Genomic DNA, 109,094 nt, shown 5'->3' on the forward strand with positions numbered 1-109,094 from the left:
TTACTTCTTGCTCTTACTTCTTGCTCTTACTTCTTGCTCTTACTTCTTGCTCTTACTTCTTGCTCTTACTTCTTGCTCTTACTTCTTGCTCTTACTTCTTGCTCTTACTTCTTGCTCTTACTTCTTGCTCTTACTTCTTGCTCTTACTTCTTGCTCTTACTTCTTGCTCTTACTTCTTGCTCTTACTTCTTGCTCTTACTTCTTGCTCTTACTTCTTGCTCTTACTTCTTGCTCTTACTTCTTGCTCTTACTTCTTGCTCTTACTTCTTGCTCTTACTTCTTGCTCTTACTTCTTGCTCTTACTTCTTGCTCTTACTTCTTGCTCTACACTGCCACACATCTTTTAAAGTTATTTCATAATATTCATATTATGAAAAGTACTTGTGTTATGTAATGTTTTCTATATTTTCAGAGAAATTAAAATGCAAAAATGGTGTTACAGGGAGATTTATAACAATAACTAAATATGCAGTTTTTAGTTTTCCCAAGCTGTAAAAATTACAAATGAATCAATAAATAAAAATTAGCACCTGCTCCTTTTATGTAAGGTTTCAAAGACACAGCCAGCCACACACACGGTTTTAAAGAAACAGCTATATCAACTAACTGAGCCGAGGGTGGCTGCTGATCAGCTAACTGAGCCGAGGGTGTGGAAATGAAAACTGCACCAGTCCGTACTACAGGAGAGAATGGAAGTGTGGTTGGGTGATGATGGCGAGGGTTGCATTTCTTTTTCAAGGATGGATCAAACGATTTAGCGATAAACCTTGGTAAAAAATGCTGCTGTCGTTGAGAGTACCAAGTGGCGAGGGCCTCCAGGAGAACAATTGAATCCTCTTTCCCTGGGCCACCCATGCCAAACAGTTCAAAACTTAACCTCGCTCTTAGAGCTGTTATTATTTGTTTGAGTCCATTTATTTTTAGAAAACTGACAGTGGAGGCAGTGGACGACAAAAAATTATCAAAAAAAATACTACCTCCAGCTGCCTCTTGTAGGGGCTCACGGCGTGGACTACCCTCCAACAGTAATCCCAAAGGAGCGTGAGATTCTCTCCCTCAAAGGCGAAACGTGAGTCCGCTGGATCCATTACTGGTCGCGTCGTTCTGTCAGGGCTCTGTGTGTGGGCAGGCAGAGAGGAGGATCCAAGCGCAGGACTGGAACACAGAATTGTAAATCAAAACCTCAGCTTTATTGCTGACATGAAAACCAAACGTGAAGTGCCGTGAATACAGAAACCAAAAAACACACAGGCATAATCTGACAGTACGACACGACACTGAGCACAGGAAAACACAGGGCTAATATACACAGGGTGGGAATCAGGGAATGGGGAACAGGAGGGAGACACAGCTGGGAGAGATCGGGGTTAACGAGACGGGGGGAACCAAGCTGCACACACTAACATAAGACAAAGACTTTCACAATAAAACAGGAAACATGAATTACTAAACAAGCACGCAGACTTAACACTGAGAGACAGACAGACAGAGAACGACACATGGAACCTGAACTAAACTAAACGTGAGATATAACCGAGAACAAATCCTTAAGCACGGATAAACAGAAACAAGAAACTAATAATAATCATCATCACTACGAGAATAAGAAAACAATCCATGAAGCAGAATTAAACCGAAATATAATAAACTCAAAATACTGGGTCCAACGGACCCAGAACCGTGACAAAAACTTTGTACCATCTCTGGGAGCTGCCAGGATCTAGAAAAAGCTCCTCTACTGAGACAAACCCAGTGTGTAGATGAGATGAGGAGATGGAGGAAGAAGAGTGAGTCACAGACAGACCGTAGTTTATTTCCCACAGTTTTATTAATCTCTTGCCTCATGATTCCAAGTGCTGTCATTTTATAATTATTATCTCATAACACTTGTTTAATCAGATACAGTGTCTCCTATGGACTTTTGAATGTCTACTTTCTCAGATCAGCACAGCCCTGCCCTGCAGCACTATCAGCAGCAGGAGCAGCAGCAACATTGTAACCATCAGGTAAAACATAGGCTACATTTGCTTTGCATTGTTCCCACCTGATGACAGTGATATAGTATGATACGATTTTATATTAGATTCTTGATTAATGTGGGTTGTTTTTGTTCAGCCTGGTCCTATGTGCTCCTTTAAGCACCTTCCTCATCGGACATCTCTGCACAGCCCTGATTACGTGTATATTGTACAGTCTAGCTGCTGCAGTTTAGTCCTCTGTCCTGTAACAGAGCTGCTCAGGGCCTCTGCAGGCTCATAATAGACAACCTGGTAGCCAAGCTGTTGTTCATAATAGATGTCAGCTTGGCTAACATCCTCCTCTCACCCACCATCTCTTTGCAGTCTATGGGACTGTCCAGGACAGAGCTGGTCCTCTTTATCGGTGTGCTATCAATGGTCATGAGTACCATTCACACAGAGTTGGGGAATGGCTGCAATCACAGCATTGTAAGATGGTGACAGATATACCCTTAGGCCTCCTCCTCGATTCAGAGATGGTCTTTCCCTTTTCACGTAAATGGCCTCCTTGACTCTGCGCTCAAACCAGCGTTCCTCCCTGTCCAGGATGTTACATCCTCATCACTGAAAGAGTGTCCACTGGCCTGTAGGTGTGAATAGACTGCAGAGTCCTGGCCTGACCAGGTAGCTCTCCTGTGTTGTGCCATCCGCTTCGCCAGAGGTTGTTTGGTTTCTCTGATGTATAAATCATGGCAATCCTCCTGGCACTTAACAGTGTACACTATATTACTCTGCCTGAGTTGGGGACCTGCCAATCTTTGACATAGTGTTTGGGGTTTAAAAGCCACAGAGACGCGTTGTTTAGAAAAAATATGTCTCAGCTGTTCCGATACTCCTGACACGTACAGGATAAGGCAGCAGTTGTCCTTCTCTCCTGGATCACCTGGAGCTTTCTTTAGGTGCCTTCCCAGCTTTGACAAATATCCAGCTGGGATAACCACATTTACTCAAAGCATTAATATGACAATTTGTAAATTAATGATCATAAAACTGACCTCATAGCCCGCTGTTTGTCAGTGAAGCTAGTTTAAGTCATTATGCAAATGTACTGTTAAAAGGCTCAGGAAACCTGCAGTCAGCTGAGACTGAAGAAGTCACTTACCGGTAGTAGAATTTCTTCGACTGAAAACGCCACGTCCAGATGAACAGAATCAGTTTTAGGGATTTCCTTACCTGGATGACTGAGCATGAATGAAGACAATAAAAAGTGATGGGTTTTTTTGCTATGTTGTCCTAATTTTTTTTCTTAAAAAACCTTTCAAAACACACATTTTGAAGTTGATAGCAGGGGCGTCACTAGGTTTTAAGGACGGGGGGGGGGCTTAACCCCCAAGAGATACACACACGATATGAACGAACGTAGTGAATGAGCACAAAATTTCACAAACAGAAAACAAAGACTGAGAAATTGTTTTCCTACTTTTTTGGACAGATTAAACATCCTAGGCCACCAATAGATCTATTGTTTTATTTCAGTCTGCTTTATAATACAGTACAACAAGAAAACAGAGGAAATGTGTTTGCCGCATCAATAACAAGAAAAAAACTGAAAATAAAAAAGTACATTTTTCTGGCTGCAATCACCAGTTACTTGGTGGGTGGAAGCATCAAAGAATGACGTCTGTTTTTAAGAGTGGCAAATCGGTCAATCACTCTGTTGTGACTCAGATGCTGAAGCGTGTCTTTTTCAATAGACATGACTGCAAGACTGTGAAGTCTTTTCTGACCCATTGTTTGACGCAGCCAGGAGTGCAGCCGACGCAGTGCAGCCGACGCAGTGCACTAAAGGACCTTTCGCACGAGCAGCTGCTGACAGGCACTGTTAGGGCAACTTGGATGGTTGCCCTCAGAGAGGGAAACATGTCTGAATCAAGGAGGTTGTACACAGACAACATATTTTTGGGTGGACATCCAGCCTCTGTGTTTTGGTAAGAAAGTTTCTGGCCACCAGAACCTCCTCTTTTTTCAGGTCAAGTCTGTAGTGCTTTGCAAGTTCATTCAAGTGTGGTTCACTCAAGAAGTTCTCAGATTTAGGACTGCATGCCTGGACGCCTTTTAGCAGCCCTGCATCTACACTGCAAAATCTTTGATCAAGCTCGCCAACCATCCGAGCCACACAAGGGAAAAGTAACTCTCTTTTCAATGTGTCTGAGTTGTTCAATTCAGTGCGTGAACCCACAGTTGCCTCCAGGACAAAATCCTCCATTTCCCTCTGTTTGTGCCTTGTCTTGGCACCTGGTTCAGGGATACTGATGGTGTTACACAGGGCCTTGGTTTTCTCATACAGCTCTGTAGCAAATGCATCTGAGTGTTTGCCCTCAAGTGTGTCACACACAGCTTGTTTGCAGATAAAAGCTTCTGCCAGGTCTAAAGTCTCTTTCTGCAGGAATTTGTGGAGTCCTTTGGTTACCGACAGAATAGACTAAAACATCAGTAGTGCATAGACTGCTGAGAACTTGTAGAGCTTTGCTCTGAGACCAACAGCTATGGGGGATCCAATTGCAGATAGGCACTCCAAAATGGCAGGCAATGTCTCAAGAACTGCACTGATTGATCGCAACTGACATGCCCAGCGAATGTTTGAAAGTTGCACAAGCTCAGTTTTTGTCAATCCAAGCTTTGCCTGAGTCTCCATGAACTTATGATGATTGACTAGGGAGGTGCTGAAGAAAGAATACACACACTCCAACAAGCTGAAAAGCTCCACAGCCTCTGGGACAGCCTTGCAAGTATTGCACAAAACCAGGTTGAGTTGATGAGCATAACAATGCACATATATAGCCTCAGGGTGGAGCCTTCTAAAATGTGCTTGTACACCTCCAGTGGAGCCACTCATAACGGCTGCACCATCATATGTTTGTGCTACACACTTAAGCTCTGCAAGACCATAGTTTTGGATCTGCTGCTGAATAGCATTTGCAATGGACTGGGCATCAAATGATTTTATCTCTGCTAGTGCAAGGAAACGCTCCTTCACTGCCCCCTCTGACACGTACCTGACACAAACAGCTAACTGCTCTGCCTTTTTATCCCTTGCCTCATCTGCCATGATGGCATAGACTTTAGACTTTGTCATTTCAGATACAATGACACTAGTAACTTCCTGGGCACAACAGTCAATCAGGTCATTCTGGGATGTTGGCGAGATATACTGTGCATTTGATGGGGGATTATGTTTTTGAAGAAAAGCATCAAACTCCTTCAAAAGCTCCATGCACGCAAGAAAATCCCCTCTATTTGGGCTGTCTTCACCTTCATCATGGCCACGAAAAGGGAGTCCCTGTCTCCCTAACACAGAGGTGACTGCAACAATTCGTCTGAGATACTCTCTTCTTTCGACTATCTCACTCACATTTGCAGTTGCTATCATCTGTGCAACGTTTCCCTGTTTGCTAGTTCCCTGGTAGCTTTTCCATGTAACAACACTGTCCTTATGTGTTTGAGCCATCTCATGCTTGCCAAAGATGACTAAAGCTTTCTTCCAGTTCTTGCAACCGCTACTGACCAAACTATCATGTTTGATGTTTTTGCCAAACACTCTACATGGGAAGCAGAAAGCTGCACTCTGGTTGACTGAATATTCTAACCAGTTGTGCTTTTCAAACCAGCTGTGGTTAAATGCTCGCTTCTGTGTACCAAAAGTATCATGTGGATAGCTCTTCAGCTTCACCTGTCTGGGCCCTGTGTCTTTGTCACCTAAATCAAACCCTGTAGTAGAATGAGTTGCTGCAGCTGCTTCATCATTTTCCCTCTCTTGGCCTGTTTGCTCTCCTCTCTCTGTAATAACTTGATCTTCCTCTGCCTCTCCATCCATTTGCTGCAGCTCCTCTGTCTCTCCTTGCTCTCTCTGACTTGAACTTGCCTGTTGACCTTTTTCTCCCTCAGCCTCCCCTTCTGCCTCACCCTTCAAGATACATTAAAACATACTGAATTGTAATGTAAATTGCTAATATCATGACTTCTGCTCACGCTCCACAGTAATTTGTTGCTCCCAAATATTTTGAAGTTACAAACATTATATTTTGAGCACGCATGTGACTAAAATGGTTGCAATTTAAACCCCTGAAAAAATTACTAAATTACTTGAATTGAAGTAAAATTAAAATAGAACCCTCAAAAATATGTGAGTCAGGCTAATTTGACTTATATATATATATCTCTCTTTGCTCTCTCCACTTTCTAACCTTGACTCTCCTAAATAAAAGCTCAAGTTAAACAGGTCTTATATGTTGTACCGTGACTGAAATGTTTCATATTTCATATCCATATTGAGTCCCATAAAATTCTAATCAGACTGTCTGCATCACAAATGACTCCATCCTTTGACTCACCTCTCCAGCAGACGTCTCTCCCCTCTGCCTCTCTGTGCTCCTCTGCCCTGACTCCTACAGGTTAATGGGGATGGAGTGATTATTATTATTTCCACTGATGATGACCATACCTGAATGAGCTCAGCTCGATTTTTCAGAGCTAAAACGAGGACTGGATTTTCAGTCATGTGGATGTCCCCTGTGAACAACTGGAACGGATTGGATAACGAAGCACTGACGCTACCTTAACAGTGTAAAGTGAAAGGGACCAACCGAGTTATGATCATATTTATGTGAATAGCGACAGGTTTATATTATTATTTCTTTAAACTCATATTCCTGCATCTTTATATTGAATTTGTCTGCAAGTTTTGTAAAAAACAAGAAAAAAAACAAAACAAAAAAAACAAACCCAAACAGCAAATTATTTAGGGGGGCTTAAGAATATTTTAGGGAGGCTTCAGCACCCCCAAAATAGGCCTAACGATGCCACTGTCTCTAACATAATCTCTTGCCACCCCTAGTTTTGCATATGGCAGTGTTGTTTATTAAAAGAAGATAGCATTAACACTTTGAGCCAAACTGCAGTTAACACAAAATATAAATTCTAAAAATGAATATATATTGCAGTTCATCCAAGCCCTCAGTCATGAGAACTGCTGTCATTGTTCGGATGTTGTCAGTCCATCCAGGGACGTTAGTAGCGGTGATCAGCCCTTGAATAGCAGTCATCAATATAACAAATGTGTTGGTTAAATGAATGTATGGAATAATAAGAAGGAAAGTACATTTTAATTATTTATTTTAATTAATTTCCCCCAGGGATCAATAAAGTATTCTGATTCTGATTAATTCATTATTGAAGTTTACACAACATCAACAATGTTCAATCTGTGCAGGCACTGTTGGATGCTGGAGGCCCTTCAGAGGTTCCCAGCTCCTCTCTGTATAAGGGCAAGTCACTGATGGTCTTGGTCACTCGGGCCTGTGAATCCAGCTCCTGAAGAACACCATCGTGATTGTCTGGAGGAATATTTCGCAAAGTTTCTCTCTGTCATAGTAAAGGATCGCAGCCAGTCCGTCAGCCTGGTCGTAAATGAGATGCAACTGAAAGGATCTCAGGTGCAGGACACACAGCTCTGCCCGAGCGGCTTGTTCACCGTCTCCATCCATTGTAGCTTCAAGTCTGTCAGAAACAAGAGCAAATCATAAGTCACAAACACGACAACTGCAGACGCGTCCAAAAACCCCCCAAAACAAAACACTGTAGTACTTTTAAACGAGTAAAACTGAAACTTGGAGCAGCTAATGGATAAACCAAAATTAAGAACTGGTACATTTTATCTTTAAGTTACTTAGCTTTGTAAACTGAAGAAGATAATTATGTCCTGATCCTTCATTTCAAGTATCAACTGCAGTGAAACAGGTTGGATTATAAATCTAAACCAGAATGTAAAAGAAGAATGAATATAGAACCACAGACTACCCTCTCTCTGAGTACGCATCTTTATATTTTTGTCTTGTTGGCTTGCCTCTCACTGGTTCTTACATATTTTTCACTCAGACAAATTGCCAGCGACTGACATGTGAGCATCAACTAAACGCACCTACACAGAAAAAAGGTTTTTGAATGAAACAAGTTGCTTTGGACCCATCGGATGTCATTGCCTCGCAGACACCTGTCCCTGAATGTTTAAAATATAAATAAATAAAATACTAATAAATAAAAATTAGCACCTGCCCCTTTTGCTCTATTTTCCACTGCTGTAATCAGACACACCGGGTTTGTCTCAGGAGCTTTTTCTAGATCTTGGCAGCTCCCAGAGATGTTACAAAGTTTTACTATCCGCCCCTGATCAAAACGTTTTTTTCCTAATTCTGAAATTCCTAAGATTGACATTTAATCTAGACATGAGCACGAAGGACTGATGAAGGACTAATGTAAATGAAGCTCGGCGCACAAAGCGCAGGTTCAGGAACAGGTTCAGGGACAGAGAGATGTGTCCTCTATTGTTGATTTTGTTGATAAGCTGATTGAAAACTTCAGCAAACGTTTTGATAGCTTCAGCTTTGGACAGCAGTTCATAAAGAACCCATTTCTCATCACTGATGTCAGAGGATTCTCAAAGGAAGTCACACAGCACTTCAAGTGGGCAAATGCTGGGCCTCTTCAAATGCAACTGGTTGGGCTCTAAGCAGATGTGGCCCTGAAAGCAGTTTGGAAGAACTGAACCTGCCACTTTCTGGCTCCAAATGGTCTGAGACAGCTTTCCCAAATTTGAGAAAAGTAGCCCTGTACATCTTGACCATGTTTGGCTCCACATACAGCTGTGAGGCAGCTTTCTCCACAATGAACATAATAAAAACTAAATATCGTTCCAGGCTCACCAACGAGCACCTACACATGTGTGTGAGAATGGCCCTGACACCATTCCAGCCCAGATTTAAAATCCTGGAAGGGCAAACTAAAGCTCAGTTCTCTCACTGAACAACAGAAAGTGGGGAAGTGGAATACAAGGGGGAAAGAAAGAAACTGCAAAATTGTTAAGATGTTTTGATGTTATCTGTTCAAAATGTATTGAGACGAGATGTAAAAGGTAAAGAAAAAGGGAAACTCAAGCTGCTGCTATTTTTTTCCTGAAATTAAGCACTTTGTTTTAAGATGCACAATTTAGCCATTTTATTTTCTCTAATTCATTTTAAAATGCAGCCCTATATCTAATGTAGGCCTACTGTGTGTTTCAGTGTTAACAATACATTTTGTTGAAATGAACTTGTATTTTCATTGATTTGACAGTCTATTGTTCATACGTTCAGATATTGATTTAAAAAAAAAAATAGGCTGCTTCTCTATCACAATCATCACGCGAGTTAGACATTATGTCCCGGACCACTCAGAATTAGAGTTAAATTTACTCTATGGCCAGTGTTAACTTTTCAGTGTTAATTGTACTCAATTTAGTGTCGCACTGTGACTCCGCGGCGCACTGTGCCTCCGCGCCTCCGCGGGGCACCGCGCCTCACCGCGCCTCCGCGAGGCACCGCGCCTCACCGCGCCTCCGCGGGGCACCGCGCCTCCGAGGGGGCACCGCGCCTCCTAGGGGGCACGGTGCCTCCGCGCCTCCGAGGGGGCACCGCGCCTCCGAGGCTCCGCGGCGCACTGTGCCTCCGCGGCACCGCGGCGCACTGTGTCTCCGAGGGGCACTGTGCCTCCAAGGGGCACTGCGCCTCCGAGGGACACTGCGCGTCCGCGCCTCCGAGAGGGCACGGCGCGTCCGCGCCTCCGCGGGGCACTTTGCCTCCGAGGGGGCAACGCGCCTCCGAGGGGGCACCGCGCCTCCGCGGGGCACTGTGCCTCAGAGGGGCACTGCGCCTCCGTGCCTCCGAGGGACACTGCGCGTCCGCGCCTCCGAGGGGCACGGCGCGTCCGCGCCTCCGCGGGGCACTGCGCGTCCGCGCCTCCGAGGGGCACTTTGCCTCCGAGGGGGTACCGCGCCTCAGAGGGGCACTGCGCGTCTGTGCCTCCGAGGGGCACTGCGCGTCCTCGCCTCCGAGGGGCACTGCGCGTCCGCGCCTCCGAGGGGCACGGCGCGTTAGCGCCTCCGCGGGGCACCGTGCCTCCGAGGGGGCACCGCGCCTCCTCCTAGGGGGCACGGTGCCTCCGCGCCTCCGAGGGGGCACCGCGCCTCCGCGGCGCCGCGGCGCACTGTGCCTCCGAGGGGCACTGTGCCTCCGCGGGGCACTGCGCCTCCGAGGGACACTGCGCGTCCGCGCCTCCGAGGGGCACGGCGCGTCCGCGCCTCCGCGGGGCACTTTGCCTCCGAGGGGGCAACGCGCCTCCGAGGGGGCACCGCACCTCCGAGGGGCACTGTGCCTCAGAGGGGCACTTTGCCTCCGAGGGACACCGCGCGTCCGCGCCTCCGCGGGGCACTTTGCCTCCGAGGGGGTACTGCGCCTCCGAGGGGGCACCGCGCCTCCGAGGCGCACTGTGCCTCCGCGGGGCACTGTGCCTCAGAGGGGCACGGCGCGTCCGCGCCTCCGCGGGGCACTGCGCGTCCGCGCCTCCGAGGGGCACTTTGCCTCCGAGGGGGTAACGCGCCTCCGAGGGGGTACCGCGCCTCCGAGGGGGTACCGCGCCTCCGAGGGGGCACCGCGCCTCCGAGGCACACTGTGCCTCCGCGGCGCCTCGGAGCACTGTGCCTCCGCGGGGCACTGTGCCTCAGAGGGGCACTGCGCGTCTGTGCCTCCGAGGGGCACTGCGCGTCCTCGCCTCCAAGGGGCACTGCGCCTCCGAGGGGAACTGCGCGTCCGCGCCTCCGAGGGGCACGGCGCGTTAGCGCCTCCGCGGGGCACCGTGCCTCCGAGGGGGCACCGTGCCTCCGAGGGGCACCGTGCCTCCGAGGTGGCACCGCGCCTCCGAGGGGGCTCCGCGGGGCACCGTGCCTCCGAGGGGGCACCGCGCCTCCGAGGGGGCTCCGCGGGGCACCGTGCCTCCGAGGGGGCACCGCGCCTCCGCGGGGAACCGCGCCTCCGAGGGGGCACCACGCCTCCGAGGGGCACTGTTCCGCGGCGCCGCGGCGCACTGTTCCGCACTGTTCAGAGCGCGGCGCGGCGCACTCACACTACCTTCAAGTGTTTGTATTTGAAATCAAAAGTCTGTAAATCTTACCTTATAAGCGTTTGCCTGAGCCGGTGTAAGAAGTGAAGTGTTTCTGTGTGTGCCTGTGCGTTTTATACCTGCCAGGGCGGAGTGGAGGCCCTGCCCATGGAGGCAGGGCCTTCAGGCGCGCAAGTTCACGTTCTCCGCTGTCGCATGGAGGCAGGGCCCTTCCTCTTCTCGACTCCAATTTGGCTCAGGAAATACCAAGTCCAAGTCCTATAATCCAACTGATAGATGAAACACTTCATCGTTGTTCAACTTATCCTAAATCACTTAAGAAAATAAGGAAGCAACGGAAAGAAGCTCTCAATTAAATGCATATAGAATAAAAAAAATAATTATCGGCAACAACTTGTTACTTTGTTATCATTTTATAAACATGTATGATTAATTATTTTACATTTCCGTGTTTTTAATTATCATTTTTCGTAAATCCCATTTTTGGTTTGTGTGTGTGTGCGTCTCTCTCTCTCTCTCTCTCTCTCTCTCTTTCTCTCTCTCTCTCTCGCTTGCTTTACCGCCCTCGCTCTCTCCTGCGCTCGCTCTCTTGGCTGCGCAACTCGGTTAATTGGGAACCCACATGCATATTGATTGCAGGGTGGCGTCAGTCCGTATAAAGTTAAGCCGGTGTTCTCCTGGATTATTCCTCCCATGCGTTTGGCGCGGTGCCCCCTCGGAGGCACGGTGCCCCTCGGAGGCACGGTGCCCCCTCGGAGGCGCGGTGCCCCTCGGAGTCGCGGTGCCCCCTCGGAGGCACAGTGCCCCGCGGAGCTGCTGACGCGCCGTGCCCCTCGGAGGCGCGGACGCGCAGTGCCCCTCGGAGGCGAGGACGCGCAGTGCCCATCGGAGGCGCGGACGCGAAGTGCCCCTCTGAGGCACAGTGCCCCGCGGAGGCACAGTGCGCCTCGGAAGCGCGGTGCCCCCTCGGAGGCGCGGTACCCCCTCGGAGGCGCGGTGCCCCCTCGGAGGCGCGGTACCCCCTCGGAGGCGCGTTACCCCCTCGGAGGCAAAGTGCCCCTCGGAGGCGCGGACGCGCAGTGCCCCTCGGAGGCGAGGACGCGCAGTGCCCCTCTGAGGCACAGTGCCCCGCGGAGGCAAAGTGCGCCTCGGAGGCGCGGTGCCCCCTCGGAGGCACAGTGCGCCGCGGAGCCTCGGAGGCACAGTGCGCCGCGGAGGCACAGTGCGACACTAAATTGAGTACAATTAACACTGAAAAGTTAACACTGGCCATAGAGTAAATTTAACTCCAAATTATTGATATTGGAGCCAACCTGCGTCGGTGTGCATCCTTGAATCTGTGCGGCCTCTCTTATTCATTTAATCGATTTTTCTTAAAAAGGAATTTCCTGGGGGTGAAATTCCCCTTGGTGGCGTTGTCATTTTATTACCATTTCTTTTATAACCCCGCCGACCACTTGGTCACACTAATGAAGTGGCAGCAGGGCTCTGAGTATGTTGTTCACTCAATAGCAGGAAAATTGAGAGAGAGAGAGAGAGAGAGAGAGAGAGAGAGAGAGAGAGAGAGAGAGAGAGAGAGAGAGAGACGCACACACACACAAACCAAAAATGGGATTTACGAAAAATGATAATTAAAAACACGGAAATGTAAAATAATTAATCATACATGTTTATAAAATGATAACAAAGTAACAAGTTGTTGCCGATAATTATTTTTTTTATTCTATATGCATTTAATTGAGAGCTTCTTTCCGTTGCTTCCTTATTTTCTTAAGTGATTTAGGATAAGTTGAACAACGATGAAGTGTTTCATCTATCAGTTGGATTATAGGACTTGGACTTGGTATTTCCTGAGCCAAATTGGAGTCGAGAAGAGGAAGGGCCCTGCCTCCATGCGACAGCGGAGAACGTGAACTTGCGCGCCTGAAGGCCCTGCCTCCATGGGCAGGGCCTCCACTCCGCCCTGGCAGGTATAAAACGCACAGGCACACACAGAAACACTTCACTTCTTACACCGGCTCAGGCAAACGCTTATAAGGTAAGATTTACAGACTTTTGATTTCAAATACAAACACTTGAAGGTAGTGTGAGTGCGCCGCGCCGCGCTCTGAACAGTGCGGAACAGTGCCCGCGGAACAGTGCGCCGCGGCGCCGCGGCGCGGAACAGTGCCCCTCGGAGGCGCGGTGCCCCCTCGGAGGCGCGGTTCCCCGCGGAGGCGCGGTGCCCCCTCGGAGGCACGGTGCCCCGCGGAGCCCCCTCGGAGGCGCGGTGCCCCCTCGGAGGCACAGTGCCCCTCGGAGGCACGGTGCCCCCTCGGAGGCGGGGTGCCCCCTCGGAGGCACGGTGCCCCGCGGAGGCGCTAACGCGCAGTGCCCCTCGGAGGCGCGGACGCGCAGTGCCCCTCGGAGGCGAGGACGCGCAGTGCCCCTCGGAGGCACAGACGCGCAGTGCCCCTCTGAGGCACAGTGCCCCGCGGAGGCACAGTGCGCCTCGGAGGCGCGGTGCCCCCTCGGAGGCGCAGTACCCCCTCGGAGGCAAAGTGCCCCGCGGAGGCGCGGACGCGCCGTGCCCCTCGGAGGCGCGGACGCGCAGTGTCCCTCGGAGGAGCGGAGGCGCAGTGCCCCTCTGAGGCACAGTGCCCCGCGGAGGCGCGGTGCCCCCTCGGAGGCGCGTTGCCCCCTCGGAGGCAAAGTGCCCCGCGGAGGCGCGGACGCGCCGTGCCCCTCGGAGGCGCGGACGCGCAGTGTCCCTCGGAGGCGCAGTGCCCCTTGGAGGCACAGTGCCCCTCGGAGGCGCGGTGCCCCCTCGGAGGCACGGTGCCCCGCGGAGGCGCTAACGCGCCGTGCCCCTCGGAGGCGCGGACGCGCAGTGCCCCTCGGAGGCGAGGACGCGCAGTGCCCCTCGGAGGCACAGACGCGCAGTGCCCATCTGAGGCACAGTGCCCCGCGGAGGCACAGTGCTCCGCGGCGCCGCGGAGGCACAGTGTGCCTCGGAGGCGCGGTGCCCCCTCGGAGGCGCGGTACCCCCTCGGAGGCAAAGTGCCCCTCGGAGGCGCGGACGCGCAGTGCCCCGCGGAGGCTCGGACGCGCCGTGCCCCTCTGAGGCACAGTGCCCCGCGGAGGCGCAGTGCCCCTCTGAGGCACAGTGCCCCGCGGAGGCGCGGTGCCCCCTCGGAGGCAAAGTGCCCCGCGGAGGCGCGGACGCGCCGTGCCCCTCGGAGGCGCGGACGCGCAGTGTCCCTCGGAGGCGCAGTGCCCCTTGGAGGCACAGTGCCCCTCGGAGGCACAGTGCGCCGCGGCGCCGCGGAGGCACAGTGCGCCGCGGAGGCTCGGAGGCGCGGTGCCCCCTCGGAGGCGCGGTGCCCTCGCGGAGGCGCGGTGAGGCGCGGTGAGGCGCGGTGCCTCGCGGAGGCGCGGTGAGGCGCGGTGCCCCGCGGAGTCACAGTGCGACACTAAATTGAGTACAATTAACACTGAAAAGTTAACACTGGCCATAGAGTAAATTTAACTCTAATTCTGAGTGGTCCGGGACATAATGTCTAACTCGCGTGATGATTGTGATAGAGAAGCAGCCTATTTTTTTTTTTTAAATCAATATCTGAACGTATGAACAATAGACTGTCAAATCAATGAAAATACAAGTTCATTTCAACAAAATTTATTGTTAACACTGAAACACACAGTAGGCCTACATTAGATATAGGGCTGCATTTTAAAATGAATTAGAGAAAATAAAATGGCTAAATTGTGCATCTTAAAACAAAGTGCTTAATTTCAGAAAAAAAATAGCAGCAGCTTGAGTTTCCCTTTTTCTTTACCTTTTACATCTCGTCTCAATACATTTTGAACAGATAACATCAAAACATCTTAACAATTTTGCAGTTTCTTTCTTTCCCCCTTGTATTCCACTTCCCCACTTTCTGTTGTTCAGTGAGAGAACTGAGCTTCAGTTTGCCCTTCCAGGATTTTAAATCTGGGCTGGAATGGTGTCAGGGCCATTCTCACACACATGTGTAGGTGCTCGTTGGTGAGCCTGGAACGATATTTAGTTTTTATTATGTTCATTGTGGAGAAAGCTGCCTCACAGCTGTATGTGGAGCCAAACATGGTCAAGATGTACAGGGCTACTTTTCTCAAATTTGGGAAAGCTGTCTCAGACCATTTGGAGCCAGAAAGTGGCAGGTTCAGTTCTTCCAAACTGCTTTCAGGGCCACATCTGCTTAGAGCCCAACCAGTTGCATTTGAAGAGGCCCAGCATTTGCCCACTTGAAGTGCTGTGTGACTTCCTTTGAGAATCCTCTGACATCAGTGATGAGAAATGGGTTCTTTATGAACTGCTGTCCAAAGCTGAAGCTATCAAAACGTTTGCTGAAGTTTTCAATCAGCTTATCAACAAAATCAACAAAAGAGGACACATCTCTCTGTCCCTGAACCTGTTCCTGAACCTGCGCTTTGTGCGCCGAGCTTCATTTACATTAGTCCTTCATCAGTCCTTCGTGCTCATGTCTAGATTAAATGTCAATCTTAGGAATTTCAGAATTAGGAAAAAAACGTTTTGATCAGGGGCGGATAGTAAAACTTTGTACCATCTCTGGGAGCTGCCAAGATCTAGAAAAAGCTCCTGAGACAAACCCGGTGTGTCTGATTACAGCAGTGGAAAATAGAGCAAAAGGGGCAGGTGCTAATTTTTATTTATTAGTATTTTATTTATTTATATTTTAAACATTCAGGGACAGGTGTCTGCGAGGCAATGACATCCGATGGGTCCAAAGCAACTTGTTTCATTCAAAAACCTTTTTTCTGTGTAGGTGCGTTTAGTTGATGCTCACATGTCAGTCGCTGGCAATTTGTCTGAGTGAAAAATATGTAAGAACCAGTGAGAGGCAAGCCAACAAGACAAAAATATAAAGATGCGTACTCAGAGAGAGGGTAGTCTGTGGTTCTATATTCATTCTTCTTTTACATTCTGGTTTAGATTTATAATCCAACCTGTTTCACTGCAGTTGATACTTGAAATGAAGGATCAGGACATAATTATCTTCTTCAGTTTACAAAGCTAAGTAACTTAAAGATAAAATGTACCAGTTCTTAATTTTGGTTTATCCATTAGCTGCTCCAAGTTTCAGTTTTACTCGTTTAAAAGTACTACAGTGTTTTGTTTTGGGGGTTTTTTGGACGCGTCTGCAGTTGTCGTGTTTGTGACTTATGATTTGCTCTTGTTTCTGACAGACTTGAAGCTACAATGGATGGAGACGGTGAACAAGCCGCTCGGGCAGAGCTGTGTGCCCTGCACCTGAGATCCTTTCAGTTGCATCTCATTTACGACCAGGCTGACGGACTGGCTGCGATCCTTTACTATGACAGAGAGAAACTTTGTGAAATATTCCTCCAGACAATCACGATGGTGTTCTTCAGGAGCTGGATTCACAGGCCTGAGTGACCAAGACCATCAATGACTTGCCCTTATACAGAGAGGAGCTGGGAACCTCTGAAGGGCCTCCAGCATCCAACAGTGCCTGCAGAGACTGAACATTGTTGATGTTGTGTAAACTTCAATAATGAATTAATCAGAATCAGAATACTTTATTGATCCCTGGGGGAAATTAATTAAAATAAATAATTAAAATGTACTTTCCTTCTTATTATTCCATACATTCATTTAACCAACACATTTGTTATATTGATGACTGCTTTTCAAGGGCTGATCACCGCTACTAACGTCCCTGGATGGACTGACAACATCCGAACAATGACAGCAGTTCTCATGACTGAGGGCTTGGATGAACTGCAATATATATTCATTTTTAGAATTTATATTTTGTGTTAACTGCAGTTTGGCTCAAAGTGTTAATGCTATCTTCTTTTAATAAACAACACTGCCATATGCAAAACTAGGGGTGGCAAGAGATTATGTTAGAGACAGTGGCATCGTTAGGCCTATTTTGGGGGTGCTGAAGCCTCCCTAAAATATTCTTAAGCCCCCCTAAATAATTTGCTGTTTGGGTTTGTTTTTTTTGTTTTGTTTTTTCTTTTTTTTTACAGAACTTGCAGACAAATTCAATATAAAGATGCAGGAATATGAGTTTAAAGAAATAATAATATAAACCTGTCGCTACTCACAAAAATATGATCATAACTCGGTTGGTCCCTTTCACTTTACACTGTTAAGGTAGCGTCAGTGCTTCGTTATCCAATCCGTTCCAGTTGTTCACAGGGGACATCCACATGACTGAAAATCCAGTCCTCGTTTCACTGCTACTTTACACTCCGCTCGTATACACCTGCGGACACACTAGCGTACATGCGGCAAACAGCAAGAAATCGTGGATATACGCAAGTTTTTCAAGAAAGTAAGTCTTCATCACTGGCTGGTAGTAACAATTAGTTAGCTCCAGCTAACAGCAGAGAGTCCCATGTAAATAATGAACCAGGTGCTCCCCAATTTGATAAATAAAAACCTGGCTAGCGCACTAAGTTAAATTGTTAGCATAATGTTCATTTCTGTCACTCGTTTTAGCTCTGAAAAATCGAGCTGAGCTCATTCAGGTATGGTCATCATCAGTGGAAATAATAATAATCACTCCATCCCCATTAACCTGTAGGAGTCAGGGCAGAGGAGCACAGAGAGGCAGAGGGGAGAGACGTCTGCTGGAGAGGTGAGTCAAAGGATGGAGTCATTTGTGATGCAGACAGTCTGATTAGAATTTTATGGGACTCAATATGGATATGAAATATGAAACATTTCAGTCACGGTACAACATATAAGACCTGTTTAACTTGAGCTTTTATTTAGGAGAGTCAAGGTTAGAAAGTGGAGAGAGCAAAGAGAGATATATATATATAAGTCAAATTAGCCTGACTCACATATTTTTGAGGGTTCTATTTTAATTTTACTTCAATTCAAGTAATTTAGTAATTTTTTCAGGGGTTTAAATTGCAACCATTTTAGTCACATGCGTGCTCAAAATATAATGTTTGTAACTTCAAAATATTTGGGAGCAACAAATTACTGTGGAGCGTGAGCAGAAGTCATGATATTAGCAATTTACATTACAATTCAGTATGTTTTAATGTATCTTGAAGGGTGAGGCAGAAGGGGAGGCTGAGGGAGAAAAAGGTCAACAGGCAAGTTCAAGTCAGAGAGAGCAAGGAGAGACAGAGGAGCTGCAGCAAATAGATCGAGAGGCAGAGGAAGATCAAGTTATTACAGAGAGAGGAGAGCAAACAGGCCAAGAGAGGGAAAATGATGAAGCAGCTGCAGCAACTCATTCTACTACAGGGTTTGATTTAGGTGACAAAGACACAGGGCCCAGACAGGTGAAGCTGAAGAGCTATCCACATGATACTTTTGGTACACAGAAGTGAGCATTTAACCACAGCTGGTTTGAAAAGCACAACTGGTTAGAATATTCAGTCAACCAGAGTGCAGCTTTCTGCTTCCCATGTAGAGTGTTTGGCAAAAACATCAAACATGATAGTTTGGTCAGTAGCGGTTGCAAGAACTGGAAGAAAGCTTTAGTCATCTTTGGCAAGCATGAGATGGCTCAAACACATAAGGACAGTGTTGTTACATGGAAAAGCTACCAGGGAACTAGCAAACAGGGAAACGTTGCACAGGTGATAGCAACTGCAAATGTGAGTGAGATAGTCGAAAGAAGAGAGTATCTCAGACGAATTGTTGCAGTCACCTCTGTGTTAGGGAGACAGGGACTCCCTTTTCGTGGCCATGATGAAGGTGAAGACAGCCCAAACAGAGGGGATTTTCTTGCGTGCATGGAGCTTTTGAAGGAGTTTGATGCTTTTCTTCAAAAACATAATCCCCCATCAAATGCACAGTATATCTCGCCAACATCCCAGAATGACCTGATTGACTGTTGTGCCCAGGAAGTTACTAGTGTCATTGTATCTGAAATGACAAAGTCTAAAGTCTATGCCATCATGGCAGATGAGGCAAGGGATGAAAAGGCAGAGCAGTTAGCTGTTTGTGTCAGGTACGTGTCAGAGGGGGCAGTGAAGGAGCGTTTCCTTGCACTTGCAGAGATAAAATCATTTGATGCCCAGTCCATTGCAAATGAGATTCAGCAGCAGATCCAAAACTATGGTCTTGCAGAGCTTAAGTGTGTAGCACAAACATATGATGGTGCAGCCGTTATGAGTGGCTCCACTGGAGGTGTACAAGCACATTTTAGAAGGCTCCATCCTGAGGCTATATATGTGCATTGTTATGCTCATCAACGCAACCTGGTTTTGTGCAATACTTGCAAGGCTGTCCCAGAGGCTGTGGAGCTTTTCAGCTTGTTGGAGTGTGTGTATTCTTTCTTCAGCACCTCCCTAGTCAATCATCATAAGTTCATGGAGACTCAGGCAAAGCTTGGATTGACAAAAACTGAGCTTGTGCAACTTTCAAACATTCGCTGGGCATGTCAGTTGCGATCAATCAGTGCAGTTCTTGAGACATTGCCTGCCATTTTGGAGTGCCTATCTGCAATTGGATCCCCCATAGCTGTTGGTCTCAGAGCAAAGCTCTACAAGTTCTCAGCAGTCTATGCACTACTGATGTTTTAGTCTATTCTGTCGGTAACCAAAGGACTCCACAAATTCCTGCAGAAAGAGACTTTAGACCTGGCAGAAGCTTTCATCTGCAAACAAGCTGTGTGTGACACACTTGAGGGCAAACACTCAGATGCATTTGCTACAGAGCTGTATGAGAAAACCAAGGCCCTGTGTAACACCCACAGTATCCCTGAACCAGGTGCCAAGACAAGGCACAAACAGAGGGAAATGGAGGATTTTGTCCTGGAGGCAACTGTGGGTTCACGCACTGAATTGAACAACTCAGACACATTGAAAAGAGAGTTACTTTTCCCTTGTGTGGATCGGATGGTTGGCGAGCTTGATCAAAGATTTTGCAGTGTAGATGCAGGGCTGCTAAAAGGCGTCCAGGCATGCAGTCCTAAATCTGAGAACTTCTTGAGTGAACCACACTTGAATGAACTTGCAAAGCACTACAGACTTGACCTGAAAAAAGAGGAGGTTCTGGTGGCCAGAAACTTTCTTACCAAAACACAGAGGCTGGATGTCCACCCAAAAATATGTTGTCTGTGTACAACCTCCTTGATTCAGACATGTTTCCCTCTCTGAGGGCAACCATCCAAGTTGCCCTAACAGTGCCTGTCAGCAGCTGCTCGTGCGAAAGGTCCTTTAGTGCACTGCGTCGGCTGCACTGCGTCGGCTGCACTCCTGGCTGCGTCAAACAATGGGTCAGAAAAGACTTCACAGTCTTGCAGTCATGTCTATTGAAAAAGACACGCTTCAGCATCTGAGTCACAACAGAGTGATTGACCGATTTGCCACTCTTAAAAACAGACGTCATTCTTTGATGCTTCCACCCACCAAGTAACTGGTGATTGCAGCCAGAAAAATGTACTTTTTTATTTTCAGTTTTTTTCTTGTTATTGACGCAGCAAACACATTTCCTCTGTTTTCTTGTTGTACTGTATTATAAAGCAGACTGAAATAAAACAATAGATCTATTGGTGGCCTAGGATGTTTAATCTGTCCAAAAAAGTAGGAAAACAATTTCTCAGTCTTTGTTTTCTGTTTGTGAAATTTTGTGCTCATTCACTACGTTCGTTCATATCGTGTGTGTATCTCTTGGGGGTTAAGCCCCCCCCCGTCCTTAAAACCTAGTGACGCCCCTGCTATCAACTTCAAAATGTGTGTTTTGAAAGGTTTTTTAAGAAAAAAAATTAGGACAACATAGCAAAAAAACCCATCACTTTTTATTGTCTTCATTCATGCTCAGTCATCCAGGTAAGGAAATCCCTAAAACTGATTCTGTTCATCTGGACGTGGCGTTTTCAGTCGAAGAAATTCTACTACCGGTAAGTGACTTCTTCAGTCTCAGCTGACTGCAGGTTTCCTGAGCCTTTTAACAGTACATTTGCATAATGACTTAAACTAGCTTCACTGACAAACAGCGGGCTATGAGGTCAGTTTTATGATCGTTAATTGTCATATTAATGCTTTGAGTAAATGTGGTTATCCCAGCTGGATATTTGTCAAAGCTGGGAAGGCACCTAAAGAAAGCTCCAGGTGATCCAGGAGAGAAGGACAACTGCTGCCTTATCCTGTACGTGTCAGGAGTATCGGAACAGCTGAGACATATTTTTTCTAAACAACGCGTCTCTGTGGCTTTTAAACCCCAAACACTATGTCAAAGATTTGCAGGTCCCCAACCCAAGCAGAGTAATATAGTGTGCACTGTTAAGTGCCAGGAGGATTGCCATGATTTATACATCGGGGAAACCAAACAACCTCTGGCGAAGCGGATGGCACAACACAGGAGAGCTACCTGGTCAGGCCAGGACTCTGCAGTCTATTCACACCTACAGGCCAGTGGACACTCTTTCAATGATGAGGATGTAACATCCTGGACAGGGAGGAACGCTGGTTTGAGCGCAGAGTCAAGGAGGCCATTTACGTGAAAAGGGAAAGACCATCTCTGAATCGAGGAGGAGGCCTAAGGGTATATCTGTCACCATCTTACAATGCTGTGATTGCAGCCATTCCCCAACTCTGTGTGAATGGTACTCATGACCATTGATAGCACACCGATAAAGAGGACCAGCTCTGTCCTGGACAGTCCCATAGACTGCAAAGAGATGGTGGGTGAGAGGAGGATGTTAGCCAAGCTGACATCTATTATGAACAACAGCTTGGCTACCAGGTTGTCTATTATGAGCCTGCAGAGGCCCTGAGCAGCTCTGTTACAGGACAGAGGACTAAACTGCAGCAGCTAGACTGTACAATATACACGTAATCAGGGCTGTGCAGAGATGTCCGATGAGGAAGGTGCTTAAAGGAGCACATAGGACCAGGCTGAACAAAAACAACCCACATTAATCAAGAATCTAATATGGAATCATATCATACTATATCACTGTCATCAGGTGGGAACAATGCAAAGCAAATGTAGCCTATGTTTCACCTGATGGTTACAATGTTGCTGCTGCTCCTGCTGCTGATAGTGCTGCAGGGCAGGGCTGTGCTGATCTGAGAAAGTAGACATTCAAAAGTCCATAGGAGACACTGTATCTGATTAAACAAGTGTTATGAGATAATAATTATAAAATGACAGCACTTGGAATCATGAGGCAAGAGATTAATAAAACTGTGGGAAATAAACTCGGCTCTGTCTGTGACTCACTCTTCTTCCTTCATCTCCTCATCTCATCTATCATTCTCCACTTTCTGTCCATCTGAGAACAAGGCACAATCTGCTGTTGCATTAAACTATGATTTAATTATCCACACTTAATAACTCTTGAACCTAATCCATAAAAAAGTAATGATATAAATATTTTTATTGAACTAAAACATTGCAACTTTATTTATTATTGTTTTTATACTTGAGTGATAATTTAAAAAGAAAATCTGTACACATAAAGCACATATAGTTACATTTTATACCTTTTCCAGAATACTGTATATACCATAGCCACAAGATGACATCATTGTGCTGATCCAGTCCTTGTCCTTCCCTGTCTGTCTGTCTGCCTGCCTGCCTGTCTGTCTGTCTATCTATCTTGCTAGACAGACAGACAGACAGACAGATAGATAGATAGATAGATAGATAGATATCATTAAACAACTTTAAAAGATTTCCATTATATATAAAATAATGTATTTATGATGATTCAGTTTGTCTTTCAATTCAGTGCAAAGGAGAAAGTTTGTTAAATGTTTAAATTTTACAGATACAATATTTTTGCTGCTGTAAAATCAGCATTTTGTCATATTTGAAATATAATTCTAATACAGCTGTTCTTTATGTATTTTCTTTAAAACCCAGTGTGTGTGTGTGTGTGTGTGTGTGTGTGTGTGTGAGTACTACGGCAGTGTAAAGTAGCATAAAAGGAGCAGGTGTTAGTTTTTATTTATTGATTCATTTGTAATTTTTACAGCTTGGGAAAACTGTAAAAACTGCATATTTAGTTATTGTTATAAATCTCCCTGTAACACCATTTTTGCGTTTTTATTTTCTCTGAAAATATAGAGAACATTACATAACAAAAATGTACTTTTCATAATAATAATATCATTAAATAACTTTAAAAGATTTCCATTTGATGCTTTAAATTTAATATAATAAAAAATATATATTTTATATGTAAAATAATCTTAAAATATTATTGTACAAAAATGGCAGCAATTTAATTTGTTTAATAGTTTTAGCTGATCGTCTGTGACACCAGGAAGACCGTACACCTGCATCTCTACCAACTTGCATTGCAGTTTCTGGGCTCTCCAGCCTCTTTGTTCCACATTTCCTCTAATGCAGGAGAAATTATCTCCAAGAAAAGAAACTCGACCATCACACAGTGGAACAAATTCTCTTCTCAAACAAAAACCAAACGGATAACCTTAAATGCATCACGTTTTTACTTTACAAGTTCATAAGCATTCTCCCTTTTCAGTTCTACCTCCTGGTCAAACATATGTATAAGAAAATTGGCCCAGTATCATATTATTTATACACACAGCTGTCTTTCTGTCCAGTGATTAATTGCATGAGTTCATGGAGGCAGGACCTCACAGCAGAAGCGTACTCCATAATCTGTTGTACATTATTATATGTATATTATATGTATTTTTCATGTATTGTATTTACCAACATCAAGAAGTCACAAGCAAAGAAAGACCACACCATGGCGCATAAGCAACGTTTATTGACCAAATTTATCTACTAAACAAATAGACGTAACATTTTTTTCACCTCCCAAAAAGCAAAGCAACGGCAGCCCAATATCAGACAGAATTGTGAACTCGTCATAATGAAGCAGTTCATTTTGTAGATTCAAGCTGCTCTTCATACTTTTGGCCATCAGGCGTCACCAGAGGACTGTGTTGAAAGTCCCACAGAGTTGGTCACGCAGGCCTGCGAATCCAGTTCCTGAAGAACTCCGTCACCATCCTCTGCAGGAATATCGCAGCAAGCTTCTCTCTGTCACCATAAAGTATCACAGCCAGTCCGTCGGTCTGGTGGTAGATGAGATGGAAACGAAACCAGGAACACACACGCAGGACAAAGAGCGGAGTGGCATCTTCACAGTGTCCGTCCATTGCAGCTTCAAGTCTGTTAGAGGGAAGAACAAACCATAAGTCACAGTCAGCGATAGCTGCAGACACGTCAAAGAAAACACTGTAGTACCTTTTAAACAAGTAAACCTGAAGGAAACTTGGAGCAGCTAACAGGCAAGTCAACCAAACTTAGGAACAACGTTAAACCAGTACATTTAATCCTTAAGTTAATTCCCTTTATTAGAGATCCTTCTGTTTCAAGGGTTCACTGCAGTGAAACTGGCTGCATTATAAATCTAAACCAGAATTGTTGCCTACGATATTGCCACAGAGCAAGCACCTTTTCAGTAACTTATCTTTCTCGTAGAAATGTGCTCCAAATAAAGAACTTTGTTGACAAGATTATTAGTTTATCATTTATAAATCAATATCGTCGGTATTGACAGCATTTTTTTTAAGTGAACATGTAAAAGAGTGGGATTAAGCGATGCGGTTGAAAAAAAAATTGTGGCTTCCGTCACATTAAACTCTGTGAGGATACAGGAAAAGGAGAGAGTGCGCAGATGTACGGGAAATTGAGGAGGTCTCAAATATCTGCTTTCAGCAGTTTTTATACACAAGTATGGGTGTGTAGGCGCACGGTGTGCCCCCCTCTCTACTAAAGAACCATTTCTTGATGGTTCTTTGGGGCACCTTTAATGGTTTTTCAAAGAACCTTTTTTAAAATGCAGTCTTTACTGCAACTTGCTGATTTGTTTTTTTAAGTTTAAATTTGGACAAATCTGTTAACACTATCATTACGGACAAGTTTTGTTTAACGTACAAACACTACCTTCAAGGTTTTGTATTTGAAATCAAAAGTCAATCTTACCTTTATCCACAATGCTTACAATAATAATCCGTTTCTTATTTCTTCTTTTTCGACCTCTATAAGCGTCGCCGAGGTTTGTCTGAGCCGGTGTAAGGAGTGAAGTGTGCCTGTTTTTATACCTGCCAGGGCGGAGTCTTCTGCGCGTGTATGCAAACTCCGCGTGTATGGAGGCAGGGCCCGGCAGGAACTGCCGAGAAGAGGCCTCTTCCCGGGCCCTGCCTCCATACACGCGGAGTTTGCATACACCTCCTCATACGCGGAGAAGGGTGATGAGATCTACCTCATGCTCTCTCGCTCTCTGGGCTCTCTGGGCTCTCTCTCTCTCTCTCTGTGTGTGGGTCTACACAGAGCGCATGCGGGCCGCATTGATGGTTCACACTAGAGCGCGTTTGCTGTCGCATTTTATTTGTAGTGTGAACAAGCAGACAAAAATCAGATTTGATCAAAAAATATCGGAATTGAGCATCAAGACCTGCAGTGTGAACTTAGCCCAATTTGGCTCAGGAAATAGCAAGTCCAAGTCCTATAATCCAACTGATAGATGAAACACTTAAGAAAATAAGGAAGCAACGGAAAGAAGCTCTCATCCAATTAAATGCATGTAGAATAAAAAATGAATATCGACAACAACTTGTATTTTTCTATTACTGTGAGAACTATGCTCATTTCTACATTTGAATGTGATGTAGGCAGGTCTGATGTATGGATGGATGTGTGAATGTGAGGGTGTTCAACATGTGTTTGTATTATACTATAAAAAATTTCAATAAAAATATATGGAAAAAACAACTTGTTAATTTGTTATCATTTTATAAACATTAATTATTTTACATTATTTTACATTAATTATTTTACATTTCCGTGTTTTTAATTATCATTTTTCGTAAATCCCATTTTTGGTGTGTGTCTCTCTCAATTTTCCTGCTATTGAGTGAACAACATACTCAGAGCCCTGCTGCCACTACATTAGTGTGACCAAGTGGTCGGCGGGGTTATAAAAGAAATGGTAATAAAATGACAACGCCACCAAGGGGAATTTCACCCCCAGGAGATTCCTATTTAAGGAAAATAGATTAAAGGAATAAGAGAGGCCGCACAGATTCAAGGATGCACACCGACGCAGGTTGGCTCCAATATCAATAATTTTGTTTATAGTGAAAATAGATGAAATATTAGAAAACAAAATGTAGCGTCCCAGGCCAGACTGACAGACTTGCCAGACTTGCCTCTGTTCACTGAAATAAAACAGAGCAATACGTTAAAAGAGTAAAAGGACTCTGAGCGTCAGGCTCGCTACATATCATAAAAACTAAAACTTCAATCTTTAATAGCTTTAATAAAAGAAATCACACATGCACACCAAACTGGAAGGCTTACATCCCACAAATCAACGTTAGTCAAAGTTCCAAGTTAAAACTCTTTTATTTGTTATCAAATCCTTAAAATCCGTAGAAAAACAGTGATCAAAAACATTCCAAGCTTGAGCGGTCAGCAAAAGTCGACTTCCCCCATCACCCACTCATTCACAAAATTTCCCTCGGGCCGTGAACAGGTGATATAGCAATCACTATTACTGACACCACGTGACCCAAAGCTACGCCTATCCATAACATTCCGGCTCCTAATTATTACATTTTTACAGTAATAATTACACATCCAACAACACAACTCACAACACACACTTCATCATATCACAAACACCCAGTGAGACAACATAACATACTCAAAAAGTCCACCAAAGTTATTTTCTCATGTCTTCTCTTCTTTTCTTCTGTCTGCACATGGTCAGTCAGTCATAGGCCAGAGGTTACCAGCACTTAGCCTAAATATAGTCAGTCTGTAATGTACATCTCATAACATTAAAGTCAATTCAAAGTTAGTTATGTCACACTGTGTCAAAAATGTCATAGTCATGGGTCAGAAGCCTCCTGAAGAAGGCATATCTGTGTGATGGGTCTGCACACATGGCTGGTTGGGGTCTTAATCCAGACCTGACGCACAAGCCCCTTTTCATCTGGTGCAGCTCCGGTGACTCTCCCAATGATCCAGGAACCACGAGGTGCAGAATCATCCACTATAAGGACCACATCTCCGGGAACGAAGTTGCGTTTAATCCTTCCCCATTTCTGGCGCTCTAATTCTGTGACTGGGACTCTCTTTGCATATCCTCTAGATATAAGATCTGTCATGAAGGCAGTGTAGTCTTTGTGAAAGTCTTTATCTCTGATGAACCTTTTCTTCAAACCTAAGGCTCGTTGCTCAATTGCACGGTTGTCAGGCATTCTTATGTCTCGGTCTTTTAGTGGCAGGGCAATGCTGTAGTGCCAATCCCCCAAAGTCACCGTCTTGCTGGCCAATTCCAGGAACTTCAAGTCTTCCTTTGACAGCCCCATCTGTTCATCATTGCTGCTCTCAGGAAAATCCATCTTGAACTGCTGTTTCCATAGCTTGTCCAGTATGACAGCAGAAACTCTGTTGGCGGTAACTGTTGCCAAACATCCTGGCCTTCCACAGCATTCTCGATTAAGTGGCCCATTCACAGTCCAGCCGAGCACAGTCCTAATGGCAAAGGGTCCATCACCTACACTCCGGATGACCTCCAAAGGTTCTAGAGCTCTGGGAATATTCATGCCAATCAAAAGCTCAACATTGGCCTTAATTTCTGGCAAATGAACGTGCTTCAAATGTGGCCAGTCATCCAGGTCCTGTTGATTTGGGATGTTACCAGTATCTACAGGCATTTTATGCTGAGTGAAGAGGTTAGGCATATCACAGTACATGTCACTGTCCAATCCAGCAACTTCAAGTTCAGGTACAATGAAACTGTCCACCACTTTCTCCTGTCCCATGGTGCGCAGGAGAATCTTTGTCTTCCTCCCAGCAATATTCAGCTTGTCCATAAGACCCACTGTACAAAAGGATGCTGAACTCCCATGGTCCAGAAAGGCATACGTTTCCACTATTCTTTGACATCTCTTTGATTTTACTTTAACTGGCACAATGGCAAGCTTACAGTCCTGTTCACCGGCCCCAGTAAGACCACTAGTCTGGATCGTAACAGGAATGTGATCTGCCTCATTATTAGGTTTGACTTCATTCTTCTCTTTGTGGTGGATATGGAGTATACTTGCATGTCGGAGGCCACAGATTTTACATGAAAGGCGTTTTCTGCATTCTTTGCTTATGTGCCCAGTACACAAACAGCCAAAACAAATGCGGTTCTTTTTAAGAAAAGAAATCTTCTCATCATGAGGTTTCTTATCAAGCAGAGCGCATGACTCCAGTGTGTGTCCGCCTTTGCAGAAAAAACAAGCCTTCACAGTGCTGTGATGATCTTGAGCCTCTATCTGATTCTGTCTCTCGACGTCAGAGACTGTTGTGGCGAAGCTACTTCCTTTAGCTTTTAGATGTGGAGAACATTTCCTTCCATTGCTGCCCTTGGCTGCTAGATGTGTTGCTGGAACGTCACATAGATTTCCAAAGATGGGATCTGTTACAATTTTAACTTGATGCTCAAGGAAGGAAACAATGTCAATGAATGCGGCTCTGCGATGTTGCCTCTCCTGAATGTCATATGCTACTGTTCGCCATTTGTCTTTTAACTTATATGGCAGTCTTCTAATCACAGCAAGCATATTGGCAGGTGTATTTAATTCAGAGAGATCATCAATCTCTTCCATTGCATTGCAGCATCCACGTAAGAACAAACAATATGCCTGAAGAGCTTTTCCATCTTCTGATCTAATCAGTGGCCATGAGTGAACTTTGTTCAAATAGGCAGATGCAATCACATGTCCATTCCCAAAGTGCTCATACAGCAGAGTCTTTGCCTTCACATATCCAGCACTTCCAGACATATGTTGGCAGCTTTTAACAAGTTCATTGGGCTGCCCCTTGGTGTACTGTGCAAGATAATGCAGGCAGTCACCAGCATCGCCAGTCTTTGCTTCTATGACCTGTTCAAACGAGCGCATAAAGGCCTGAAAATGTAAAGGGTCACCATCAAAGGTTTGAATCTCCCTTTTGGGCAGTGAAGAAAGACCTTGCTGATGGACCAACATACAAGTTAATTCATTTTGTTTTTCCATAATGGACAACAGATTTTCATTGGCTACTGGAAAAGCAGCTTGTGGCTTAGGCAAAGGTGGAATTGATCCAAAAGCATCAGAAGGCCCCATAAAAGCTGGTGCAGGCCTTTCCCTTTTGATATTCTGTTGCACTGTTTTTACTTGAAGCTCTGCATTCCCAGTGATTGCATTTCCTTTTGTAAGCGTCTGAGGAACAAAAGTCTCTGCATCCGCATTAAGAATTTCAAGGCTGTTTCCCTTTGTTTTAAAATATGATTCCATTCCATTAGATTTCCGTGAAGCGACGCTCCGCATAGCGGATCCAGTTCTCAGCACGTTCACCTTTGCAACAGTTGCAGCTATATCTGCTTCAAGCTGAAGTTGTTCTTTCTTTCTCCTCAATTGTTCCTCTTGTTCTTCAAGAGAGTGTTTTTCTTTCAGCATATGTTGACGTGCGAGCAAGGCGGCCATTTCAGCTTCTGCCCTGAGACATGCAGATGAAGTAGATGATACTCTTGAGCTTGACCTACTGCCTTGATTTGACACACTGTCGGATGGCAACACGTCATCATTAACATCGTTCTGAGGATTAAGAGATAATTGTGGTTCTTTTCCAGTGTGCTCTCGAACCTCCACTTCTCCTCCCAGGGAAGTTTCCTGTGACTGTGCCTTGTCAGATGATGGCCTCCCTGAATGTTTATCAGTTTCAGAAAGCCATATGTTAACATCCTCCATAAACCCTTTATTGTATTTAGAGATGCTTGAGAACCATGTATTTTGTTTATCTTTCTCATCAAATGAGATTAGAGAAAGTAAAGATTCATGCAATGCACTGGCATCCTTAAACAGGTGTGTTAACTCATCAAACTGTTTTTTGACTTGTGAATGATTTTTATCATCTTTCATTAGCTCTTTAAGAGACATAACACTTTTCATTTTGTTTACATGCCTTTTCCGATCTGTTTGGATGGTTTCAATTTTGTTTGCAAGAGCTTTCTCAGTGAGGGAAGTTATTCTTTTATCCTTTTCAGTTTTTCCAACAACAGATGCAGCCTGTGATCCACTCATTTTAAACATTCAACATAAGCAGCATGCCAAAATCCAAAACAAAGGCAACAGCAATTCCTCCAAACTCAGGTGAACGCCTGCAGAGCCACAGCACACACACACACCAAACCGAATAGCAAACGTAGCGGTGGGCGTGTCACAAAAACATCTTCGTATGGTCAGAATCCAAACTGCGTTCAAACAAACAATACGCAGCACAAAAACACAATTTACATACCACCGTCGTCTTCTCCTTATCCGTCAGACTAGCCGATTTTATGGGTGTAGTGGTGGCGGTGTGTGGGCTCGCGTCGGCGTTTATTCAGCGCTGATTGCGGGACGCTCCATTGCCGTCGCGCTTTTTGCTGACAAATATTGGCGACTTTCAAGCCTTTGAGTCGCCGAGCAGCTGAATAGGGGAATAATGTTGACGCGCCCGCTGTTTAAAACGTTAGTCAAAGTTCCAAGTTAAAACTCTTTTATTTGTTATCAAATCCTTAAAATCCGTAGAAAAACAGTGATCAAAAACATTCCAAGCTTGAGCGGTCAGCAAAAGTCGACTTCCCCCATCACCCACTCATTCACAAAATTTCCCTCGGGCCGTGAACAGGTGATATAGCAATCACTATTACAGACACCACGTGACCCAAAGCTACGCCTATCCATAACACCCATCACTCACTCACTGATGGATACAGCTTTTGAAAATCTAAGAAGAAGCTTCTGATAGGTTAGTAGAGTCCATGTGAGTAAACTGGTGGCACAGCTGTGGATGCATATAAGGCAAAACACAGAGCCTTCTTCTTTGACATGGGAACATCAAGAGATGTCAACCAAAACACCAGGAAAAGAACTGTGGAGCTCCATAAGTGTGGCTCAATTTTGAATACAATTTGGTGCCATTTGCAATTAAGAAATACAGATAGTTTCTCTCTTTACTCTTAAAGTTAACAAATATGTTTTTATATTGATCAATCTAAAAAAATAAACATTTAGTCTAATTTGATGTTACAATTAAAAAAGTGTTTGTGTTTTGATCTGAAGAGTACATAAATATCTGGTTTCAACTGTATATTTGATGATTGTCAGCACAAAGAGGGAGAGAGAGGAACAGAGAGGGAGAGAGAGGAACAGAGGGAGAGAGAGAGGAGAATGAGGACAGAACAGAGATGAACAAGAGCAGGTGAGACACACATGTTAGTCAAATGGTCGTTTACCAAAAGTATCACGGTATCATAGGTACTCACGTATCTCGTACCTAGTGTTTCTTTTTAGGTTTGCTATTTTGCAAATTCTACATTTATTAAGTTATGCAGGCTTGTTTGCACAACAAGGCTAAATAATTATATAAACTTTTCTAAATCTAAATATTGTACTTTGGTAGAATTAAAAAACAAGTGTAGTGCAGGTCTATGATGATTTTTAGTGCTACTATCATCTAGTTCTGATTCTGGTTTTGTCTTTGTTAAATCCTCAGTAGTCCTGATTTTGAACCGTTGTAGTCCTGTTTTAACTCTGGATCAGTTCTGGGTCTGGTTGAATTGGGGTTTAGTCCTCATGTCTTGATACAGGCCCGACTTTGTTCTGCCTTGCTGCTTAATTAAAAAACTAGTTTAAGGTGTCCTGGATATGTGATATATATTTTTCCCTATATGAAGTCATTCTTTTTTGAACAAAACTCAAAACAGAGCCTATTAATCTTTCAGTCATTTCTAAACCCCTTGCCTTTTATCCAAACTCCTCAGACTTTTGCTTCACACACACACAGACAGAGAGAGAGACTGGCTGCCCAGCCCCCTTCAGAAAGAAGCCACTTTCTCTGAAGCTTTGTCCACAATTCACAAATAATTGTTGATCTTTGGTGCTTTGTATTTAATTTTAAAAAACTATACCGTGAACATGGGTTTAATAGTGCTCTGCACTAGAGGGTTAATTATTCTGAGAACTACACATTAACATCCATTAGTTTTTCCCAAATTTATATTAGAAGTAAACTTTCATATTTTTGACGTTTTTTAATCGCCTACTTTTGGCGCAGATGCGCATTAAAGCTGGAAAAGATGACAAAGAACATTTTATTACATTTTATTACATTTTATTAGCCTATTGGCGACTTCTTCAGGTTCTAGAACAAAAATTGGTGCATGGATTAATAAAATGAAAGATAACTGATGTGTGTTTTTATAATATTCATTTATTTATGGGATTAAAAATACAAATAGGCCTACAAAGATACAAACTCCAACTGCCCATGTCATATTGAGGTAAGGCGGCTGGTTTCTCCATGTAAGCTCAGGCTCTGACGATCTCGGTCACACACTGCTATGCTTGCGATCCCCATTCTGGATGACCGCCGTCAGGACTCTTCTGAAGAATACGACAGCAAGCCTCTGTGTCCCTCTGTACAGCATGGCAACAAGCCCGTCAGTCTGGTCGTAGTAGAGATGCAGGTGAAAGGAGCGCAGCTGCAGGACACACAGCTGTGCCCGAGCGGCTCCTTCACCGTCTCCATCCATTACGGCTTCAAACCCTGCAGAAAGAAAACAAATCACAGATGAGTCAAGGATCACATAAAAACTTTCTTCATCCCAAACAATGAACGCTCTGTTTTATAATAACCCAAACCCCTTTGACAAGTTCACAAGTGTGATCAAAGACTGAGAGCCCGAGGAGTAACGTTTGTCCTAGTCCCAGTCTAATGATCAGTTCTCTCTGTTGAACTAACAACACTGAAAAAACTTCAAAGAAAACTTCCCACCTTCAAAAGCGCACACGGCAGCTGACTCAGTGAAACAAATAAACGTTAAAGGGAACTTGGGAAAGCTAAAAGGGCTCAAGTTTGCCAAAAGTGGGAACAATGAACTTAAGTCGCTTACCTTTATTAACAATGCTGAAGATAATGATCCTTTTCTTATTTTCTTCTGTTTCAGCCTTTAGAAGCGGGGCCAAAGTTTGTCTTCTTGCCCTTCTTCCTTGTCAACGTATAAACGGCATAATATTCTGATATATACTTGACCCCTGTTTCAATCCAGGGGGTCAGTGTTGACATTGTGGAGGACTATAAATACCTTGGAGTACACATTGACAATAAACTGGACTGGGCTAAAAACACCACAGCACTTTACAGGAAGGGCCAGAGTCGTCTCTATTTTTTGAGGCGACTGAGGTCCTTCAACATCTGCCAGAAAATGCTCAGGATTTTCTATGAGTCTGTGGTGGCCAGTGCGATCCTCTATGCTGTTGCATGCTGGGGGAGCAGGCTGAGGGTTGCAGATGCCAACAGACTTAATAAACTAATCCGTAAGGCCAGCAATGTTGTGGGGATGGAGCTGGACTCCCTCAAGGTGGTGTCGGAGAGGCGGATGCTGTCCAAGATAAAGACAATGTTGGATAACACCTCCCACCCACTCCATGACATGTTGGTCAGTCACAGGAGCTCGTTCAGTGAGAGACTGAGATTACCGAAAAGCACCACTGAACGACACAGGAAATCATTCCTGCCTGTGGCCATCTCCCTGTACAACGCATCCACTTAACACACTGTTTGCTGCTACAACTACACATGTTTCTTTTCCAAATATTTATTTATAAGTGACTTATGTATGTATGTATGTATATATATGTATATATTGTACTATTCTTAGTTAGCGTATTGTCTGTCTTGTCTTAATGTTGGTTTAAAATGGAGCACTGTAACAAAAAATAATTTCCCCCAGGGATCAATAAAGTATTCTGATTCTGATTCTGATATGAGTCGTCGGTAAGTTATCGCACTTAGTGCACAATTGTGCATCGTAAGAAAGGGGATGAGATGAGTATGTGAGATCTGTCAGTGTCTCTCCCCTTAGAGAGAGACGAGTCTTGCATACTCTCTTACTTACCTCTTTGCACAGTAAGAGGGGTCTGAGAGCTATGTGGGGATGTATTACTGGGCTTAAACCCGGGTTGTTTTTTCAGAAGCCCGGGGTCTTTGGGAGTGTAGGATGCCCGACTGACAACTGTATAAGACAAAAACTACACACAATATTCAAAGCACATAGCGCACAGTCCTTAATTCCCCCTAATTTTGGTATGATCCGAGCTCAGGCACTTGGCGACTGAGCATTAGGCGTGTGAGCGAGGGCGAAGAAGTGCAGCCGGGCAGACAGAGGAGAGCTTGATTTTGACCAGGTACCAAAGCAAATCATTCGTACTGTACAAATAATGTAAATATGACGGTGTATCACAGAAGATATCAAACTGATCACTTGACCCATATTACGTTAATTGCTCTTCGAGTGAATCAACAAATGGCGAAATGAAAAACCGAACAACAACAACGCTGTTTCTTTAGAGTCTTGGCTTACATGTGTGTTTATTTCATATTTTCAGTTGTTAAAATAACATCTACCTGAGAAAAGGGGAGAAGAGAGAGCAAAGATCGAACAATGCGTGCAAGGAGTTTCCCCTCGCTCATATGCGGAAGTGCTGTGCTCAGTCGTCTAGTGCCTGAGACTGCGGTCAAGTCGTTCCAGTAGTCATATTAGAATATTATGCCGTTTATACGTTGACAGGGAAGAAGGACAAGAAGACAATCTTTGGTCCCGCTTCTAAAAGCTGAAACAGAAGAAAATAAGAAAAGGATCATTATCTTCATCTGCATTATTAATAAAGGTAAGCGACTTTGTTTCGACTCATTGTTTCTACTTTTGCTGTTTTTCCCCCTCTAAGTTCCTTTCAATGTTTAGTCGTTGCAGTGAATCTCTGTGCGCTTTACTTTTACTTATTTGCTTACTCTATACTTGTCTTAATTTTATCCTTATTTATCTTGTTCCTTCCCCTAACTTGGCATTTGTGTATGGACAGCAAAGGAAGAATTTCATTGCACAGAGAAATGCCATTTCTTCTACATGACAATAAACACTTTGAATCTTGAATCTTGAATCTTTAAGGCAGTTGACTCACAGCATGTAGACTCACAGTTTCAACAGTGGTTTTCAAAGCTTGTTCATAATGATTGTGTTAACAGATTTTTCCAAATTTCAAAAAAAAAATCATCTTTAAAAGAATCAGCTCAATACCAGTAAAGACTGGATTTTAGTTTCAAAATTTATATAAAGTTTGAAACTCAAATCTTACGAAACCTGGTTCCTTCCAGCGCATTCCTTGACGGGCTGCGAGGCCAGCTCCTTTGAACTCCGGCTAGCTGCTCTCACAAGCAAACATTCGCACATAAAAGCCTTGGATAACCCGATAACCGGTGCAGATTTATAAAGACTGTTATTGTTGTGAATCAGCAGCTATCAAACAGAGCTCTAAGTTACAGCGTTTAACGAGTAGTTGCTGCAGCTGACTCATTTGTTCTTCCTTCTGACAGACTTGAAGCTGAAATGGATGGACACGGTGAAGTTGCCACTCCGCTGTATGTCCTGCGTGTTGGTTAGTCGTTTCGTTACCACCTCGTCTACGACGAGACTGATGGACTGGCTGTGATACTTTATGGTGACAGAGAGAAGCTTGCTGCGATATTCCTGCAGAGGATGGTGACGGAGTTCTTCAGGAACTGGATTCACAGGCCTGAGTGACCAAGACCATCAGTGACCTGTGTTCGCACAGCCTCCACGCAGAGCTGGGAACCGGCATCCAGCAGTGCCTTCACAGATTAAACATTGTTGATGTTGTTTAAAGTTTGATAATGAGTTCATTAAAATAAATAATTAAAGGTTACCTTTCTTTGTTATTATTCCACACATTGATTTTTAACCTGCACAGAGTCCTTCAACAGAGCTCTTAGATTTTCAAAAGCTGTATCCATCAGTGAGTGAGTGATGGGGAAGCCAGATTTGAATGACCAAAATAACCAAATTTGATAATAAAATAATATTGATATGTGATAAAACAAAACTAATATCTGCCAATAAGTTGGTTTAGTGTAGTTTTGCGGCCCTGTTGTAGCGCGGCCGTTTCTGTTTAATTCCAGCGTTGCAGAGAGAGGTGCTCGTTATCTCCACCAAAGCGCCTCCGGTCCTGGGGTAAGCCGTTAGAACTGCTTTTATTAGCATTCACAGCTACAAGAGGCTAAGGTTACATTTATCCTTTGTTTTAGGGTTTGATTGCTGCCTTCACCTCTCCGTGGCAAATCGCCTAACCTTAATTGGAGAATCAAGACGCCTGCCTATAGTCGGTTTGAGGGCTCCTGCTCGGTGGAGCTGCTCTCTTGTCTTGTCTCGTCTTTTTGGTGTCATCTTTTATTTTTGTGGAATTGTTTTTATTAAGTGGGCTAACCTTTTTCTGGTGCCCCTGGTTTTATTATATTCTGGATTGTTGCTTGTACCCACGCCTCGGTGATCGGGCTGGAGCGATCCTCTGCCCGCGTGTCGTGCTGGGAACTTGAAACCGCCTCAGTTGCCGATCTCAGCCTGTGCGGAGCCAGACTGGCTTGTGATCAAGGCCTGAACTATTGCCACCAGCACGAGTTGTAGTTTGATTTGTGGGATGTAAGCCTTCCAGTTTGGTGTGCATGTGTGATTTCTTTTATTAAAGCTATTAAAGATTGTCTTGTCTCGTCTTTTTGGTGTCATCTTTTATTTTTGTGGATTTGTTTTTATTAAGTGGGCTAACCTTTTTCTGGTGCGCCTGGTTTTATTATATTCTGGATTGTTGCTTGTACCCACGCCTCGGTGATCGGGCTGGAGCGATCCTCTGCCCGCGTGTCGTGCTGGGACAGAGCGTTCTGTCCCGCGGCGTAACATGTCGACGTTTTGTCACGTCCCGCGGCGTTCCTGAGGAACGCGAAAGGAGACCTTCAGCGTTCTTATGGTACGCGGTGGGTTATGGCTGGAATCCAGTGCAATGACGCTCCCGCGGTAATAGACGTTCCTGCCCTGTATTCCAGCCCTAAACCTAACCTTATCTCTAGCCCTAACCATAACCTTATTCCAGACCGTAACCAGGACTTTAATGATGTTAAATAGCGTGTTTCTAAGCGATTTGAAGAAAAAGAGCGAACATGTGTAGGTTCAGTCCAGACGGTTCTCATATTTCCTCTTTTTCCGAGGTCGTCATTTAGGAACGTGGTGGGTAGCCGAAAACGTAATATGGTGACGATTTGTCACCTAGCGTAAAATGTTACGCTTTGGGAGTGAGGACGGGTTGGCTGGGAACTTGAAACCGCCTCAGTTGCCGATCTCAGCCTGTGGGGAGCCAGACTGGCTTGTGATCAAGGCCTGAACTATTGCCACTAGCACGAGTTGTAGTTTGATTTGTGGGATGTAAGCCTTCCAGTTTGGTGTGCATGTGTGATTTCTTTTATTAAAGCTATTAAAGATTGTCTTGTCTCGTCTTTTTGGTGTCATCTTTTATTTTTGTGGAATTGTTTTTATTAAGTGGGCTAACCTTTTTCTGGTGCGCCTGGTTTTATTATATTCTGGATTGTTGCTTGTACCCACGCCTCGGTGATCGGGCTGGAGCGATCCTCTGCCCGCGTGTCGTGCTGGGACAGAGCGTTCTGTCCCGCAGCCTCCCTAAAATATTCTTAAGCCCCCCTAAATAATTTGGTGTTTTGTTTTTTTTAGTTGTTTTTTTTTAACTTATTCGGTTTTTTTTAACAGAACTTTCAGACAAATTCAATATAAAGATGCAGGAATATGAGTTTAAAGAAATAATAATATAAACCTGTCGCTATTCACATAAATATGATCATAACTCGGTTGGTCCCTTTCGCTTTACACTGTCAGTGCTTCGTTATCCAATCCAATAATTTTATATTTTTGATAAAGAAAAAACAGACAACAGACTGAATGAATAAAAAAAGGCTTCTTCATTGCACATTTTCCACCAATCACAAGCCTCTCCTTTCACTCTAGACTTTTGACCAATCACCGATCAGGATGAATTGCACTACTGTACTGTGCATCCCCCCACCTTTTAGAAGTGAGCGGTGTGTCTGTGGCAAGCTTGTGAGGGGTGTGTCTGTGCGCAAGTTTTAGAAGTGAGGGCTGTGTCATCACACAAAATTCGCCGAGCCAAGAAGCAGCAAACTACGCTTCACATTTGATCAATGTCGTCATGAATTCCCTCTGACTTTTGCTGTTTTGCTTCCACCACGATAAAAATCACACTTCCTGCACAGCTCTCTCTCTCTCTGTGTACTTCAAGAACAGTTTTCCGTCTCAAATCTGTTTTCTGCATTATTCATTCGCTTATTACCCACCAGTCTACCGTTGTTTACAGCGCTGTCTTTTTCTTTTTTTCACTTAAATGACCTCGGACAAGAAAGCCTCATTTCTGCTGTTCAATACTGAAGAAATTTAAACTTCTTTAAATTATGCAAAATTGCAGAATATTGCAGAATATTTTTAAGGTTATCTGCTCTAAAAAGCCAGACCAGGAAAATCTCCTTCATGTTTTTCTGTGTTTTATTCTCAGTTACTTTAAAACAAAGGGATCTGCTGTGATGTTCACAGTTCTGATGAAGTCAGTACTGATAAATTATCAGAATTATAATATTTCTGACTGTCTGAGGCTAAGTTGAATCGAATCAGGACTTTGAGAACCGGAATCGAATGGATTATAGAAATCAGTGATGATACCCAGCCCTAGTGAGCAGCCTACGCCAGACAGAAGTGGATCTATATCTCAGATCGTTTGTAACGAGCCACGGAAAGCAGCTGTAGCCACTGAAAAGACTAGAAATGAGCGTAATACATTAGATGTCATAGCGCGCGGCTAACATTTACCACAAAGAAAAACGCGTTATTCAGCGTCGTGTAATTTCCGCTAAATCCAGACTCTGTAACTTAACGTAAACACAGAAGACTTTTGACCAATCACCAATCAGGATGAATTGCACTACTGTACTGTGCATCCCCTCGAGTGACACCCCTGGTCTAGAGTGAAAATGAGTGCAAGAAAACTTGTGTATGTGTGTTTTGTTATTTATTGGCTTTTAGAAAAAAAGATCTAACACACACATACCATCAAGTGTTTGTATTTAAAAAAGTCAGTTTTTTCTAAAAAATTCAGGTTATTCTGAATTTCCCATAGGTGTGAATGTGAGTATGAATGGTTGTCTGTCTCTGTGTGAGCTCAAAAGGCTCGAAAGACTGCCGATCATCATCCAGGGGATACCTCTGATAGGATAAGCTCGAGCCCCACACAACTCTAAAACTGGCTGGGTGGATGGATCTTTTGGGAGAAATGGGATTTCCTGGCAGTGGATGACAGGAAGTTTACATCTTTTTCCATGAAAACAGAAATGAAGAGAAATGAGCAACAGCAGTGTTACAAAGGCAGATTTTGAAATAAATTGACATGAGTATAACTTTTTTCCCACTAAGATCACATCTACTTCCATGAAAACAGAAATGAGCTACAGCAGTGTTACAAAGGCAGATGTTTAAATCTGGCAATAAATACAAACTCTTCTTAACACAAAGACAAAAAAAGGACAAATTTCACTTTCAATCAGTTCACAAACTCATTTATTGCAGCGCACTTATGTGTAGACATTCATTTCCTTTCCACAGGACGGTAAGAGAACCTTTAAAAAACTTTTCTGTACATCCTCCAAGAGGAGATTTACTAAGTCAACACCGGCTGGAGTCCCCTAACACGGATTCAAGGGGAAAACGGGGGCAGCTAGTTATAAAAACTCGAAGTTAGCACAGCAGCTGCAATCCAAATGTCAACAATACAAAAATAAATAATTGAGATTTTTTTCTGGATGAAAAATGGTGTAAATTGTTAATATTCTGATGTGGGTTAAGAGCAGGTTCTAATCTATGCAGTGCAAATGGAATATTTTACAACACATTTTCTCATCTGTACAAGTACAGCGCCACACTCACACTCAAGTCAACACACAGGTCCATCTTTACCCGACAATTCATCGCAGCACTTTGTTTTCCCGCCTGTTTCACTGTTTTTAGTGGAATGTCAAATATCAAATATCTGTCCTGACACAGTTTCAGCACTCATCAAGAGCCCTCTGCACTTTTATGTAAACCATAAAAGAGATCCTGTCTGAACCGTCGTGGTTCACTCTGTGCTAGAGTCGAGAATGAGAGTCACAGCTCTGAGTTAAGATCAGAATAAGACATGTTAGCTGAACAAACACAGTATGTTACTGTTAAAAATGCAGCTTTAAAAAGGCCGACTGAAGCCAGCACACCTCTGCTGTCTGTGTTCCTCTGATGTTTTTAATCAGTGGTGTGGCACCTTCATGCTTCAGATTGATGTCTTTGTTTTTCATGATCTCTACTTTCCAAACAGCTGCTGTCACATGTGTTATCACAGAGATCAATACTCCTGCTTTGAGCACAGGGCATCTGGAATGTTATGAATCTATTTTAGTGATTGATAATTAGTGATTGTCCAAAGCCTCAGTCCTCTCCCATTTAAATGTGATGCTCCAACACAGAGCTGCACAGAGCCCCAGTGTGAGCCTGTACATGTGAACATTCATTAAGACTGATCACAACAATCAGGGTTGTTGACAAAAATGCAACCTCGACTGAGATTTCCTTAAACTGTACAAAAAGTCAGGTGAACTTGATTTACTTACTCTTCTTCAGAAAGTGCACAAAGTTAGAGTCAGAGTCTGTACACGGTCTCACACAGAGCTGATACGAGTATAGCTACGACAGATTTAAGGAGGCAAAAGGCTACGAGCAAAGCTGCTGACATGCACACACACAGATATTCTGTACAGTGATCAATCGCTTTATACAGCTTCTGTAAGGAAAAGCAACTCAACTAGTCTGAAGAGATTCATTACAGCTTTCCAGGAAGTTTACAACAACAGTTCCACTTTTAGGCAGCTGCTTGGAAAACCTCTTTAAAGCAAAGCAAAGAAACATGAAACGGCCAACGTCATCTTCCACGGCAAACGGAAGAAGCAGTACCATGTTCGTCCAGCTGGAGATGTCCGAAAGTCTCCCTGTTCCCCAAAGTTGAAGCAGGAACAGTAAGAGTTTGTGTCTCTGCTGCTGAGAGGATCAGTTCAGACGAAAGGCGCTCCAAAACATTTAAGGCACCACTGGACGCTGGGAGTGGGCGGGCGATCGATGCAGTGCAGAGACTTGCGCTGCTCCGCGCTCAGCTGGTTGTATGCGCTGTGGTACTCTCTGTCGAAGGCCTCTGCATGATGACGACACAGATATGAGTGAGGAACGTTTCACGTCATCGCTTTTCATCACCTTCAAACTCTTACAGCACACTATAGGTCACAGCTGACATCACTAGTTAATCTCACTCACCTACGTCGATGTTCTCCCGTCCCAAAGCCACCAGTGACAGAAACAGTATTTCTCTATAGACGCTCCTGTGAGACATTCACACACACGAGGCATCAGACACTTTTCTAATTCACTGCAGCAAAAATCATAACTAAGAGCTTCAAGAAAGACTAAATATGAAACAGTGAGTATAGATGAAGGAGGAGAACTGACCTCTGCCGTTTGAGCCCTTCTGGACGCCGTTTGATCTCTCGGATCAGCAGGTTGATCGGCCCGTAGACGTCGTTTGTCTGGATGTTGCGAACAATGGTGTTGAGGAGAGTGCGGCTCTCCTGGTGGTCTGTTGGCCCCAGAGTTCCCTTCTTCTCCACTGGGAGCACAAACACCAAAGCATCAGAGAGTCTGCTCAAATATTCTTTTAGCAAAGAGCCTCCAATCTGATCTGTTCTGCTCAGCAGTGACACTTTAACAAAAATACCCCTTAATCTCCTAATACATGCACCGAAGGTATCAATTTCAAAATCCCATATTGTCTCATTGCCAAGTTATTGCATTCACAAGATTTTCAGAAAATTTCATTTCAAGGTCACTGAGGTTCAAACTTGAGATGTTTAGTAGATACACGTATATTTCTACGTCCTTTCGCTCTTTTACGTTCCGTTCACAAAACCATATCTGACTTGTTTTGGGGGGTTTGGAAATCAGTACATACCTTCTTTCTTAGTGTGAACTAAAATATGTTTGCTTGAGGTTTAAAGGCTGAACACGTGCGCCCCCTAGTGGTGATAATGCAGTATAGCTCACCACAATAATCTGAAAGCTCACAATTCAATCTGCAAATACAGCTTCTACACTTAACACTGTACTGATGGACAATGACTGATAATGTCTGTCGTCACACTTACAAAAGGTCCTCCAGAGCAGGTAAAGTGGTTCTCCGGGTTCTTGGTGCAAGTTGATGTTGTCCCACAGGAGCTGTACGTACACCTGCTTACTGTCCTGTGGCAGTGACGTCAGAGGCAGCTGCAAGAATAAACCATGACATTATAGCACAGCTTACACGGTGCTCGCTTATTACAGGACATCCTCTGTAAAGGAATGAGTTTGCTGTGTTGGGTCTAGATGCCTTCTTATAGGTGGTGTGCACATCACTGCTGGCTTCAGTCTATTACAGTCACAGCATTTCATCTTTTATGTGTGAGTCAGTTTCATATAAACATTCCTCACAGCTTCATTTGGACGTAGTCCTCTACTGTATGCCCACCTGATGGATGATGTCACAGTTTTCTTACAACAACAAAGAATATAAAGATGAGAGCGATCGAGGAGATTTTTTTTTAATCTTTAAAAACAGTAAAAAAGCAGCACACCACAGAGCAAGAATACTTTTTACCAGCTATTGTGAAATAGCTAAAATATTCCACGACCCAATGTTCTGAAACTAATCTACACTCTGGTCTAAAAGTTCCTAGTTCAAGTTCCTGTGGACAATAGTGCATACCTTGAGATTGGAAAGCATAGAAGAAGAAGAGAAAACTGCATTTAACCAGATGTTATGTCTAACCTGCACTCCGTTGTTGCAGTGTTCAGAAGTGAGGATGAGACCGGGCAGGTGAGAGGGCAGGTCCAGGCGGCGGAAATACCACACCAGGTTCCAGAAAATGATTGGGTGCTGGCTGAGGAACTTGTGGGTGTAGATCACCTGGACAGATAAACCACAAAGTGTAACTCAAAGGATCTTGAATCTGCTGGCTGACACTTGCTATACACATCAAACCATGAGAGAATGTCTTTATATTTATACCTGATCTCCCTCATTCTCCAGCAAGGTTTCCAGCTCCTTGCGCAGTACCAAGGGGCTGAGGTACGGCACAGACACTGGTTTGGGATTTGGCCGCTTTGTCCCCATGCCGTCCTGTAAACACACAGAATTCCACTCATTGACTCCATGAGGGTAAAAGCACTACTGTCAGTGAAGGCTTGGAACAGAAAGGAGGCACTGACTTGCACTTCCTGCAAACTGCAGGGAAGGCTGGTGGTGGAAACACCATGTCCAGGTCTCTGAGAATAGTCCAGGCTTTGCAGAGGTCCTCCAACACTGTTGCTACGTGTCAAAGATGTCCCGGTGCCTTTCTGCTGCTTACATGCTGCCTGGTGCTCCAGGAGACCCAGGGGATCTGACTGTACCGGCCCTGGAATCAAACTGGAAACAACCATTCACTTATTTATATAGCACCAAAACATTAGCATTATATAGCACTTTATATTATAAGGTAAAGACCTTACAATAATGCAATGATCCACAACAACAATTATTATTTTTGTTATTAAAGTTTATTCCAATAACTTTTTGTTCTCAGTCACCAAGTAAAAGGCACCAAGATCATATTAGAAGATCTATGCTGCCATCTAGTGGTAGTTTCTACCACTAGATGGCATTTACTATGAAAACACTAGTAAGGCGGCGCTGAAGATTTAAACAAACATGCAAATGCATCTCCTCGTGCATGCAACCTGAGGTGCATTCAGGGTACTCAGATGAAGTTGTACCTCTTCTGTGCTCCTGGAGTATTTTCAGCGGTCTCCCTCGGTTCATCTTCAGCGAAAGTGATAAGGTCTGGTGTCTTAATGTCAGCCGCGCTGCTAGCTGTGGGGTGGGTGCTTGTGCTGTGGATGCTGTCCCCTGAGGCACTGGGATTCACATAAAACCTTAAAGAGAAAATAAAAGAACAGGGATATTTAAATTTGAGTTGCCACAAAGAATATGTTCGTGTGTTACAACACAGGAAAAATAAAAAATCTCATCTGACAGTTTCCTACCCTGTCATCGTGCGCAGGTCGTGAAACTCGATGTGCAATAAGGGAAGAAAGACCGTCTGACAGAAAGGACAGTTGGTATTGAGGTTGGAATCATCAGCTGTCCAGCCTGCCATGATCTCCTCGTCGTACACCAGCGCTTCACAGGAGCGACACTGGGAGCAACTGGACATCAGCACCTGTAAGTGGGATAACGCGTCAAACCCTGCTGTATTTTAAACATCAGCAGTGAGAGTGCAGCGCAAACAGACTCTGTTCATGCAGGTCCTACCTCCAGTGCACAGTTCTGGAAAATACTCGAGGAGGAGGCGTGATGCGAGGAGCTTTGCTCAGAGTCAGGACCTCTGCCCGGGCGCCCTGGAATCAGATCTGCAGGCCGACATGAAAACAATATTGAAAGCAGGCATCACTGGCCTAAGAAGTACTTCACTGCCCCTCCCTTGCTTCTTCATTTACATCAGAGAGTCAGTGCTTACGTGTCTGTGTGGTCCCTCGGCCCGTGTCACTGCTGCCGCTGCTGCTGCCGCCCAGGCTGGTGCAGCTCTGGTTCAGACCATTAGCCACCAAACCTGGGATGCCTTTTCTCTCAGGACTGTCATCCAAGTCATGTGCAGCCAGCATATTTTCATCCAGACGAGCTGGGAAGCCACCGCCACCAGCCTGAGCTTCATCCTGTAGAGAAAAGTTACCTTAAATCTTCCCTTTTATGCAGAACAGGCTGACAATGTCTGGAATGACCTTTTAATGACCCTCACCTCATCATCTGAATCGGCGTAAGCGGATGCCACTGCCCCCCACACTTTGCTGGCCACGTTTGCTGCCTGCTTCATGCTTGACTTGAGCACATCGATTTTAGGTCCTGTTAAGAACGTGTCCATCTTGATACCTGAAATGGTGTTAAAGACCGAGCCCAGCGACCCCCCCTGAGAGGACTTGACCAGTGCGGTCAGTGAGGACGATCGCTGGCCCGGGCTCGCTGTAGAGCTCGCAGGCGTCTTTGTCTTTACTGCAAAAGTCTTGGAGCGGGTTACAGTGCTGGGGCTGCGTTTGGGGGTGTTGCTCGGTGAGCCAGTTGGGGTTTTCACAGGAGGCACTGGGAGGCTGGACCTCCGCTCCAGAGTCTGTTTGGGCTGAGGTGCATCCGTGGAGTCTACCTGCGGCTGCTGGAGCTCCATGCTGGAGGATTTGGTACCCAGCGGGGTTTTCAAGCTCATGTACAGCTCGATCTCCTCAGCCAGGTTACGGGACACCACAGCAGGCACGGAGCGTGGCGGTTCCTGACTGTTGACAGAGGCCGACTCTTCGCTCTCTGACACCAGACGTGACAGTGGGTCAGCTCCCACTTCCACGTCGGCCCTCTCCAAAATGGGTCCTCGCACTCCAGAATCATCTTCATTAGTTTCAGTGTTTTTTCTTACTTGTTTCTCCCTATTTACTTCGGTACCCTTCAGCTCTTTGTCGTCTGTCTTTCTTTCTTCTGCGGTTTCTGGGTCCTCTTCTTCTGGAAGCTTTTTAAGCCTCAAACCCTGATTTTCCTCAGGCTCTTCCTCCAAGTCTTTAAAAAGTGGTTTGGGCACAATATTAGGGGGTGGGCTTTGACCTCCTGAGAGGACTCCAGCAAGGATACGAGCATCAGCGCCCATTCGGCTGGCCATGTGGTCCATGCCTGCCTCAGAGAGCATTCCAGCACGAGTTTCAGCGCTGAAGCTGCAGCTGCGTTCAGAGAAGGATTTCTGCCGCTGATGCTGAGACTGGTGAGCTACGGCCGGGGACGGCAGCGAGGGATCGTCATCGGTAAGTGACACGTTATCGTTCTTGCTGTGTCTCCTGAACAGCTTCCCTTTACCTGCACACAGATACAGTTATTGTAGTGCAACAATTACATTTATGTAGCTTAATTGAAACAGGAACAAATAATCTTTACAAATTCAAAGGTGATGCCAATTTCACAGAATTTCCAACAAAACCTTTTAAAATATTTGAGCGAAATGTACTTTCTTACCCATTTCTCCGTCAAAGCTTCCCGTGGACAGCCTAACAATACTGTGGACATGCGGCGACCCATCGACAGGACTGTGGGGCTCTCCCACTGCTACTGCACTGTCCACTGAGCCAGCTATGTCCCCTCCTGGTTAAAAAGAAACAAAAATAAAAGTAGTGGTTTGTGGTGCATACAACACAATACTGGAGGTGAAGGCCTGAGGCTGGGCCTTTCTTACCATTATGCTGTGCTTTGGTATCGTTTCTCTCATCAGCCGGCGGAAGGGCAGCGTGCAACGGTTCAGCCAACTCCTGGTGCAGCTCATCCTTGGATCCATATCCTTGATCACACTGTCTCTCTGGAGAGCACAGAATTTAAAAAAACCACAAACACAGCTGTAATCACAAATGTACGCTTTTAAGAAAGCTTTTGTTTTTGTTCCTCAGAGACTCAGCTGAACCTTGTGTTACAGAGAACCGATGCTTTGGGAATCAGTACCTGCGCTGCAGTGGTTATCTGCTACGTCTTCCATGTCATGGCTGGGGGCAAATACACTGTTCTCCTCACCGTTGACCTCGCTCGAGCTGTCTGCACTTCCATGACTCAAACAGTCGGCATCAGTGACTGCTGAGGCAGCTACTGGAGCACCTAAAGAAGGACGCAGGAAGAAACATGAGTAGACTGTATGTGGTATAGCAGCAGACTTCTGATATTTTCTAGTTAACATCAAGTTAATGTCATCATTTTTTTTTTAAATTCCAATTTATATGTAATCATGAAGCTATGATAAGAAGTGTCCTATAACTTCTAAGTAGAGTCAACCTCTTGTCTGATAAAGTTTCAGGTTTTAACTAGTGCTGTTAAAATGACGTTAACGCCATAACCGCATTAACGCCGATCGCCCTGTGCGTGTGGCTGGACGGCGCTAACGAGCTAACGCCGTGCAGCCCCAGACATGGGACGATCCGCAATAACTCGCTAACCAAGATTTGCCGCGTTAATGTGGTTATGGCGTTAACGTCATTTTAACAAGATTAACGCTGACAGCACTAGTTTAAGTAACCCTGCTAACAGGTAAACAAACAAACCAATCATATAACCTGCTTAGAAGAGGTAAAAAAAAGCAAGAAAAGGGAACAAGAGGAACACAGCCTTGTACATTTGAGTCACACCTGTGGTAGTCAGTGTTGATCCCTTCTCAGAAGATGTGCGGTTTAAACCGTATTTAAACTGCGTTACTCCACGAAGGACGTTGCGCAACTTGGTCCACATGATCAGGCCGCTCTGGTTCCGGCTGGGCCACGGGCTCTCTAAGACAGCCTGCGCAGAACAGATGAAGGATGAGATGGGATTGCTTAATAAATCCCATAAACCAGCATATCAGCAAGACCACACACACACACACATTTCATATGTTAAAGTGATAAGCCATATATGTAAACCTTATTGTAGTATCCATATGTGATGGCGTTGGGATGGACTCCAGCTTTCTTCATCTCAACCAGGACTCGCACAGCCATCACAGGCAGACCCCACACGCCGCAGAGCTGCATCACCACTCTGTAACACACCTGACAGCAGACAAACACATGATCATTACTTTATATGTTTTGCATTGTCTATGAAATTCCAAAAATCTAAAGAGAAGTGATAATCTAAACATATTCCTACAAAATGTGAACGTACCTCATCCAGTATCTCCACCTCAGTGGTTCTCATCTTCAACAGGATGTTGTACGCCTGCTGCATTGCCCGGGTCTTTGACTTGGCCATCCGTACAGCTGCTGGCAGGCAGATGAACCACAGACTGTAGCAGTGACTGAACAGACAGCGGGCCCACAGAGGCGGGTTGGAGTAGAAACGCTTTGCCATCTTGTATGAGAGCTTGACCTCCTATAGGAGCAGTACGGGCACACGTCAGATGAACACGTTGATAAAGACAAAGGGTGAAGAGCATGGTCAAAGCAGGTATCGTTCCTACTTCTGCTAAGGATGATAGTGTGAGTACGTACTTGCTTTGTCCTCTTTGCTAGTAGTGCAGGGCTGCTGGACAGACTGGCCCCTGCTGCTCTGGTGCTGAGTGCAGGACGTAACTCTCTTGGACGGTCAAATAGATTTAACTGCAGTTTGGGGAACCCTTTATACCTGCAGAATGTAAAGCAAGGAACACTTTTAAACCAGAGTATAGCATCAAGTCAGTTTAACTTGTTGGATATTGATCTGATCGTTTTAGTAACAGAGGGGGTTGTTAATCAGTTTCAGCTGCTTTGGTGTTAATGACATTAACAACAGGTGAACTAGAGGGACAACAACGAGAAAACCCTAAAAACAGGAATGGTTTTACAGATGGAGGCCACTTCTCTTCTTTTCTGATTGTTTTTTCACTAGTTTTGCATTTAGCTAGGGTCAGTGTCACTGCTGTTAGCATGGGGCAATGCATAGACACTATAGAGGTTGCACAGGTAGTTCAACTCCTCCAGGTTGACACATTAATACCACTGGCAGAAAGAGACAGGCAGTTAACTCTAGGAGAGCTGGACAGGGCCACAGAAGGTCCTTAACCCATCAGCAGGAGCGGTATCTGCACCTTGGAGCCCGATTACGTTTGCCATAAAATACCAGAATAGCAGGTCCACCAGTGGCACCCTGTGCTTTTCACAGATGAGAGCAGATTCACCCTGAGCACACGTGATAGATGTGAAAGGGTCTGACGAAGCCGTGGGGAACATTTTGCTGCCAGCATGACCAGTTTGGTGGTGGGTCAGCGATGATCTGGGGAGGCATATCAGTGGAGGGACACACAGACCTCTGCAGGCTAGGCAACAACTCCCTGAGTGCCATTAGGTATTGAGATGAAATCCTTGGATCCATTGTCTGAACCTACACTGGTGCAGGTGGTCCTGGGTTCCTCCTGGTGCACAGTCTCATGTGGGGAGAGTATGCAGGCAGCTCCTGGCGGATGAAGAAACTGTATGACTGGCCCCTATACTCGCCTGACCTAAATTCACCTCTGAGACATTATGTTTCAGTCCATCCAACACCACCAGGTTGCACCTCAGACTGTCCAGGAGCTCATCGATGCACCATCCGTTTTCTTATTATGAGCACTCCCCTGACATTCTCAGGCACACATGTAAGCACGCGGTGACAAAATGGACTCTCCTGCCGCATCATTTTATCACTGTGATTTTTGGGGGTGTCTTGGAATTCAGCCCTCTGTAGACTGATCACATGCCCATATCGGTGTTGACATTCAGCATGATTTTTCCCCTATTGAGCTCTGATGTGTTTTTAAAGTGTTACTATAATTTTGTGGAGTGTACGCTTAAAGCACTACAAGTCTTACGTGTACTGAGGAGCAGGATCCGGTCCATCATCTACTGGAGGCTCAGGAGGCATTACAAAGACTGTGTGCTCACTCTTTTGAGACTCATCCAGCTCCAGCAGTCTTGTGTCCTCAGATGACTCTCCTTCAACCTGCAGAGGGGATCACATCCAGAGATTTAGAAAACAGCACAGACTGTAGACCATTTCCTGTCTGATACCAGTAAATAAACTAGGTTACGAGGATACTCTATAAAGCTTTTGTAATTAAGCAGTAAAGCATGCTTATTTGATTGTGATTAAGTTAGAGGAAAAGCAGGAAAAATCCATGCCTCTTGACTGAATGCATTCATCAGATAGGGGGAAATTAAAATATATGAAGAGGGGAAAAAAAAAGGTGCAAGGAAATCTGATTACATTATCAGCAATTACCTTGGTGCCCTTGTCGGTGATTTTATCAGAGGGAAAAAGCTGCAAGTAGAGGGAAGAGAGCGAAGGGAACAGAATGAATCAAAGGAAATTATGGCTTCCTTAGCCTCCCAGCGTACAAATGTTACTTTGCCAATGAACCACTGTAACACAAAGGCCTGTTCCTGGAAGCAACGTTCCAACGGAAGAGAAAAACAAAACAACAAAGACCAGCATGCGTTTTTTACACGCCTGGAGGCAGCATGATGCCGGGATGGTAATCACCTTTTCGACGCAATCGTCAAAAAAGGCCAGGCCTGTGTCCTTGTCGCTGACGAAGGTGCACTCCTCGATGAAGCGGATGAATATCTGGGTCTTGGTGAGCTGGGAGTAGAACTTCTGGTGGGCACGGTCTCTGCTTTTGAGGAACCCTGCAGGAAGGGAAGGAGAGAGTGCGGCGTCAGCTTCACGGTCATCTCAGTTTACGGAATTTATGAATTCAGTGTCACTCGTTAATTTCGTAACTTAGCAAAGAACAAAATTAGAGTCTTTACTGCATCTTAAAAGGACAAACATAAGACGTTTTGTCCTTTTTGGCCTCATTATATTAATTATTCCTGAGTGACCCTCATCAAATCAATGTGCAGCTATTTATAAAAGTGTTAAACTATGCGGCGTGAAGAAGAGTCTCTTTCACATCATCTAAAATTGATCTTTGAGAGGGGAATTAAATGGAGCCAGGAGCCTATTTCCCAGCATCAAACACTCTTATGGCTGATGAGAAAGGTGATTAATTTCTAAAAACACCTTTAATGGTCTATTTTAAACCATTACAGTACATGGAAGGGAGGGCAGGGAATTGGACTAAAGGGCATATGAATGTGCTCAGCCTCTCAACCATTCGGTCAACCTGACTCCTTGAAACAGAGATGCCAATAAAAGTATGCATGAGTTGAGCCCATCTGAATTAAAGTTGTAAATTATGCAAAGGTTACAGATCCAGGAAGCCATCAACAAATCCATAGTGTTTGGTGAATCACGTGTTTACCTTGTTGGTCATAGAGGGAGTCTGCAGCCGTGGTTTTTTCAGAGGGCGCCTGGGTGATGGGTTTGAGGTAGCAGCGGTAGCCCTTCAGGATGGAGGCCATGAAACGAAGGAAGGCCTCTTGGATTTCCATCTCCAGGGCCGTCCTTTTCTTGTGCCAGGTGAAGTCCGCGTCCATGGGAGTCATGTCGACAGCCAAGCCATCCGGCATCACTGGGCGTAGCGAAACTAAAACAAGCCAGTGTGGTCAGTTTAAATAATTTATATCAATTTCTCAGCTCTCTCCTTTTATAAAGTGTCATTAAATGTACTCTTAATTAATAATACGTTTATTAATTAGGTCTCCCCACATTTACTTTTCTGTAATAATGCTTGATGATGGAGATAATGTAATGATGCAGAGAGAAAATTATGAGAGTCACAGAACAATGAGGTTACTAACGCTGTTAGCATTAGCTTTCTGACCAAAACGCCTCAGGTGCTGTCAAAAAGTTCAGACAGGTCTATATAAGCACAGCGTATGAATGATTAGAATCAAATGCATTAACTGTTGCTGTTTTATAATGGAGACTGAGCATGCTCAGTGTGGATTTTGACAAAAGTGTTTACAGTTAAGCTAGCTAGCTTGTAAGTACTTTTTATTGCATCAAAAATTTGACATAGTAAAATAATTCTGATATTTTATCAACCGAGCAACCAGAAAAGAAAATATGAAAGCGTATTTGTTTTTTAAAAGGAAATAGCATATAGTTCAGATGCTTTTTTCCCCATTATGTAAAGTTTTGTAATGCATTGTTAGCTTTTTTTAAAGGTATAGTTTTATTTTCAGCTTTGGACTACCATATTTACTAAAAGAATACCATGATGCATTTTGTAATTTAAGCTTACAGTGTTCAGGTAAAGATTAAGAATCCTGTCCACGTTAATTGTGGTAACTTGGTATAACAGGTAAGTGATCCAGGTTTTGCTATACAAATGAGATGCTGTTTGTACCAGTGGCCAGCTGGTGGTGCAAGTTGCTTAGTGAGTTAATGAGACTCTTGCAAGGCTTCTTTGGGAGGTTCTTCCAGTTGCTGTGTTTCTTCTCATCTGACCTGTAACATACAAAACCACAAAGTTTGTAGACTGGAAAAAACCAAAAGACAGCTGAAAACAAAAATCTGGGCTCACAAATCTGCTGCTGAAAGAGTTGTTCAACATAATGAGAGCTGTTAATGTAGAAGACAAAGTGTGTTTTTCTCCAACAAAGCACAACATACAGGTAGATAGTGTTCGTGTCCAGATCCACACAAACAACATCTGGTGGGGGGTCATAAAGGTCAAAGTAGCGGGAGTCCACGCCCACTATAAATGGACACGGCGCGTTGAGGACGCCTGCGAGAGACAGCGGGCACAGGGGGATGTAGGGACACTGCCACTGGAAGGGGAAAATCATCTGGAAGGAGACAAAAGCCAGAATCAGGATTATTACTCCCAAACAGATGTTTTTAAAGGGTTTCCCATGTGTAAAAAAACCCCAAAAACAACAGCAGCATATTTCTTTCCTTACTCACGAGCCCATTTTTTCATATTGCTCCACCCCTCAAGAACATCTATAAGTTGAACACCGAAGGTAAATAAGACAAATTTAGGGGGGGGGGGGGTGTCACACTTGCATAACTGATCTATTGTAACAGCTGAAACCTATTTGGGTTGATTTTGAGAATTGTGAAATCCTTACTTTTCTGGAACTGGAGAATAAGCAACTACATTAGTGAAAAAAAAACTCAAGTTCAAAAAGCCTGAGTAGTTCCAGAGCTATTTGGATACTTCGCTGCCTGCAGGCAGGGACATGTGAGACACAAAGTAATGATCAGCTATAAAAGCAATTTAAAATTGTCACAAGTTTAAAAAGGAAGTCATTAACTTGCGGTTCTAGTCATTCATGACAGGCATTTTCAGCTAAAAGAAAGATGCTTTACTTTAACATTGTCTGGACTTCATGGTACTGTGTTGCAACATTATTAGGCAATAAATGGATAAGTGGAAACCACCATTACCAATACTCAATAGGGCTACATTATTGAGAGTTGAATATGTTTACAGTATTGATTACAGTGTAGGCGTCACTCGGGCTCCATTACTGATTTTGTGTCTACATAAATAAAAAAGACGTGCAGTGCTGCTCACATCACTGCTCAGAAACTTGTTCCTCTTCTTGCTGCTGCTTTTCTGGATTAAACTGCTCTACCTGACTCATCTTAATGCTCTTTCATTACAGCCATAAAACATAAGTGAAAGGAAATGAAACTAATAGTTACAGTTCCTCCATGTGGACCATTTGAGCTGTCTTTGACTAATTACTGATACTGTTACATATACAGCATATATCATTTACTAAATGTAGCTTATGTCACTGTGCTGTATCTCTCTCTCCATCTGCTTGTACATGTAAGGCTTGTCTGAGCATCGAGTGCCTAAATAACAAGCTGTGCATTCTGTAAGCTCTTAATTAGTGTTTTTATTTAAGTAAGCAGACAGTTTTCTTCTCTGCAGTTCTGATGAATGTTGACTCGACAATAGTGACTACTACTTATGTCACTTTAAAGGAAAGTGTTGGGTTATCCAAACACAGTGGAGTTAAACAGTGCATCTGCAGCGTGTTATTCATTTAATCCTTTTGCAAATATATTTTTGTTGCCGTGTTCCTTAATGAGATGTTATTGTGCAACACTTTATAGTGCTAACCATATGTTTCTTATCTAAAAAGTTCAGATAAGTCAAGGAAATGCAAGTGTCAATGTTTCGCATGTGCAGATTGAAAAGTTAAACAACTGCACAACTGAGACACCACAGCCTGCAGTCATAATGTTGTTTTCTTGACTTTTAATGTGTATGTTTTTCATTTTAATCACATGGTTAATATTAGATTGATTTTCAAAACAGCCCAGGCACTTACAGGACATATTCTGTATTTATGAGCAGAAACAGTGGCTGTGTGGTCGCTTTGCATGTCAGCACTAGGTCAAGCTGATGATTCATTTCTTTCCATACTGACAGCAAAGGCAATGAAACACTGCAGGCAAATATGAGCTAAATGGACTCAAAAACAATGATGTTATTTTCTTTCAGACACAATGAAAATAAATAGATTTCATTGACATTTTTTTGTGGATGTTTATTTACTCATTTACACTCTGCCTGACTATGCTCGGATCAGCTGGTTCTTTTGTTTTGTGACATTTAAAAAAAGTGCTGCAAACAGGGACGTTTCAGAGTGCCCTCTGGTGGACAAACTAGGCGACGTCAATACTGATAATACAGCTGAAGGGTGTTTCTCTCGTCTCTTGTTTGTTTTTGTTTTCTCTCACCCCGTTTTCAGCCATTATAATTGTCGACACTGAGAAATGAACAAAATCCGAATTTTGGCCATAAATAAAAGACATTAAAACTAATCTAAAACTGTAATCAGACTAAGCAGGAAAAGCTTTGCTAAAATCCAATCCAGCAAATAAATTATATCTATTTGAGTATATTTGAATACATTTGAGTATGACAATATGAGAGTGCATGTTGGAGCCTACTCACAGCCACCACAGCCTCGGCCACTCCGGTGAGCACGGCGGGTCGGAGCGAGTGCAGCAGGATCTTGCTCTCCAGCAGGACAAAGTGCAGCAGTGTGGCGCAGTTCTCCGAGCCCAGATTCATCAGCAGAGTGCCATAGTCTGCCCCGCTGGCACGGAGGGAGAGAAGAGAGGAGAGGAATGAAGTGATGAGTTCGGACAGGGAACGGAAAGCACAGCAGAAAGAAAAGGAGAGGGAAAAATAAAGGGAAAAGAATTTGGAAACAGAAGAGTTCATTGCTGGGTCTGTAACCAAATGTAACCGGAATTAATCAAATGGGAAACAAGGAAAAGGCAGAAATACAGGCACAGAGTCAAAATAACACCATCAACATAAAATGTATTGTTTAACAATCTCGCTGTCTGCTTTACTGCTTCAGCTTGCTAAAGCGCTCTGTTTTCAGATGCTTTTTTTCATAATCTAACAAACCAATCATTTTAAAAGCCTTCATAACCACAACTTAAAAGTGACTGCCTTTTGTGCAGTAATTCTGTCTCCTTTAAATCTCTATTGTAGAGACTGCCGCACACATTACTTTGAATATCAATAGCAGCCGGTGCTAGCTTTAACAAAAGCCCGTCAATGACAATTTTTATGAGGTTTCAAGGTTGCATAAGGCAGCGTCCAGAACTACAAAAAGGAAAATAAAGTAGCTGAATTACTCATATCAGTTGGAAAATGGCAGAAGTAGCAGCAGAAAAAGGCTTTAAAAAAAGACAACGATGCAGGAATTAGCTGAACATGTTTTTTTTGTAGAGAAATGACTTTGTTATGCATTTATTGAGTAGGCAAAGGTACCTGAGCGGTAAGGGTGTACACACAGGCTGGGAGAGGATCAAAGTGTCGTTTACAGAGAGCTGCAGAGGACATTAAATAACATCAGTGACAGAAAAATACAAAAATATCACAACAAATGTTCCCTGAGTACTGCACATGTGGAAACTCTGATCTATTTTGACCGACAGCAAGAGAGAAAAACTCTGACCTGGACCAAGATTCTGGGTCTTTGTGGGGAAGGAAATGAGACATTGTGCATGAAGTGCGAGATGTGCCTGTTGAAGGAAATAATAAAACTCATGTTAGATGTTTCCTTTTAAAAGGTTGGCATTAAAGTGGCCAATGAATGATTTTGAAAGTTTCCACAGCTGCCAAGTAGTTTCCTACTTTTCAATAGGCAGTGGGTGCGGGCCTGAGACGGAGAACTTGTAGATGAACATCAGGAACTTGCGGAAGCACTCAAAGAAGGGCCAGCGGGAGAGCAGACAGATGCATTTATTGGTGTTCACAGGCCGGTTGGGGATCATCTTCTTCTCCACCGTGGTGAGAAGGCCCAGCTGGATCTTCTGCTTCTCGCTCAACAGATCTGCTGGATATGGCTCGTAAAACTGGATGGCTGAGCCATACACCTGGCAACAAGAGGTGGACGTTAAAGTGTTTGAAACATTTTGGCTCGGCGGAGAGTTTTAAACACTTAAATTTAAATCTTCCTTTGGTAGCTATGTCTTACCTTTTCACCAGAGGAGATGGTTAAGACAAATGTAGAAAAGACAGGCAGAGGGTCACGAGTGTTCGGTGCCCAGCACTCGATGTTGGCACCCATGGGCAAACAGAACAGAGGTACAGACTCTGACAGAGGGAAAGACTCATAGTCCTCTTCTGGGTAACGAAAGATTAGACCTGGAGCACAGAATAACACACAAACAAATAAATAAAAATCACATGATGAAACAATGTGGTTGTTCAAAGCAAGACACATGGTAACGTTTAAGTTTATTGAATAGTTTGAATAGGTCTTCAAACTTCCAGGCAGGCCTTTAATCCCAGTCTCCCTGCAGGGATTAAACTCTGACCTTTAAGAAAAGGGAGATCAATATTTTGCAACTCTGATGCTCTTACAGTCAGCAGCCTGTATAATTCATTTTGAGGAAATAAGAAGCTCAACTTGATGTCTGTCACTATGAAAAAACACACACATTCTTCTGAGCATGCATGGATGCACACATGTGCGTGCGTGCACAGCAGACGCACCAAAGGGCGTGGCAGGAAGTGCAGTTGTCCGAGATGAATAAACAGCCACTTCACAGGAAAAAGGCCGGCCAGAAGATAAAGCCAGCCTGCATGTTTCCACAGGGCGTGTATGTTTGTGTGTGTGTGCACATGTTAACCCTGATGATGTTACGCAACGCAGCGCTCAGAAGGCCAAACTACTGCGGAAGCTTTCAGTCAGTGAAAATGTCACCCAAAGATCAGCGATACACGCTGAAGGTGACCTATAACACGTAAGCAGTGGCCATTGTGACGACACACAATGCCCCAACACGTCTCGCTGCTGCAGTTTTGTTATCAGTGTTTAACATAAATGCACATTTTGGAAAGACTCATGACTGCAAAACATCCTCCCCTTTTCCTCCTGCCTGGACACTGTTTGTCCAGTATATCTAGTGTCCCTGCTGTCCCTCCTCTGCACAGGTCCAAACCATCTCAGCCTCGCTCTCCAAGTTTGTCTCCAGACTGCTCAACCTGAACTGTCCCTCCGATACACTCGTTTCTAATCTTGTCCATCCTGGTCAATGAAAGTATTAGCATCTTCAGCTTTGCCACCTCCAGCTCGGCCTCCTATCCTTTTGTCAGTGCCGCTGTCCTTAAACTATACACGAGAGCAGGTCTCACTACTGTCCTGTAAACATTCCCTTTCACTCTTGTTGCAATCCTTCCATCACAGTTCACCTCTGACACGCATCACCACCCATCTCCACCCTGCCTGCACTCTCACACACCTCACCTGTGCACAGTCTGTTGCTTTGGATGGCTGACCCAGGTATTTAAACTAGTCCACGTGTAACCAACAGTTACATGTGCCTCTCTCATTCACACACACTCTGCTTGCTTCTACTGTTTAAAACACTATTATCTAACTATAACACAATAATAACACATCATTGTGTCAATAACACAATGATCAAAGTGATTTACTGATATATTATATTTACTATTACTGTCAACCTTTTACGTTTTGCATAATATTACAGTACAGTTTTAACTAAGGCAAAACATTGTTTCAGTTATATATATTAACTACCTGCTCTTGTAAACAGCTTTAACACCACATGAGCAAATCATTTTAAAAAAAAAAAAAAAGAGAGAGATAGTGAGGTGAAATCAGATGAATCAAAGACTAAAAACTGAATTACACGAAGACGGACACAACAACGTGACAGCAGTAACCACTGTTCAGCAGCTGCAGGAAACAGATAGCAGCTGAAGATGGCATTTTGAAACTGATCACTTTTACTCACCGGCTTTGTAACTGATGGAATTTGACGCGGACACAGACTTCTTGTAACACAGGAACACGCTGGAGCCCCACTGAAAGACCGATCACACTCTTATTATGCATTTGAACTTTCATGAATGATGCTACTGAAAGAGAGCTAAGAAACTAAATTCAGACGCACCATGCCGCAGTTGAGGTTCTTGTCCACTTTGCAGAAGGTGTGCGGCGGCGTCTCGCCTTTGCTGGTGACGATGACGCAAATGTCCGTCACGGCCAGCGAATTCTGCGGCTGGACGGGTGGTGCTCGGCGGAAGGTGATGAAGATGCGCTGCGAGGTTGCAGAGCTGTTGTTGACATTCGCGCAGCGTCCGTATGGTGTTGCCTGGATGACCTCACACCCCTGGATGAGACGCTCCTTACCTTCATAGAGCACCCTGAAAGACAAAGAGTAAGTAAAAATGTTACTTTGTTTAATACATCTGAATATTTATTTATTTACTTTTTTTTCTCTCCATCAAATCCAATATTGCCAAAATCAAACTGCAATTTTAATCTGTTAAAGTTCACTTTACACATATTGTAGCCACGTTTGGTCTTCGTGCATATTCACTTTTTGTCCTCACTGAGGACCAGTACATAGTTTTACATTCACAGTTAGAGGCTAAACTCACCACCAACTTCATCTCATAAGTAGCAGAGCACCACCACACTGGTATGTGAGGTACAGACATGGAACTCAATGAAAAGAATCGGGGAACTGTTCCCAATCAATGTGATAAATAAATACAACTTACACAACCATAGAAGGATAAGAAGATCATAAATAAGAGAATGCAGGGACACTATGGGTGCTAATACAGCTTTGCCCCCCTGCAAAACCAAAGGAAAAAAAATAGCATCTCTCTCTGGTTGGTTATATTTTCCTAGCAGTAAATTTTCCAAGTAATGATCTTAACAGTCTGAAGTGAAGGTTTCCACAGAATCCTCCAAAGTAATTATTGACAGGATAAATTCCCAGGTGTCTTACGTCTATGCCTACTAGCTATTTCCATCTTCCGTGTACCAACTTTTATTTCCTGATTGGACGCAGACAATAGAAAACAGTGACAAACAGAGCAGCGCCGAAACTGATAAGAGGACATATTTGATATAAAAGAGATAAACAACTAAATTATTTCATAGATAAGAAATAAACAGCAGCTAAACCCAAAAAAGAGAAGACTGAAGTTGACAGAAACCTACAATCTAACAGAAAAGTTACCCACGTCTTAAAAAAAACAAACACATTTACTATTACTTGAATCCTGTGCTGCTCATAAGACCTAGAACAACATGCCTGATTTCAATCTCCATCTGCATGATATAAAGTCACCTTACAACATCACATTATTCTCTAAACTGCGTAGACGGTTAATCTGGACACTCTGTTACCACCACAAACTGCACACTAAATATTAACACATCACATGCTCACAGTCTTGGGAAACATATTTCCACAATGGAAAAACAAACATTAGCAATCAAAGAGTCATTTTCCTTCCTCCTCTTTAGGGCTACACCGATATCTGCCTCTTTAATTGCTAAATGCTCTGCTGTGTGGAGCAGCTACTGAGTCAGGTGTTTGCTTTTTAAAATCTGATCAACCTAAACAGTAACCGTGCAAGCTGTAAACCCCAAATAATAATCAGAAAGGTGCTAAAATGAGCAGGAACTGCAGGCGGAGTTATCTGATCTAAGGGTTTTATACTAGTAACTGTAGCTTTGAGTCTCGTAAGCTGTCAGAAACATGCTTACAGAAAAACACAGAAGGACTGATTTCTGTAAACTCCACGCAGCTTTGCTTCAGTGCAATTACGTAGTTAAAATGCAAGAAACTACAATTTCTTCAGGCGCACAAATCTGACAAAGCATAAGCACCGCACTGCTACTATATGAAAGCATCCTTCCCATGGGAAACAAAGTGTATGCCAGCGAGACACTAAATAAAGGGGTTAAACTGTGGCTCTGTGGTAAGAATAATCTCTGGTTCTCCTGTTTTACAGAGAGGATCAGTGTGTGGTCAGCACTGCTTACTTTATTCTGAAAGCTCTGGTTTCTCTTTAAAGCCTCGGTAAGTCTGTCTTCAGTGAGTGATGTGATTCAGACTTAGTAGCTGACTCATTCACATCCCAGACAGTAAAGTGGTTTTCGTATCCAGCTCACAACAGATTAAACCCTTTAGATGTTACAGCTAAAACGTTCTGTGCGCTACCTGTCTCTGCAACCTGCTCGCTCCCACGTTGAATTTCACACAGCCAAGAGCTGCAGTCTGGAAAGCAATCACTGCCCCACTGTGTTGGATTTTTTTATTTTTTGCATGACTGCAGGGCTTCTGTAGCAGCATGCTCCATGTCCTCCCTTTCCATCTGGACAATGCCATGTGGGAGGCCAAAAGCTTTGACTCCTACCCTCTACAAACTAGGACTAAAAACACACTTTTTGATCCACGGGTAGAGCCAGCCGTTGCAGATATAATAGTCCTGAAACACTCCATTTATTCTGAAAAGAGTGCAGGACAAATCAAAAGAGGCCGGGAGGACAGTTGCCAGCAAAATTCTCATTTAGGCAACAAAAACAGGGTCTTAATGGGCACGGTAAGCAGTCATGCTCTGGAGCCCCGGGCTGGGAATGTTGGACAACAGAAGGAGCGATAAATGATTTACGCTTCACTAGATTTACATTTATTCACTGGACAAGCGGAAGGTGGAGTAAAAGCAAGCATCTTCTCAAACAGCTTTTGTATTAAATTCACAAATTTTACATTAGGAGTCTAAATATTTGTTAACAGTAACCCGCAAGAAGACCACGCTGTTATTCAGCCTCATCAGAGGCATAAGTGTCTCAACTGATGATGAAAGTACAAAGCAGCTTTACAAGTTTACTTCTATTTTTTTTCCTATTTGCAAGCTGAGGGGGATTGCACAATCTCATGGAGGAAATATGACTTTGCATACAATCTTCTGTGTGTGCAGGGAGTCACGGCTATAAAGCGATACCTAGGAGGAGGAAATCACATTAGTAGATTCCTTACAGAATGGAAATAAAGTCTGAGGCACCAGATCGACGTTTTTTTATTTAATCCAGTCTTGATTTTGCAGAGAGGAGGGGAATCTTCCAGAGAGGGAGCAGGAGAATGCTGGCAGTTGTAACTGGAATCTCCAGTTTGTTAGCAGGAGGAAAAAAACAAAACAAAAAAAACCCCCCCAAAAAAAACAGGCTTTAGACAAAGCTCAGGTGTGTGAAGAACGTGAATGCCTTAAGAGGTTGCATCACTGTTCTGAAAGATGCATTACTGCATGAGATACTGCTCCTTCACTCAGGTAACAGGATAAAATGCTGCTGCTGATGAGATGTAGATTAAAAGTTCGGCTTCCTGTGACGCTAGTAAGGCTTAGGGCATACCTCGCTGCGTGAAGTGAAATATATTGGAGTTCCCTTTTAAAACATAATAGTAGGAAGCAGGGAAATTTCTATTGTCAGATACGAGCCAAGAGGCGTGGCGGAGAGGGGGAACTTTGTCACAAAATAGGGGAGAGTGAATAAACAGCTAACTCGCCTACTTCCTGAATGTCTGCAGTAATGTTTTGTCAGGTATAAAACACAAACTGACAAACCTAACAGTGGCAGGTTTTGATTGGCAGGGGGGAACCCCCCCCCCCCAAAAAAAACAAAAAAGGGGTTTTTGACAGTGACAGTCATCAAATGACGCTGCTGAAAAGGTTTTTTCATGTGAAATTCTGAATGATGACGTGACAGCACCGGCACACTAACGATCCACTTAGCTGATTGATCAGATTTTTCACCACAGGGCTGCTTTCTGCGTATGATCAACTGCCAGCATGTCAGCTAGCAATCTGCACAGCAATGACAGCAATTTGTAGCAGGTGTAATTGATCAGCTTGTTTCTCTTCCACACAAGCTCACTTCTCTAACCTGCCTTAATCACAATAACACAGCAAGAAATCAGAGCAGTAGGATGAACCTAAAGATTCACAACAAAGTGGATAAAAAAATAAATCTCATTCTTCATTTTTATATACTTGGCTGGATGAACCATACATATTTCATCTGTCTGAATTTACAGCTTACAGGAGAACTTGTGTACCGATTACATCATTTTAAACTCATGTGTTTAAAATGATGTAGGATTTTTTTTCTCTCGTGCTATTCATCAGTTAAACCTAGTTCTAAAATTGCTAAATAACCCCACTTATAATGGTCTCCTCCTCCTGCAGGCAAATGGGCATTTGTGATTACAAACACCAGCATACTGTAAATAAATGGCTGACTCACCCGATGTCAATCAGCGGAGGTTTACCCCGTCCTCTCTTGTAGCAGAGGAAGAGCTCGGGGCTCTTGAGACTGCCATGATTAAGGTTGGCTGGCTGGCCGCTGTGGGTGCTCTCGATACAAGTGAAGCCTTCAGGCACTGTTTCCCCTGCTGACTTGTTAATGACGGCCAACTCAGTGATGGGCGCTTTGGGCCCGGTGGATTTAGTCTCCGACAGGTCCTGCTCCAGGGGCGTGGACTTGTCGGTCAGCCCGGCCACCACAAAGTAGTCGGTCACGCGGTGACCCTTGTCCTCAATCATGGCTGGATGTACCTGAGAAGAAAGAACAAAAAATTTACATTTTTGATTTCAACCTCATATACAGCAAAGCTTCTTGTAGCCTTCTATGCTATACTGTATTTAAATGTTCTTACAAAGCACATGGGTGTCAAACAGAATTAGCCTGCAAAAGACTCTAATCCAGTCCAACTGGGTGGCTCTGGAAAATGTGAAGGAGGGGATACATTTTGGATTTTTAACCAGTGGTACAGACCTCCATTTATGTAGTGAAGCAACAGAAACAAATAAATGACAGAAAATTTCCTGTTTTTTCACCATCTACTGTAGAAATGTATGATTTATGATTTTAGGTTCAAAGTAAAACGGGACATATTCTGTCAGCTTTCAAAAAAAAAAAGTTTTACAATTACAGGAGAGTCTGTGCAATGAGCTAACAGAGCATTTTCACAATTTTACACATACAATTATTACAATTTATCCCAAAGAGGCATGCTAATGTAACATGGTAGACTAATGTGCCTGTGTTAATTCAGCTCCATATTATTGTGTGAAGTTGCACTGGGTTGGGAGTGGTTTTGTGTGTGTGTGTCACATTTTTGGTGAGCCAATGGCTGGAATGGGGTTGGACTAATTAGAGGCAGGTGTACTTGATTGCACTGATACACTGGTCTACTTATAGCCCACACTACAAACACTGCTGTGTCGTTTTGTCTCTCTGTGCAGGTATGTAATGTGATGAAATCAGATATGTTTGGGATGGATGGATTTTGTGCTATGAATTCTATAGTGAAAGTGTCGTTTTGTCTCTCTGTGCAGGCCAGGGCCTATTATATGCCACAGCCTAAAGGTAGCAGAGTTGCAGAGGCTGGAGTGACCACTGGCTATATGCTTGCAGGACAAGCAACGCACTGAGGAGGTCAAAAAGCTACCCAAGGTCTTGGATAGGATCCACAGTATTTACTGCCTCACTGCTCGTAAACACAAGATGGACACAGAAAGAGCAATCATGAAGCAGAAGATGAGCGCGTCGATCAACGGGAGCTTCTTCGTTCCAGTGGCGCCTCGAAAATCCCACGCTGCACCAAAGTTTGCACCAGATTGGGTTCTCAGGCGAGATAAGCTGAAAGACATTGTAGACCCCCTCAGGGCCATTCAGATGGTGGCGAACACACTGTCCATAGTGTTGTTTTTATTCCATTTAACATTTTATATCTTATGTATGGGCTATTTTACTATATGTGCATAAATATTTTACATGAATACATATCTTTTAAATTAAACAGTATGAATGTCCAAAGTCTTTTGTGTAGCTTGATGAAGTTCTGATCGGATTTCTTTGATCAAAGTCTGTGATAAATTATTGAATTGTGTGGTCATTTGCTTGTTCATGTCCTCCCACAACTCTGATTTGATCTGTTCCATATCCTTAGCATTACAGGTCTTGTATCTTTCACCTTTGGCAGCAAAACACTGGACTGGATCAACCATTTCACCATAAACGTGTTCCCTCAGGATTAGTTCTGCTTTAATTTCTGCAAAAGTCAACTGATCATTCATTAGAATTTGTTCTGAATTCACCTCTAAGGGCAGTGTCTCTCAAGCCTTCAACCAGATGATCTCTGAGAAGAATATCTTCGTCATTCATACCTCTAGGGTCCTTCCTCTTTAACCTGAGAAAATGTTCTAGTAATCTCAGTGCAAATGAACTGATGTCTTCAAGTGTTTCTTGGCGAGCGTTGAAGAACTGAGAGCGCAGGACCGAAGCAGTTGTTTTATCCCCATACAACTTATCTAACTCATTAAAATTTAGCTCAGGTGAATTACGCTTCTCTGGTGCTAGAATTAAAATCTCTCTTTTAGCCTTGCCTTCCAAGCAACAGAGTGTTAATTCTGCTCTAAAATCTACAGGAACTCCTTGCAAAGAAAATGTTGTCTGCAAATTACTTTTCCATTCACCTAGACTAATATCTGAATCCTTCCCTCTAAATTTAGTTGTGACCATATTAAACATAGGGATCATACCAAAGGGCCTAAACCCTGCACTAGAAACTGGTGCTTCTCTATTTGGGCCAGACTGTGATTCACTCTGATCAGTCATCTTGCTTTTGCCCACTACAGATTATGGTAGCCAGATCCTGTCGGCAACGCCAGTTGTAACACACCCAAAGAAAGATTCTAGGTCTGACCAACCGTCTCTGTCGTGGGCAAAAAGATGACAGTCAATAAAATTCTAAAAGATAATTTATTGACAAAAAAATATATCAAGAGATAAAAGATAAAACAGTCCAGTGTCCCATTTATGAATTATATAAAAAACACACAGTCCCAAGGCCAGAGCCAGCTATGCCACACGGCCAGTTGCACTCCACGTGTTGCCTGTAACAGGGTTAGAAGTTGTCCTTGGAGACCCACCACCCTGCAAGCATATAGCCAGTGGTCACTCCAGCCTCTGCAACTCTGCTACCTTTAGGCTGTGGCATATAATAGGCCCTGGCCTGCACAGAGAGACAAAACGACACTTTCACTATAGAATTCATAGCACAAAATCCATCCATCCCAAACATATCTGATTTCATCACATTACATACCTGCACAGAGAGACAAAACGACACAGCAGTGTTTGTAGTGTGGGCTATAAGTAGACCAGTGTATCAGTGCAATCAAGTACACCTGCCTCTAATTAGTCCAACCCCATTCCAGCCATTGGCTCACCAAAAATGTGACACACACACACAAAACCACTCCCAACCCAGTGCAACTTCACACAATAATATGGAGCTGAATTAACACAGGCACATTAGTCTACCATGTTACACTAACATATTTATTTATTTTCCTAGAAAAAGCGAGATGTGTTGTTGAAACTGCACTTCGTTATCTTACATTAAAGACATGTCAGAGATTAAATCTGTAGTTAAACTTCTTTAAACTGACAGAAAGGCCAGATTGAAGATCAAAGTGGGCCGCATGTGGCACACAAGGTAAAATGACATCCTTAATGTGGGTCACATACATCAAAGATCTGCAGGTCTGCAACTATAACTGCAGCAGAAAGTACGTCTTAGCCAGAAGAACATTTGACTTTGACACAGTAGGATGGGTTTCACATGCATTCCCCAGAAAATAAATACTGTGGTCAATGCAATGAAAGGATCCTTTAAGACTGTCGCACCCCACCGGAGCGCACACACACTAGGGAAACGCAAGATTTAACGAGGGGACTGGATCTGCTGGCATTCCCAAACACCCTTGTCACTGTATATCACCGCAATGCTCCAAACAAGTCGAGAGAGTTAAAGCTCTGGTGGCTGCGACGAGCCAAGGCAGAGCGGCCGAGGCTGGAGGAATGCTCAGAAATGCCACTGAGAGTGTAAATCAAGCAGACATCCAAGTCTACAAAACTGCTGAAATATGGTCTCAAACTGGGCTGGCACTGGTATAATGCGCCTTTAGGCATCGTGTATTGCATGTTTTCGAGGAGAACTTCTAATAGAAGTTTATGCTTTCCCAGTAAACCTTTGAGTCACAATGCCAAGTATAAAGTTCACTGTCAGGGACTTAGTAATCAGTTACAGACCAAGACGCAACACAGTCACACACTGCTGTATGGTTAAAAATGCAGAGAGCGATGGTTCATCCGCAGGATGGTTCTGCGGCTAAAACTAAAGAGTTTGTTTCCTGTTCAGTTTATAACAGGTGGTCCCTCAGTAGATAGTGAGGTAAATATGCATCTCAAATCTGCCACTTAAACAGTTAAGAAACAGAGCGAACAAGGAGAAGGTGACTTAGTTACTTTTTATAATTTCTCCCACAAGGGTTTTCACAATCAAATCACTTATTGAAGATGCAGCTTGAAGCCATAATTAAGTAGCATGGGATCATGGGATGTCTTCATCACTGCCAGTGATGATCTATCTGAAGTAACTCAGTCATTTATTGCTATTTCATTCTAATGAGCGAGCCACAAATGACGTTAGTTTGAGTAATTCCTGAAGATCATATAAGCCAACGACCACCCATAAAGCCACCACAGACAACATTATGAGTTAAAATCAATAGTGGGGCAGCCTGCCACTGTTCTCTTTACTAGCATGTTGATTATTGTCATAATGTTATACTCGGCAGGAAACTACAAATAAAACAGAGCGGTACATTAAATATAATTATGTATTTCTCCTGGTCTTTACATTTTTGGAAGCATAATGTAAGTAGGCAAGTGAAGAAATATATAAAACCAGTCATTTTGGGGTGTTTAAAAAGGGAAAAGGTTCCACATTAGAGTCTTAAGGCAAGCGCGTCTATGCCCTCTTCAAAGAGCTTTTAGGACCAACTCAGGAAGTTCGGTTTTTCCACTGGTGAGTCAGCATCTGCAGCAGGACAGAAAAAGAAGCCACTTTGTACAGCCACAGACAGCCCTGAACTTTATGACACAGCTTAATGCAGTTCTTTGTAGTCTTCTTGTTTCTATTTTTACCGGTCGACATGATAACGCACTGCAATAATGCCACGGTATTATCATGAAGCAACAATGCAGGCAATCTGAAAGTTGGGAGAGGTAAAAATCAAAAAGAATACACGTGAGGCTACGTTTGTGTGCAGGAGGCTGCAGTTCAAGGTGTGGTAGATCGGCCTACCTGGGAGGAAATATTCAGCTACAGTGAGGCAAACGCACCAAACACACTTTCCACACAGTTTCAAATCCTTTCTAGATTCTCAACCACTGACAGCATACATTCTGGGACAACCACGGTATAATCTGTGTCACAGACATTTCAAGTTATGTTTCATTATTGTCACACAGGACATGACTCATTGAAACGAAGAATTCATGCAGTGCCACTTTCTGGGCTCAAACTTGGCTTGCTGCCTATGAGAATGTGCCAAAATTGATTTGTTTCGAGAAGACTGCCAGCTCTACGGTCCAGGTAACTTTCAACAGTTAAAACTGGACATCTTCCCAGGATATGGCCTCCTTTTCATTACAATGCTGGGAAAACGCTCCAGTAAAAAGAGCCGAGTGCAATGCGTCAACACAGCCATTTAAGCAGCGAAACCAGTAAAGGTTAATGTCGTGTGGCGGAATGATTTCTACTTTTACCACCAACAGAAAACGCAATAAAAAAGTGCATTAATGAGGACAGGAGGTAAGAGGCAGGAGGGATCCGCGATCTATCGAGATCTATCTGACCGGGTTTACTCACTTCAGTCAATAACGTCTATTTATCTCTGTACTCATGGCCGTGTGTTTATTTGCTCTACGTTTAGTCATGTCCCCGATACTTGTTTATTTTTGTGTCTACATATCACTACTATTATGTGACAACATCATTGCAGAGGCAGAGTTAAGACTTATTGCTCTGAAAAGATTTACTGCACAGTATCCATGGCTACATCTCACTTGTCAAAAACCTGTTTAAAAGCAAAATGCCGTTTTCTCCATATTTGCACAGCAACAAACCACACTGTTAAATGTGCTCTCACCAAAGTGGCCAATAAATGTTCTCTGGTGGTTTAAACATTGACTGGATGGGCTTTCTGTGTTTGTGGGTAAATAAGTGCCTCTTTACAGCCAAAACACTTGACATGGAAAATGGTCCAGGGAGTCTGTTACAAATGAGCAGTTGTTTCAAAAGTTTAGTCCACAAACATGAACTGACCATCAGCTTCTAAGCCAGTAACTGAAATTTAATGTTTATTTTAATTTACAATTACAATATGCTAAACCCATAGACTGTATGTAAAAGATGGATATAGTCAGCGGTGCACATATTAGTTTATAAAATACATCTTAGGAGTTTGGAGTCTGATATTGTGGAGCCAGAAAACAAATGAGTTTCAATTTATCAGCTAATGCCAACTTACCTCCAAAACAAAGACCCTACATTAATACAAAGAAAACAGAGAAACCCCCAACAAGAGCAAGTGCTTTGGCGACAGTGGGAAAGAAAAACTCCCTTTTAAGAGGAAGAAACCTCCAGCAGAATTACGCTCAGGAGGAAGAGCCATCTGTCACGAGCAGTTGGGGGTGAGGGGAGGAAGACAGGACAAACACTCGCAAAAACATACATTCTTAGGTGGTCTGCTAGAATATTTTAACCACACTGAAAGAAACATTTGTGTAAGTAATTAATTGAAAAATATACTAAAAACAAAGTCAAGATAGTAGTGGTGGTAGTGATAATGGTGGTGGTGGCAGTGGTGGAGAGGACAAAGGCAGTAATTGTGAGGTGCAGACAGTACAGTGCCAATGTTTCCTAATATCATTAAGCAAAAAGGTGTAAAAAATACATAAAAAGGAAAAAATAAAAGTATAAAAATTATTCACCTAATTTAAGTTCACACTACTTTCTCCCAAAATTTCTCTTTGTCACCACACGTTATGTTGGCTTTATAGTACCACATTTGTATCTGTTTCCATGGGTATATGCTACACAAACCACAACAGACCACAGCTTAATGTGGAAGATACTCGTGTGCAGGTCAAACGCTGATTGGCTGAAACAATAAAGGAAGTGACTGTGGAGTTAACAAACTGCAGAAGCGTGAAAAACCATCAAAGACAGCATGAAAAGCACAGACATGAAGAACAGTCAGAGTCATTTCAGCTCTTTGTATCTTGTAACGTGGCTCTTTTCTCTGGCTGATTGATAGACCAGCAACGGCTCCCTGGTGACAGCAGACAAATATGAAACCTCAAAAAACCATAAAACCATGAAAAAGCCATTATACTTAATTTATGGTGCTGCAAGTGCGTATTTGCCTACGAAGAGAGGTTTTCAACCAATGGAAACGTGCTGCCTCCAAATCTCAACTGCACATTGTTCGAGTGTGTCGGCCGTATGCTGATTGGTTGACAAGTTGACCGGAAAAACTGAGTTCACGGCACCAAAAATACAGACAGCAGCTCCACGGACACTTTTCGTTATTTTCAATACTCAGTTTCACTTCAGCTCTTTTTATGTTAGAACTTGGCTCAAATAAGAGTACACGTCAATGCTCCCAGAGGAGTCAAGCTAGGCTAAACACTTAGTTGAGCTGTGGTGGCGTAGGAGCAAGAGGGACACACGCATACACATTTATTTCCCATTAAAGGGGCTATGCCAGCAAGAAAGCAACAAAGAGTGGCAGTGGCCAAAAGAGTGAGCGGTGAAAATGAAATAAAAGCAAAGTTCAAAGCTCCCAGTGTAGACACAGTGTAAGCCCTCGTGTACTTATGCTAAAGGGAACTGCAGTTACTTTGAGCAAAACCTTTTATGTTATGATCATTTGAGCCATAAGATAAAAATATTGATTATAGCTGGATACAATACAAGGAGGGAGTTGGGTAGGTTTGACTACCTGAATATATCCCTAATGAGATACAGTGAGGCAAATGAAATGTAATTTTCATCGACTGCCTTCATTGTTACAGTAGTTCAGGCTGTGGACCAGTCATGTAACAGCAACTACTCAACAGTGCCTCGTTTTCTTGTATTTAGAAGAAAGTGATCAGCAGGAAAGGACTTTAGGTTCCTTTTCTTGACTTGTAAGAGTCGGCTTTGCTGGATATCATGCACAGTTTAACCTCTGCATGCCATCTCCTGTAAAACAGTCATGCTGGCATGAAAAATATCAAGGCTGTGAGTCATACAGCTTCCTAAGATAATTGGCATAGATTACCACTTAGGGGTTTTGCTTCCCTGTGAATTTTCACTAAACCAGTGAAGCACTTCACAAAAAATGCTAAAATACAACATCGAGGCTGGCGTGCCATTCATGACACTTGGTATGACATTTTGCTTTCATGCAATTAGCCCCCCTTTTTTAAAAAAAAAATAAATTCAGTACTGAATTAAACAAATGCTGCAGCGAGAGCACTGACAGGGACTAGAAAGGGAGAGCATGTTTCGACCAAACTGGCTTCTCTTCATTGGCTCCCTGTTAAATCCAACATCCTTAATCAGGAATAATCAAGCGTAATCTTATCTTAAAGAACTCATAGTAACATATCATCCCAAATGAGCACCCCTCTACTCTGGAACCAGCACCCAGTTTGGATCCAGGAGCCAGACACCCTCTCTACTTTCAAGACTGGGCTTAAAACGTTCCTTTTTGATAAAGCATAAAGTTGTGACTGCATCAGGTGACCCTGAACTCTCCCTTAGTTACACTACAATAAGCCTAGGCTGCATGAGGCTTCCCATGATGCACTCTCTATGTATTTACACAACCCTCTGCATTTAATCATTAGTTATTATTCATCTCTGGCTCTCTTCCACTCAGTGTTTTTTGTCCGCCCTTCTTTAAACCCTTCTAGAGAGTCCTTACTGTTAAACCGGGGTTTTTCCCTTCCTACTGTCAACAAGTGGATGTTCAGGTCATATTTGTATTTTTGTAGGCTCTTTCCTTACAATATAAAGCACCTTGAGGCACCTGCTGCCGTGATTTGGCACTATGTAAATAAAACTGAACTGCGGTTATCATATTACCTAGGTTTCACTGTTGTGCTGCATTAATATTATTTCTAATAAGTTAACAGAAGTTAATGCAGGTTGACGTAAATACTTGTTGTCATTTTGAGCCATGATCAATGACATCCACCACAGAGAAACCACCGCATATCATTTCCTGTTTTCAGAAAATGGGTCATTGAAGGAACACGTTATTTGCTGTTACCAGGTTGCTATTAGAACTGGGATTAATCTGTGATAGTTTATACTACATTGATTGTGTGCACTAAAGAGGGTAGGTTAGCCACTGAATAGCTCATACAGCTACTGATATCTGTCACTGTGGAGCACAATCAGGTCACATCCACCAACGGCACTGACATTGCTTATCTTCTTTTCTCGCAGGGCCAAACATCCCCTGATGTCATCAGGTGCGCCCACAGTGGCGGGCACAATACTTTAAAGCATGAAGCCCTAGAGAGTCCCACGTGCATTCACCACACGCCCCACAACCATACAAATATCTCTTCTCGACAGCTTATAATACATGCCGCTGCCATAGCAACCGAGGCCCAACAATACCAGGCTGCACGACCCTGAGCTGCGACTAGTGTTACTCTGGCTGAGGAAATTGATCTTTCAAGGGTACATTCAGCTTAGCTGCCATGCTCTCTGTAAAGGCAGACTCGGAGACTTCTGAAAAAAGCTAGTTTTAGTTTTAGACATACATGAAAGACAATAGCAGCAAAGCAAATTTTATTGCTACCTTTATCGTCTGGCGAGCAAATAAAACTATGTACTCGTCTTAAACGCCGGTGTTGACAAGAAATTAGAGCTAAAAGCTTTAAAGTATTCATAAACAGAGGTGAAAGCTGCATCCGGGGTTGTCTGCCCTTTTAATGGCAAGCAACATGAGAGGGATGGGGCGAAAAAAATACCTGTTAATCTGAAGAAAATCTTACAGTGCTTATGGTTCAAGGGTCAAACTGGCAGACAAACTGTTCCATTACATTTTCACTACACTGAAGTCTTGTGTTGTAATTTGAGACCATGCCTCTAAAAAGGTAGTGCCCTGCCCCTCCCTTTCCATTTGAAAACCTGTTCCTCTGTTACTCGTGAGGCCTGATGATCGTGTGACACGCTCTTTGTCTGGTTTTCACTCAGCGAACCGTGACAAAGACAAAAAAACCTCCGACCAAAAATGATCAATTTATAGCAATACTCTCACTGAGAGTTAAAGATCTAGATAAACTGATTATCCCATCATATCCACCAAATATTTAAAAAAAAAAAAAAAAAAAAAAAAGGAGGATGCAAACTATTTTGATGGAAAGACAATTTGTGCCTTTTCAGCATTCATAACCACCATTTTTTTTTAAATCAATAACCCCTGAAAAAGCCAAATCAACAACTCCTGGAGCACAGCTTCCTGTCTTAGTTGGATTTGCAGTGACAACAACTGCATTGTCATCCCTCAGTAGGGCTTGTTTGTAATATAATCAGAACTTTCAAGCAACTGTGATCAATAGGGAGGGGACAGGGAGGGCACCTATACAGATATTATGGGACCAGACAAGGTGCAGTGAATACCCCAAAATGTAAAATAAAAAAAGGAATCCGTATCTTGTAATACAACATTTCAAATCAGCTCACTAACAGTACTCTAAGCCATTCATTAAAATACTGGATTTTCCTGCACTACAAAGGAGTTTGTGGGGGACACTGGTCTTAACTCACTTGCAAACATGCCAAAGGGACCTCAACAACCCCTGAGGGCAGAGGGAAACTCAAGTTGGCTAGAGAAATGCAGAGAAAGGGACAGAAAAAAAACAGAGATTTCTCTATTTAGGTGGAACCCCTTACTCTATCCCCTCATGGTATGCCCCACGATGATCTCATCCCTTTTACACAAAAGAGCTTGGAGGCTCGTTCCCCAGGGGGGGGAACCAAAGAGCCTGTCTGCGATTACGCGCATGCACAAGATTGTGTGTGTTTGTGCGCGATGCTGGACAACAGCGAGTGCTGTGTCCGTCTCGGTTACTTCAGCAGGAGCCCTGCCTTGCACATCCACTCACAGCTCGCCTGAAACAGCTGCTGAGCCACGCTGTATCACACTCTGCAGCACCAGAGCCTGCTTCAAGTGGCACTCTGTAGTTCTGGGCTTTGGATGATCTGAAGAGCAAAGTGGCCCTCTCTGCCACCTGTCATCACAGTGTGCTGTCAGTGGCTTAGGCCAGACTGAGTACAAGGTGCCAGTGAGGTGATGAAACCGCCACTTTACAAGGAGACAACCACAGGAGGGGGAGAGAAAAAAAACATGGAATGCTGCTTTTAGGGCAGATAAAGGAAAGCCGGTAGAGCTGATGTATGATTGCATTCATACGGCGTGAGCTGGAGTATGCACGCACATACATAGTTGGCTGTTAAAGTGCGGTCTAGAAATACCTCACTCTGCTCATTAATCTCAACAGCACGCTGTGATGAACCTAAAAGCCAGACTTAACAGAAGTGATCCACATCAGCCTTCAAGTAATTACGACAGTAAGGAAAGTCTTTCAGAAATGTTCCAACAAGGTCATGTGCACTTGCAAGAAATGCCTCTTACCATTCAATATTTGCTGTTCAGCGTGTGTGTGTGAGAGAGGTGGAGTCTGTGTGATAGCTCGGCATTATCAAATCCATATGCTAACAACACCTCCCTCTCTCTGTAGTGCTTGAATAAAGCCGAAGACCTGCCGTGAACGCTGCTTTTTTTTACACATAAATGTCTACATAAAGTTCAATTTCATGTAAGCACAGACGGCAGTTGTCAACAAGCTTCTCAGAATAGGCATCTGGTTGGCAAATCACACTGATGACAGACAGAACGGATGACGCTGCTTGTTGTTGCTGCTGCTTCAGGCTATTTGAATTTGAGCTTTTGGGCATCAGCTCTAACTTAAGTTATTAAAAAAAACCCAAAAAAAACCCACCTCTATATTTCACAATTTTACAGGTTTTAAGCAAGGTGTGTCTCCCACTTGTAACAGATTATTACATATTTACATATTAAAAAATGAACTGAATCCCTGCTGTTTTAGCACTATGACAAACACCCATATTGTCTGCTCCCTCCTAGTATGTTAACTCTAAATCTTGAACTCTAAGCAGTCCAACACTTTCAGAGATAGCATCAGCGCTAACGCTAAAGGCAGTCAGGAGTGACGTGGAATGAATTCTAATGAGCGGAGCAGAAAATTTTCCACTTTTCTTCCTGGATCACAGTGGGTCTCTAATTCCACTGTGTGAAGCAGGTGGGGTTGTTTTTTTCTTTTTTAAGAAAACGAGGCACTTTACTGAAACCTGTCAAAAGCAGCATTTAGACCACACATTCCCTCAAAAATATGACTATTTACAGTTAAAATCCGCTTGGGTAGATGCAAGGAGCGAAGGCAGGCTTAGCAGAAACGTCACAAGACTGCCTCCCTCCTGAAGCGTGACAAGCCGGTGGACACAGAGCATTCTTTCCACTGTAAGGAGACGGGAGAGAGAAGGCAAACTCATTGCTCGTACTAACTAGCTGGGTCTACACCGACTCAGAGGGAGAGCTACTGAAAGAAAACAACAGACATGCTGGCACACCACAGCAGAGTACAAGGGTCAGAGGAGGGAAGCAGGTTACCTGAGAGGGAAGAGGAGCGGATTACAAGTGCCTTCCTGCTGCTCTTTGGCTACAAACAACTATGTTGAGTTTGGTTTAACTTAAGAGGTGCAAACAGGCGGCTTAACAGAACGCACAGTGCTTCTTCAGGTACACATTGGCTCCAAAGAGACAAGAAACCACGATCTGTCCGCTAATTGTGTAGAAACACCTTGAGAAAAGAAAAAAAAAAGTGTGACTGTAAATGAAATGGTAAGCCTGCAAAAGCGTCCTTGATTCAGATATTACAGCATTGCTGGCACTAACCTCTGAGCTCTTCATGGAGGAAAACTTTCTTTACACAAGCACAAATATTACACAGTGAATGGTTTATACAAACACTGCGAAATCTGACTTTGAAAGATTTTAAATAGTTGAAAGGCTGACCACTTGTGCTTAACGCTGAATACTGAAAGGAAACAGAAACGAAAATGCCATTAAAGACACACACAAAAGTTTCTCTGCAACCTCCGAATGAGCTGAAGATACAGACAACTAAAGCTCGAATGATATTACGGTAGGCTATTTGGCGATATATCAGTATCAGCATTTGTAACGGCCAATACATGAAAATTTAAAGAGTACAGAAGCTATGAGAGAAACACCCTTTAATCAAGTTATGAGTGTTGATGTTACGTAGTTTTTCCACCAGGGACTCACCAACAACAACTAGCTAATCCAATCTGAGTTGGACAGATAGGATAATCCATGAGTTGTTTCGACAGTAAAACACGACAATTCATAATCAGCACTGTCACATTATCTTAGTAAGGACTCATAAATAAAGACACGCAACAACTGTTAATGAAATCTGTTTATGTTCTGTGCGTCTGGCAGAAAATGAAATATCGGCCGATGTATCAGATTTTTAAATCATCAAGTATTGGCATCGGTCTTAAAAATTCTGTATTGATCAGGATGTAGAGACACCTGGTGAAAGAGGCAAAGAAGCAGGGCTGAAAAAGACAGCAGACACAGGTGAGACAGAGTAATCCATGTCTCGGAAAATTTCAGTTCCAGCCAGCCAAACCCCACAAAACAGTACACACCAACGGCAAACAGCGAAAGAAGCTAGATGGTCAACTGGACACTTAACATAGTACATAACTGCCAGCTTGATCCCATTTGACTGCAGGCTGATTATGTCTTATGACAGCATTTATAGTAGGTTTTAGTGACAGTGTTGGTGTGCTTGACAATCTCATTTTGCAACAAAAAAGAATCACTGAAGTGAGATAACTTTATCTGCTTAGATAAAACAGATTGGAAAAACAACAACAACAACAACAACAACTGTGAGGACATAACTTACAGTTGAAATAAAAGATGATAAATTGTATTACGTGTTTTTAGCTTATCACAAAATGTTAAAAATCAAGCTATCATCAGATCATGAGTGAAATATTGTGATAATGTATTGTGGGGGTCTGGTGATTCCCACTACTTAACAGGAAATGTTAGTGTATTCTGCCTACTTTTTGTTTTTCATATTTATGTATTGCTATAACAGGAAAACTAAAAAGAAAATGTTAGCTAACTGAGTTTATTTAAAAAAACAACAACTAGGGTTCTAAGTCGTTAGTCTGTCTTCAAAAAGTGAGCATGCCATGCTGGGTGGTATAATTTGATGGAAGGAGTTAAAGCAAGCAGGGGTGGTTAACACTGTCAAAACAATGTGACTCAAACAAGTTGAACTTTCATTTATAGAACGAATCATTCATTGACATGAAAGTGTCAGTTGATGTTGGGACTCCAATAAGCTCTTCAAACTCTGAGAAAACTGACAGTGAAAGTGTGGGTGATAAATCAACCTGAAAGTGTCAACTCAAGTGGAGGCTGAAGGGGGGATAAAGGTAGCTCCACCGTGCTATTTGCCGGGTGAGGTAGAGTGAACACAACTGTGAATGAAAGAATGAAGCAGATCACACAGGTACGCTCTAACGTATCTCAACATATCACTCTCCCACTGAATAAATACTGCCTGTTGCTGCTGCTCCTTTGAGCCAATCCACCTCCTTCCCCCCAGTCACCTGACAGAGCCTTTGGAAGGCCACAAAGTGCAAGTTCAATGTACACAAAGCCACCGCGCAGCCATGACCCACTTTATACCTGCAGTATTGTAGAGGTTATAGTGGGAGGAAACGTTTGCTCCACTCCTCTTTCCCAGCGCCTGTCAGGGCAAGCCAAGGTCAAGGAAGAGGGTTTATTTTATTTTGTTTCCACGTGGCAACGGCTCAGTGGATTCTGCCAGAGCAATTTCCATGTTTTTCACACTCCGCGTGCCTCGATTATCCTGTCATTACACAGCATTCCTGCAGCCAGCTCAGTTGGTAAAACACCTAATTGAAATTATGAATACTTTGAGCACAACAGAAGAGGAAGTGCCAAGCTGAGCTCTGCTGGAACTTGTACCATCGGAGCAGAAATATCACATGCCAGTCATGATTCACCACAGCTGTGACGGGAGCACGGAGCAGAGGGAGCACTCTGCTAACCTCAGGGGTTAGACTGCTGCTGACTGGCAAGCAGTCAAGTGCTGAGGCATAGATATGTGAGCACCTTGGCGCTGCATAGTGCCACATCATACACGGCTAGGAAAAGGATGAAAAGCAAACTCACAAAGAAGTCAGACCAGTTGATCCTCTACACGAACACGGCGCTGACTGCATGACAAGAAGGTCCTGCTAAAATTGAGCTTTAAACCCCAACACACATTTTGATCCCACGCAGGAAGTTGGGTTTGTTTCTGGGAGCAGACACCTGCAAGGGTAGACAGACTCCAGGAGAGCTGAGTCTGATTATCTGGCGACAGGGAGGGCCCGGGGAGGAGAGGCGAGCAGGAGCAGCAAGAGAAGGCGGCGGAGGAGAGGGGTGTTATGTTCCCAACTGTTGCATCCCAACCTTAAGTAGGTCAACTTTGATGCAGGAAATACACCTCGTCGTGGGTATAACAAAAGAAATTTCCTCCCATGATCACCCCGAGCGCTCATACGTGGCTCTCTCTCTCTCTTTCCGTGGTTGGATAACACGCTGAAAGTGCAGCAGCGCAACACCAGGAAAATGCATTTACAGCGGCTGAGCGCACTCACACACAGCGAAAGTTAACCTAATGCACTTCATCCACTCCCTCTCATTTCCACAACATGCCGCGATCCCTAACGGTTATCTCCACGGAACAAAACACGAGTACTTACCAGCTGTTTACACCGCAGTGAGAAACAGAGACAATGTTGACATGTAGGCAACTTGCTTGTTTTACCTCCTCGAAGTACCCCGCAGACTTATTTGTGCAAAGCAAAAACAAAAAAACTGGTCAAACCAGAACGGCAAGTTAAAAAGAAGGGTGAAAACGCCACTCGGAAATACTCCTTTGTACTTTGCTAGTTACTTCTTCGCCACACTTTCATCTGAAGTTGTCGGCGGAGGCAGGCGCCATGTTTGTGTCTGGGCTGATAAGAGTTAGAGCTTTCCTCTGAACCTCTCGCTCTCTCTCTCTCAGACTGGAACCGCCCAGAGAAAAGGAAACGCTGCTAACAAACCACCGCTGCAACTGACAGCGCGAGCAAGCGCGCTCGCGAACAAGGAGCCGCTTCTGGTGAATCCTTTCAAAGTAAAAGACTTTGAAATGATTTTCAACTTTTTGATGCAATTCACGCTGCATGTGTGTATTTTATATAAGTTAATATTCTGTCAATTGGGGGGGGGGGGGGGAACATAAGGTGGAGGGCAAAGAATCCAACCGGCCCCCTGGAAGACTTTGGAAAATGTGATAGATTTTGAACTGCTAGCTGCATTGTCGTGGGTTTTGCAGCTTTTCTTATCGATAAAGACTCCACCTTATTTGCCACTGATATCGCATTAACGTAGTTATGTAATAGATCAACAATTGAATAACAGAAAAGCTCCAGTTTTTCTACTAGCTACAACAGAAATTTCTGTTTTTTATTATGATAGGTCCACATTAAAAACAACCCGTTTGTTAAACCTGTAAATTAACAAAAACGTTGTTTTTATAAATACATGACTGTCTGGGCAGTTAAATTTTACTCATTTATCATGTAAAGAAACTGAGATGTACTGTTACTGGACTTCTTTTATAACATTATGACATCTCAGGGATCAAATGTTTAGGTAAATGTCTTTACACTGACTGAAAGGGCAGTTTAAGATCCACTTAAGATCAAAGTAGGCCCACAATATAAAGTGAGTCTGAAATTCCAGCTATATAGTCCAACCAGCTTCACTTCTATAAAATTCCAGATGCAGCCGAAATATATTGTCATGCAACACTAATATGTAAATCAATATATACAAATGGGAGGATCTAGGTGTTTGTATGGTTTCACCTCACTTGTCCCTTCGGTGCAAAACAAGTCTGAGTAATGACCCACCCATATCTTTTTAAAGAATTTTTTAAATCCCAGATTATAGTTTGTCTCTAAATTGTTTTCATTTCATTAAATTAAACAAATCCATCTGGGGGAAAAAGAAAAAGTTTCATTCCTCTAGTAATTTCGATCCAGTTACCAGTCTTAAGCTTCCCACTGCAAACAGCACATCTGGCTGGGAGGGGACTAAATGCCCATATTTCTATATAGACTTCCCCACTTTATAGAAGGGGAGAAAAAAACTTAGCGGGAAATGAAGGCAAATTCGTTTCATTCAGGATTTCATGTATTTTACACAGCACCACTCAAGTCAAATGTTTGTGCCCATACGCTGAACTTTTTATTGTGAAGGAGTAACACGCCGACTTCCCTTTTCTCGGTTTTACCAGTGCTTTGCTTCACGTTTAATTTGACGCCCCCATCTTAAATTGCTGCAAGTCACACCTATTAAAAAAAAAAAAGACAAAACAAAAACGAAGAAAAACAAAACACTAGTAGCTTCATATCAATTCATTTTATACCTTCCATGCATCACAATTAACAGGAAAAACTTAAACATCACTAAAACAAGGAATTCTTCGAGTGATTATTGGAGAAGTAACACTTTGAGAGAATTCTTTATTTCCATCATGTTAGAAACTGAGCCAGTGGTGCAGTGTAAATTGCTGGGAGGCATAATACACTCTAGTCAAAAATCTCGATTTACAGACAGACACAACAAACAAACAAAAAAATATATACATGCTCATATTTGTTACTTAAAAAAAACAAAAAAAAACCAAAACAGGAGGCTGAAGACTGGACACTTGGACACTTCCTAACACTTCATGTCATCCATTGGGGAGAATGTGATCAGCTCGGGAAGCCTGTACTCCTGCTTCTTTAGAGGTGAAGGGGTCTTCAGTGCATCTAGATCGAGTGAAAAAATCGTATCTGTGGCTTCCTTTGATGATGCTGGCTCCTCCGACCAGTCTCTGTCCAAACCAGAAACCGTGTAATCTGACAGAAGGCACTCGGGCGTCCTCGTGCCCTCCATCAAAAAGCCGTCATTTCTTGCTTCATGCTGATGGCAGTTTAACGGTGGCTGCTTCACTTCGAGCTTCAGTAAGGGAATCAGTTGCTCGTCATCGTCTTCGCTTTTCATCTCTTCGTCATCGAGGCTGAGCAGACTGTCGCACCCTGGAATTTCTGGCAGAGTTTCTTGGTCGAGGCTGAAGTGGACCACACTGCTGCCTGTGCCACCTGGGCTGTCGTGGGCCTCTGTGATGAAGGTGTCCCATGCAAGAATGGACTTGGGCAAGGCCCCCTGCTGGCAGACTGGAGGGCTGCTGTGGCTCCTGACAGCCGATGGGACAGTCTGGGTGGTCGTGTCGGAACCTGGGGACTCTGAGCTTGGCGACCCATCGTGGTGCTCACTGACCGGGGTGAGTTGCTCTATTATGCTGTCATTAAACTCAGCAGGAGGCTGATTTTTTTTCACTTTGTCTTCCTCGACTGCCTTACGCCAGGAGCTTTTGACATCCATAACTTTGGGAAGAAATAGCCAGGACAAAAGCCATTTTATTAGGTAAAGGAACACATTAAGGGAAGCTTTTGAATGTCAGGTCCTATATTTTAGCACTTACTCAAGCTTTCAGGGGTACGTGGCAGCTGCTTACGAGCAGAGAAGGGATCTCTTTGAAGACTGCTGAGAAGAGCCTCCAGCTCCAAACCTTTAACCCTGCCCTCTGAAGGAGCGGCTGTAGTTACAGCATCTGCAAACTAACACCACGTGCACACAAATGTCAACAATGAATCAGAAAATCTTGTTTTCAACAATCGCTATGCCCCTTTTTAGACGTATGAACCCTCATGAAATTCTCAGTTATACAGCATTTACTACAGATTTCAGTAGTTTAGTTGAGAATCTTTAAAATACCTGATCAGCAAGGTTGTCATATTCCATGTTTAATATCTGAGTCTTTGTCCTCAAGGGAGTCACCTTCCAATCAGTATGGGTCATCTTCCTCACACTCACCTGATGCACAAACATTGATTTTATGTATTCATTTATTTAAACATTAGTGGAACAAGTGTACCATTGTTTCAAGAACAGAATTCAGTAAATATGAAACTAACTTTGAAAACAGAGAAAATGTGAAATATGACACTTGCCTGAGGTGATGATCGTGGTGCAGCTCCTTGAGGAGGAGGAGGAGATGGGGGCGTGTCAAAAAGCCAGTCCAGAGAGGTATTCGCTCGTGTCATTTCAGTCTTGACAACAGGACTTTCGGGCCTCTCGACTGTCACCGGTAAAGTGCTGTTTAGATAAGAAAGTGCTTAATTATTCCAAACACATTTGCGCATCACATCTTTTGATATAAAAGTAATCAATTTGTGGTATAGGTAGGTACTTCACTACATGCTCCAGGTTAACAAGGTTAAGCTCATTCACGTCATGCTGTTCTATCATCATATTTATACAGAAATAAAGTGTCTGCTCCGTATCTGTCCGTGGCGATTTCTCTCAATTCGCCGCGGTCATCAGAGAGCAGGGATGTTCTAGGGAGGACTGGTGACAGGCAGAGCACTGCTCAGGACTGCCCAGGTATCTGCCTCCCAGCAGAAAGCAAAAGGAATAATGCTGTCATGAAGTTCAAATATCCCTGATAATATTACCTTTTAAGGTTGGAAAAATTTATCTTGACGTCATCCTGTGATCCTCTCTCCAAGTGCTTCTCCTCTGAGGGGGGAAAACAAATAAATGCTAATTAAAAACAAAATTTAAACGTTACACCTTCATAAAAACTTTATTATAATCCGATTCCGCTCACCAAGAAGTTTAGCAGGGTACTGGGAGAACACACTGCTTTTATAACTCGCTTCAGCCGCCGGCTCAAAAGACAGTGGAGCCATTGGTGAGAGGAAGCCAAGAGCCTGAGGAGGAAGTGGGCGGGCACATAAGCTCCAAGCAACATTAACAATAGAATGTCTTCGTGTCATTTTTCACAGTACAATAACTTAATTTAAAATAAGTGCCTGTGTGGTGTGATGCATGTATATATAAAAATAAAAAAACAAAAAAAAATCAAGCAACCACTCACAGGATCTTCATTCAGAAAAGAGACTAGGGGTGTTTCTTTCAGAGTGTCCATCCACTTCTTGTCCCACTCTGCCTCCAAATCCTGAATGGCACTCCTGACTTCAGGGATTTTTTCCTTAGAAATCTTCTGCCTGGGAGTTGAGATTAAAGGACACATTTGTAGTTATTAAAAGAAGAAATGTTAACAGTTATTACCACAAATCTATTAACGCAGCATTTTCCAAACGACAAGCATCCAGAAACTTGGATTTACAGATAATGCGGGTGCAACAGGAGGAATAGTGGAAATATCAGGTTGAATATGGAGCTGCCAGGAAGGAGAAAAATGGGAAGATTGGTGTCGTGAAGGAGGACATGCAGAGGGTTGGTGTGACAGAAGAAGATGCTAGGGATAGGGTGACATGGAGGTAGATGACCCCCTATGACGACCCCTAAAGGGAACAGCAGGAGGAAGAAGAACAAAGGGGAATTAATCAGCTCAGGTAGAAGTGTGCACTATCAAGCGAGTACAGCTTAATGGGTACCTGATGAGGTGGAGGTCCTGCAGCGTACGGGCCATCTGGCAAGACATCTCCTGCAGGTTGAGCTGGGGCACAGGGGCGTGAGAGACCCGACAACGTTCCTCCTTTAAGAGCTGCGCCGCGTGGGTCATCAGCTCCATCACACAGAGGAGGTTCAGCTGGTTGGCTTCATACACATTCCCAGAACTTAACTGGATTTAAAATAAAAAATAAATGTAAAAAAATTATATAAATAAAAGTATACATGAAACTCAAATCTACCAATATTAGCCCTGAAAGATGTTCCACATCTTCTGTAGCTGCTGTCTCGAGTGTTTCGAGACAGTAGCTTTGTGTGCGCTCACGAAATGCCTAATCATCATCAATCATAAGGGACAAATACAGTGTATAGTTTTAGTTAAGGGAAAAAGAAAAAGCACAGACAAGATTTCAAAGAAGTTTCCCTGTTGTATTTAAGCAATAACCAGAGTCCATCCATCTCTTCTCACTCACCTGATGTGGGAGCTGTTCAATTCTCTCCAGCAGACAGCGGGGAATTTTAAGAACTTGATCAGTCCCATCAAGGGTGTATTGATCTACGTCTCCTTTCAGGACACTCTCCACAGCACTTTGCTCCTCTTTGATGGCCGACAACATTCCATCAATGGCCGACCACAGGGAGCGCACCTTAGGATAACAGAGAACATCTGTGAGCACTTAGAAAAACAGACACCTCGGCACACGAGTCTCTACTCATCTGAAAATAACATGAATGCATTTAGAAAACAGACTGTCACATCACAGTTGCTCCTTAAATAAATAGTACAAAGACTCTCCAGCGTTTTGAAAAGTTAACATTACGTACTTTTTTGAGCTTCTCAGCTGTAGAAGTTCCTTTCTCCTGAGTGCAATCATTGCTGTAGCGCCTGAAAGGACACAGCTCCATTACTTCAATGGGTCTTAAATTAAATCTGGCATATTGAGAGAGAAATTATACATACTTAAGCAGCTCATCATACTTGACACCTTCTGCTTTGATGTCCCTCATAGACTTCACCAAAAGTCTTCACAAGAGAGAAACAAAAAGAGACTTAAAACAACTTTAAAGTAGCAGAAGCTAACTTCCATTTCTACATTCAAACCTTCAGCATAACAAAGCTGTAGTCACAGCGGATACATTGCTATATCAGAGCTCAGGAAGCAGAGTTGAAACACATCATTTGAAGTGATGTACTGTGCCTCCATTCACAGGTTACTGAGACACTCGGCGGAAGTGAGCCTGTCGTTTACAAAATATCTTTCACACAGAAGGGAAGTGAAGCACAAACAAATACATAGCATCAGCCATAAATTTATACCCACATAAGAATAGAGGAAGCAAGTAAAATAATAGAAATAACACAATGAACAAAGACTAAAAGTAAAATGCTGTGTCTTACAGGTTTGTCTGTGAAGGTTCTCAGTCTTACAGGTCATGGTAATCTAAGGAGCTTGGAAAGAAAAGCGTCTGGACTTCTTTAAGGTTCTTGAAGGCTTCTCATCCCAGAAGCTTCTTCTGTTCTAAGAGCACCTGAGAGTCACAGTGTCCCTAAGAGGGTTGTTGATGCCAGTATTGATCATCTGCCTAATCATATGAGCAAAGGTGTGAAAACGGGTGTGGGTCACAATCAGCCAAAGTTTCGGGTTTCCCATTGTGAGACCTTGCCCCACCCTATCATGTGATTTACTGAGATCAAATTACCCAGGATGTGAGTGGGCGTTAAGGCATCCGAGAAGAGATCCCAAAACTGGATTATAGATGGCAGACAATTAGGTGTCGTAATCCACCACCTCTGTTCAAAGATGGTCGTTTACAATGGGGATAGATCGCTTCTTTCACTCCTCTTTCAATCCACTCACTGTGTTTATTTTTTGCTTTGTTACTCTCCAACATTTGTTCTTAGAGCTGAAGAAGCTCCAAGAAGCTTCTTCAGCGAAAGGTGCAACGTCTTCAAGAAACTTTAAGAAATCCAGTTGCTTTTCTTTCCAAGCTCGTTAGGTTTGGAAATTAGTGTGGGAAAAATGTCAGCTGTATTTTAGTACTGCAGTGAATAGAATAAGGAAATGACAAAACATCCTTGGATAGAGCAGTGAAACGGAGTACTAAGATTTATTTGACTTTACTAGTTTAGTACAATTTGCAATTTAATACTAATTTAAATAATTTAAAGTGACAGGAAGTTTATTTTCTGTACATTTATATCATTATACTAAGTAAACATTTATTACATTTTTCTTGATACCTTGTACTTCTCTAACATCTTCTGTTCTGCTTCAACAAAGCCTGATACAGGAATCCTCACACCACAATACCTGAATTTATTTGTTAGGCAGTTACTTAGTAAGCACTTTATTGTATTTCACAGCAAGTTTTAGTAATTGAACTGTTTAACTTGTTACTATTTTAACTGTACTCTGTTCTGAGCAATTATTACCTGATGTAGTCATTTTGTTCTGTCTTATTGTGTTTACCATTATGTTAAAGGTTATATTTTAGGTCTTCCACGACCCCTTTCACTTCAATACCCACCGGGGCATAAAAATGGCAGCATGTATATTTTTTGGCATTTGAAAAACAAACCCATAGACTTGAATAAATTAAGTCACACATTTTTTTCCTTTCTTAATTATATACAAGTCCTGATTATTTTATTTTGGTAAAAAGCTAAAACTTCTTAGTTTGGTGACATTTCAAAAAATATATATACTTTACAACTCTGTAAAGCTGCTTAAACCAAAAGTGCACTTACTGGGCCCGTCTCTGGTATTCATGGAGAAAACGATCCTGTTCCACTGCAGTTTTCAAAAATCTGGCACGGACCAGATTGAACCTCTTAATTGCCAAGTTCGACGTCGAAGCCGGCATTGCCGCCGCCTCAGGTACCCAGCTGCCATCTGACAACAATAATGTTCAAGATCACGTCATCATTTGGTTGGCATCTTTGCAAGCCAGGTCCATGGCAGATGAGATTAATAGGAGAACAGAAGTCATGTTTAATTCTGTCACTTTAAACTTTAGGGATTGTAGATTCGAGAGGCTACACAAGACCTACCTGTAGCAAAGGTCTTCATTTCCTGCAGCATGACATGCTTGGCCAAATGAAGCATCAAGCTGACAAACTTGGGGCCTCCAGGCGAGAGAAACAATGATGCCACCACTCTGGATCCAGTATTTGCAGTTTCTTCCTGCACATCGTCAAAAAAAAACAAAAAAAAAAAAAAACAGATGGCTGTCAGCGACCTAAATACAAACTGTTTTTGCTAATAAAAAGGTTTCATTATAGATTACTATACGACCCACAAAATTAATCAAATTGTAATCTTGAACAAAACTTTGGCTTTTCAAGAAATTCCCCATTAGAAATTTTCAAAATGCATGTTCTGTCAATAGAACGCAAAGCAAATCAAGCGCTCCCAGAATTAGCATCCAATGATGTGTCTGCAAGTGCCAATTGCAACTGTTCTCGCACAGCACAGTGTGAAGTTTGTGGACTTCACAATGCTAATGTGAATCTTCAACATCAATAAAAGCGACCCTATCCCGCACATCTGCGTATCCATACAGCACACACAGAGTCTGTAAACACCAAGGCAACTCCATTTGGCCAAAAATAGGTGTCTAGCAAACATAGTGAGTAATGAAAGCTTCAAGAAAATGGGTCAACATACTAATCAAATGATATATTATTCACACACACACAGTCATTTTTCTCAAGTGAAAATACCTGTGCTTACTCTAAAATCAGGGGGGAATAAGAGAGGGATCTCATAGCTCTTTACTTTGAGTTTTATTCCCATCCATCATGCAGGAACAATGAATGAAATAAAACATTGTACTTTGCTTCAAGGAGATGCACTTGAATAAACGCCTTATTCGTCTGCAACGATTAACATAAATGTAGCACAATGCAAATCTTAAAGAAGTGCCCTGTCTGTTTAATTCAGTCTTAAACTTTCGTACAATTTCTTTTATTCTTTTGATTCTCACCATGATTTCTCGCAGCCAAGCGCAGGTAACTTTGCGGAACTCGGCGTCTGCTTTTGGGTTTAAAACAGGCCAGCAGTGCCTGAAAACCCAAGGATAAATGAGAAGAGATTAAAAACAAATACTGGCGAAGACAATGAATCATCTACCTGAGCATACAAGACTGGTTATAATTGTCTTTACCTATATGCCTCATAAAACCGTGTCCGGTTGAGTTTCTCCAGCAGGAAATGGGTCACTATGTAAAAAGCATCTTTGTTGGGTTTGTCAAACATGTTCCTGTGGGACATAAAACTAAACTTAGCAGGAAACGCTTACGCTCCAGGGAGAGTGAATGGCAACGTACATTCAAGGCAAAGTTAAAGTAGCGACATTTCGCACAGTAAGAAATAGCTAGTATTATTCATAAAGACATGAAAAGCAAACTCACGGCCCCATGATGATGTGTTTAGCATTAATATTGGTTTTGCCAGCGATTGACGACACTGCAACGTCCGGTTGAAATCCCAGCCCAAGAAGAGAGAACCACAAATACTGTCCATTCTTCTTCTGCAATAGTGCCGGATTGGCCATTATTCAGAGGAGTAAGAAGCACCGTGATTGTGTCCGGAGGCGAATTCAAAGCTCCAGACTGGCAAACAGAAAACCGCTAGTCCGCTAGCCTCCCTGCTAGCAACGACGTTTACTCTTCGCTAACTTACGCCAACAAGGCCCATTCACAATAACAAACACTGCCAGGAAACAGTTACATTATAAGAGAGGCTGCCGCTGACGTTAAATCCACGTTGACGTTTGTTAATATACATTTCACACATTTCATAGTCCACTGAGAACTGGAAAACAAAAAAAGGTAACGCAAGGACACAAACCGCCAATTTTTCTAAAGATTACCCGGATGTTTTAAATTACTTCCGGTTAGCGAAGGTAGCGACGCACGGGATTCCCATTGGAAATTTAAAAAACAAAAAAACCTCACTATTTTAACGTGCTTCTTCTTATTGTATTTTTCACTATAAGTAACTATATTTTTTGCAGTTTTTGTCGAAGGTAAATTTGACATATAAAGGCGTAGCCCTGACAGATACAAAGTTTTATTGGACTTTGGCCAGAGCAGCTGTACTATGCTCTAAAAATTTCCTAAGCTATTACTGGTTTAGATTTCACTGGGAAGACAGTGTTTCTAGAAAACCACGTGTGATATTACCAGCTAAGTCTTCCACCTAAAAAGCAGCTTATAGCTTAAGTATACTAGAAATCCCGTATTTTACCCATAGTTGCTTGGGTTATTAGGATTGTACACAGGTCAAAGTCCAGCAATCATAACATCCACAAGTGCTTCACCTAACTCTGCCCTTAGTTCTGTTTGTCTTGTTCAAACAGGATGAGGTCTTGCAGCAAACCCAGCATATTTCTCCAGCTTGAAGAGCTTGATGTTAACCTGGAAAAAGCTGAAGTATTTGGTTGCAGGACTGGCAGGTCTTTTGTGTGTGTTGCAAGGCACCCACTGGATGTGGTTGGGTCATCAGTGTTTCCTGATATAAAAAACTTTTGTTGTTTTTTTAAATAAGATATTTAAGTGCTCCTGAGTGCAAACGTGACAACACTATTGACATTTCATGGCTTTTTGTTGCGTAACTTTATTCAGTCCTGTTAGCTTCAAATAAATGCTTTTGCTCTTTTATTGGACACAATGACATCACGTCACATTATCTGTCACAGCTTTTGAGTCAGTTGAGACACCGCGGACAGGGAGGCCTGGATATGTCTGCTTAGACTCAGATAAGAAGCAGAAAATGGATCAATCGAGATGTAACTTTACACAGCAAACTGTTTTCTACAGTGTAAATCAGTCATACACTGTTAACCACATACTTTAAAAAATAAATCAGTCAAAAGGCTTTGGAGAGGTGTTGCAGTAATAAAAACAGAGTCAGCGTATGGCAAATTTTCACTTGTCCTTCTTTTATTGTGGAACATACAATTATTTAGATCTCCACCACAACTGGTTAAGTAGAACAGAGTAATAGAAACAAGTGCTCTTTTTTTGTCTAAATCATTCATATCATTGTAGTTCTTTTAAAAGCAGCTGGCAACACTCTCCCACCTTCGATGGATCAGACACTGATGAGTACTTGGAAATCTGAGAGCTGACTCCCAACGAGCGAGCCAGATCCTGGGCTGTTTGATCTGAGGCCACTGTGGTTCCCAAGGCTACCAGCAGCCTAAATACAGCCTCCTTGTCTTGTACTGTCTCCAGGGCTCTACTGGCCACAGATAGGCACTGGGCCTTGGCCTCAAGGTCAGGCTGGAGATGGAGACAGCCAGCGTAGTTAAGCACCAGAGTGGCCAGGGCAATATGGATGTTCTTATTGCAGACGGTGGCCAGGTCAGCAGCACGTGATAGCACCGTTTCACGCTGGGCCATGAGGAGGGCTCGGCCATGCCTGCCACTGAAGCAATTACACAGAGTCCGCAGTGCCAGCATCTGGTTGGCAGGACGCCCCTCGGGCCTCATTAGGTTCAGGAGGTGGTTGCACAGTTGTACACCCTCTGCCTCTCCACAAAGGCTCTCATTAACCTGCGGGTGGCGCACTGCCAGCCTCATAATGTCCAGGACAGGAAACACAATATCTACAAAACATGAAGAAAGATTGGGGAGGGTCTTATTAGTGAAGAGAAATTAGCTAAAAAGCATTAAAACACACATGAATTGGGATGGGATACTTTTTTATTACCTTCAGGCCAGTGAGAAGCCTTCCAAAGCAGGTTGATCTGTTGGATGGTCGGAGCAGGCTCAGAGGAGTTGAGTCCACACACAGACAACAAAAGCCTCTCAAGGCTTTCCAGAACTTCTTCAGAGAGCTTGTGCTCCTGAGGGGCACCTCCATTTAGCTCCTTCAACTTAGCTGTTAAGGACAGGTGGAAAACACATTTTCTTACACTACGTTATGGACAAGAATAAAATAAACATTCTTAAAATATATGAAGGCTCCAAATATCACCCACTTTAAAGCACAAGTTATTCAGCGAGAGTTAACAAATCACACTGAAATGCTTACCAATGATCTGAGAGCTGTTGGCTTGCTCAAAGGTCACACCATCAGTCTTAGGAAAGTAGATGTTGGTTGTTTGTCTCAAGGCTGCTGAGGAGTATGCACCACCTCCTGCAAAGCAGGGAGACAGAAAGGAAAAATAATATTAAATGCAAAAAAAAAAAAAAAAAAAACTAAAACAATGACAAGTATACTATTAATAAGTTATACATGCAACCTAAACTCAGGCAAAAAGAGAGAGAGCATTAACTTCTTAGAAGACTTTCTAACATCAGCAGGAGGCAAACAAAAAAAGTTTGACACTATTGCCTCATCTCATGAATGAGGCAAGCATGCTGTGTGTTCCCGTGTATGTGTTTAAATTGCTTGTGAATGAATGAGTGTGTGTGAGTCTTTAAAGAAGAATGTGCCAGCTGCAAAGAAGAAAAGCGAGCATGTCAGCATTCTCAGAGGTCTGCTCTGTGCTTTGATGCAACGTTTCCTACTGCAGAAAATAAATGCTATGATGGTGTAAATTAGGGCTGCTCGATTATGGCAAAAATGATAATCACGATTATTTTCACTGAAATTGAGATCTCGATTATTTGACGATATTTATTTAACCCTTTAAGACCTACCATAGAACCAAGTCCGCCAGAGCTTATATTTTTATTTATTTATTTATTTATTTTACATGCTGTAGTGCCATTTTTGGGAGCATTTCAAGTTGCTATACATCAATACAACTGTTGTAGCCCATATTTTAATAATATGTATGCATTAAGTCCATAGTAATTACATCAATTGCAAAAAAGTGCAATAAACTACAAAAAAAAATTGACAATCGTTTTTGTTATATATATATATATATATATATATATATTTTTTATTTTTTTTTTAATTTCTATTTGGGGAAATTTAAGAGGTTTATCCCTCAAAACTTTAAATACAAAAAAGTTGCAAAAAAATAGTTTCCCACCACAGAAAATTTATTTTGAGTGTCTTCATAGATTTATTTTGGAGATATAGCAATTTTTATATACTGCAGGAAAAACAAAAAACAATCCTATGATGCAAATTTGCAAAGAAAACAGCAGGTGCATCAAAATAAACTATTTCCAGCAGTGCAATTCGAGTTCTAAGCATCCCAGAAACTATTCAGAAAAGTATAGAGTCAAACATGACTTATAAAAACACCAGTATAGGCTTTTAAGGTAAAAGTAAAAAACTACATTTTCCGCAAAAATGACGTCACTTCCGGTTTCGGACAGGAAATGGCGGACATGCGATAGTTCGCATTGACATCTTTATCATTGTGGGAAGTGTTATGAACAGCTGGAATATTATGTTTTTGTTCCTGCAAGCGCTTTTTATGCAATTTTTGCAAAGTTATATGTGGAAGGAAACTGTGACCGAGGACAAGCTGATGGCATAAGATGTAAGTACAACTCCTCTGGTTTCATATGCAAAACAAATTATTGCGCTAGCTTACGCGGTTATGGTTCTACAGGGATTTAAAGGGTTAACAATAACAATGTATTGAATAATGACTTTAAAAAATAATATAAAATACTGTGCAAATACTGATAACAGTGCAAATGTTTGCAATATAAAAAATAAATGAAAAATTTAAACATCTATGTTTAGTGAACTTGGCAGTGTAGCTCTGTGGTGCAGCTATGACACTGTAGCAAAGTTTACACACTATGTCTACTTGATCCACGTCTGACTCCGCAAACCCACAATGTTTCCACACCACTGAAGTTTTTTTTACCTCTCTTTTCAACCAATGGCAGTCACTCTCCTCTCCAAATAACTTCTGCTTAGCTTTCCGAGCTTCCCTTGGGTCCTCTTAATTTTTGTGATGCGTGTTCGAAATGCAGAGCGGTGCGCTGGATTTGCCACATGGAGCAGCGCGAGAGTAAAGCACGAGGGAGGGGCTAATAATCAGTCAGTCATTTTTAATAATCGTTGAAAGCCCAGATCGTAATCGTGATTAAAATTCGTTAATTGAGCAGCCCTAGTGTAAATGTTAATAATTAATGCCAATATTCATTCAATGGCCAACCTTTTTATATGAATCTAAATGTACAAAATAATGTTACTAAAGCCTTGAAATAATGGTACACTTTAGATTGCCGCGTGCTAGCTGCTGTGACAGAAAGCAGGACGGCTGATGACAGCCTTCAGTAAGCTGCTTAATTTAAACATTACATCAGATTAAGTTAACAGCTAATCTGCTTAAACACACTTTTATTTTAACTTCTGTAGATTTTCACTGTGTAAGATAAACAGTGGTGGATGGGAGCAGCTGCAAAGTTCCCTTTTCTTTACGCTAGAGCTTGTTGAAAAGCTAGTTTCATTCAGGACTTCCACCATCTTTTTCCCAGTAAAGATTTTTACTGTGACTATAACAACAAACACTGCTGTTTTGGACACTTAAAAAACGATAATTTAGTGCAGTCCTGGAGCCATTTGGTTAAAGGCAAAAAAAAAAAAAAAAAAGAGAGAGAGAGAGAGAAAGGCCTCATAACTCCATAGAAAGGTACCACTGGGATTTGTATCTCACAAGTCCCAATTGCTCCTTTCGATACCAAGTTACCTGTGAAGGGATCCGCTACACCAACAGGAGCACCTGGGTTTGGGCCTGATCCTGGGATGTAGCGACCAGTGCCTGTGAAGAAAAAACACAGCTGTGAAACTGCACTTACAGGTCAAGTTCAGACTATGAACACCTCTGAGTAAACAAACTATACCTGTAAAAGGATCAGCTCCAAATCCTGCAGTATCACTGGAAGAACCAGGGATATAGCGAGCTCCTCCTGTCAAATAAAGAGGCGAAACACATTATACATTCAATCTAAGATCCCTTAATCGTTCCAGTGAAATTAATCTAAATGTACAGCAAAGAAAGCAAAGAAGCCAGCAGCAGTATCCATCTTTTGGACCTCACCAGTGAAGGGGTCACCACCAGCGGGCTGGGCTGGTCCCACCACGTGCCCTTTGGTGTTCTCAATGATAAAATTGGCAACCTGGTCGAGGAACATGGGGCTGAGGTCATTCTTCTGCAGAAAGTTGTGCGCTGTCAGCCAGGGGTCGTCTGTCACATTGTAAGGCAGCTTCATGGATGGCCCTCCCTCATTCACATCAATGCTGAACACGTAATCATACTCCTGATGGGGGGAGGGGGGGGGGGGGACATTAATGACAGCTCATATGCGACGTCCCGCTTACTAACTCTGAGCTTGTAGCCTCACCTTTCCTTCATACATGACACTCTTGGAGGTCTGTTGGTTTGAGCCTCCGACCACGTCTCCAATTTTCATCCAGCGGCCATCACTGACGCTCCACTGATATGCCTCCACCTTCTGTCCATCTTTGATCAACCGTGTCTGTCCATCGCGATTCCCTGTTGTAAACAAAACCACCCTGATGCACAGAGAACAGCTTCACCGTTTTATATGACAAAATAAATAGCAGACTGCTGCATTACCAGGCTCGTTCAGGTGTTCTCTTCCAGGAAGATCCTCCAGTTTGATGTCACCAAGATCCCCGGTCTTGGGGTCAATAGTGGCTTTGGAAAGTTCATCCTCAAAGGCCTGCAGGTCTTCTGCACTAGCCATGCGGTCCTCAGCTTCCGTAAACACGCGGATAATGCCATCGCTGTGGGCAGAGGAGAAGCTTCTGGTTTAGCCACAGAACTACTTACTGCTTCATTCAACATTTGTTTGAATGCAGGAGAGATGCGACGAATGAGGACAGCGAACACTGTCTTTAATGGGCTTTTAAATATTTATGGTGTAACATGATCAAGGAAATCACTATGACCTGACTGCATATTAACATGCCAAAAGCAGCTCTATTACCTGGCTCCGACTACTATGTCACCATTAGGTAAAATACAGCAGCACCACACAGACTGAGCAGGCAGGCGGATGGTCTGAGAGCACTCTCCTTGCCTCCATATCCTCAGACTCCGGTCCTCCCCTGTGCTTATAAAATCTAAGAGAAAAAAAAAAAAAAAAGGGTGAGGGCAGGGTGTAGGAAGTAGGTACCATCTCAGAGTATGAAAATGGAAGCCGGCTGAATAAACCACAGAAGAGCATCACTGACTGCTGGTTTCAAGTCTCTCAGTTCTATCCCTTGTTTTTAAATATTGATACAATCAACAAACCTTGGCTATTGGGGAAGACAGCTAAGCTGTAGATGAAGTTGGTGTGGCTGTAGTAGACCTGTACGCATTCGCCTGTCACCAGCCACCTTCTGATACTTGTGTCATTGCTACACGAGAAGAACTCAGTGTTGCTGATCACCGCCAGGTCTCTCACACAGTCCTCATGACCTATAATGGAAGGGAATATTTTTTTAACCATAACTTAACCCTAAAAAATATGCAGCTACCAATTTAAATTTTTACTTTGACAAAGTTATGGCTTTGTCCCATATCCTACAATACTGTTGGTTTATATTATTAACCACGTAATCAAAGACAGACAACCAATCATGCTACTCATCAGCCAGTCTACTTTTTGTATACACACGCACCCCCCCCCCCCCCCCCGCCAAAAAAGATTAAAAAACAAAACAAAAAAAAACAAACCCATGTCCAATATACACCTGCATATCCTCACCTGTAAACGTCTTCTCACATCGTCCTGCTTTCCAAAGCTTTATGGTCTTATCTGCTGATCCCGACAGCATAAGGCCTTGTTCAGGTAAAATAGCCACTGCCCACACCGCTGCAGTGTGGCCCTGAAACAAAATTAACAAGCACAAAACATGTTCTGTCAATTTTTTCAAAACAATGGAGACACTAATCACCATCCAAGCAAGCTGAAAAGCGTAGAGGACCACGTACCTGCAAGGTCATCATGCACTTCTCATTGAGCCAGACTTTGGCTGTAGTGTCCCAGGAACCACTCAAAAGTGTCCCAAACTTCCCAGACGACAGAGTGCAAACTGTGGAGGTTTAAAGTTAGAAAGCCAGGAACCAGAAACACTGTGACGAGTAACACAGCAACCAGTTAATCCTCACTACTACAAAAATCCAAACAGCGAGGACAGCACAACTCACCTGTATTTTTGTGACCCTTGAGAGTGAAGAGGGGCTGCGGTCGATCCAGTGAGAAAACACAAATATTATTATCGTTCCCGCCTGTAGCAACAAGTCCCCGAGGGTATGTTTCACTGGGTGCGATGATGCATACACAGGATACAAAATTTGAGTGTCCAGACATAGAGTGCATCTCTGTGAAGCCTTTGTCTGAGCTGTCAGAGGGAGAACAAGACGAAAGTTAACAATGATTACTGAGGGAAGAAGTTAGGTCCCTTTGGCTTTAATCTGTAAGAAGGATAGGCAAATTAACAAAAATAAGCACTCCGAATCTGTTTCACTTTCGTGTTTCGTAAAAGAACAGTTGCAGCTGAATGAATGACAAAGCTAATTTGAGCAAACGTTAGCACTGTGCTTTTTGGCTAACTTAGCTACTAACCATTTTTATACATATGAAATCAGAAATAGTAAAATATTCAGTAAGGCGTGATTTGGCTTGACACTTTTCTTGTCCGGACAAGTCAATCTCTTTGCGCAGAGTGACTTGTACCCTGAAATTAATCGTAGCCAGGCAGCAGTTTCTGAGCAGCAAGCTAGCGCTAGCTACCTTGAGTTTGGTACCCAGACTCTTCCGGTCCGGTCTCTGGACACAGACACGAACGCTCCCTCTGGAAAAACAGTAGCGGCGAGTCCCCTGACGTCCATCTCGTGGCCCGGGATTGAACACCTGAGTTTGTACGAATTGAATGATGCCATTTTTGCTTCAACAGCACAATGAAACTACTGTGGCACTGTTAAGCTATGCGGCGTCGCTGTCAACAAACACCAGCCGCTATTGCTAGCGGAAGTTGAATTACGTCATTATTAGGAGTGGCGCACCTTTCAAACTAATGTTTAATTATTTGTGTTGAATATAAATTGTCTTACGTTTATAACATTAACATTAGAGTAGTGTTTTTCCAACTGTATTTTAGGTTTGTATTTTCGATTATATTTTATCAAAATGTATTGACCACAGTTGACCAGAGGGCGGCAGCAGAGCGAGGCCGCCACCATCCTGCTACATCAGCAATATCAAGCTGCCGACTACGCGGACCGAGCAGGAAACTAGGAATGTTGGTGTAAAAATAACAGCTCAAACGTAAAAAGTGCCGCTGTTTAAAAAAAAAATCATATTCGCTTTATCTATCGCGTCAAACGAGAGTTTAATGCTAATACCAAGCTTTTATGTAGACTTAGAACAGCTTAATAAACGCGTAAGTCTCGCTAGCAAATGACTTGTGATTTTCTTTAATCAAATCATTGCCTTAATGAGTAATTTAACATTTTCGGTATCTTGGTTTGTTTTTAGTTTTCCATTATTTCGTTTTATGTAATATGAAATAGAATAACTTTATTAACAATTTCGATGCTTCCCAGGACAAAAATGCAAATAATGCTTGTTCCGGTTTTATTTTTTTAGATCGGAAATGTGATTTTTTTTTTCATTGCAGGTAGCAAAACAGGTCCCACAGAGGCGATGAGGAAGTAGTCTCACTGATTCGTTCGCTGACAAAAAAGTAAGTGTCTTTTCATTTTAGCTCACGAGATGTATATTTGACAATAAACGCGTTGGTTCATTTTTACGCGACTGAAGTAAAGAGCAGCGTTGGCCCGTAGATGTTAGCTAACACAGTCAGGGTTTTAGAGCCCAGCCCATCACGATTGTGAATGTTGTCAGCAGTATGAATGATGGAGCAGGCGAGGCTTTACAAATAACGAGGCTCTGGTAGTGGTTACGTGGTTACGAGGGCTGTTCGTACTGTGTTCTAGCAGTGTTACTGTACTAGATAATGCTGATAATAAGATTCAGTGTAAGGTTTGGGGGGTAGATTGCTCAGGGTATCAAGTGCCTGGTTGATAAGCATCTGCTTTGTATTACACAGAGGTTAGGCCTTTGTTTAAGACACATTCCACGACCATTTCCACACAGTATCTGATATGTCCTTGTACGTACAAATCTTATAAAGGTATCCTTAATCCTTCTGTAGTTAAGTTATAGATCTATTATAATGTGCAGGGCAAAATGCAGGTCTCACTGATGGGTATTTTGCCTGAAACATATCATTTCAAGTATCTGCAAACTAAAGAACTGCAAAACATGTTTGTCAGTGTCTTAAGTTTGTGTGTGTGTTCGCGTTTGGTACACTGTAGGTTTCCCAGAATTCCCAGCAGCCATGAAGCTTCGATTGCACTTCGTAGTGGACCCTATGGGCTGGCTGTGCATCAGTGTGGTATTTGGGATCTGGCTCTACAACACCTTTTTTGTTCCCAAACTGGTTCTGTTTCCACACTACAATGAGGGACACATTCCTTGGGCCATTGTTGTTTGTGAGTTTCCTTACCTTTTGTGTTGACACGTGAAAAACTGAAAATGAGTTTCTTTGGAAATTGGAAATGAATGTGCCCGATCACACCTCATCAGTGGAATTAAAACACACTGTATTTCTTTAGGTTACTACATAGCATCAGGACTCTGCCTAGCAGCACTGTTCAGAGCTTCCACAGCAGATCCAGGCCGTCTTCCTGCGGACCCACACATACCTCATGCTGGTAAATGCTTTTCTCACTGCTTACCGCTTGTTTGTATATGTCCAGTTTGTCTGTTACTCCGGTACCGACTAGCAGTATCAACTCTCTTCGGATCGATGATTGTTACATAGTGTTTGTTGTCTTTGTGTTTCAGAGAGAGAGCACTGGGAGTTGTGCAATAAGTGCAACTTAATGAGACCTAAACGGTCGCACCACTGCAGTCGCTGTGGCCACTGTGTGCGCAGGATGGACCATCACTGTCCCTGGTAATCATACACGAACACCTACTCTCATGCTCCCATCCATTCTTGTTTATTCAATTACTGAGATTTGAAAGCTTATTTAATGACTGAACATATCATAGCATGCCATGTGTGTCCACTGCTGTGATAAAGAAATATGTGATCACTTGCTAAATGCACTTTATTTCCTTTGCAGGATTAATAACTGTGTGGGAGAGGACAACCACTGGCTCTTCCTGCAGCTGTGTTTCTATGCTCAGGTCCTCAGCTTATTCACGCTGGTGCTGGACTTCTGTCAGTACTATTACTTCCAGCCTCTGACAGGACTAGACCAGGTAGGTCCATGGGATTGTTTTTAAAAGTTGGCCTCTACTCATTTCCAGCTTCATAATTTTATTCTCTGCTGAGTAACTTTAAACATAGGGATATCTGCCCACACCTACATCACAGAGAGCCAAGAGTATAAAAAATGACTTTTCTTCTACAGCGATTGATGTTCATACTCTGACCTCATTATTTGAAACTTTGGCCATGTTTATTATGAGATTTAGCTACACTAATGGAAAACTATAAACATTCATATTTGACAGTGGGAAAATCAGCAAATGGAACTTTAAGATGATAAGAGGTTTTCACAACAAAGGGCACTGTTCTCTTTCACTCAGGAAAAGTTCACTACACGTCACGAACTGGCTCTGCTGCGAATCTCTGCGCTAATGGGCGTGGTCATGTTTGGAGGCATGTCTTCTTTGTTTTACACACAGATGACTGGCATCCTCTCAGTGAGTACTGAGTAAAGACTTATTTTCTCGTTTCAGCTGACAGTTTAAGTTCTCCACCCATTTCCTGCTGCCATCGTCTTGATGCGATTATGTCTTTAACTAATTAAATGCGGCTAATATTTCCAAGCTAAGTGTTGAATATCAGTTTGTAGGATCAGTAAATGCATCATTCACAGCGTTATTCAGCTTGCATGTCCTCTTGAAAGCAAGTTGAAGACAAAAAAGAAGAAAAATGATGTAGCAGCTTCAGACAAAACAACATGACATGGTGTACAGAAATAAAACAATCAATGCCAGTAATGCAGCGATTGATAGGAAAGAATCAGGGGAGAAAGTGTGCACATGAGTGCGTTCATATTACTATAAACCACAACAGCAACATGTTCATCTGCCATACCTCTGCTGACATGAATAAACATTTCATTTATTAAATAGTTTGGCAGGTCTGTGAAAAGATGTTATCTGAAATGTTTTAAAATGAGTCACTCATGTTGCATTTTTCTTGTCTTACAGGATATGACCACCATCGAGAAAATGGCTCACTTTTCAAATGAAACGTAAGTTCCGTTTCTTCTTATAGCAGGAATAGCTGCGTCAGAGGAATAGGCCGATCTTTTGGGAGATAAATCTATCGTATGTGTAGAGACCAGCCATTTACATAGCATACCAAAGGCGAAGCAGAAGGGAACTTGTGGTTTCAAAACGGGAGTGACAGATCAGTGGGGGATTTTTCATTTTTTATTTTTTGCAGTGTCACTCTCCTTCTTTTATATGCAATCTATGATCCTCGTTCACTTTTTGGCAGACAGTTTGGTACAAAAAGGATTTTTACTTGAACAATTACCTGTTTTTTCTTATCAGATATGGCGCAAAGAGATCCTGGCAGTGGGCGCTAGCTGAAGTTTGTGGCACTCGCTGGAAACTCCTTTGGCTCATCCCACTCCGAAGCAGACAGCCACTTAACGCCAGCCACCAGTTCCGCTCACACGTGTAGGCCAGTAGCGCTCCCACCTCCACAGATGGTAGGAGCTGCCCTGATGAAACACTGTATACACACCTAAGAATCCATCTGCTCGCCTTCACCATCCTCTTTTGTGCTACGAGAGCTGGGCAGCAGTCTTGGTTTTTCAGTGGATATGCCAAGTTTTTTTTGTTTTTTTCCCTTTGCCTTTCTCTACAAGGCCCAGACTGGCAGAAAACAGGGTCAAGAAACACCTTTGGGAGTAATGGGAAATGTTGTGTTTTTAACTCACTGTGACTGCTACTTTAAGCATTTGGAAACCACTTTTTCTGGCTAATTGCAAAAGAAGGATGGAGGTTTTCATCTGAAAGCAGCTGGCAAAGGAACCCCCCCTCTCAGGTTACTTTAATAAAGAGCCTTGACTACTGACCTTTAATCATCTACAGACGGAACAACGGTTATTTTAGTGTGTCTATTAGACTGGCGTTTTTTTGTAAGAAGTTTGTGCCTTGTTTCTTTTAGCGGTCCTCTTAATTTGTGTGTTTGTTTGATGTTTTCCAGCTACTTCTAGTTTGGAAGCTTTTTTTATTTTTTTGTATTGTGTTTGTTTATTTATAATTTTTTGTAAAGGGATCTGTCTATTATCAGCGATGTTCTTTTGCTGTTTATAATTTGAGGATTTGTAAATCATTTGGGGTTTGTTGTTGTTTTTTTTAAATTTGGGATTGTTCTATGAAGAAGTACTCTGTGAACCATTAATTTACGAAGAATGAAGCAGAACAAAGTTGATAATTTGAATGACAATTTGTAGTCCTTTTTATAACAAATAGGCAGCCTGGTATGAACCTGTGTTATGGAGAGCAGTTAATTCCCACTTTCCTATGGCAAAAATCCACATTAGAAACGAGCTTATACAATCAATGTTGTATGTTGTGGTCAGATTGCTGCATAATCAAGAATATAACATTCCTTGGCCAATTAATGTAATGACTTGATTACAACATTGTATTACTTTATTTTAGAAGGCATTTAGGTGTCATGTTCTGCCTTCAAAGATAACTTAAATCAAGCTGCCTTTCTTAAATGCCTAGTTTAACCTCATGCCCCACTTATGTTTGCAAATGTGAAACTATAGCTGGCAGCTAGTTAGCTTAGCTTAGCATGATGTAAACTGTGTAAACATAAACAACTAACATTTTTTTAAATACTTAAAAAAAATATTTTAAGTCAGTAAGATAAATCCTAGCAGTTGGTGAGATTTTCTTGGATAACACCAAGCTAACAAGCTAATTTTAGTTTATGGTCTTAAAGCTAGGTAGCTTTAAGATCACAGCTACTGGCTAGTTTTGCTTAACGCTAAGCTAAACCAGGTAGCTACTGGCTAGTTTAGCATAATGCTAAGCTAAACTAGGTAGCTACTGGCTAGTTTAACTAAGTTACATGGCTTGCTTATAGCCTCATAGTACCTGAAGGATGTAGAAGTGATATCAGTTTTGTTTACACCATGATTTTCCCCCAAATGTTTGCCTTTTCCTTTAAGTCAGTCTGTTTAGCTAAAATGTATGTACAGTACAATCTGTTAGCAAAAACAACTTGACCAATTTTTTTTTAAAATTTAGACTGTTGACAATATAATTTCTAATTGATATTTACCATATTTTTGCTGCTGCTGCTGTAGGTCTTAAATGGATCTGAACACGCAAACTTTGTTAATGCTGTCAGCAAAACTGGCAGATTAGCCTACTTGTGGTGACTTACAGCTAGTTAACCCTTGACAAGACATTGGCAACTTATTTGTGGTGGTTTTACTGTAAGTGCGTGGAACTGTTTAGAGATTTTATTGACTTCATTAATGAGATACTTAAGGTAATGATAGTACTAGCATTGCGTGGTTGTCTTCAATACTTGGCAATCTCTTAGCTAAACCTGTATGTAAACAAAGCTTGTCACGTGTTGGGAAATAGTACAATATCCAAGTAGTTGTAAGTGCCTGTCTACTTTATTTCATTGTTATTTACTGTCACAGTCCATAATCATCGTTGTATGGCTGTCTACAAGCCAAAGACCTGGGGAAATGTTGCAATAGTCATCAAGCATACAGTAAGTGCATGTTTCACCAAATTTCTGAAGGTAGCGGTTCAATATTATGCACTGAATTTCACATTCGCACACAGTCTCGTTTTATTGCAATCGTGGTACTTATGAAAGGAAGTCTTTTTTCATATTTATGATGTGTTCAGGTTGTTTGCATTTGCATGAATGTGTATTATTGATGACTCTGTGATTTTTTTATAATGCATATTCAGGTTCCTGGGTGTCTGTGTGTGTTTTTATTATTATTTTGGGGTCGGTTTAATGAGGAGATAAATTTGCATGATTGGCACTTTTTTGTTTTTTGTTATCATTTTTGAAGCAATAAGCATTGTGTATCAGTAAAGCCATCTTTTAGTGAAATTCCGACATGTAGTGTGAAATTTATGAACTAGTGGATGGGTTTCAGTCATCACTCCTGAACCAGTAATTACACGACTTGAACATCTGTCCTTATTTCAGTAAACCTCTGCAGCACACACTGGTGTGTGTTTATTGTCAGCTAATAGTTAGTTAAGTAATCGATTAACAATATGTTGGCCTCTACAGCTCATGTTGATTATACTGGAATAGCTGAAATGAATTATTTTGAGTCGTAACCTGCAGCAAGCTGTAGGTTTAAATATTTCTAATATGTTTACTTTTTTCCCCTCTCAGCTGCCATCTGGAACCCCCAGATCTCTAAATCCATGCATCTTGTTCATTTTCAGTTTTTTGAAATGAGTTTACAGGCCTTATTTTGTTTAATTCTGACCTCAAACAGTGGAACTGTTATGTTTTGTAAGTTAATTTGTTACTCCATAAATATGTTTCTTTATGTTTAGGAAGCCTATGACAAGTTGCCAATTTATTATGTTACAAAAGTACTATTGTGATTATAAAAGGTATATAGGTATTCATATTCAAATAAATTTGATTCTGAACAAATTTGTGTAATTTGTTTTTTTTGTGCTTTTTCACCTACATCTTTGCTTCATCTGAAGCCTCTTTTTTTTTTTTAGAATTAAAGTTAGTTGAGAAGTTAGTGTAGCACATGATGGCTAAATGGCATTTATCAAAGGAAAACGTTGCTTGTAAGAGATGGAAAGGAGGTTTTTATTTTTTTGTTTACCAGAGATCAAAGAGGCCAGATTACTTCAAGCTGATAGGAAGGCAGGAGTAACTGAAATAACCGCTTGTTCCAACCATGGTATGCAGAAGACCATCTCTGAACCTTTTAGCAGATGGGCTAGTGCAGGAACTGAGCCCACAATCCACAACACAATTGGACAACAGAAGATTGGAAAATGTTGCTCGGTCTGACGAGTCTCAATTTATAATGCAAATTTGACATAAACAGCCTGACAGCATGGATCCATCAACCATTCAGGCTCTTGTTGTTGGTGTAATGGTGAAGGGGATATTTGCTTGCTTTACTTTAGGCCCATTTATACCAAATGGGAATTGAAGATTTAGCACCACAGTCAACCTGGATATTGGTTAGTACTACCAGTACCATAGTGAGATGGCATCCCCTGCCACCATATCTCAATCCAATGGAGCACCTGTGAGATGTGGTCAAATAGGAGATTCACATCATGGATGTGATTCAGCATTCATTGCAATAACTTCCCAGTGCAAGTGAAAGAGCAATAACTACACATAGAAAGTGTTAGAATAAACAGTCAGATTGATTACACTACACCATACTGTACAAATGCTCCATTACAAATAAAATACATTTTCTCAGGATTCTATTTGTAACTTTTACTATGAAAATGTCCTTTGAGTATTATTATATATAACTGCTAAGCGGCTAATGTCAACAGCATTAATGGGTTAGCAGCACTCTGACGTTGCCACTGATCGAGATGGAGCTGATGCGAATAAAGTTAAACTCTGATCGTTTTTGTTAAGCTGATTTTTGAACCCCGAAGCCAGCTTTGAGGTTTATATTTGTAGAATCATGAGGTGATTAGTGGATATTCCTTCTGTTTTTTCCCTTTTTTTTTTCTCTTTGACCCAAAAACAAAACAAAATGTGTTAAGAATATGAGTTAAGAATAACTCATAGACATCTGAAATATGATGAGATGGTGAATCCAGTGAATATGCAACCGTTATTATATTGTATGTATTGAGTTTATTGTGAGTTTTGGATAAAATAAAAAAAATCTGCTTTAGACCTCAGTCTGTATAATATTAAAACTTGTAGACCAGCAACAAAACATCACAAAACTAATCCCACTAAGTTGCTGAGCATGTAGTTTTACTTGAATTTAATGGATCTCGGTGTCTGAATGAACAGTAGAGCAGCACGGTCCCTGCCGTGCGCACACTGACATCCACTTTAAACAGGAGCATAAATGTTTTTTTGACATTATTTCACAGTTTTTCAGTGAGTGTCCTACAACTGCGACACTAAAGTCAGGCTGCCTGGCTGCTTTAATTGCTGTTTGCGTCTCTGTGTACAATTACCATACGAGCGATTGTTTCCAGCCAAACGGTCATTGTTCTGAAAAGTTCTTAAGTCTCAGTGAAGCGTGCCTAATGTGTGCACGATCCGTGAACATAATCTGTGTGTGCCGTCCAAAATGGTTACATGCTTTTAGCATACTCTGAACCACACACACACACACACACACACACACACACACACACACACACACACACACATAGCCATCATGGTTTTGACCTTCAGCTGTCTACAGCTCCAACAACTAGTCATCGTGGATGGATTTAAAAGATGAGATCGAGACTCTGTGTGTGCATGTGTCTTTTTTTTTATTCTTAATGACATTTGGGTTTTAAAGAAATTGAGCATGCATACTTGTTTGCAATATTTTCTCAATACGCTTTATTTTGCTCACCTATTATAATCATCCCAATTCTAAGAAAGCACCCACCAGGATTTTCAGATATGTCCAGCTTCCTGAGTGTGCTTGGATCTTCATATAAACTTTTTATGGTATTTTGGAATAGATTTCAAAATAAAAGAAGCATCCTGTGTGTTTTAATGATGTGAAAACTGCAACAGAAACTAAAAAGTCAAGCCAAGAGGTATTTTACATTTCATATAAACGGCACTATCGCAAGAATGCCGCATTGGTTTCAGTAAGCCTTAAATTTAATTGGTGAGTTTGGGCTTTGGGATGTTAATTTAAGCGGACCAGTCTGCAGCAGCCAGGGTCAAATGTGCTCCTAATCTCTGCTACTAGTTGGTCAGCTGGACTAATTAGATATGGGACCACCTGCTAGTCTCATGGTCTATGACATCTGGCTGAACAAAAGAAATAATTAGCCACATGCTTCATAAAAATAAACTGTGCTTGGAACAGTTATCATATAAGGCTGTTTACCTGTCTAGGATTAGAGTTAGTGGCTTGGCGTGTTCTGCTGCTATGTTGCCCAGGCTAAACTCGGATTAAGTCAACGCTAAGGAACACCGAAATTTATTACTGGAACGCTAATTATGAGGCACACGATCATTTTCATAATTCTATCCATATGGGCCTCGTATCTGAAATGGCATAATGAGCAGAATCACCCCCATCATTAGATATACTTTGCTTCGATTGCTGGTTCCAACATGCTTCCTTACCTGTTGGGGTCTCTTGGGTCTTTTTATCTACAAAAGTGGACACAAAGCAAACTTAACATCTTTTTGAGACCTAAAATGACAATTCTTACTTCCTGTCTAATTGCTGTCTGATGAAGAAAGAAGTTATTTGTGCAGATCAGTAGCAAATGCATGCTAATTAGATTTGTTAGACCTCACTGACTCATGTGCGCGCCTCTCCAGTAGCAGGTGTCTGCTACGTTCCTCCATTTCCAGCACCACAGCTGAACTTTCTGAACATGGAGGTATTGATTGGCGTATTGATTTTCAAATAAGCTTTCATTGTAGAAAGTAGAAATCCAATTAAAAGTTGAAGTTAATCCACTCAAGACGATGAAATGTATCGATTTTGACCTCAAAATCAATAAGGTGCACGCCGCTCTCGTGAGAGCTCAGTGCTTTCTCCGAAAGAGCGAAGCGCACGCTTTGCATCAACTGAGTAATAGCTCTGGAATGTTATTGGTTTTTTTTCTATCTGCCAGGATATCAAGTTACTGAAAGAAAATTCTTTAAATCCATCCAACTGTGTCAATGCTTGTGCTCTGTTCAAATATATGTAAATCCTACTTTTCCTATGACCCAACTGTAGAAAAACCCATAATTACGCCCATAACAATACCTCATGTCTCTATAGAATATACACCCACTGCCACTTTATTAGTTACGCTTTGCTAGTCTCATTTAAGAGATGCCTTAATTCTTCGTGGCATAGATTCAACAGGAAACATTCCTGAGAGATTTTTGGTCGATATTGGCATGATAGCATCACAAAGTTGCTGTAGAGTTGTTGGCTGGACATCACGATGCAAGTCTCCCAAAAGGTACTCTGTGAGATTGAGATCTGGTGACTTTAAGGCCACCTTAAAGAAATCAGTTTAAGATGATATGGGTTTTGTGACGTGCTGGAAACAGCCATCAGAAGATGAGTACATGGCGGTCATAAAGAGATGGACATGGTCAGCAGCAATAGGTAGGCTGTGGTGGTGTTTCAGCAATCCTTAATTGGTACTATGAGCTACAAAGAAAATATCTGCCACATCGTTACAGCACCACCACCGGCTGAGCTATTGATATAAGGCAGGATGGATACATGCTTTCATGTTTATGCCAAATTCTGACCAGCAGACCAGGGAACTTTTTTGGCCAAAATTGGACACTACTTGCCCAGTTTTGTTTTTTCCCGTTTTAGCCGTCCTTCTCATTGTGGCCTTCTGCTGCTTTAACTCATTTACTTTGATTGCCCTTCTACCAGCTTGAAGCGGTCTGGCTATTCTTTTCTGATCTCTGTCATGAAAGAGGCATTTATATTCACCCTAGAACTGGTGCTCACTGGATATTTTCTCTTTTCTCTCAACCATAGAAATGGTTGTGTGGGAAAAATCCCAGCAGATCAACAGTTTCTGAAATACAAACATGCCTAAATACATTAAATCGCTGCCATGTGACTGACTGGTGAGATATTTGCATTAACCAGCAAGAGCTGAAGAGGCATACCCAATAAAGTGTCCGGTGTCTTGTTTGATTTTTTATTTTTTATTTTTGTCTTTTTTTACTTGCACAGAGCAAATGAAGGAACATATACTGAGTTCAGTCTCCTAAAAAGACAATCTCAGATTGAAAACATGCAAACTGAACACAGAAACTCCACAGTATTTAACAGCTGGGGCCTCCAAACATAGGTGTTGCGTACTTTTCTGCAAATGAGGAAAAAGTCACGCAGTGTCGATATACAATGTTAAGTGTGTTGCCGAGCTAAAGATGCGAACCACGTTTCAGTTCACAGGCCTCATCTCAGCTGGGGCACATCAGTAAAATCATTGCACAATAACCTATAACAGAAATCATCTTCCAACTTCTGTTTTCTCATTTAAAGAGCTACAACTTGATCGGCCTGAGATGTCTCAGCTTTTTTCACATCCAGTCAGTCTACCATCATTATATGTTCATCGCTATTTGCAAATATCAGAAGTTCAGAACCTTAGCAGGACGAAAACGGTCCCGGCACCACATTTGGACAGTTGTTTTTTTCTGAATGGGTCAGATTTCTTTCTGTTCCTTTCACATGTAAACCACAGATTTCACTGACACCTTACGTTCCTTTGTCTTAAACTCTGCTCTGAGTGGACATTTGCCTTCCTCTACTCACTGTCTCCTTGTTGTTTAGGTCACCTCATTTATTTGTTGTAGCTAATGCTAAGTTACTGTTGCTAAGTCCACCCACTGCCCTGTTGCTGGGAAATCCAGCTGCCACGGAGTGGCCTCAGTGAGGAGGATTGGAATGTGGCAGGAGGAGAAAAGGTCTTTTCAGCTGGCATTCAGATAACATTTACATGGACACGCCTAACATCTTAATATATGGATCAAAATACAGTGGGTTCCATTAAAGCCCAAAGACTCTGAAAGAAGCTCTAAAGCAACAGGTCTCATGATGACTACTTGATATTTATGGCTTTTTTTGCTGCTTTTGTTATAAAATGAGGCAACTTTCAATAGGAACAGTGACATCTGATAATCCTTTACCTTAAAATCCTCACAGCAGAATATAGAGGACCTCAGTATTTTCAGATACCCACACAGTGACATCAGACCGCCTCGGTTGTATTGATGAGTGATTCCCAGCACTGGCAGGTTTGTCCTTGGATGAAAATGAGGTTGAGTGATGGGGGAGGCCAAAATGTCAGCGCTGGGTCACAATCAAGTTGCTTCTTACCTTTTATATTCTTCCAAAATGAAAAGGTTTGACTCTGTCCAGATTTTTATTTTGGCAGATGATCATTTTACATGGCAGTAAATTGAGCGGCAAATTTCTTTTCCATGTTGCTGCAATTCATCTCGAGCACTTGGTGGAACAAATGTAAGAGAGGCAGAGGGGAGGGAGTAAGGGGGGGTTAGTGTGGGAGGGGGGGATGGTGAGGGTTACTGGGTCATGGCTCTTGTAATTACCACAGTCAGGTTCAAGTCACTGGTCAAGCTGTTGCTGATTTTTTTTTCTGTCTTCCCATAATGCAACATCATCAAGGACTGTCCTACACGTGGCTCAGCATGCCTCTACTGATGCCCCTTTGATTAGGTGTCTCACCCACCGCCGAGCTGAGTTTGATTGGAGCTGAGAGCCCTGTGATGGCTGAGAAACTGACTGAGAGATCCATTAAGTGGCAGCTTTGCTATGATATATCAGCCAGGACGTGGTGGATGGTAAGTGCTCTCTTTGCTCTTTGCCCTGTGCTCTCCCGTCCATGTTCCAGTCTGCGTCTTTTCCGTGTCTGCTTCCAAGTCAGGATTTGTGGAAGAGAGCGATATAGTGAGGAAAGCTTTCCCGATAAAAGATTTTGGCTGCAGAGCAAACTGTCTTGTCAAGTTCCTTTCACAGCCTTCATTTTGATCCATTTTTTAAGAGCATCCTTGGCACTGACGTTCGTTTCCTTCAGGCCTGTAGCTTTAACTCAGATCATTGTAAATTGAGTTATGCTTCAGTTTAGCTGCACACAATAGAGGATTTTAAGGTGAGGATGGACTGGAACAATGTTTTTTGTATTTTCACTGGGATAGCTAACTAAAGGAAGTATTCAACCTGCCTTTTAGCATAAGAGCGCTCCTCAAGTGCACCTCTCCGTGCACCCTCAGCAGTGTTAATTTAGTGTTGCACAAAGAGCCCTTGTCCAGCCCGCGCCTTTCCCATGCTGAAGAGGCAACACAGGCTGACATTTCTTTCTGAATATTTATTTACTTGTCCGGGCACAGGCGAGCTTTTATTGTGCCCCATCTCCAGGGTTTAACTTGTGTGTATCAGTGTATACAACCCCCCCCCATTCTTTCCTCGGTTTTTACTTTATTTTCTCCTGTTTTCACTCGTGGTTTGTGAGTAATTTTAATTGGACACTGCACAGAATTACATTTACCTCACGCCGTTATGAAGGATATAAAAAAAAAAGAATACGTGCTTTTAAGAATTCGGGATTCATTATGAGCACAGTTCCAAGCAAACAGGGGACAGAAGACGATGTCAAGTGCATCACTGCCAGGAACAGCAGTTCATTAAATGTGAATGCTGAAGGCTAGAATAGCGAAGGCTTTAGCTGAGATACACTGAGCTGCTCTCTTGCAATAAAAAACGATGTTATGAAAGTAGGAAATTGTGCAATTGGTAGGAAGTTGCAGATCCAACCCATTTAAGCACAAAATCTGTATTGTTTTTCTTGCTTTTTGGGTTTTTTTTTTGTTTGTTTGTTTGTTTTTGCAGGAGAAATGCACAATTAAATACACAGAAGCAGCAATAGCAGTAGCAGCGCCCTATATTATATTTAGGGATATATTTTTCAAACTTTTATCAATTATGTTCCTACTTTGAACGATCTTTTCACCCAAACAACC

At 42.8% G+C, this 109,094-nt stretch overlaps 4 protein-coding genes, 1 long non-coding RNA gene, 1 other non-coding gene and 2 pseudogenes across 8 annotated transcripts; 3 read left to right on the forward strand and 5 right to left on the reverse strand.

Moving 5' to 3' along the window:
- Positions 1 to 3,381: 3,381 nt before the first annotated feature.
- On the reverse strand, positions 3,382 to 5,469 carry LOC146715064 (zinc finger MYM-type protein 1-like; annotated as a pseudogene).
- A 13,223-nt stretch (positions 5,470 to 18,692) lies between these two features.
- Positions 18,693 to 20,563, forward strand: LOC146715065 (zinc finger MYM-type protein 1-like; annotated as a pseudogene).
- A 13,400-nt stretch (positions 20,564 to 33,963) lies between these two features.
- LOC146715066 (uncharacterized) lies at positions 33,964 to 35,720 on the forward strand. 2 transcript variants are annotated; one of them, XR_014919329.1, is made up of 3 exons: positions 33,974 to 34,184; positions 34,386 to 34,667; positions 35,371 to 35,720. It is a non-coding gene; the product is annotated as an uncharacterized LOC146715066 (long non-coding RNA). The 2 variants fall into 2 exon arrangements; XR_014919328.1 differs by having other exon boundaries at positions 33,964 to 34,667.
- A 3,738-nt stretch (positions 35,721 to 39,458) lies between these two features.
- On the reverse strand, positions 39,459 to 77,945 carry LOC146715067 (DENN domain-containing protein 4C-like). 2 transcript variants are annotated; one of them, XM_085451486.1, is made up of 34 exons: positions 77,595 to 77,945; positions 62,015 to 62,325; positions 57,864 to 58,116; positions 57,705 to 57,774; positions 55,916 to 56,085; positions 55,573 to 55,814; positions 55,394 to 55,460; positions 55,207 to 55,265; positions 54,373 to 54,517; positions 52,065 to 52,240; positions 51,799 to 51,899; positions 50,809 to 51,033; positions 50,046 to 50,191; positions 49,785 to 49,823; positions 49,375 to 49,505; positions 48,041 to 48,173; positions 47,715 to 47,921; positions 47,471 to 47,599; positions 47,201 to 47,348; positions 46,527 to 46,676; positions 46,267 to 46,386; positions 46,050 to 46,175; positions 44,803 to 45,893; positions 44,524 to 44,719; positions 44,319 to 44,416; positions 44,051 to 44,226; positions 43,781 to 43,939; positions 43,235 to 43,433; positions 43,035 to 43,145; positions 42,795 to 42,932; positions 42,136 to 42,253; positions 41,444 to 41,600; positions 41,252 to 41,316; positions 39,459 to 41,132 (listed from the first exon to the last, which is right to left on the reverse strand). In XM_085451486.1, exons 2-34 carry the CDS (start codon positions 62,311 to 62,313, stop codon positions 40,996 to 40,998), a joined length of 5,781 nt encoding a protein of 1,926 aa, XP_085307612.1. In that variant the 5' UTR covers positions 62,314 to 62,325; positions 77,595 to 77,945; the 3' UTR covers positions 39,459 to 40,995. The 2 variants fall into 2 exon arrangements, with proteins under 2 accessions (XP_085307612.1, XP_085307613.1); XM_085451487.1 differs by lacking the exon at positions 49,785 to 49,823.
- Positions 77,946 to 79,287: 1,342 nt separating this feature from the next.
- haus6 (HAUS augmin-like complex, subunit 6) lies at positions 79,288 to 87,292 on the reverse strand. Its single transcript, XM_085451489.1, has 16 exons — positions 86,825 to 87,292; positions 86,578 to 86,673; positions 86,398 to 86,476; positions 85,463 to 85,595; positions 85,160 to 85,304; positions 83,372 to 83,434; positions 83,236 to 83,296; positions 82,884 to 83,057; positions 82,395 to 82,582; positions 81,872 to 82,001; positions 81,602 to 81,704; positions 81,447 to 81,510; positions 80,943 to 81,087; positions 80,707 to 80,805; positions 80,414 to 80,549; positions 79,288 to 80,315 (listed from the first exon to the last, which is right to left on the reverse strand). Exons 1-16 carry the CDS (start codon positions 86,965 to 86,967, stop codon positions 79,606 to 79,608), a joined length of 2,469 nt encoding a protein of 822 aa, XP_085307615.1. The 5' UTR covers positions 86,968 to 87,292; the 3' UTR covers positions 79,288 to 79,605.
- Positions 81,259 to 81,389, reverse strand: LOC146715069 (small Cajal body-specific RNA 8). The gene has a single exon (XR_014919476.1).
- Positions 87,293 to 88,334: 1,042 nt separating the features above from the next.
- On the reverse strand, positions 88,335 to 95,332 carry plaa (phospholipase A2-activating protein). Its single transcript, XM_085451490.1, has 14 exons — positions 95,087 to 95,332; positions 94,501 to 94,694; positions 94,285 to 94,385; positions 94,058 to 94,178; positions 93,601 to 93,768; positions 93,293 to 93,428; positions 92,920 to 93,089; positions 92,684 to 92,835; positions 92,380 to 92,599; positions 92,183 to 92,248; positions 92,029 to 92,100; positions 89,454 to 89,558; positions 89,130 to 89,300; positions 88,335 to 89,025 (listed from the first exon to the last, which is right to left on the reverse strand). Exons 1-14 carry the CDS (start codon positions 95,233 to 95,235, stop codon positions 88,457 to 88,459), a joined length of 2,394 nt encoding a protein of 797 aa, XP_085307616.1. The 5' UTR covers positions 95,236 to 95,332; the 3' UTR covers positions 88,335 to 88,456.
- Positions 95,333 to 95,535: 203 nt separating this feature from the next.
- Positions 95,536 to 101,489, forward strand: zdhhc21 (zDHHC palmitoyltransferase 21). The gene is made up of 9 exons (XM_085451491.1): positions 95,536 to 95,735; positions 95,973 to 96,038; positions 96,673 to 96,849; positions 96,973 to 97,071; positions 97,205 to 97,316; positions 97,489 to 97,627; positions 97,958 to 98,074; positions 98,588 to 98,631; positions 98,936 to 101,489. The coding sequence occupies exons 3-9, from the start codon at positions 96,696 to 96,698 to the stop codon at positions 99,066 to 99,068; spliced, it is 798 nt and encodes a 265-aa protein (XP_085307617.1). The 5' UTR covers positions 95,536 to 95,735; positions 95,973 to 96,038; positions 96,673 to 96,695; the 3' UTR covers positions 99,069 to 101,489.
- The last annotated feature ends 7,605 nt before the right edge of the window (positions 101,490 to 109,094 follow it).

This window comes from Copadichromis virginalis, linkage group LG3, assembly GCF_057382275.1.
Source record: "Copadichromis virginalis isolate Kocher_CV1m ecotype Utaka linkage group LG3, C_Virginalis_male_GT1.1, whole genome shotgun sequence".
Classification (NCBI taxonomy): Eukaryota; Metazoa; Chordata; class Actinopteri; order Cichliformes; family Cichlidae; genus Copadichromis; species Copadichromis virginalis.

Coding starts and splice junctions, on each gene's coding strand:
- LOC146715067 (XM_085451486.1), bottom strand. CDS start 62,313: ATGATTGAGGACAAGGGTCACCGCGTGACCGACTACTTTGTGGTGGCC. Junction 42,933..43,034: donor TGGAGAATGAGGGAGATCAG/GTATAAATATAA, acceptor TTATCTGTCCAG/GTGATCTACACCCACAAGTT. Junction 41,317..41,443: donor GAAGGGCTCAAACGGCAGAG/GTCAGTTCTCCT, acceptor AATGTCTCACAG/GAGCGTCTATAGAGAAATAC.
- haus6 (XM_085451489.1), bottom strand. CDS start 86,967: ATGGCCAATCCGGCACTATTGCAGAAGAAGAATGGACAGTATTTGTGG. Junction 86,477..86,577: donor CGGTTTTATGAGGCATATAG/GTAAAGACAATT, acceptor TTGGGTTTTCAG/GCACTGCTGGCCTGTTTTAA. Junction 85,305..85,462: donor AATGAAGACCTTTGCTACAG/GTAGGTCTTGTG, acceptor TATTGTTGTCAG/ATGGCAGCTGGGTACCTGAG.
- plaa (XM_085451490.1), bottom strand. CDS start 95,235: ATGGCATCATTCAATTCGTACAAACTCAGGTGTTCAATCCCGGGCCAC. Junction 93,769..94,057: donor ATGTGAGAAGACGTTTACAG/GTGAGGATATGC, acceptor CTTCCATTATAG/GTCATGAGGACTGTGTGAGA. Junction 92,600..92,683: donor GTGTCATGTATGAAGGAAAG/GTGAGGCTACAA, acceptor TCCCCCCATCAG/GAGTATGATTACGTGTTCAG.
- zdhhc21 (XM_085451491.1), top strand. CDS start 96,696: ATGAAGCTTCGATTGCACTTCGTAGTGGACCCTATGGGCTGGCTGTGC. Junction 96,850..96,972: donor TCCTTGGGCCATTGTTGTTT/GTGAGTTTCCTT, acceptor GTATTTCTTTAG/GTTACTACATAGCATCAGGA. Junction 98,632..98,935: donor GCTCACTTTTCAAATGAAAC/GTAAGTTCCGTT, acceptor TTTTCTTATCAG/ATATGGCGCAAAGAGATCCT.